Below are 142,704 nucleotides of genomic sequence, written 5' to 3'. Positions count from 1 at the left end.
TCTGAAGTTTTCAACCCAGCTCACATCTCCCCCTCAGTTGGGTTCATGCATTTGATCCAAACCTACACTTGTCTCTGTAGCTCTCTCTGGGAAAAATCCCCTGAAGTTCCCCAGTTGTAGAATTTCCCAGGACTGAAGCCCAGATGAGAGAAGAGTGGGGCTGGGTGTTCTGTCTCTCCTTTCCCAGGGCTCTTTCTGTCTGGGAGTTCCCGGTGGGTTTCGGAGCACCTGTTATGTCAAGGCCATGTGCTGGGTCATTCTGTTTTCCCTCAGCCCCGAGGATGGCCCAAGCCCCGTGCCTGCCCTCAACTCTTCCTCTAAAGCTGGGATTGAGGCCGAGGTGGCCCACTGGGCAAACGGTGACGTTCTGTTCTCTGCCTGGTTGCCCTTCTCTGTTGTGCTGCAGAGGAGACCTTGCCCCCCTACAGCCGACCAAGCTTCCTATCCCGGAGCCAGGCCGCCAGCACCTGCTCCACAGCGGGCAGCAACTCTTCCAGAGGCTCCAGCAGCTCTCGAGGCTCCCGGGGCCCTGCAAGGAGCCGGAGCCGGAGCCGGAGCCAGAGCCAAAGGCCAGGACAGAAACGTGGAGAGGTGGGGGCTAGGGCATGCAAACAAGGGGAGTAGAAAGCTAGGAGGGCTGAGCCAAGGAGCGCTGAAAACAGGAGGGAGAGAAAGGCTTTCTGAGCTCTGAGCAAAAGGAGGGGACCCAGGGAGTGAGGGGGGAGGGAGGAATCCTGGAGAACAGGTGACAAAGGGTGAAGACAAGGTCATACATAGAGGAGCCTGGGCTCCCCAGAGGAGAGTGGGTTCAGGAGAAGGGCTGAGGAAGAGAAGAGGCATGGCGCCTCCTATGGCCTGCTTGCCCCGGCCTGGGACCTTGCAAACCAGCCTCTTTCTCTCTCTAGGAACCAAGATGACCCTTGAGGAGGATATCAGGAATTCCATGGGGAAGGGCTTGTCCCGGGGCTGGGAGCTCTGGATGGGAACCCCTCCTCCTGGTTAATGGGGGTGAGCAGAGAGGAGCAGGGGAGGGGGCTGGTCTCGTCCCTCCTGGCAGTGACGCTCAGAAGCCAGAGAGCGAGCTCTTCCCTTTCTATCTCTTTCCACCTGAACCTCATTTGTAAAAGAGACAATAAAAAGAGTCTGATGGGTGCCTGGGTGGCTCAGTCGTTAAGCGTCTGCCTTCGGCTCAGGTCATGATCCCAGGGTCCTGGGATTCAGCCCCACATCGGGCTCCCTGCTTGGCAGGAAGCCTGCTTCTCCCTCTCCCACTCCCCCTGCTTGTGTTCCCTCTCTCACTGTGTCTCTCTCTGTCAAATAAATAAATAAAATTAAAAAAAAAAAAGTTTAAAAAGAGTCAATGGGAGCCCTGGACCCTGCTTGTCTGGTTTTATGCAGGATGTGGGAAAGAAAGGGGCTGCAAAAGAGTGTAGATCAAGGCACTTAGAGAAGCCTCCACTTCCTTTTGAACTTCCATCAAAAGCATTAGACGAGGACAGGGTCCTGTCCTGCCTCTTGAAGGAGCTAAAGCCCACTCCCCAGTTAAAATCAGAGGGACTTTCCAAATAACCAACAATGAGAAACTTGTCCATCTTCAGACAACCAAGCCAGGCCCTCCCTAGGTGCCCTCCTCCAGGGTCTATCTACTCTCCTGTAAGGAAATATGCCCCTCACAATAATAATTTTTTTTTAAATTCAAACAGGGCACCTGGGTGGCTCAGGCCGTTAAGCATCTGACTCTTGAGTTCGGCTCAGGTCAAGATCTTAGGGTTGTGAGATGGAGCCCCTCATCAGGCTCCATGCTCAGCACAGAGTCTGCTTGTCCCTCTCCCTCTCCCCCTCCCTCTGCCCCCTCCAGCCCTTCCCCCCACCCTACCACTCTCTCTTTAAAATAAATTTAAAAAGTCTGTAAACAATTTCTTAAAATAAACAAAATAAAACTTGAGGAATGAGGTTGATGGGGGAAACACCAGCCAAAAAGGAAAAACAGGCTTTTTTCAGATTCCCTGACCCCCTCACAGAGGGTGTGTGCACAGGAATACCTCTTGGCCAGGGCTAGGCCCGGATGTGATTGGTTTGGCTGGCATAGAATTTTTTGAAATTTTGGCCCTGAATGTGCACTGCTCCGTCCCCCACAGCCCATGCCACCGAATGGTTTTCTGAGCTTTGTTTCCTTCTGACTTCTTCACCCCCAGGCTCAGTAACTGCCCTGGGCTCTCAGGGGACCGCCACTGCCCCCCACCCCCACCCCCAAGCCCAGGCTCTGACCTCTCCTGCCACTGTGACCTAAGTGTGCACAAATCCCTTTTTCTCCATTGGTCTGGCAAACAGGGTTGGAATGTTTTCAAAAGGAATTTTACCAGGAAGCTAAAAGTAAAACAAAATCCAAAAAAGGAAAAGCAAATAGAGAGGAACAGATATGTATCTGGAGCACTGATTTCTCATCCTGAGACTTAGACACTCCAGCCCAGACTGGTAGTTCAGGCAGCACCGTGTCCCCCAGCCCTGCCTCACTCGGCCTGTGAGTTCAGAGTGGCCTCTAGGTAGAGTGGCTTAGGTTTGGGGGGGTATCACCCCCTTTCAGGGCCTGCTTCCTAATCGGCCCTCCCTAAAGACATCCTCCTGTGGCCCCTGGTCCTGCTCAGGAGCACCGTTGCCCCCAACTTGTGTGTTCTGCCCTTGCCTTTCCCGCCATGTTAGAAGGACAGGGCCCTTCCGGAACTTTCTGTGGCTCTGACCCTGGCAGTCCGGCTCCATTTCTCTGTTCTGTTGTTTTGTCTGAAGGGTGTTCACTAGCCAACCATTACAGGTGGTTCTACCTTTTGGGGAATTAAGCTACTTCGTCTATTTTAAGAAACCCTCTGGTCTTAACCATCTGGGACTAGTCTCTGGGGAGGGGGGCTGGGACCGCTGAAAGCAGGAGTTGTTTTCCTAGGACAAGTTGCGAAGACCAGCCGACCAGAAGAATCCGAAGGACGCGTGTAATTCTTCTCTCAATCACAGAACAGAACTAAGTGACTCTCCCTGAGTGCCAACGAGTGCCTGAACCCTTTGGAACTCAGAATTCTTCCCATATCTCCGGGTACCCTCCCCAAAATGGTGCTCTGGGGAATGACCTCACTGCACTCAAGTCATGACAGTTTTATGGTATCAATTTCTTAAGCTCATAGAGTCCACAGTATGAGGAGGGGGTTTTGTCCTCCATTTTGCCACCTCCCTTCCTTCACAGCTCCCTCCCTGGATCCATGCTGGCCCCTCTGCCTTGGTAGCAAGGAAGGGCCTCACCGCTTCAGGGCTGGTCGGTGGGTCCTCCTTTCTTCCTCTCCCGGGTGTGGCTGCGGAGAGGTGAGCCTGCCCCTGTGGGAATGAATGGTCCCCTCCCGAGAGGGGTGGCTCTGTAAAGCTCCTTCCCTTACCGCCTGTCCCACAAGCTGTTGCTGTCCTCTGGGAAGACCTCTGGCTCCCTCACTTCCCGTGATCCAAGCGGGTGGGGAGATTGGGAGATAAGGCTGCTTCTCAGGCCAGAAGACCTGGCTGTGGGATGGATGGAAGGAGGAGAAAGCAAGGGCGAGGAGTCAGGCCGGGATGGCTTTTTGCTCCCTGAGGGCTCCAGGTCTACTTTGTGCTTATTTTGTTGCGCTTTCATCTGTTTTCACAATCCCGGAAGGACGAGAGCTCTCCGGGAGTCCGGGCAAGGTGGTCCCCCAGCTGCAGAGAAGTGCAGGCCAAGACTGACACTCCACAGGGGAGTGGTTTGATTCTCTTCTTGGCAGTCTTGGGCACACTTCATGAGGAGTCTGCAGGGGAAATCGAAGGAGAGTGGAGTTACCCCGCTGCTCCCCCTCTCCTGCCCAACCCCAGGGCTCCTCCTGGCTCCTCCCCAGAATCCCTCAGCCAGGGTCACCATGTCAGCTCGGAAGACAGACACTTACTGCCAGCCTTGGGCTCAGGACGGCCGAGCTGACTTCTTCGGGAAGAGATCCGAGAGTCGGGGGGCCAGGGGGGGAGCCCCCTTCCCAGCCGCTGGCTGTGGTGGTCCTCCATGTCCTCCAGCCAGTCTGACCTCCACTCCCACAGGGGCAGGGAGAGGGCAGAGGTCAGAAAGAGGTCATCCCGGGGGGAGGGAGGTGAGGAGGCATCTGTCAGGGAGGGTAGAGTTATTTGTAGAGGGCTGACCTTCACTCTGAGGGACCAGTTTAGGGCAGAATGCTTAGGACCTGCTTAAAGCACACACCCAACCCGAAAGATAACTTAGCCCCAACTCAGCCCATCAATTCTGGCAGCCATTGGAATGAGTCCATTGGTTTCTTTAGAGAGAATAGCTTGAGCTGTTTCCTCCTAGCCCAGCTCTGGCCTTCTATCCATACTCTCACCCTTCACTGCACTCCCCCTCCCTGGGCATCCTTCTCCCTCCGTTATGGGCACTTCTGTCCTGGATAATCCTTGCTTTCCCATTTACAAGCCTGGTTGTTTTTCTTGGAGGCAAAGGGTAGAGTTAGGGTTCATAAGATGGGGAGAGGGGGTCTGACAGAGTATATGAGGAAGTGGGGGCGCCTGGGTGGCTCAGTCAGTTAAGTGTCTGCCTTTGGCTCAGGTCATGATCCCGGGGTCCTGGGATCAAGCCCCGCATCAGGCTCCTTGCTCAGCGGGGAGCCTGCTTCTCCCTCTGCCTCTGCCACTCCCCCTGCTTGTGCTCTCTCTCTCATCAAATAAATAAATAAAATCTTAAAAAAAAAAAAAAGGAAGGGGAACAGGGAGCCCCGAGCTACTGTCTGTTGACATGGATATAATGGTCCCACTCTGCTCGACAGGTGGAGGGGTGAGCCCAGCTTCTCACCCCAGCCACAGACAGGGCAAGGGGACGGCTTGTAAGCATAGCAGGAGGTAAGAGAGGAAATAGACCTTCCCCTAGTGAGGAGAATCTAAAACAGTGGGTTAGAGTAAATAGAAGAGGTGGGGAGCAATCTTTCCTAGAAACCAGTGTCTGGGTTCAGAGGAGGAATCTGGAGGAGGGCAAGGGGCCTACAGTTGGCTGCCTCTGGGCTTTAGACATGAACATTTATCCTTGTTCTTGTGGGTGACCTTGGGCAAGTTAAAAAACCTGTTTGATTTACAGTTTCCTCATTTGGTAAAGAAAGATAAAGAATATTCCTCATAGAGTTGTTAATATCGAATGTATATATAGGGCTGGGGGCAGAGTAATCATTCAGTAAAAGCTAGCTGTTTTAAGGATTACCACAAAGACAATGGTTAGGAAGCCTTGCCTCTTGGCTGGGGAAAAGGCAGGGAGGGGTTCTTCCAGGAGCTGTGTCTATTCCAAGGGGTGGAAGTGAGACGTGAGGCAGGTGATCTCACATACCCGTGAAGACGCAGTCCGCCTCCCTGGGCTCCAGACCAAAGCCAAAGCTGTCCACGGCCATGGCCAGGGCCCGGGCGAAGTGGGCATCAGCGAGGAAGGAGCCGTCAGAGGAGCTGACGAGGCTGGCTCTGGCACTGGGGGCGTTGTCCTCAGAGGCGGAGCCCCAGCCGTTGGCCAAGGAGCCCTCACTGGGGGTGGGGGTGGGGCAGGGCCGGGGTGGGCACAGCAAGCCCCTCACTTCGGACCCCACCCCTCCTCCAGCCCTGCCCACGTCCGCTAGCTCTGAGGTTGTTGGGATGCTGATGTAGCCGTAGGTGACAGGGGGTGAAGGGGCCCTTGGCATAGGAGAGACGCTATTCCTAGAAGAGAGACAAAACGGGAGACAGGACTAAGGCTGACGTGGGTAGGCTGGCAGCAGAAACATTCCCGTGGAGGAAGGGCGGGGCCGGGGAGAGATAAGCATACTCCTGTCCGGTGCTTATCTGTAGTCCTTTGGTCATCCCTCAGGCAACTCACCTGGGGGTCTCTTCACCCTCACTGAGCTCCAGGCACAGGGCCACCTCCTCAGGAGTCAGCACACTGTCCTGATCCTCCCCCAGGGATGACAGTGAAGAGCTGGACAGACGACTGGACTCTGGGCTGGGACCAGAGAGGGAAGAGGCCTGGGGGCTGGAGGGGCTGGGGGGACTGGAGGGGATCAGGATGGGGAGGGGGCCAGCTGGCTGTGGGAGGGAAGAGGGAGCTTGGGGCTCCACAGAGTGCCTGATTGGGGTAAGAGAGTGATGACAGGGTGGTTAGTGCAGCCCCTGTCCACCCTCTCCCAGCCCCTGCCCAAGCTCAGCAAACACCCCTCACACCCCTAGTCCCCCAGCCCCTGCCCAAGCTCAGCAAACACCCTCATACCCCTAGTCTCCCAGCCCTGCTTCCTGACCCCATGCCTTCTTACTGCGTCTGCTGACTCTGAGCAGGGGCTCCCCGAGAAGGGAGGGGTGCTGGGGGGAGAGGGCGAGAAGCCAGTTCATTGGAGGAGCTGAGGAGCTGCGGTCCCAGGGCCCTCCAGGCAACCAGAGCCTGGGGCACAGCTCCTGGGGAACAATAACCTGGGGGTGAGACCGGCAGAACCCCTATCATCCCCAGACCGCACCTGCCTCCCCGACCCCAGCTTCCTGTCCCCACACCCCACCCACCCAGCCTCCTCAGGGTCCAAAGCAGCCACGCTGCCTCAACCCCTCACTTCCTTTTTCGGGCCTTCTCTCACCTGGGCTTTGGGAAAGGTTCTTGGAGCTTCTATTCCCCAACTCCCAGGCCCAGAGCTCCAGAGGGCGGCTGGCCCGGAGGGGCGGGGAGCTGTTAGCTTGCTGCAGCTCTGCAAAGGCAAGAGTCAGTGGGTGGGGGGCAAGCCAGGGTGGGGGGCAAGCCAGGGTGGGCCTTGCAGACTCCAACCACAAGCTCTATCTTCAGCCAGTCATTCAGTTAAGCTCTAGGGTCCCTGAACCCAGAGAAAAGAAGGAAGAACCTCCCTCCATCCTCCCCACCGTCACCTTCATCCAGGCAGCTATGATAAGGGAGGAAGGTAGCACTAGGCTCAGAGTCAAAAGACCTGCACTCACAGCCCAGCTCAGTTACGTAGTTGCTGTGTGGCCTCAGGTAAATCCATTAACTTTTCTGAGCTTTGGTTTCATTTGGGAACACCCAGTCAAATGATAGTTTTGCCAATCTTAATTTATTTATAAACACAGATTGGGAAGTTCCTGGTGCCTAAAAGATACTTGGACAATTTTCTTTTCCTTACTGTATACATTCCCATCTTCCTGATCTCTATACCCTCACCTTGCTACTCCTCTCATGAATTTTGGCCCTGTGAAGACAAATACCTCTTCTTTTCTTGGAGAGAATCTGTTCATTTCCATCTCTCACATTACAAATATCTTACAATGTTCTGGATCACCTTGCCCTGAGAAACCTGAGTGTCTCTCACTTGGGAAGAAGGGTTGGACTGTCAAGTTGAGCCGAGTGGGTAAGACAACCCCACACCTTACTGGGTGTAACAGGAGATAGTCAGCTGAGAAGAGGACCTCTAGACGAGGAAGATGGGTTGGTCTCACCCAGGGAGGCAATGCGTTGCCTATAGATATTTGATGATATTTGTTGAATGAATGAGCAAATAGATGGATAATATCAGAGATGTAGATGTCAACACGAGGTGAGAAGAATCACAAGATGGCAGCTACCATCTGGCTCACACGGCTGCTTAAGAGACAGGGCTCTGAGTGAACTCTGACAATGAAGAAGCTGAGGTAACTGAAGGAACAGACCCAGCTGTGTGCAGTGACCCAAAGCATGCTTCTCGGTCAGGCCAAAACCCAAATGGATCTAAGTTTAAACCAGAAGGGAACTGGGAGGGTAATGGAGGGAAGAGATTTTCCCAAGACCAGGAACCAGGAAAATATCAAGGCAAAAAGAAGCAGCCTTCAGATTAGTGTCACATGATCAGAAGCTCAGTTAGGAAAGGGGTTCCGTCCTTGAGAAATCAGAGACCAGGCAGGACCCTCGAGGCTTAGCTGTCTAATTGGTCTGATCTTGAATTTTGGAGGCCAAAAATGGGCAGGTTCAGAGCAGGGACGAGATCAAGGCTACGGCATTCACCAAGACTACCTTAGCCCTGGGAATCCATGTACAGCGGCCAGACCTTCTGAGCCATTGGGATGAAAACCCACACAGTGGCCAGACTTCCTCCACCGAAATTTCCTTTTGTTCCTATGCTGTTTTGTTTTTTTAATTTATTTCCTTTATTTGTTGTGTGACCTAGGGAGTCCTGGAGGCCAACTTCAGGTGCTCCAACTCTGTTATCAACGGCTTTGTCTCATCTAGTTCTGGTTTCCTGAGTAAGCTCAGAAAAGCGGACACATGTTGGCTGGTTGGTGTGGACAAGGAAGAGGAAAGGCCAGTCCTAGAAAAGGCCACCTTTGTCCCAGCCCGTTCTATTTCCTCTAAAGAATTCTAGTCACAAAAGCCTCCTTCCACCATGCTTGCAATTACTTGGGTTTTACTTTTCAGTGTTATTTGAGCAAACTACACGATAAAAATGTTATCAAGGTTAGGTCAAATCTCATTGGGCATACCTGAATGGCAAGAAATATTTGTTTGAAATCATTAAGTGATTAGGATACTCAGTGTATGTATCTGGCAGAGTGGAACTAAGAACCTGATATAATGGATGAAACATGAGAGAGTGTAGTTGTGGTGGGGAAAAAAACCCCAACTAAGGTCAAATAATAAGAAAAAGGAATGAGCAGGTCAAGGGGTATAGGGGGGCACCGAGAGAGTTTGTCAGTGTCAGAAGACAAAGAATCCTCAGTCTTTCGCGGACTAAGTGACAGCAGTAGATCCAACTGCATGGCTCTGGACAAGACCATAGCACGGTCTTGCTGCTACTGGGGTCCCAGGAACCAGAAGTGGGCCATTGAGTATCACCAGTGTAGGGGACCTCCCGTGGTCAGCCAGTGGGGCTGGGGTGAGGAGACACCGAAGCCTCACCTCAGAATTGGAACCTGTCTTAAGAGTTGGCTGTAGAAAACTACTTACATTTCCCCCCCAGTAGTATTAATGTTCTAGGATGGGCTATACATCATAACCAAGTCAGTGTAGTTCTCCATGGGAAGGCGGGTTTTTAAATGGGATTTTTTTCAACCCCTTTTTAGCTGCTAATTCATTACCACCGAGAATTCCTAATGCTAGAGTTCTGAGGCAAAGCTGGAAAGAATGCCAACTTTGCTCAAATTAGAGTCATAAAATTCTGGATATTGGATAACCTCTTAATTACTCTGAATCCATCTCTGTCTTCATGAAAGTTGGATTATATCCACTAAAAAAAAAAAAGGAATTGGCTGTAGGACATTTGTAAGGCTTACTGATCAGCACAGAAGGCTCATGAAGATAGCAGGTGGAGTGCAGGCCAATGTTCAGAAAGAAGAGAAACTAGTCAGTGGTGGAATAGAATCTCTCAAGGGAGCTCCCGGAGGGTGGCCTTTGGAAGCAGACCATTCTGGCTTCAAACCTGAGTTTAGCTTACTGACTTGTGGGGTTTTGAACAAGTTACTCATTTCTGATCCTCTTTCCCCATCTGCAAAATTAGAGAAATAATACCTAGCCAATAGGTTGGGGGTCATTTTAAATGAAATAAATACGTAAGGCACCTAACAACTAGTAGTTGCCAAAGAAACAGACACTCTGATTTTTTCTGTCTGGGAAGGCAAAGCTGGGAGGCAGAAGTCAGGAGAGAAATCTGGGCAGAAAGGAACGACTCATTCTGCTCTGGGAAGTGAGTTGGGAGTCAGTGCCTGGGGAGGCCCCGGCCACAGTGCACAAGGAGATGAGACTCCAGGCTAGCACTGGTCACCTGCTTTCAGGTTCTAACGTTACTTATATGCTGGTCAGCCGCTCTCCTTAGACTCTGAGCCCTCAGATGGCAAGAGCTGTCTCTTGTGTCCCACAGCTGGCTTACAGTGGTGCTTAGGAAATGTCTGCCAAATTCAAATGCATACAGAAGTCGGCCCATGACTGGTGTTGCCAAGTGGAAACAGCACAGGGTCAAGAAAAGCAGAGGCCAGCACACCCCTGGCTGAGTGCTCTGGTGATAGTGGGGAGACCCTGTGTCTACCATGGCTGGGACAGAGCCCCCATCCGGCTGCGAGGCCCCCCGGGCCACGTTCCCACCACGTTCCCACTCCTGTTCCCTCCTGCCGCCGGCTCTAGGCTGTGTCTCTCGTCCCCATTCCTTACCCTGCTTCTTTTTGGCCTTCCAGGCCTCTGCAGGGGCCAGAGGCAAGGGCGGAGAAGCGAGGCCCCGGCGGCTGCAGAGGCTGTCTGGACTGGGCCAGGGGCTGGAGAGCCGGGCCAGCTGGGGTGGGAGACGCCTGACAGCTGGGGTCTTGGGGCTTGGCCGGGCTGGGGGGCCGGAAGGCAGCTCAGCGATGAGAGAACCATAAAAAGTGCTGGTATCGGGAAGCAGGGGCACACCCGGGCTTCGGGGATCCCAGGAGATCACTGCGGTCGGACGACAGGAAGAGTTACGGCGAGGGCATCCCACCGCGCACCCCGCATCTCCAGCCCCGGCGAGGGCGTGATCCTCTTCCCCCGACCCCGCCCCCGCGTTGGGCCCCGCGGCCCCCACTGCGCATGCTCACAGGAGCGCCGACAGTCCCGGGGGTCCCGGGGGTCCCGGGGGTCCACGCCCAGCCTGCTGCTGAGGCTGCTGCTGCTGCTCAGGTCCCGGGAGCCGGAGGTGGAGCGCCAAGTGTCTGCCAGCCAAGGGGAGTCGCTATGATCCATCCTGGGGCGATGGAGGGTGGGGGCGGGGCAGGAGAAGGAGGTGAAGCGAGAACGTAATTGGCCAAGACCTCCAGCTCGGAGGGTCGCGGAGGGGGTGGTAGCAGCTTTATTCTCCCTGCCCGCTAGCCCTTCACAGACTCCTGAAGATCTCCGACCTGGTGCCCCAAACTCAGTGGTCTTTTCTTATCCTGGGGCCAGGGCAAGTCCAAGTGGCCCAGAACCAGGAGGCGTTGAAGGGAGCCAGCTATGTGCGGAGACAAAGAGGACACGGATCTGGGGGCAGACAAACCCGCTGTGAAAATCCCCATCTGCCGCAGCCTAGCTGTGTAGCCCTGGGCAACGAGGTCTACCAGCCTCTTGGAGTCCCGGTTCTTTATCTGTAAAAGGGCTACAAAAAATAAGCCTTCCATATAAGGCTGATGTTGTGAGTGGCAATGAGGAAACGTGAGCTCATTCAGCTGGCAGGGCGGGAGTCTGCTACGTGGATGTTGCCTTCTCTACGTCCAGTCTGGTTCCCTTTGAACTGGGTGCCCTGCTGGCTGCCTGAGTAATCTTGCAAGAATAGGGATCAGACCAAAGCAATTCTCTGCCTAAAACCTTCAGTGGCTCCCCATGTACCAGGATAGAGCCCAGCTGCCTAGCATGGCTAACAGGGCCCTGGTCCGTCTGGCTTCCAGCTCCCTAACCGTATCCTTTACTCTGACCCATCTTGCACCTTATGTCCCAGCCAGCCCAAATGGCTTATGTTTCCCTATGAACATAGCAGACTAGGTTTTGCTGCTCCTTTTCCCTTCCCCTTCTTTTGTCAGGGTGATTGTGGAATCTTCCTCCCATATTTCCCCATCCTACCCCCCCTTTCCACGAGTCTTGTGCATGTTTCTGCACTTCTTTTTTTTTTTTTTTTAAGATTTATTTATTTGAGAGAGAGAGAGCATGCAAGTGAGCAGGGGGAGGGGCAGAGGGAGAGGGAGAAAGAGAGAGAATCCTCAAGCAGACTCCCTGCTGAGCGCAGAGCTAGATCCCAGGAACCCTGAGACCATGACCTGAACTGAAATTAAGAATTGGCTGCTTAACCAACTGAGCCACCCAGGCACCCCCATGTTTCTGCACTTCTAACACTGGATTGCATTCGTATGCTAACATAGCTGTCGCTGCCTGGACGCAGAGTTCCTGGTGGTGTGGAGCCTGTGCTAAGAAATGAATGAACACAGAACCATCAGAATAGAATCCCTCTGGGGCGCCTGGGTGGCACAGTTGGTTAGGCATCTGACTCTTGGTTTCGGCTCAGGTCCCGATCTCAGGGTTCTGAGATTGAGCCTCGCCTGAGGCTCTGCACTCAGTGTGGAGTCTGCTTAAGACTCTTTCTCCCTCTCCCTCTGCCCCTCCCCCATCTCTCTCTCTCTCTTTCTCAGATAAATAAGTCTTTAAAAAAAGAGAATGGAATCCCCCTCAAAGACAAGGGATAAAGTCCCAGGGGATCCAGAGAAGGTTCAGGGTAGGGCAGACAAAGCCCAGGAAGTAGCTGGAAAAGAAAGACCAGTGAGCACAGAATAATGCAGGAATATGGCCCCAGCCAGCTTGGAACCTTGCTCTGGGCTGAAACACTGACAGCAAAACAGTAGCCCAAGGGCTGGATGTGTTTGGCACAGAGCAGGTGCTTGATAAACTTGTTGAAAGATGCAGGCTTGGAATGTGAAGCCCTTCAGAGGAAATCCAATGAGATAAAGAGCAGGAGAAGGTGGGCAGAGTTGAAATGGTTATTTAGTGTAAAACTCAGCCAATAAGAAAAAAAGGATGTTTTCTTTCTTAGCATCATGTCTCATAACCACAGACTTGCTTTGGCAGCCAAAGACCCTTGGAGCAGGTGTACCTGCCCCCTGACCCTGATATTGAGAACAAGGAGGAAGAATCGAGACCGTAGGGGCAGAGCGCCCTCTGCTGGAACTGTGGGTGATTACTGGCGAAGGAGCGATCCCTCAATAGGTAGGTGATTTCCTGAATGCAAAGGCACAGCTAGGTAGACACTGGGTGTACAGAGAAAATTAGAAATTAGACTGGTCTTCCCATGCTAGTTATTCCCCACCTAGCAGAACCAGTCAGCAAGAGAGTCCAGTAAGTATTAGTGAGAGGTGGGCGACAAGCGCACCAGCTATTAGCAGTGTGGCCTTGGGCAAAGTCACTTAAGTCATGAGTCTCAGTTTACTCAACTGTCCAATGGGGCGATAGAAACATAAATGAAAGAGAAATTAATTCTCTCTTGGAGTTCAGGAGAGATTTGGGTAGTAGGATCCCAAAGTGCGTGGCAGCAGGAGAGAGAATATTCCATCCAATTCTCCGTCCCGGCTCCACTGTCCCTTGGCCCCTTGGCCCCTACCTCACCTCAAGCCCCTCCCCTCTCATCTCTCACCTGTGCTTTAGGATGGCGTCCTCACTGGTGTATCTGTACAGACCTGGGCGAGGGCAAAAGGGAGGCTAAATCCCGAGTGTCCAGCACCGGGCCCGAGATCTAAACCCCTGTATTGTTCTGCGTCGACCGCCCGGGAGCCCCCTGCGTCTCTCACCTGGGCCCAGGTGCACCCCTGCTCGGCGCCGGCGGTGGACACACACGGCGGTGCCCAACAGCAGCAGCCAGAGCAAAACACCCCCACCAGCAATCACTTCTGGCCGCTTCAAGGTGTCCCTCAGCTGCTCCAGGGTCCAGGGACCATCGCTGAGTTCTTGGGTGGCTCGCTCCATGGCCCGCTCTGTATGGGGATTCGTGCTCAGTGGGCGAGGCGGGGAGGGCGGGGAGAGTGGGTCAGACAATGAACTGGAGGGCTGAGATGTGAGTAGGGAGAGAGGAAGGTGGGAAGGGGGGCTCACGGGGTGTGGGTGGGCTGGTGGGCACTGCCCTCACCTAGAAGGAGGCAGACGGGGCTACTGGGGGGCCCAGCCCCGGCTCCAGTGATGGCAGCCACTTGCACGCAGTAGGAACCTGGCTTTCGGGTGGCGATCTCCAGCTGGGTCTGCTCAGCCACCACGGTCCAGTTGGCTGGGGGCAGCGAGGTGTTGCCCAGGCTCCAAACCTGAGGCACAAGCAGAGCTGAGCAATGGTCCCCCTGCACCATCCCAGCAGCTGAGCCTTTCATCTCTGGGCATGTGGCCACCCTGGGGACATTCCCTGCACCCCGTGCAGCCATGCTTCTTATTCCCTTCCCCCTGCAGAGTGAGAGAGACCTCTCTCTAGCCTGGCAGAAGCAGGGCCAAAGCAATCTGCTGACATAGACGGTAGGCCGTGGCTCTCAACCTTCATTGTGCTTCAGGGTCACTGGGAGGGTTTGTTAAAAATCCAGGTTACTAAGCCCATCCCTGAGTTTCTGATTCACAAAGCCTGGGAAGGACCCAGGGAGTTGCGTTTCTAACACGTTATCGGGCATTGCTGGTGCAGCTGGTCCAAGAACCCCATTCTGAGGCCACCGCCTTAGGAGCTGGGAGTCAGACCCAGCCCGGTTTGATTCCTGTTCTGCTTCCTGCACCTGTGACCTGGGCCTCACTTTCCACGTCTGTAAAGTAGGGATAATCACCCAGGACGGACAGCGAGACAAAAATGAGATCAGGTAGAAAAGTGCTTGGCAGGGGCTGGCAAAACCTCGCTCAGCAACAGTGAGTTTCCCTTGCTTCTCTGCACGGGGGCTGTTTCTCAGTGCCCAGAGCAAGGGTATGCAGGGTGTCAGGGAAGAAGGATGTCCCGGCACCACCAGGAAGGGGTACCTGGTAGCCACGGATGATGCCATTGTGGTTTTCAGCAGGTGGTGGGACCCAGCTCACAAGGACGCTGCTGTTGCCAGGCTTTAAGGTCACCTCCTGGGGAGGGGCACTGGGCACTGGAGGGGAGGAAGAGAGGCTATAAGGGATGCTGAAGGAGGGGACTCTAGGAAATAGAGCTGGGACGGGAATGTGGTCACAGACCATACTGATAAGAATAGGGGCTTCTTGGGTGCCTGGGTGGCTCAGTTGGTTAAGCGACTGCCTTCGGCTCAGGTCATGATCCTGGAGTCCTGGGATCGAGTCCCACATCGGGCTCCCTGCTCGGCGGGGAGTCTGCTTCTCCCTCTGACCCTCCTCCCTCTCATGCTCTCTGTCTCTCATTCTCTCTGTCTCAAATAAATAAATAAAATCTTAAAAAAAAAAAAAGAATAGGGGCTTCTTGCAGCTCTGCTTGCTGGCCATGGCAGAAGGGAGTCTGGGACTAAGGCCCCTCTCCCCCCCAGACTGGAGTGGGACAGTCCAGGGGCCCGCAGACGGGAAGGTGCCAGAGAGTATACTGCTGAGTCCTGCGGGCATCTGTCTCTGACCTTGTTCGGGCAGCCTCAGGAGCAGCACGTTGCTGTCAGGGCCTTGAGCCCGGCCAGAGGATGGTCTCACTTTGAACTCGTAGTCTTGGCCCCAGAGGAGGCCTCCAAGCTCTGCGCTCTGCCAGCCAGCCAGCAGGGCCTCTGCCCACGGAGCTCCCGGGCCTCCTGGGGCCGTCTGGACCCTGAACAGGGCTGTGTAGGACTGAGCAGGTGCCGCAGGGCCGCTTACCTGGGAAAGAGTCCAGAGGAAGGATGGGGGTCAAGGAGTTTAGGACCAGCTCTTCCTTGAGCTTCTGGACTGGCACCCACCCCTAGGTCCTGGGCCTTACCTTCCAGCTGAGCCACACAGCAGGCTCAGGCCTGGAGCTCTTTGTGGGGTCTGGGTTCAGCAAGGTCACATTTTCCAGCTGAATGTGCACAGCCAGCAGCTCCAGAGGCTCCTTATGGTTCTGGGGCTCTGTGGGGAGCATAGGGATGTTCTGGGGCCTATAGGCCAGAGTGATGAGATTGAGGAATGAAACAGCCCCCAGACTTGGAACAACCACAATTCCCAGATTTCCCAGTCTAGAGCACTCCTATTTCTCCTCTAGGATGGGGGAACCTCTCTTTAAATGGGGTCCCCCATCACTCTGATCCCGATCCAGGTTGATCCCCACATACCCTAAGCCCAGCCCAAACCAGGCCCTAACTTGAGCTGTCCGCCCTCGCCTTACCCTGGACAGATACCCTGGCTGCCCGGCTCTCCCGTCGTCCTGCACTGTTGGTGGCCACACACATATAGCTCCCCTCGTCGCTCTTCTCTGCTCTTGCCATCTGCAGGGAGCCCCTGGAGACCTGTCGAGGCCAAGTGCTTCGTGAAGTCTCCATGTGGGGAGGGGCTCTGACTGGGGACGGAAACTTAGGCCTCACTGCCTTCCCTTCCTCAAATTCTGCAGGGGACATGGGGCCGGGGGCCGGGTCACTCCCTCCGGGTGTGCCCCTTTCCGCTCAGAACCGGGCAAAGCACGGGGCAGGGGGCTACACTCACCGTGTGCCGCCCTGGCTGTAGGGCCAGGGGTTTGCCATCCTTCCACCAGGAGACTGTGGGCTCTGGGTGGCCCCAGGGCGGCCCACACTCCAGAACCACCTGCTCGCCCACTGTGGCCACTGTATCCTGAGGCTGGGTCAGGAAATCCTCCCGAAGGTCTGTGGGCACGATGGAGGGTCAGCAGGGAGGAGCGTCCAGTGCTCCCCTCCACAGAGGCCCGGCCTCCGTGCCTCCTACTACGCTCGCCCCATTCGGCTTTACCCACCTTTTCACTGCCTTGGGTTCACTCTTCAGAGCCCCAGCCCTCAGTTCTCCCAGGCCAGGCCTTCCCTCACAGACGGCCCCCCAGATATCCTCACCTCGGGCATCGGGCCCCAGGTGTGCGCCACCCTGAGCCTCCCCTCCCAGGCCTTACCAGCCGCAGACAGCCGAGCCGCTCTGCTGACGGCTGTGCCCAGCCGGTTGCTGGCCTCGCAGGTGTAGACGCCCAGGTCTGTGGATTGGGCCTGCTCGTCCTGGGCACGTCCCCGGGCAGGGGGCCACAGCAGCAGGAGTGCTCCATCAGGTAGGAGGTGGTGGATGTCTGGGGGCACCATGCTCAGGGGCTGCCCGTTCAGCAGCCAGCGGATGGTGGGAGGCGGCTGGCCCGAGGCTCGGCAGCTCATTTTGGCGGGGCCTGGGCCCTGGAGCAGCTGGTCCTGGGGGTGGACTAGGATCTGGGGTGGGGAGTCCTGGGCCATGCCTCCTGGAAGGGAAAGGGGGGCGGAGCCCAGTCTGACTACCAACAAGACCCCCCAAATCCCTGACATCTCTTCTGCCTTCTCTTGTCTGAAGATAGCTTCCAATAACAAGCTAGCCGGGAGAGGAGAGGGCTACACACAGGGTGTCCAGGCAGAGCCCTTAATCTGTCTCTGTCTGTCTGCGTCTCACACATACATCATCATCACCACCATCGTCGTCACCATCTCCGGCACCCTTGCTGCCAAAGGGAAGGCCTTGGATCAAGGGAGCAGGGTCTAGGAGAAGGGACGGCCATACTCACCCGTGACAAGCAGAAGCAGGAGAGACAGGGCCCCCGGGGCCCCAAGGAGGCCCGCTCCTCCAGAGCCCATGGCTGCTCTCGGGCCTCTAGCCTCGCCCGCAAGCACTTTGTCCTGCAGGGAAGGAGGGGCGGGGAGGGGTGGCGGTGGTTGTTTGTGACGGAGCCTCTGCCCCAGGAGGGAAGCAGCTTTGAGGAAGCCCATGCTTCCTGCCTGGCCCTCCGAGCCTTGGAGAACGGGGAGGAGACCAGCAGAGAGAAACTCTCTGCCCTTGACCCTCTAGCCATAACCCCTGACTCCAGCTCCGGCCCTAAGGTTTACCTTGGGGTCTAGTCTGGGATTTCCTAAAGGTGATCTTCACACTGATATAATTCCAAGCACAGCCTTCAGCCTCTAAGCCTTGATGCCATTCCTGGTCCCTTGGCTCCAAGTGCTTCCCTGCCACAGTGGAACGGAGACCCAGCGGTGGAGTCTCAGGGCACAGCGTTGGGAAGCTGAGGGTAGAGAAAAGTGGGCCAACGCAGCAAGGGGGAGGGAGGCAGGAGTGTACTGTCATCCCACAGCCCATCCACCCAAGGATGGGGGTGGTGGGTAGGACAGAAGATGGGAAGGCTTTAGGGGCTCTGGGAGAAGCTGGGAGGTGCCCCCGGTGTGTTCCTACTCACTGGGAGAAAAATGAAATAAGCTGTGGGAGACCTTGGGCCAGTTCCTTCACCCTTGCCAATTGGTTTCCTTACCTATAAAGTAGGAGTAACAGTAATAGTCCCCACCTTGGGGGCTGGAGTGAGAATGAGATGTGATCGTGCATGAAATCACTTAGAACAGCGCCGAATGCACTCTAAGTGATGGGAAAGGGCTAGCCAATATTGTTATTTATTTATTTTTATGCACATGCCATCACCTTAACTATTCAAGCATCCTTGGCAGGGATATTTCTTAGGGTCTTTCCAGCCCTGGAACCTTGTGTCTACAACAGGCAAGCCTTGTAGCTTCTGAGCCTGCAATGTCTGTGCTCACCCTGCCATTCCTTCCCACCCCCTCCCCTAGAGAGACGCGCCGCTCTCCCCTCTCAGAGCCCAGCTCCTGTTTACAGGTCTCTTCCTCCCGATTCTGGAATCTCAGCCATTTCCTGGAGCGGTTCCCGGAAGGCCAAGGCCAGGCGCTGGGGCTCAGCGGAAGAGTGTCCAGCCTTTGTTCCCCATTGTTCCTGGCCAGCTCCTCTGTGGGGCCCCTAACACAGCTGACTTCCTCCCTTCCTCCCCCTTCCCAGCCTGGCCTCAGCGCCAGCCACAGCCACAGCCCTAGGCCTCCTTCACTCCTTCTCTTTCCCCTCAAACGCAGACCAACACAAATAAAGACAGAGCAAGAGAACACCATAGTCTCTAGAAAGTGGGCATTTCCATCGGGTAAAGAACAGACGGAGTGAAAGCAACATAATGAAAGAGCTGCAAGGATAGGACGTGGGGTTAGAGAGCAGAGTCTGGTTTTTCAGAAGTGGAAGAGCTAAGGGCAGTGACAAAGTCCTGGGCAGGCACAGGCATCCGTGTGCCCGGCAGAGTAGAGTAGAGTTTAGGGGGTCAAGGATCTGGGAGGCCAGAGTGATGAAGGGGGTATTCATGTGGACACCGAAGTCATCCAAGGACAAGACATGGAAGGATGTTGTCGGACAGATGGATTTACCGTACCTACTGCCAACTTGGGATTTTCCTGGGTCTGGATCCCCCAAGCCCGTCTGACCCCAGACTGCCTGCTGTCGGCAGTCTTTCTTTAATCTCTTCTGCTTATCCATTGGACTTGGGGAACCCAACCAAGTTCTCTGCTCATGAGTTGAACCAACTGGATTGTACTCAAATCTCTACAATCCATAAAGATGGTATAAGAGGGCAAGTCTCAAAAGAATTCAGACTCGTGGCTAGCCCTATCCTCAGGTACACAGTGGGGAGAGGTGCCAGTGCCGAACAACAGGAACGGAGCCCCAGAGGGAGGCTAGAGCAGCCCAAGGAGCTGCCCCTACCCCACAGTCACGTGCCTCATCCCTGGAGATCTTCAGCACAGCCTGCCTCCATTCCCGGACTCTTGGAGGGCCAAGTGCTAAGAACTGGGCTGTTCCTGGGAGATACTGAGATTCTCCTCACTCAGTCCAAGCATCCAGGGCATCCAGGGATCTGTGGAATGATGGCCAAGGGGACTTCCCAACAGTAAAGTGTGTCTGGGTGGCTCCCAGAGATCACAGTGCTCATTTCCAGCAACCACGCCTTGCAGCATCTGTATTGTCTCATTTCCACACATTAAGGAAGAGCCTACTGCATGAGTCATGCGGATGAGGTTAGTCAATGGGAGCTGTCTCCAGTTATTTCAAGGAAGCTCTGCTCTGGGGCCAGTGACCAGTTTACATAGCATCTTCCTTCACCTCCTGGTTTTAGAATTTTGTGTTTTGGGGAGTAATTCTTTAGTTGCTTGTAAGGGGAAAGAGAGAGGAGAGGAGTTCAGCATCCTCCTGAAGGACCCTCCAGGGGACATGGTTTCCCATATCTGGCTCCTGGCTTCTCTGGCTTCTTATTCTATGTTCTCTGAAGATGCAGCCAGGGTTCCTGCTGAGCAAGCTGGTAGGGCAAAATATATGAATTCAAGTAGGATTTGAAGTCAGCTACACTTAGGCGTAGATCCTGGTTTCACCGCTTACTGGCAGAGAGACCTTGAATAAGTCACATAACCTCTCTGAGCCCCATTTTCCGTATCTGTAAAGTGTTTGTGTGAGGTTTATGGAGAGTGGATATGGATGTGCTTAGAAAATACTAGATACGTGTTAATTATCTCTTGAGTGTTCTGGGAATGCCGTACCCCCTCCCTGACCACACAGCCACAGCCAGCCCCAAGGACCCGGAGGCACTCTTTCTGGTCTTGAGATCCTGCCCTTTTGGTCTTCTGGTTTTGCTTTCTTTTTTCCTCTTTGCTTGAGTCTGTTTGGTCCCAATCTCCAAGTTCTCATTTTTGTTGCAGGATGCCAATGGTTGGAGGGAAACTGAGTCAGGAGCGGAGACAGTAATGAACTTCTCTAAGCTGAATGGAAAGGTTGTCCTGATGCTACCTCACTGGCACAAGATCTGTTCCTTAGCTCCTGGTCCCATCGACGTCACGGGCAATTTCAAGGTCCATGATGGGACTCACATCTAATACTTTCAACCCTACAGTTTCTTGACCTTTTCAACACCAATGACTATGGGTCATCCTGGACCAAACATTGGAGATTGGATCAAATGGAGATTTCCAAGGCTGCTAGCATCAACATTTAACCATCTGCTCACATGTCCAAGAAGAAAAGGAGATGAGTTACTGTACTTTGTGTTCAACCTGTCAATGCCTTCCAGGGCTTTGAAGACCACCAGGAGCATACTTGTTATTGAACAGGTGGGATTTATTACTCCTTGCAGCTAAGGAACGTGCACACCATGGGGAACTGTGCAGTGTCTCAGTAAGAGACACTTAACTTACTCAGTAAGAGACTTACTCGGGTGTTAGAAAGAATCAATTATAGGATTTGGGCTTTGACTGGGTGATATTGGGGAGGGTCCTAGGAAGTGGAGCTTTGCTCTAAATTGGGTATTCTCAGGAATCAGGGATAATTCTATGATTCTTTGCAGAAGAGTGTCTTTGATAATTTCCTTGCTATGTAGTAGATCAAGTCATTCTTTTTCTTTTTCTATTATGAACAGTGCTGCCCCTAACCTTCATTTTCTATGTCTCCTAGTGTAACTATTAAGTGTTTAAGAGTCTCTCTAGGGAATACATAAACCTAGTAGTAGGATTTCTGGGTGTTGGGGCATACAAATATTCAACTTTAGATGGTAACGATTGTTTTTCAAATCAGTTGGTTGTACCAATGGCCTTGAGCCACATCCCCAGAACAGTTGGTAAACCTTTTAATTTTTGACAATCTAGCATGTAAAATAATATTTTATTATTGTCTTAATTTGCATTTGCCTGATTAAATAATAAAGCTGAACACTTTTTCAAGTGTTTACTCCCCATTTGCCTTTTCTCTTCTGGGAAGTATTTGTTTCTATCTTTGGTTCATTTTTTTACTACTTATTTGTCTTTTTCTCAATAACTTTCAGGAGTTTTATATAAGCTGGATAATAATTCTTTGTGGATTAGAGATGTTGCAAAAACAAGCTTGGCCTTCTATTTTCTCTTTCTTTATAGTGTAACAGATGTTCTTAATTTTATTGTAGATATATTTATTTTTATGTTTAGTGTATTCTTTCCATTTTTGAAAAAAAACCTCTTTTATACTAAAGCCAAAAAGATATTCTCCCATATTTTCTTCTGAAAGTACAAAAATCTCACATTTAAGTCATTGATCTATCACTAATTGATCATTTTATATGGCTTATGTATATATATATATTTTTTCAGATAGTCAACAATACTCCCAGTACTTCTTATTTAGTGACTTGCAATGATTCCTTGTTATACATCAAATGCCCATATATATTTAGCTTGTTTCATTGGCCTTTTGCCTATTCCTGTGTGAACATCACATTGTCTCAATTACTAGAGCTGTCTAATAAATTTTGATATCTAGTAGGGTAAGTCATCCCCCCTTCTTTTTTTAGACGTGTCTTGGCTCTACTTAGGGCTTCAGCTGGTCAAGTTCCTTGAAAACCTCGTGGACCTGATTGAATATATAAGAAGAACTGGCATTTTATAACATTAAGTCTTCCTATTCATGAACATATATACCTCTCACTTTATTTTGCTCTTCCTTCATTTCTTTCAATAGTTTTCAATTTTGCTCTGTATAGATATTACCCACATTTTGTTAAATGTGTTTTTAGCTGACTTGTTAAGCAAAGATAGTTGCAGTAATCCCCACCATCCTGTATACTTGTCCTTTTGCAATACTTGTCACCCCTCCCACAAAGAAGTCGGATCTTTTCCTTAACACCCTGAAACTCAGCTGGCCTTGTGAATTGCTCTGACCAACGGAATACAGTGGAAGTGATGTGATGTGTGGAACATTCAAGTCTAAGCCTCTAGAGGGCTTGCAGCTTCTGCTCTTGACCTTTTTTTTTTTTTTTTAGTGTTCATTTATCCAGCATATAGTACATCATTAATTTTTGGCGTAGTGTTCAATGATTCATTAGTTGTGTATATGCTTTTGACCTTTTGAAACACCGCTCTGAGACTACTATGTGAAGAAGCTCAGTTTAGCAACATGGAGTAGAGATGAGCTATTCTAGCTGAGGATCCCTAGACCTACTAACCAACCACCCGTATCAATCAGCAGACATGCAGGTGAGGCCATCTTAGGCACCCAGATCCAGTTCAAGATAGCAGATGATGTGGTCACACAAGTGACCTCATGGCACCAGCAAGTGAATCACCCAGCAAGTCCAACGCAAACTGCTGACACAAGGAATTGCAATGGAATAAAATAGCTGCTCTTTTAAGTCACTCAATTTTGGATTGGTTCATTACAAAGCAATCAAGAACTGAGATGCCTTGATATTATGTCTCAAAGTTTGTCAATTCTTTTGAGTTGTCTATGTAGGAAAGCATATAATCCAAATATGACATTTTTGGTTTTTTATTTCCCATCTTTATACCTTTTTGTTTCTTTCCTGCATTGCCAGGACTGTGTTGACTACAGAGAGTGACCGTGGGTCTCTTTGTTTCCTTCTTCATTTAAAAAAGAATTCTTCTAATGTTTCACCGTTAAGAATGAGGGTTGCTGTTGGTTTTTGTAGATACTATTTATCAGGTTTCAAAAGTGTCCTTTTTTTTTTTAAAGTGTTCTTTTATTTCTAGTTTGTTAAGAGCTTTTGGTCGTGATTAAGTATTAAATTCTACAAGGGTTTTTTGGGCATCTATTAAGATAGTTTGTCTCTTTTAATCTGTTAATGTGGGCAATAAATTCTATGAATTTTTTATTTTTTAAAGATTTATTTATTTATTTGTGTGTGAGAGAGAGAGAGCGCAGGAGCAGAGGGAGGGGCAGAAGGAGAGGGAGAGGGGAAGCAGACTCCCTGCTGAGCTCCGAGTCCTTCAGTGACCCTGAGATCACCACCCTGAGATCACAAACAGAGCCAAAACCAAGAATTGGATGCTTAACTGACTGAGCCACCCAGGCGCCCCATGATTTTCTGTTTTTAAATTATTCTTGCATTCTTGGTATTTACCCAAAGGAGTTGAAACTTATGTCCACACAAAAATCTGCACACAGATGTTTGTAGCAGTTTTATTCATAATAGTCAAAACTTGGAAGTAACCCAGGTGTCCTTCAGTAGGTGAATGGATAAACCGTGGTTTATCAGGGAAGTGCAAATCAAAGCCACAATAACATACCACCTCACATCAGTTAGGATAGTTGTCATCAAGAAGACAAGGGATGATGAGGGTATGGAGAAAGGGTAACCCCAGTGCACTATCAGTGGGAATGCGAATTGCTCGAGCCACTGTAGAAAACAGTATGAAGGTTCTTTAAAAAAATTAAAAATAGAACTACTATATGACCCAGCAATCTCACCTCTGGGTATATATCCAAAAGAATTGAAATCCAGATCTCATAAAGATATCTGCAGTCCCATGTTCATTGCAGCATTATTCACAATAGCCAAGATACGGGAACAACCTGTTTCCATATTCATTCATCAATGGATGGATGGATGGATAAAGAAGATGTGATACATACATATATACATATATATGCATTTCATATATTTTGAGGTTAATTAGATACACACAATTCAATTTTAATTTTTTTTGGTGAAATAAATCTTTAATATTCTGTAGTTACCCTCTGTAGCAGACACTCTTGAGACTCCATTTATAATTCGTCAGAATTTACCTCTATGCTGAAGGCTGCTTTCTGTTTGGAGACCATATCTGGACACATGCAGGGCAAGCTGGAAGCACTAGGAGCTAAGGCCCTAGAAGGGGTCCTAAACTCATGATGCATGGAGATTTGGCAGATCAGTACCCCAGTTGCCTTGCCTTTCAGTTGGGATTATCCTGAAATCTGTTTATCTAAAATCTGATTTCAACACCGTTCTCCCAGCTTCCCCCATAGTACTGAGCTCCAGTTTCCCACAGTATTAACTGGCTTGATAACATGTCCTTTACTGACTTTGATCGCTTTCCTGATCCACTTCCTTACTACTCTACTGGTGTTTCCTGAAATAAATTATTTGCACTCAAATTCAAGGCACCTCACTTAGTCCTAATATTAAAGGGGGCTATTTAATTGGGATATTTTTGGGAGTCAAATACTAGTTGTTGCTAGGATAACAGGAGTAAACCAGGCTAGCTCAGGCAAACAGGACATAAGGTCAACCCACTAATTAGGCTTTTTGTCCCAAAGTCCATTTGTCTTGTGGTTATAGTTTTTTTTTTTTTAAAGATTTTATTTATTTATTTGAGAGAGAGAGAATGAGAGACAGAGAGCATGAGAGGGAGGAGGGTCAGAGGGAGAAGCAGACTCCCCGCCGAGCAGGGAGCCCGATGCGGGACTCGATCCCGGGACTCCAGGATCATGACCTGAGCCGAAGGCAGTTGCTCAACCAACTGAGCCACCCAGGTGCCCTGTCTTGTGGTTATAGTTAATAGTTATCCCAGCTTCCTCTTGCTTGCTATTTGCCTGGCATATCTTTTTCCGTTACTTTATTTTCAACTTTTGCAAATCTTTGTTTTGGGTGTATTTCATTTAAATAGCATATGGCTGGATTATTAAAAATATAATCCAACAGATTGTATTTTAGCTGACGAATTTAGGTCATTTACAATTTATTTATAATTTAGCCTTGTTTCTACCATCTTATATTTGGCTTCCTATTGTCTCACTTTTTCTGTGTTAATTTTTTCTTTATTCTTGGCTTAAAAAATTGAGTTTGTGTTTGTTTCTTTATTCTTTTCCCCCTTCCTACTGGTTTGGAACTTATACCAATTCTTTCATTCTATTCTTTTTTTTTTTAAGATTTTATTTATTTATTTGAGAGAGAGATTGAGACAGAGAGAGAGAGCATGAGAAGGGGGAGGATCAGAGGGAGAAGCAGACTCCCTGCTGAGCAGGGAGCCCGATGCGGGACTCGATTCCGGGACTCCAGGATCATGACCCGAGCCGAAGGCAGTTGCTTAACCAACTGAGCCACCCAGGCGCCCCTCTTTCATTTTATTCTTTAAGTGGTTACCCTGATAAGGTTCCCTTGAATATTTAATAAAATCTGAAGTTAGTATCTTAACCATCCTTCCTTCTCCAAAGAATTCAAGGACCTGTAATAGTTTCATTAGAATAATCCCCCTCCCAATTTATATGCTGTCATTTTCCTGTATTTTATTTGTCAGGTTTTGGAAGTACAAATTAGATGCTATCATTTTATAAGGCACTATTTAGATTTGTCTCCCTATTTACCCACCATTCTTTCCTGTATCTCAAATCTTGCTTTTTCCTCTTCCCAAACGATGTCCTTTAGGAGTTCTTATAGTATTGATGGTAAACTGTAGTTGTTTTTTTTTTAAGATTTTTATTTATTTGTCAGAGAGAGGGGGAGGAGAGAGAGAGAGAAAGAGAACAAGCAGGGGGAGTGACAGGCAGAGGGAGAAACAGGCTCCTTGCTGAGTAAGGAGCCTGATGCAGGACTCAATCCCAGGACCCCGGGATCATGATCTGAGTGGAAGGCAGATGCTTAACCAACTGAGCCACCCAGGTGTCCCGGTAAACTGTAGTTTTTGTTCATCAGATAATACCTTTATTTTATTCTCATATTTGGAAGATTGCTTGGCTAGGTACAATATTCTGGGTTAATAGTTATTTGTGCCCATTATTTTGAAGATACTACTCTACTTTCTAATGATTTCTATTATTTTTGTCTAAACATCTTTCTCTCTCTGGATGCCTTTAATATCTTCTCTTTGTCTTCGGTATACTCTCATTTTACTACATTTTGTGTAAGTGTGGAAATTTTTAAATTTATCTTCTATGTTAATAACCTTCCTATATATGTATATTTACATTTATCATGAGTTCTACAAAAACTTCAGTCATTACTCTTAAAATATTGTCTCTCCTCCATCTGTCTATTCTCCCCTTTGAGCTCTTGACAAAATATATGCTATATATCTGAGTATCCCTTACTCTCTTTTTCATATTTCTCATCTCTTTCTTGGTCTGTGCCTTACTCTGAAACATTTCTTCAGATACATCTTCCAATTGAACTAACTCTCTTCAACTCTACTTAATATGCTGTTTAATTTTCTCATTTACATTTTTATTTCAATCAGTTCTATTTTTATTTACAACAGTTCTTTTTTTGTTGCTATTCAACTTTGGTCACTTTCAACAGTCTCTTGTTGCTTGTTCATTTCTATAATTTTGTCTTTCATCTCTTCAAACATTTCATAGTTATTTTATATTCTATATCTGATAATTTCAATATCTGTGGGCCTTAGGGGTCTAAATCTACTGCTTCTTCTATCTGCTGACTCTCACTCATGGTGATTTGTTTCCTTCTGTGTTTATATCCTTTCATGGTCATCTTTGGTTGATCTTAATCTTTGAAAATTTTAGGAGATGCTTTTCTCCAGAGAAGATTTGCATTTTTATTTTGGGAGCTTGGGACTCCCTTCTAGGATACGAACTTAATCCAGGAGCCTCAGCCTCAGCTCCCCTACCCTGCCACTGGCCCAGGTCTAGTCTTCCATTACAGTGCTAAAATAAACATTTGCTCCTGGGTAATCCACATTTTATGAGTGCTATGTAGTCTGGACTCACCTTATACTTGCAAGTTTTTATACATGCTGCTCCTTTTCCCTGGAATATGTTCCTTTCATCCTGTTTTTCACCTGATTAATCTCTCTAAGACTAAGTTCAAGCCTGTTCTCCAAGATACTTTTGCTGACAATCCCTGGTTAGATGATGCTCTTACATGCTCTCAGAACATGCTCTAGCTACTTCAGTCATGGCATTTTCCTCACTGTATTATAATAACCTGCTTACTCATCTGTCTTCCTCCATGGGACTGTCTTCTGGGTAGGGGTCATGGTATAGTTATACTGTTTCCCCAGTGTCTCACACAGGACCTAGTCCAAGGTAGATAAACACGTTTGTTGAATAAATGAAAGAGCACTGTAATGAATGAATGAATGAATGAATGATAGGTGAGTGAGTGATGATTTTGGAGTGGACAACTTGGGATTTGCAAAGAGGGTGAAGGATGATGAAGGAAGATGAGAAGAAAAAGGAAAAGGGAAATGACTGGCATTTTTAAGCTGCTTGTTTTGTTCTCCTCGCTTAAGTGCAATAAAGTTGTCATTTCATTTCATCAAAAGTTTATTGAGCATCCAGTATGCGCTAGGCACTCTGCTAGATGCTGGTAATACAAAGATGAAGATCAAACAAAACAAAACAAAAACAAAACCACTTCCTTACTTACCCCCCAAGATTTAAGGCAGGTTTGGCTTGAGCCTGGGAAGCCGGCCCCTCAGGGATTCAGCACCAGGGCATAGGGTACAGCATGCTCTCGTCTTCCCCTCACTTCAACCCTGCCTCCCAAGCCTAAGCAGCCTGCACTCCTTCACCAAGTCCTGCATCTCCCACCTGCCTGAGCAACTTTCCTCTGTAGGAATGATCTTATTCAGGATGAGGCACCTGGGGAAGCTAGGGGAAGAGTTCTGGCTAAGGAGGGAAAGCTGCAAAGGCACAACTGCTCAAGGAGCCTGGAGAAGGGCACAGAGACAGGGAGCTGGGAGGGGCATGCTGTCGAGATAAGGGTGAAGGGGGCCAATTAGAAATGCTGTTGCCCTTGGGGCTGGAACAAAAAAACCTGCCTCAGTGTGGAGTGGTGGGAGACACAGGAGTTTCTCTGTGGGATGGTGGAGAGTCAGGGCTGGAGCTTGGGAGGTTGGGGAGGGGCCAGGGATGCAAGGACCCCTACAGGCATCAGGGAAGAGAGGTTAGAACACAGAGGCCCTTACTTCTCTTACAGCTTTTTAATTGCCCTCACTCCTCACACAGATTATTGTCTCTGCTGCAAACTGTTCAAGAGGCGGTGACATGGCATGGTCTGGCAACGCAGTGGCTCAACCTCTCTGTATTCTATGTTTGTGTGATTAAGAAGTCTGCCCTTGTCCTATCTCCTGGGATCCAAGCATCTGGGAGCAGGGCAGGTGGGAGCCTGGAGGCCAAGGGTTGGATCTTGTCTCCCTGCTGTCCTGGGGCGCAATAAGCCTCCTCCTCCTCCCCTTCCCTACCATTACTCTGCAGACTGGAACCTTATTCTCTTACAGCTGAAGGAAGCCCAAGGACCTTTCCCAGGGATAATGATTGTTTAAAAGTCTTGTTTTGTAAGGAAGCCAGGGAGAAGGCATAGGTGTGAGGGTTTCAAAAAAAGTTCTTCACTTGATCCCGTGGGTCACGGGAGTGAGAACCCCCTTCTTTATAGGAATAGAGAGGGAAAGAAGGCTTGGTTGCCACTGAGGGAGGCTTTGGGAGGAGGCCAAGCACTGGAGGCTTGAATTCTTTGCCCTTGCTAGGGCGCAGGTCAGGGGTCAAAGGAATGAACTTGACTCCTGCCTCACCAACTCTACATACCCAGATACCAGGTGCCCAGAGAAGGGTGCTATAAGGCACTGCCTTCACAGTGATTTCCCAGATTCTCAGAACAGTCCTCTGTACACCCAGTAACCGGCATCTGACTTCCCCTTAGTTTAGGACAGTTGTTCCTTTTGGGTAAGTGGCCTCTCTAATCTGAGCTTGTCAAGAAAGTGTCCCGGGAACCAGGCGTTCATTCGGAGGGAAGGTGGGTGGAAGCACAGAGCTCCCTAGGAAGGGCACAGGATAGTCACGGGGGTTAGGTTACTGATGTTAGTTTCCATAAGACCCTTGGGGGATTGGGCCAGAAATTTAAGAATCTATACGGTCCTAAGAGGGCACAACCCACACCCACTGAGAACACAGCCGGTGAACCAGGAGCAAATGCGACCCGCTTTCACCCCCTGAGCCACTCCTGGCTGCCCCACTGCGTCCCCCACCCGCGCATGCTCACGCTGGCCCCCGCGCGAGACCCCCGCGAGACCCCCGCGAGACCCCCGCGAGACCCACGCGCCGCCGCGGGGACCTGCCCTGGTCCCTGGCGGCGGCGGCGGCGGCGGCCGCGCTCCCCCGCCTTCTCCGGGCCCCGGCCGCTTTGCTGGGCGCCCCCCCACCCCCGGGGGTGCCGAGGCGGCTCAGGCGCTGATCTCCACCGGGCTGGCCTCGTCTTGCTCGCGGATCAGGTGCACGCCCGCAGTCCGCAGTGTGCGCGAGGCGCTGCGCGAGCGGCCGGGCGAGCTCGGGGCCCGGGGCGGCGACGTGTGCGTCCGGCCGGCGGCGGGGGAGCGCGCCGGGGAGCGCGGGTAGCGGCGCGCCGAGCGGATGGGCAGCCCCGGGGAGCGGCCGGGTACGCCCGGCGACACGGAGTAGCCCGGCGGGCCGGGCTCAGTCGCGCTCCGAGGCTCCGGGGCGGGGTTCTCCTCGGGCTCCGGGGAGTCCTGCAAGGACACGCGCCGCGGGGGTGAGCGCCCAGTGCGGGGCGCGGGGCATACCGAGCTAAGGAGCAGGCTTCCCTCCACCCTCCCACCTGGTGCAAGGCGGCAGACAGAGGTCTGGTTTTTCTGGCCGCACAGACCCTTAGCACGGTGTCTGGCCCGTAACAGGTGCTGGGTAAAGGCAGCAGTGCCTTAACTTGAGTGCTCTGTCCCCTTATTCTCCTCTTCCCACTTGTCTTGGACAGCCTGGGACAGACTTAGTTGTAGAACAGTGGGGAAATCACCAGAGTTGGTATCCAGAGACCCAGGTTTGAAGTCTAGATCTGCCACTTAATGTGTATTTACTTGTTTGATACTGGGCAAGTCATTTCACCTCTGTCAACCTTATTTTTCTAAGCCCTAAAGTGCGGGTGACACAAATATTTCTCAGGGTTCGTCTGAATGCTATAAAGAGATGGTATGGCTATGGAGCACCAGAACGTGGTAGGGCTTGCTGTGTATTTGTGGGGACACCAGCACAAGTATGCTCACCTTGTCTTTCAGGATATACAGTGCCATGGGGTTCTTCCGCTCCTGCTCACTGCCTCGTGGGAGGGTATCTGCTGCACAGGGCGAAGAATGGGGGTGGCTGGCCCAGTACGGAGCCCTTTCCACCAGCCAGCACCTACACTCTTTGCTCCCCAAGTGGCCAGTATGGCCCCGCCACAACCTCCACCAAAGGATCCAGAATACCTGGGGTCCTACCTTGGCCGCACCTCTCCCTGCTCTGCAGTCTTCGTGCACTTGGTGGAGGAAGGGGCCCTGCAGAGCTGGCTTCCTTGTGGCCCAGTTCTGCCTTTTCCCAGCAGCCCACTGATCTGAGTGACGATGGGATGAGTGAGTGGGTGGCTGGGAGCTCACCTTCTGGTTTCAGATGGTCATCATTCTGGTCCATATATTCCAGGGAGCTTTGCTTCTCCAGCTTCCTCTTCTTCCTGCAAATCAACCCAGCATCCTCTGAACAGAGTTGTTTCGTGTGAGCAGGAGACGGCCTGGGGTCAGTGTCACAAGTGCAATCTCGTGGCAGTAAAAGAGGCCTTGTAACAGGATGGGCTGGGCGCAGTGGGAGTGGCAATAGTCCGTGAGCTTTGGAATGAGTCGCATCTAGGTTTGTGTCCTGAGTCTGTGGCTGACATCACGGGCAAGTCACTGAACCCATCTGAGTCTGTGTTATTATCTGTAAACTGTGGATAATCACACTTAAAAGGCAGTTCATTAACCACAACCACCGTGGCGGCCCACAAAAGGTGCCCTAAGCGAAACCATTGTTTCAGCGCTGGGGCTTTTGGGTGTTGTGAGCACAGAATATAGGTCCATATGCAACACATGCAAGGCTAAAATGGATCTCCCGGGAAGAGCTGTAGGGCCCTGGGGCGGGGGGGGGGGGGGGGGGGATAGGCCTTTAAGAGACTAAGACTAGAGCTTGGGGTGGGGATGGATTGAAGGATTAGGGTGCTCAGGGTGTGGAACTTGAAGAGTTACCCAGACTTTTTGGAGGGTTTCCAGCAGGCACAGACTGTCACCAAGGTCACAAGGAGGAAGATGCCTCCTGTGGACAAGATGATGTAGAGGGAGCTTCTTCCTGGGGAGAGAGGCAGAGAGGTGGGAGAGACTTCAGAGGGGCAACAAGTCTGGTGAGGAGAGCTCCTGCAGCAGAAGGAAAAGAAAAGGAGCCCTGTGCAGCATGGCTGGTCCATGGTGGAGCTTGCTGAGCCCACTTCCCACCTGTTGCTGGCTTCCATGGAGAGCTGGCCCATCCCTGCCTCTCATCCCTGCACTCTGTCTGGGATGTCCTTAGTCCCTCACAGCGCCCGCCTCTCGGGATTTGGAGTCCTGAGGGTGAGCAGACAGGGAGACTCACTGTATACGGTGATCTTGATGGGCAGGCTGCGGCCCTGGCTGATGGGGTTCTCCACCACACAGCTGTACAGGTCATCGTCCTCCATGAGCACACGGGTGATGGTGAGCACCTTGTGGTCAGGGGACAGGAGCATTCTCGAGTCATTGAGGAGGGGTTTGCCATCCTTCAGCCAGGTGTAGCTGGGCTTGGTGCCATTCTCGTGCGAGCAGTTCAGGGTGAAGGCTTCGCTGAGCTCCAGCACCGTGGTGGAAGCCACTAATACCTGTGGCCTGGAAATGGGCACTGAGTCCCGGGGGGGGGGGGTGCTGTGAGCCAGGGGCCAAACAGCGTCTCCCCTCCCCTTCGTAACTCCCTGCCTTGCAACATGTCGCAACTCGATTTGTGGTCTGAGAGGCCCTTCGGGGATCATCAGTCCGATCTTTCCCCATCATCCACTCATTCATTCATTCATTCATTCATTCATTCATTCATTCATTTCTTTACCAATTATTTGTTGAGCATCTACTAAGTACAGAGGGTACAATGCTGAGTAAGACAGCCATGGTCCCTGCCCTCACGGACCTTCCTTTCCTTCTTCTCAAATACCTTTTCAGGATGTCTTAAACTGGCCCAGCCTGGAACATATTTCAGTTGGGCTAAACCCAGGTTCCAAATGTCTGGGTTCCAATATTGGCTCTATCTCGTACTAGCTGCATGACCTTGGGAAAGTTAGTCAACCTCTTTGTGCCTCAGTTTCTGCATCTACAAAATGGGGATAATTATATTAACTATGCCTACATTATTATCAGCATTAAATGAGTCAAGATATGCAAAACACTTAGAATAGTTTTTGCCACTTAGTAAGCACTCTATACGCATTTGCGTGTCCTGCCTGCCAACTTCTAATGCCCGACTGTCTCACTCTCAGCTCCCAAGCGGCTTCCGTGTTGGTGTTCCCGGGATCTGGCCAGCGCATTGGGCAGACCCTCCCCTAATCCCAGGTACCGGCCCTGTCTCCTTCCCTGTCAGAGCACCTTACCATCCACAGTGAGGTTGATGGTCTTCTCCCCAGTGAACGTGTCATCCGTGATGGAGATCTCAACCTCATAGGTGCCCTCGTCGGCCAGCTGCAGGTCACTGAGAAGCAGGGAGCCATTTTCGAAGAGGCGGATGCGGTCTCGGTAGTCAGGCCGTAGGGTGCCAATGACCTCTGTGCCGATGGACTGTACCACGGTCACTGGCTTGTCCCGCTTCAGCTGCCACTTCACCACGGGCTTGTCGCTGCTGGTGCTGCTGTACTGCACAGAGAGCAGGGCGGGCTTCCCCACCGTGCCATGGATCAGGCGCACCGGGCTGGTGATGTTCACCCCCTCCAGGGGCTCTGTGGACAGAGGCCCACGGGGAGAGGGCAATGTCAGGCCCTCGGCTCCCTACCCCTCTGCCTCCTTTACGTCCTCAGATGTCTTCATGCCTCACCCTCTGGGCTCTTCACCTCCTGTCAGTCCTTCCTTCTTACACTTTGATGCCATCTCCTCTCCCATGATAGCTCTGGGCCCCTCTGATCCTCCATCACCCCTCACACCCATCGCATTGCCCTCAGTCCTTCTTCTCGCTGGCTCTCTGCCTCTGGCGGTTTTCTCCACCGCCTTCCTCTTGAGGAAGACCTCCAGCTAACCCACGCACTCTATGCTCCATTCACAGAAACATTGATTGAGTACTTCCCACGTGCCAGGTACTGTTCTGCCCTTGGGATATATCAGTGAGCAAAACGGACAAAGATGGACCTCAGGGTGAATTTGTCAGGTTTGCTTCTTGATTGGGGATTGGGAAAGTAAGGAATGGAGAAGCATGGGAAGAGAGATTCATAAAGAAGGGAGTGTGTCACAAGGCAGTGCCAATGAAGGGGAAGTTTAGGGGCCAGAAGACAACTAGACCATTCTTCATTCATACCAAGAGTCTCCTCTCTCCTTGCCCCCGCTGCATTTTTTTTACTTTACCAGGCCTACCTGGGGCCAAAGAGTTCTGCAGCTGAGTAGTTGGTTTTAGAAATACACCCAGTCCAACATGCAACCCCTATAGAAGAGGGATTTGGGATGGGCAGAACAAAGAGTTTGGAATCAGAAGGCCTTGTAAGATTGGGCTCCACCACCTACAGCCTATGTGGACCTAGGCAAGCCATCATTCTAGGCCTTATTCTTCTCATTTAGAAAATCAGGATATGAGCAACAACAAGAACAACTGCCTTATCAGGTTCACAATGGAAAAGCACAATACATACATCAGTTATTGTTGTGTAGTGGAGAGAACACAAGAGTGAACATCAGAGATCTGGGCCCTTATTGTTGACTTAGGACCTAGGAGAAGTCACTTACCTGTTTGGGACTCAGGTAGGTAAAATGAGTGGCAAACTTGATGTTACATCCATTTGTCAGCCCTGCCATTCTGGGATTTTACCATCTTGTCAAATGGTTGCCCCATCTAGAGATGCATCTCATATTTCAGAGGTCTCTTAGGGGGCTTCGGGGCCTGAACAGATGCCATTCATTGGTGTTACATGGCCTTGTAGAGCAATATGACCACCCAAAGACGGTCTTCTGGAGAGGATGTCAGCTGGGAGCAGGGCTGAGTTTACCTGAACAGACACTTACAGGTCAGGTTCTCAGTCCCCCTGCACCCCCGGCTGCTCTCTCTGATGGTCACTGCCTCTGAAGTTCTCTCTCTCTTTCTCCCACTCTCCCATTCTGCTACTGTTGTTTAAATTTGGGGAAGTTAGGTTGTACCTTTCCCTTCCTTATTCTTCTACTTGTGCTCAGAGGACCCAGACCAAGCCAGGAGGGAATTAATTTAAAAGGTGAGCTGTGGAGATCAAAGCAAATGTAATAAACCTATTCAGTCCATTTTTGAAACAAATTCTTTGTTAAAGAGTGAGCTTGTCACCTTTGGAAGGGATGGAGGAAAGGCCCATTGCTATTCTTTCACCTCTCTGTGCCTCAGTTTACTCCTCTGTATAATGAGGTTGTGGGGCCAGATGATCACAAGGGTCCTTTTTAGCTCTGACATTCTGTGATCCCTGACCTGCCAGGTAAGTTAGAATCATAAAACTTTAAAAGTGGAAGAGACTATTTGAATGATTAAAACGTCCATATGTATGAATATGATATGCTTGTTATTTTTTAAAGATTTATTTATTTATTTGAGGAGAGAGAGCACGTGAAAGAGCAGGGGCAGGGCAGAGGTAGAGAATCTCAAGCAGACTCCCCCCCCCACCCCCGAGCACGGAGCCCAATGAGGGGCTTGATCTCACGACCTGAGCTGAAAACAAGAGCCAGTGGCTTAACCGACTGAGTCACCCAGAGACCCCTATGCTTGTTATTGAGAGGAGTCTTGATTTGGGGGAGGTATAATGGACAAAATCAAATATTTTCAAATATTTTTTATTAAAGATATTGTTGTTCCCATAAAACCATGTATAAAAATGAAAACAAAATCTAGTTCTGGCTCACAGATTCAGTAGAAGAGGTGGTGGGGACCAGACTCCTGTCCTCCCCAATAACTTGGGGTACTACTAGGAATCCCTCTGGCTCTGTGTATCAGACTGATATCCATTTGCTCACATAATACTTAAGACTTCTTCCAGCTCTGAGTTTCTGTGATTATTTAGATGGGATTTCCTGCCTAGCAACAGCTAGGTCCCAGGCTTGGCTTGATTTAGAAAAGCAAGCTTTCAGAGTTCCCTGGATAGGCAAATAGACGTTGGAATGTGTGACTTGAGGTGGCCCTGAGAAAAGTCATTGAGTTTCATTAAAGGCCATGGTGGTGATGAGCAAATGGTTGGGGAACCTCTTTCAGGACCCAGTCGGAAGCAGTGGGGTACGAGTGCATGAGGGTTGTAGATGCAGAACCGTCCTGCATCAAACTTTGAGGGTTCTCATTTCCTCCTTCCAGGAGGCTAGGGAGTGACAGTCCCAGCTCCAAGGAGAAGTGGAAGAGATTCCCCTTCCTTCCATCTCTGGCCCTCCCTTGAGCTTCCCCCATTTCCCGTCGCTCCCTACAAGGTCCTAGTGGTCCTTTTGTGATGTCTTCCCAGCTCAGGTCAGTTCTTTCTGTCAGTTTAAAGTTGATTCTTCTGCATAAAAACATTGGAAAAGCTACAGCATATGGATTGCCTTAGGCTTCACCCTTCTCTGGGTGGGTACCTTCCTCGTGCACGCAAACACAGGTATGCCCACGAGTCGCAGGGATGCATGTACTCATGTTCAGAAATGAATGGAGCAGGGCGCCTGGGTGGCTCAGTCGTTAAGCGTCTGCCTTCGGCTCAGGTCATGATCCCAGGGTCCTGGGATCGAGTCCCACATCGGGCTCCCTCCTCGGGGGGAGGCCTGCTTCTCCCTCTCCCCCTCCCGCTGCTTGTGTTCCTGCTCTCGCTATCTCTGTCTCTGTCAAATAAATAAATAAAATCTTTAAAAAAAAAAAAAAAAAGAAAGAAATGAATGGAGCAGTCTTTCTGAGAAGCTGACAAACAGAGTATTTTGCTGAGCAAACACTGTTTCCAAAAACTCTAGCCAAAATTGGAGTTGGTATTAAGTTCAGGGTTCCACAAATTTCAAGGGACACAGAGAACTGGGACAGGAGCCAAAGCAGGACACAGAGATGAGGAAATGGCTATAACTACAATCCACAGTGGAAATAAAAGGGACTAGGGCTATTCAACCTTGAGAAGCGATTAACTTAATCATGGTCCTTGAGTCTCTGAGGCATCATTATGTAGAAAGTCTCTGTTCCCATTGGAGGCTGAACAAAAGGAAATTGACATCACAGCAAGATTTACCTGTTAAACTGTGCCATACTGGGAGGTGGCCCCTCTCAAGGAGGATTTTGACCAGCGGTGGCAACCAAGAAATGTTAAGCTTTAAAATATGAGAAAGTATATGCTAGTAACCCTGGGTTCCCTTAAGAGCCTCTCCTTTTAAGGGAACCATCATCTGCTTATTTTCCTATGCTCCTTTTTGCTTGGCACAGTTTTCCTTTTACCAGTATCTGCCTGAAATTTTCCTTTTAAAAGTGTCAATGAGACAATGCCAAACACATATTCTAGGATTTGGTTTTTATACACTTAATCCATACTCGCTAACACCGTGGGCTGCAGTTATATCCTTCTTTATGGGTTTTTTGTCTTGTTTGGGTCTGTCACCACAAGGAAGTCCTTTTGGCCATCACAGATACCCTTCTCTGCCCTTTCTTCAATTCTATTATTTCTTTTTTGAGGTGCAGTGACCAGAACTGCATACAAGAATCCAAGGGTGGCCCACAGCATGGTTTTCTAAAAGGAAAACATTTTGCTTTCTGATTTTGGTTCTTAATGTTCTTCCTAGGGGACAATGCTCTGAGAACAAAGCCCTCCTCTGCCCCGTCCTATAGGTGCACCACTGATTACATACTTGTTGAAGTTACCGTGTTGTGTTCTTTTGTTAGTATCCTGTTGAGGCCTCCAAGGGCCAACACGAGTGAGAAATCATTTTAAGTGTCAATCACTCAGGAACACAGGAGAAAGCCAGGAAACAGAAATTGTGAAGAAGGCCCTTGGGATCCAGGAAGAGAAGGGTCTTTGTACCTTTTTATCTGTACTTTAAAGAGTGTAGATGTTCAGTAATGTGTATCTAGCTAATAGATACTAAGATGGCACATAGAGATTTTCCTTGTTTTAGATCAGAACAGGCACTATTGTTAAGCTGTCATTTCTCCAAAATTGACTTATAAATTCAATACAATATCAATCAAAATCCTAGGAGGTTAACTTTGTGATAGGGTACAAGAATAGACAAACAGATCAGTGGAATAGAACAGAAAGTCCAAAAATAAACTTATATTTGATCACTCGACTTATGACAAAGGTATGCTGCAGTGTTCTGGGGAAAGGATTCTTTTTCCAATGAATAGTGCCAGGCCATATAGGAAAGAAATGAATCTTGATCCTTACCTCACACCTTACACAAGTATCAATTCTAGGTGGACTGTGGATCTAAAGTGAAAGGTAAAACAATATTTTTTTAAAAAAGAAAACATAGGAGAATATCTCCATGACTGGAGGGCAGACACAGATTTCTTAGACAGGACACAAGAGTGGTACCCATAAAAGAAGGAAGTGATACATTGGACACAATGAAATTAAGAGCTGTTTATCAAAAGACACTATTAAGAGAGTGAAAAGGCAAGCTGCAGGGTGAGAGATATTTGCAAGGCATGTATCCTATAAAGGATATTTTGTATCCAAAATATATTTCTTAAACTCCTACAAATCAATAATTTTTTTAAAAATCCAGAAAACTTAGTAGAAAAAGCACAAAAGACTTAGAAGAGGTACTTCACAAAGAAGGATATCAAAATGGCTAATAATGATATGAAAAAGATAGAACTTCATTAATAGTAATAATGGAAATGCAATTTTAAACTGTAATTTCATACCACTTCCTACTCACTAGGATGACTAAAATAAAAAAGAGAAGACACAATTGTTGGTGAAGATGCAGGGTATCTGTAGCTGCTGGTGGGAATGTGGATTGATACAATCACTTTTGAAAATTATTTGACCATATCTACTAAAGCTAAACACACACACATAACTCAGCAGTTCTACTCCTAAGTATATCCCCAAAGAAATGTGTACATCTGTTCACCAAAAGACAGGTACTAGAATATCTTAACAACTGTATTGATAAAGCCCCAAACTAGAAACAACCAAAGTGTCTATCAAAGTTGAATAGATAAATAAATTGTGGTGTATTCATACAATGGAATACTATACAGCACTGAGACCAAACAAATTACAATTTCAACAACAACACGAATGAATCTTACAGATTTGGTGTTCAGTGAAAGAAACCAGATACAAAAGAATCCATGCATATGATTCCATTTATACAAAGTTCAAAGACATGCAAAATTAATCTGTATTAGAAGTTAGGATATCACTGTAACCCAGGGGAGGGCCACAGTAACTGAAATAGTATGGGTGTGCTTCTGAGGTGCTGAAATGTTCTATTTCTTGATCTTGGAGGCTGATTACATGGGTTCATTCATTTTTTAAAGGTTCATCAAACTGTATCCTTATGTTAAATGCATTTCTGGGCATAACTCTCTGTCGGAAGAAAAAGATAGCACCTACAATGTGGAGGTGATCTTAGGGCTAAAAGGGTAAAACCTAGGTAAGGGACTTTTTCCTATTGGGTCCCTAGAGGATGGAATAGTTCTAGGATTCCAAAGAGTAAAATTTTGCCAATCAGATTATCTAGATTTAAGGCATGCCATATTTATGTCTGTATGTCGGTGTCCTAGCCTCTAGAAAAACTTTGTTTGAATGTTTCATGAATTGGGCTGTGATCAGTTTAGGAAAGCCTCATTTGTCCGTGTTAGGGACGAGGCATTAAAGACTGTTACTTGCCCCCTTTAAGTGCTAATCTTAAAAACTACATTTCCCAGCCTTCCTTGCAGTTAGGTATGGCCATGTGACTCTCTTCCAGACAATAGAACCAGTGGAATTGATAGGTACCACTTATAGGCTAGTTTGGAAAAAACCTCTCCTGTTTTTTTGTTTCTTTTGTTTGTTTTAAATCCTCTACCTGCAAGAAATGGGAGAAAAACCTCAGGGTGACAGGGTGACTAGTGGAAACACATGTCAACTTGGTCCCTGAAAACTTCACAGAACAGAGTTCTTCCTCATCCTAGGCCTAGTGTGGAACTGCATTGTACTACTACATGGTTAGTGCCAGGAACTTAAATTTGGGAACTTGTTTGTCACAGAAGCTGGCATTTTCCTAAGTAATATGGTGAGCATGGCAGAAATTCCTTGTAGAATCTCAGCTCTTTATTGTTCTTGAGTCCACAGCAATACAATGGCCTAATCCTACACTTACTTCTTACCCATCATAGGTCATAACTAATATCCTATCAGCATAATTTATATGTTTTGTTATATTTATTGGGTTATATTTTCCCACATAGAAGATCCTTGGTCACCTTTTGATTTTACCTGGTCACACTGACTGACAAGATCTTTCTATAATTTTTTTCCTTACCATTCTATGACCTGAAGGAATTTAAGGACAGCTCTGACTTGTATATTTCACCGTGCACTTTGTATTCTCTATTCACGGCCTCCATACCTTCAGCTTTCATGATTCCTTCCACTTATTGTAATTTCCACTGAGACCACTCTCACTAAGGTTAATCGTTATCTCTGAATTGCCATATCCAACAAACGTTTTTAGTTGTAATATAATAATACTAATAGTTGAGATATAATTGGCCCTTGGTATACTGGACCTCTTTGACACATTTGATACTGATTCTCCAAAAAACTCCCAACTCCCTTGACTTTCTGGACACCACAGCCTTCTAGTTCCCCTCTGTCTCTCACTGTTCCTTCTTGGCCTCCTTGGTGGGCCTTTTTTCCCTCTACCTTCCTCTACAAATCTTGGGGTTACTCAATGTTCCATGTTCAGCCCATTTTCTCCTCCTAGGTGATATTATCCATTCTCATTGTTTTGAATTTCACCTATAGGCTGAGAGCTCCCACCTCAACCCTCACCTCCCTGCCCCCCACCCCCACTCCTGCTTTAGGCTATTTCACATTTTCCCACAAATGTCTCATAGACATTTCAACCTCAATATGGACAGTACTCATTATCATATATCCAACCCTATCCCAGCTGTCATTTCAGGTTTCACACAGAAATCCTACCTCCCCACCCCCGATCCTCTCACTTCCTATCAATCACTAGGTCCTGACTTTCCCTCCAGAATATTATCTCCACATGCCTCATTCCCCCTATTTTTATCCTAACTCCAGCTCATGTTATTTCTCCCTTGAATTATTGCAATAACCTTGTTATGGGTTAAATTGTGCCCCCACCCCCAAATTCATATGTTGAAGTCCTAACCCCCAGTACCTCAAATGTGACCTTATTTGGCAATGGGGTTATTGCAGAGGTAATAAGGTAAGATGAGGTCATGCTGGAGGAGGATGGGCCCCTAATCTAATCTGACTCATGTCTTGATAAAAAGTGGAAATTTGGATGCAGACACAAGCATAGGGAGAATGTCCTGTGAAGAGACAAACTCTGCTGCCGCAAGCCCAGGAACTCCCTGAAGCTAGCAGAGAGGCCTGGAGCAGATTCTTCGTTGGAGCCCCAAAGAGAATATGACCTTGATCTCAATCTTTTAGCCTGCAGAACGGTGAGACTAGACATCTGTTGTTTAAGCCACCCAGTCTGTGGTTCTTTGTCACAGTGGCCCTAGCAAATGGATACAGGCTTCCTTTCCTATCTTGTTTGCCTCCAGTTTCTTCTCCAATGCCTCGCAGCAGAACGAGCTATCTGAAACACAAGTCTGGTCCTGCCAGTCCCCAGATGAAAAGCCATCCAATACCCCCTTCCCCCCTTCACTGTTTGCAGATTATATCCCAGGTTCCTTAGTATGGTTTACAAGGCTCTTGCCCACTTAACATTCTCTTCTCCGGCAAGGATGAGTGGCTGGACTGCTCCCAAACCCATGATGCCATTTCAAAATGTTGACCTTTGCCCATTTCCCCAACTATAATGCCCATTCCTGCATCTACCTATTTTTCTCATCTTTTAAAATTTAGTGCAGACATTCCCAGGACACCTCCCCTGATATTCCCCTCACCCCACCCTGCACCGCTAGCACCAGCTTTCTGGATTGGGGTAGGCAACCCCTCTCTGATCCTGGGCATCCTCTGTATATCTCACTCATCGTAGTTTCTGCATTTTATTAAAATGATCTCTGCATCTGTTTGCCCCAGCAAATTGTGAATTGCTAGGCTCTCCGGAATAGTGTGTGTGTGTGTGTGTGTGTGTGTATTCCCATGCCTGCGCACACACACAGAAACTTATCTATTTAAAGTAAGATCAATTCTCTAAGGAGTTGGTAGGGGGCAGTACACAAGGTAGGTGTCTACAGCATGGGGTGAGTTATGGATGGGTTGCTGTTATTTCCAAAAACCAAAAGACTCATGATCTCCCAAGCTTATTTCATCTCCCTTGCTGTTGTACACTTAGAGCAGCCAGGGTGGGGGGTTGGGGAGGCAAAAAACCCAGATCTCCCTCACCCCTCCAAGCCCATCATGGTCCTTTGGAAAGAATGCCGGACTGGCCCACGCCAACAAGACATCCCATAAGAAATGGCTCACTGCCCTCTATCTAATGTACTGAATGCTGTGGGAGCTCGAAGTCATGCAGCCTTTTGGGGGAGGGGCGCAGGGGCTGGGTGGGAGGCACAGAGAATGAAGAAATACATTAAACATTAATGCCTGAATTCACTGAGATGCTTCCCACGGGCAGCTGAGCTCTCTCCCCTCCTCCCAGATTAAAGGCATTCTGGCCTTCAACTCCCCCTCTCTCCCTTTTGCATGTAGCGGGGTCCCTCTCCAGACCCTCTCTTACCCTTCTGGTCTCCTACCTGTCTGGATCAGAAGAAGGTAGACAAAAGGAGTGAGGCTCAGGGCACTGAAGGCTCTGGACGGGGCTCCCCTTTCTCTCTTCATTTTGGGTGGCGTTCTCCGGCTCTGGTGCAGACAATTAGCATGATTTCTCCACTCTGGGCACGTCCCTTTGTACCACTAGGAGTTTCTCTGCCCGAACACAACCCTGCCAACTTCCCTCTGAATACACAGAGCCCTGTGTATTGCTGGGCTTGTTCTTTCCTCTCTTTCAGACCTGGCATTTTCTAGTTTCAAAGCACTACATCCCCGGTTCGGAAGGGGGTATCTACTTAGGATATAATCTTCAATGCAGGTTCTAATCGGATGGGTCCCATCCGTTCTTTGCCTGCCTGTGCTGAGCCCCACTACCAGGGGGTGATGAGGATTGGGGCTCAGTGAAGGGACTGGGCTGGGACACACACTGAACTGGATCTTGTGTCGCAATCTATCCCGTCTCCACCTCACGCTCTGTGTTCCTGTGAAGGAGGGCGCGTGCCAGGGACAGACCTCCAATAAGCTCTGAAAAGGGAAGCAGAGGAGCTTTTAAAAAGCTGGGGAAAGAGAGACTCCAGAGAACTGCTGAAGAAATGGAAAATCCCTGTTCCACCCCCAGGAAGAAGATTGGAAAATGGCTCAAATTCTATTATTTTCCTACCAAGGAAAATAAGGATTTTGCTTGGGATTCTCTCTCCCATCACAGAATCACATAGATGCTGGGGACCTCTTTCCAGGAACCACTCTGTTCGTTCCCCTGCCTCCAGCCAATTTTCTAGAACATGTCAGAGCACAGATGAAGGTAATACTCTAACAGCCAGCATTCTGGGGTTCTATTAGCAGCTTCACAGCCTACTTATCTCCTCTTGTCTCGAGGATGTGATGAGGAGAAACACCCTAGCTCCACCTGACCCCTCACTATTATGTCCACACATTTTCAAGAGCACTGTCAATGGAATGTATACTTACTAGCTGTGAGATCTTGGGATGGGCTTACAATCTCCTTAAGCCTCCAATTTCACATATTCTTTGTAGGGTATGTAGCTTCATTGTAGGAATTGTTGAGAAGACAATTTAGTACAGTGGAGTGCCTTGGAAATCCTTTGTTAGAGAGATAACATTTTAAACTTAAAAAAACCTGCCTCTTCTTCTCTTCCATTCCTGTAGCAATCTTTATATCTTGATGAGACCAAAGATTACAGCTCCCCTCTTGGTTGTCTCTAAGCCTGGTCTTAGTCTTGTAAATGTGGTAGCTACCTCTCGAAATAGTCTTGTTACATACTGGAGAAAGCCTGAGTAGGCCAGGTTTCTAGAACTAAAGACTCATTGCATAACTCATCTGAGCCAAAGGATGGGGAGTTGAGGAGAGAAGCATTGGTTCTGAAGTTCATGAAGGATCTCCAAAAAATACTCTGAAATACGTAAAGACACTTTTTTTTTTTTTTTGCATTTCTGTGTCTATGACTTTTCCCTAGACTTTTGCCTCTGGTAAAAGTCAGCGTGGTTTCAGCAGACATACAATGAAAAAGAAAAAGTCAAGATTTAGCTTCTGACATCTAAAATACTATTTTAGAATCAGTAGCAAGACAAAAGGCTTATGAGCCAGTCTTTGTAAAGGACAAAAGGATATTTTAATTTCCTTTAACTATGACTTCCACCTATCACGGAGCGACCTTTGGACGGACTCACAGAGTTCTTCTGCTGTATAGTATAGATAAACGGCCTCTTTTGTCTGTGAGGGCTAGGCCTTGAGGCTTATTGTCCAAGGGTAAAAGGAGGATATGATGTTCAGGAAATAGAAAGTCTGGAGTTTGCCTTTTTTAGCCTGAAGGATGATGGAAAGAAAAATGTGATAGCGGGAGACCTAAGTGGAATCTAACTTCTCAACATCCTCCCTTCCCCTGCCCTAGGGGTGGACCTTAGGCTCCTTACACCCATGCAGAATATGCAAGCGCCCCAAAGTGTTCACAGGCTCCCTTGAGGGGACTCGGAAGTGCCCAGAAGACAAAGAACTGGCAACAGCTGGGGACCGCCAACTGCTGTTGGGGGGGGGGGTCAGCGTGTAGCTCAGCAGGGAGCAGGGAGAACAGCACATAGGTCCACAGACACCAGCTCCCTGCTTGTCACAAGGTCACCGAAGCCACACCTTGTATTACTCACCCCAACTCTCCTTAGAAAGGAGCTGGGTTGGGGGAGGAAACTAAACAAATTGAATGAGCAGTTGCGTGAGTTGTCCCAGCAGTGACTGAGCCTCCTCAAAAGCATGTCGAAATAGACAGGTCAAGAATGAGTTTACCAGGTTGGATTAATATTTAGCTTGGGGGCTGCGAGGGGACACAGGTGACAGATCACAGCAGCCAGCCACAAAGGCACGAAGCAACGAGCAATCTTGCCATCTTGCTTCAGGCCCTTCCAAGATGAGTAGACCTAAAGAAGCTTATGTCATCGGCCTATGTGCCTTTCTCTCTTAAACCAGCGAGCGCTCTGATTGAAGGACTATGTCTTACTGGTCTCTGTAGTCCTACTGCCTAACACAGGGCCGGGCACATAGTAGGTTCTCAGCAAAGAGTTGCTGAATATTGCAGGGATGAGAACTTGCCGGGGGGTGGGGGGGTGGGGGGGGTGGGGCGGGGCGCTCCTTAAGCGACTGGAGACAGTATAGGATGGCTGTGAAGGGGAGCTGGGACAGAGGCGTGAGGGCAGGGAGGGCACCAAATGACTGCAGATGACAGACCAGTTTGGGAACACAGATGAGGCACCTCTTTGTGAATTCCCAGGAATAACTGGGATTCACTTTGGGGGGCGGCCCTCATCCGATAAGCAACTGGGTTACAGACACATAAGGTAAGAATCTAGCCAACTCGATTCTCACACATAACATAACGTGTATCTCACCTGTCCTCGCTTGCCTTGTTTTATCCTTCCATATGTCTTGTGGGTGTGTCTGCCTCATGTAATTGTTGAGGATAGGCTGTTCTCTGATTTTATAGGGATATCCTGATTCTAAATATTACATTTCTTCAACTTCAAAAATCTATTTATATGTGTCAGTCTGCATGTACCACTTTGGGGCACATGCAGGAACACATCAGAAAGTGTTCCTGAGGCCATTTCCTCATTAGCCCAGGAGATTCTCCAGTGCAGGGACTATAACTCTTCATTCTTACAGGTCTCCTCGCAGGGCCCATTTCTGAGTGAGGCTTAATGCAGCTGCTGAAGCAGATGATGTCGACGGACTACTTGACTGACGGCAGTAACTCCCTTGCTTAGCCAAGACCCGGGCCCCTTTCTCCTCTGAGCACTTCACAGGTGCATTTCCAAAGGCATTGTCCTCTTCTGCGCAGCATGGCCCAGTCCTCTTGACTCTGCTGCACACAGTTGCTTCTGGCCACTCTTCCTTGGCACCCCCGCTGGGACTCTGGGATCCCGACCCCTCACCCTTGCACCCATGGCGGCCCTAGCCGGCTGTACTCAGACCTCTGCGCTGAGCACCCAGATGGTGCCCCTGAGGCTCAGAAAGGAGCCCCCAAGACACACACACACACACACACACACACACACCTGTCAACTTAAACTCACAAGTGTTCCATCCCCAGGACAGGAGGCTGTTCCTTAGTGATTTTGAATAAGTCACCATTCTACATAGACCTTTATGGGAAATGCTGGTGGGCGGGGGAAGCTGGCTGGAGAATCATAAAAATGAGCTCTGTCTTCAAAGAATTGAAGGTCTAGCAGGAATGGCAGAATAGTAGATTCACTCCGCAGCAAGAGACATGTGAGATTACCTTGTCCCACTTCTTTATTTCTTAGATGAGGGAATTGAAGGACAGAGAAGTTAAGTAACTTGCCCAGAGTTAAACTGTTATGTAATGATCAACCCAGGACTCCTGAAGTTACTTCATTATAGAGGCAAGAAGAGGTAAAATACACACACACACAAATTGGTAGATAAGTACCAATTTTAATAACTCGACCATTAGATTTAAGAACATCTCCACCCACCTGGCCTGTTTGTCTCCAGGCTCTAGGAAGAATGCACTGGCATTCATGATACCACTGGAGAGGTTCTGGCCTTATCGACCATAATATCAGTGGTAATTTTTATATTTAGCACTCTCCTCTCTTTCTCTCTATTCACTCACTGATATTGAGTCATATCTGTTCTTCCATTCGATTGTAAATCATCCCTGGACGCAGAATGAAAAAAAGTCCTCCAACAAATGGCACCAAGATTCCTCTTAGAGAGGGAATTGTCTTTAGCCAGAAAAAGATTTAAATACATCACAGGGAGTGGGAGGTAAGGTCTTAAGCATCAAAGGTGGAGGAACAAAAAGGTAAACTGCTGTGCTTTAGAAATAGAAAGGAATTTGGGGAGGGGGACAAGCAGAGAGGACAGAAGTTAGGAAGGAGAGAGAATGAGAGAGCCACATGATGGGGGAGCTGAAGACATGCAAAGAACAGTGTGAACAAGTTGTGCTGTGAAACCCTTCCTCCTCTGTCTTCTTCAAAACTTCCAGAAAAGTTTAATACACCTAATGCAGAATGAATGTATTCCATCTGACTGATGGAATATGGCAAAGGTAGTGGGATAGCCACTCCCTTGATTCGGTTTTGTCGTGGAAGACTTGGCTCAGCAGACCAGAGAGAGATTGTCGTCCTCCTGGCTTTGAAGGTGTAAAGTGTGGGGTGGGCCAGGGCCACGTGGAAAGGAACTGCCAGTGGCCTCTCGGAGCCAAGGGTAACCATCTGCCAACAGCCGGCAAGAAACTAGGGACCTCAGTCCTGCAATTACAAGGAACTGAATTCTCCCAACAAGCAGGGAGCCTGGAAGGGGACCCCCGACCTTTAGAGAGGAATGCCGAGCAGCTGACACCTTAACTGAAGTCTGGTGAGACCTTGAGCAGAAGAGCCAACGAAGCCATGCCTGTGCTCCTGACCCAGAGAAACTGTACAGTAACAGTTGTATATTGTTTTAAGCTGCTAAATTTGTGGCAACTTGCTATGCAGCATAGAGAACTAATATAGGTGTGTGTGTGTGTGTGTGTGTGTGTGTGTAAGATAATCCTCACTTTGCCAGGCATTTTATATCTATTTGTTCATTTAATTCTCCCAAGAGCCCTTTTAGGCAGACATTATAACCCCACTTTACAAACAAGAAAATTTCAAATTCCAAGAAGTTAACTATGCGCTAAGGTCCTGTAGATACTCAGTGGCAGAACTTGGATTAGAAATGCGGGCTGATGGGGCACCTGGGTGGCTCAGTCGTTAAGCATCTGCCTTCGGCTCGGGTCATGATCCCAGGGTCCTGGGATCGAGCCCCGCATCAGGCTCCTTGCTCCGCAGGGAGCCTGCTTCTCCATCCCCCAACCCCCCTGCTTGTGTTCCCTCTCTTACTGTGTCTCTCTCTGTCAAATAAATAAATAAATAAAATCTTAAAAAAAAAAAAAAGGAAATGCAGGCTGATGACCAACAAAGCTTGGGCTTCTGACCACCTCCCTAGCTCCGCAACAGAATCCACTTGGTCCTGGTCTAGTCTTTTACCATACCCAGCAACAGCTCTCTGACTAAGCTCCAGAAAGTAAGGTGGCCCTCTCTGCCCACCCCTGGTGCCCCCAATTATTGCTGAAGCTGTTTTTGGTTCTTGGTTCCATAAACCTATACGTGAATGGTGCCAGAGTTGTCCCTGTCATAAATTCAATTTGCCAGGATGGAGAGAGAGGGCGGAATCAGGATGCCAACATCAGCCAGAGAACTTGTAGAGCAGCGCATTGCCTGGGAAACAAGGAATTTGTGTGAGGCTTTGTGCTGAGAGGGGGCAGGGCCTCGCTGCTCCAGCAAGCACTGAACAAGAGACAGATTAGCCAGCTCTCTTCGGAACAAAACAAGCTTTTTTTTTTTTTGGACCTGGACAGCCAGGAATGGCCCTCCCAAAGGACATTTCGTCTTTCCTTTTCCTTTTTAAAGTTCTTCTAGGTAGCCTTACTCCGGGTCCTTTCTGAGAAACATCAAATAGAAAGTGGAGATGGGGTCAAAAGGCTCCTTCCGCCCTATCCAGGGCCTTCGTCCTGAACCATTGGTTTTGCTGCCTGCAGATCTCTGTAAATATGAGGAGTCTCTCAGAGGAAAAGCCTTCTGCAGACAGATGGTATCTCAAAAAAGTGGAGGGGGGGTTGTTGGGAGAAGTATGTGATCTTGGGACGGCAAGGGGTCCTGGGTGAATTTCAGTAAGGTGGAGAGGAGGTGCTCCCATATCTGAGCTGGCCAGCTGAAAAACATCAAAGCCTTTTATGCTGAGAGTAAGTATTTGACTTCTGAATAGAATTCCCACCCCCTCAGAAACTGGGAGGAACTCAGGCTTGTGTCCATGGTTGCTGAACGCGCCCTATTCAGCAACTCTCCAGAGGAACAAAGAGGGGAAATTAATGGGCATTAAAGTGTTGGAAAGATTGTGCTTTTGATGACCTATTTAAGATGCAGTGAGGACATTCTAGAGAAGTTCTCTGGAGTTCTGTTCTTGTAAAACTTCAGTACTCAAATAAAAACAGGTTGAAAAATCCTGGGGAAGCCACAGTTACCCCCAACTCATGAAAGGCTTCATTGTTTCCCTTCTTCTAGATCCTCAGATGGTGTCTTCCCACCAACCATGTCCTGCGGAAGGATTTGCTGCCATACTCCCTCTGTCTCCCTCTCCTCTTCCCCCCCTCCTCCCAGGGAGGGAGGCCCAGAAATGGAAATCAGCTAGCCAGCATCTAATAATTCCTTACTGTGTGAAGAGCACACAATGTTCCAGAGGTTAACAAGAGGAGTGGGATGTGGGAAAGGGGAACCGTGGCGCATTCCATAGGAATGGAAGGCACGGTTCCTGTCCAGGTGCTTAAATATAGTTGGGAGCGGTATATTTCAATCTGTAAGCAGGTACGATTGCCAATGCATTCGCATTGCCGCTTACACATTGCCTTCGCCTGGGTGGCTCAGTTGGCTAAGCGACTGCCTTCCGCTCAGGTCATGATCCTGGAGTCCCAGGATCGGCTCCCGCATCGGGCTCCCTGCTCGGCAAGGAGTCTGCTTCTCCCTCTGACCCTCCCCCCGCTCATGCTCTCTCTCTATCTCATTCTCTCTCAAATAAATAAATAAAATCTTAAAAAAAAAATAAAAATAAATTATTATTTCATTTAATCATCTATCAATTCTATGTGCGGGAATTTTTTCTCCCAAAGAAAATCGTGAAACTAAGAGAGGCTAAGTAGCCTGTTCAAAGTCCAGACTCAGCCTGTGCTTCTTGATCTAGTGTTTATATACGACTCCAGAAAGAGATTGCCTTCAGTCAGGCCCAGATGTAAAAATTCAGTAGAATACAGCAAGGCTCTGAAACAAGGGATAAGGCAGATAAGAGGACCTAAAAAACAAAGCCTAATCAGCAAGAGAACGATTGGGTCCCCAGTAATGAGTCCAGGGACACTAAGAAGATGGATTTGTGATACACAAGACTCAACAGGGGGAGAAACAAAGTTTCTGTTGTTGTTGTTGTTGTTTTAAAGATGTTATTTATTTATTTGACAGAGAGAGACACAGCGAGAGAGGGAACGCAAGCAGGGGGAGTGGGAGAGGGAGAAGCAGGCTTCCCGCCGAGCAGGGAGCCCGATGCTCAATCCCAGGACCCTGGGATCATGACCTGAACCGAAGGCAGACACTTAACAACTGAGCCATGCAGGCACCCCCAAAGTTTTTTTTAAAGATTTTGGGAGAGGGAGAGAGCATAAGGGGGAGAGGGGCAGAGGGGCAGAGGGAAAGGGACAAGCAGGCTCTCCGCTGAACAGGGAGCCCGATGATGCAGGGCTCGATCCCAGGACCCAGATATCATGACCTGAGCCGAAGTCAGATTCTTAACTGACTGAGCCACCCAGGTGCCCCAGGAACAAGGTTTCTTAAAAGAAGGCCCCGTATAGGGAAGGAGGCCTTGAAGACAGGCCAAAGCTTTAAGCCCTTGTCTCTGTACTTCTAGGGTCTAGCTTTGTCTAATTTAGAGATCTTTGCCAGAGTTAGTCCTCCAGGATTCTGCATCTGGTTTGCTGTGCAACAAACTAAGGAGTGGGATTTGTCAAGACTTTTTTTTTTTAAATATTTTATTTATTTATTTGACAGAGAGAGCGAGCACGAGTGGTGTGGGTGAGCGGGGGAGGTCAGAGGGAGAGGGAGAAAGAGATCCTCCGCTGAGCAGGGAGCCCAACCATGCCAGGCTCCATCCCAGGACCCTGAGATCATGACCTGAGCCGAAGGCAGACGCTTAACCCACTGAGCCACCCAGGTGCCCCCGTCGAGACTTTTTGTTGTGATAGAAGTTCAATGTGAACGATTTGAAACAAAAAGGGAGAAATTTTTTGTATCGTGTCAAAATTATGAAGGGAGCTTGGATAATTGGAATTAAGATATTTAAAAGCCATATTGGTTATTACTCATCTCTTGCTTAGCTTTTGGTGTCAGCTTCATTTTCTTAAACCTTCTTATACTTTTTGTTGGGAGTTATGGTTGTCAGATGCTATAGATTATCAGTGCTGCCCAATATAACTTCCTGTGATGATGGAAATGTTCTATATCTGCATTGCCAAGTATGGTAGCTCTTAGTCACACGTGGCTAGTGAGTACTTTAAATGTGGCTAGTAGGACTGAGGATATGAATTATAAATTTTATCGAATTTTAAATCATTTAAAATTAAATAGCCACATGTAGCTACTGGTTAACATACGGGACAGTGCTTCTTGTCATCCAGAGAGGAGACTTTTGATGAAGCTAGTTAAAAAAAAAATCTTGGTGAAGGACTGTGGTTGGCCTAGCACGTGTGACATGCACAGCTCTGGATCAATCATTATAACTGGAATAGAATACCATTCCAGGCTGGCCCATGTGCCTAACCTCATAGTCATAGGTGGGTCAGTCTATTCCCCACCCCTGCCCCCCCCAAAATAGGAGAAGGGACTCTGGGCGGAAAAGTCAAAATCTTCTAAAGGTAGAAGAGATGATTTCTATCCTGATTCCTTAAAAAAAAAATAGCAAGCATTTATTGAAAACCTATTACATATCACACATTTCATATATATTACCCTAATTCTCACAGAAAAGTCCTGAAAGGTCAATTATTGCTCCTACGTTACAGATGAAGAAACAAAGACTCAGACTGTGTGACTTGACCACAGACAGTAAATTGCAGAGCTAGAATATAAATCCAAGTTTGTTTCCAAAGCTCTGTTCTCTGCACCGTTAATATGCTGTCCCTAGAAGTTTCGGATGTAGAAAATGTTACTATTAATAGCAGATTATTATAACAATCAAAGCACAAATTATTGGCTTGGTTTTCTCCAAATAGTTACCTTGAGTGCCTTGCTACCTATTCTATAAAACATTTTTTTCAATTCCTCTTCTGACATTGCTTTAAAAACCTGCACCATATTTTTAAAGTATCTTTAATGATTGCAACTTTTGCATTTTAGGAGTACATTTTCAAAAACAGTCAAAAGTATGGTGAATCATATAGATGATAACTATAGATAGATAAAATCATTTTGACCAAACTTGCTTTATATTAAGGCAAAGTCAAGCTTCTTTGGCTTCACAGTGGAGATATCCCAGTGAAGTTACCATCGAAGGAGAGGCATATTGCGCGGATCTGGAGGAGGAGAGCTCAAGCACTGGGGCAGCTTCCAAAATCAATTTTTGTAGGTAACTCTGGATCTTCCTGCTTCTCTGCTCCATTCTCCTCTCTTGACCAATTGACTCTCTCTATTTTGTGCATCTCAGGGCTCTTTACGTTATAAACAGTATAAAACTTAATGCAAGTTAGCATCAACAATAAAGAGCTTCTTTCGCTCTCCTATTTACATAGTCTGGAGGCAGGGTAGCCTTGAGAGTTAGCTTAATCCAGAGGCTCAAAAATGTCAATAGGGAATAAGAAGGACTTTAGCTTGTGGTTGGACCATCTCCTTGAAATACTGCAGGTGTCTCTGATGGAAAGGAAGAGAATAATGATCAGGACTCTGTGGGTTTTCACATTAGGACTTACATGGCCTGAGCATTGCCGGTGCTTTGGTCCCTGAGATCTCACAACCTTCCAAGGGTGTGGTAGTTAGGTTCTCCAGGAAGCAGATTCTGCAACAGGATTTCATGTTGATCAAGGAGTGTATTTGAGACTGACACCTGCGGAAAGGAGGAGGAAGCAGGAGTAGGCAGAGGAAGAAGCTGAGCTGTGATGCAGGCCATGCGGCTTCAGCTGACCCCACAGGCAGCTCTGAAGCTGAAATGATGACCCATTAGTTGTTCCAAGTTAGGCAGAAACCACTGGGCCTTTACATCTCCATATCCATCAGTCACTGGATGTGGCTGCTCCTTAAAGGGAAGGGAAGGCAGCAGTCTGAAGCTGAGGCAGTCCCCGAAGAAGCTGACAGCTAGAAAAACAACAGCACTCACAAAAGCTGAGCCAATGCGTCCTTCCTTGAAGGGGGATCTGGGAAGTGCCTCTCTGTGTCCATCCTGGGAGAGTATTTGGGAATGTGGAAAGACGCTGAGACTCCTATGCTAATTTTTTTTTTTTTTTATCACTCACCAAGAGAAAGGAGAAAGACTTCTGCATTCTCTAATCCAAAATTAGAGACTCTTTTGCAAAGGTCAGGATAACAGATGCTATTGAGACAACTAAGTGATCTGTTACTGGTGTCATTTTTGATGAAATTCTGCTGTGAAAACCTGGTCTGCATTGGCAACCAGAAGGACCCTCACCAATGATTCCAGTTAGGAAGGTTATTTGGAGAGGTGGCTAAGGAAGAAGAAGATCAAAGGACAGTGCTATGCTCTACTTTCAGGAAATAACCCAGAACATTGGTTAGTCCTGGGAAATCCAATTCAAGTTTGGGGAAGAGAGTGAAAATAGATGTGACTCAGCTGCCTGGGGTTGAGTTCCCAACATCCAGATCCCATGAGAGCGGAATAGGCAGGTTTCCCACCTCTAGAGAAGTTTTCCTTGGGGTCAGCCCTTTGGAATAATTGGTGACCAAGTCATCTGATCTGTTACCAGTGTGGGTCTGTCAGCCACAAATAGAATAATGGCAACCAAAGAGCAAATTGCCCCCACTGCTCATCAAACAATCAGTTCTGTGTGGAGTGGACTGCTGCCAAGGACCCAATGACTCAGGGCTTTGTGCAGAGATGGCCAGGGATCCCCCAGCCATACAATCCAGCTCTGGTGAGGAGTTCTGTGGTATAGGACCTCAAGACTCTGGTGCCAGAAACACGCATTCTTTTAAGTTTCTAAAGAAAACAGGCAATCTTTTTTTTGTTTTAAATTTTTTATTGTTATGTTAATCACCATACATTACATCATTAGTTTTAGATGTGGTGTTCCATGATTCATTGTTTGTGCATAACACCCAGTGCTCCATGCAGAACGTGCCCTCTTTAATACCCATCACCAGGCTAACCCATCCTCCCACCGCCCTCCCCTCTAGAACCCTCAGTTTGTGTTTCAGAATCCATCGCCTCTCATGGTTCATCTCTCCCTCCGATTCCCCCCCTTCATTCTTCCCCTCCTGCTATCTTTTTTTTTTTCTTAACATATATTGCATTATTTGTTTCAGAGGTACAGATCTGAGATTCAACAGTCTTGCACAATTCACAGCGCTTACCAGAGCACATACCCTCCCCAGTGTCTATCACCCAGTCACCCCGTCCCTCCCACCCCCCCCCACTCCAGCAACCCTGTTTGTTTCCTGAGATTAAGAATTCCTCATATCAGTGAGGTCATATGATACATGTCTTTCTCTGTTTGACTTATTTCGCTCAGCATAATACCCTCCAGTTCCATCCACATCATTGCAAATGGCAAGATCTCATTCCTTTTGATGGCTGCATAATATTCCATTGTATATATATACCACTTCTTTATCCATTCATCTGTCGATGGACATCTTGGCTCTTTCCACAGTTTGGCTATTGTGGACATTGCTGCTATAAACATCGGGGTGCACGTACCCCTTTGGATCCCTACATTTGTATCTTTGGGGTAAATACCCAGTAGTGCAATTGCTGGATCATATGGTAGCTCTATTTTCAACTTTTTGAGGAACCTCCATACTGTTTTCCAGAGTGGCTGCACCAGCTTGCATTCCCACCAACAGTGTAGGAGGGTTCCCCTTTCTCCGCATCCCCGCCAACATCTGTCATAAGAAAATAGACAATCTTGAGCAAACAGTTCCCTGCTGAGAAACTAACTCTGGCCATATAGAAGATAAACCATGTGAAAAGGTCAGAAAATGGGAGCGTCCTGGATATAACAAGAGTATAGATTCATATGAAACTACTGGCACAGCTGCTAGTGAGATGCATAGACCTTGAGCTAGAGGTTTAGAGAAAGCAAGGAGCTACCTAATCACATTTCTCCCCAGTGTTGAGGGGTGTGTGTGTGCGTGTGTGTGTGTGTGTGTGTTTGGAGGTATGCAAATCAATCTCCCTCTGGTTCTCTCAAAGGGCGGCTGTTTTCTGTTCCCTAGCCCTCTGGGTGGAGGCGGGATGGGTTACCTTCTTTCTCACTGCTATTTATAAACCTTTCTCTCTCCTTTTTCTTGGCTTCACTCCTCTCTTTGAATCTGATGTTGTTAGACCATACCACTCACTGCTTTCCAAGTTATTCTCCTCTACCAACCTCCAGGTCTTTTCTTGAAATTCCTTGAAGACTATTGTTCCTGGTTCTCACCAACACTATTCTGGTCATATATTTTGGTGATTTTGATAACCTTGGGAACAGTCCATCCAATGCTTTGGCCCCTCATTTCTATGACCTCTTTTTCTCCAGGGATTTTAATTTACTTCAGCATTCCCTCCCTTGGTCCTACCATGGACTTTGACAGTACCAATATCTGCAGCCCCTCCATATCCTCAGTTTCAAGCATCCCCCTCTTGGATCCCCACCTCTTATCTTTTCAGGGCATTCTTTCCAGCATCTTGCTTTAACAAACTTTAGATCTCCACTGGAACCTTCAATCTCTTTATTGTACTAACTTTACAATGTCCCTTACATCCCACTTGTCCTCCCTTTCCTTATTATCTATTTTAAGTTTCATGGTCAGTCATTTAATTACTCCCTTGCACTAATGTCTCTTCAACTCCCTAAATCTTCATTTCTTGCTTGAGAGTAATATTTTGGTAAAGACTCAACCCTGATTAAAATAAATTTTTCCACCTACTTTATGCCTATAACCATACAACTGAAGAAAAATGCTCAACCATGCTGACTAGTCTCACTTGAAACGCAGAATCATGAATCTCACATGGGTCCTTAAGGCCATCTGGCAATTGCACAGGTCTCTGGTTCTACTCTTCTGGACAAATATTTTGTACCTTATCTTCCTTCCTCAGACCTCCAACGTCTCTTCCTCTATATTATTGATTCCTATTTGTATTAGTTATCACTTTCCGTGTAATGAATTACCCCCGAATTTAACAAAACGTAATCTGTCTCAAACCGAATTCCCGATCTTCCTCCCAAACCTATTCTGTCTGCCATTTTCCCCATCTTAGTAAATGGTAATGGCAACTCCATCCTCTTAATTGCTCAGGACAAAATCACTAGAATTTTTCTTGACTCCTCTCTCTCTCCACACACATACACACACACACACTCTATATCCCACTTTCAACAGGTCCCAAAAGTCCTGCCTCCCAAATATATCCAGAATCCCAACTACTTCTCACCATCTTTACCACTACTTCTCTGATCTAAGACATTGTCATCTCCTATTCGGATTATTGGAATAGCCTCTTAATTGGCCTACTACTTATACTCCTGGCTCATTCAGTCTATTCTCAATACAGCATCTACAGTGATTTTTTAAAAATTTAAGTCACATTATGGCCTTCCTTTGCTCAAAACATGGGTGATTCCCCATCTCAATGCCTTTCCATGGCTTACAATGCTTTATATGACTGCCTACCCCCTAACTTTTGACTCCTACCCCAACACTCTCCCCCTCTCACTCTGTACCAGTCACACCAGCCTCCTTGCTGTTTCTCAGCTACTTTGGAGTGATTGTACTTGTTGTCCCCTCTACCTGAACACTTAACTCTCCTTTGAAGATTATGGTAGCTAGTTCCATTAGATTGCGGGAGTTTGCATTGGAGCCTTTGCTCAAAAGTACCTCAGTGGGGGCGCCTGGGGGCTCTGTTGGTTAAGTGTCTGACTTCAGCTCAGGTCATGATCTCAGGGTCCTGGGATGGCGCCCTATTCTCCTCCCCTCTGTCTGTGTTCTTTCTCTCAAATAAATAAATATTTTAAAAAAGCACTTCAGTGAAGCCTTCTCTAGTCATCCTATCTAAAAATTCATTTCCTCTCCCTGCAACACTCTTTATCGTCTCTGCTTACGCTACAATATTCATGAGCATCAGACACTTACTCACTCCTGTGTTTGGTTACTTATTACAAATTCCATGAACAAGGGGTCTTTGTTTTGTTCACTGCTATGTATTTCCAGTGCCCAGAACAGTAAGGGTGCATAAAAAGCTCTCAATTATATGTTAAATGAACGAATGGGTATTTCACAGGGATAATGGAAGTGTCCCAGAATTATAGCAGAGCTTGGAGCAATGAGGGTGACCGCTCGCGTGGCTGTTCAAATATAAGAATATGTATTAAATAGCCTTATAAATGTAACGAGGTGTACACAGACTAACTAAACTTAGCTTAGTTAGCTTAGTTTGTTCCTAGAGGAAGCCCTGCTAGGCCCACCTTCTTCCATCCTTTTCTCCTACTTCCCTCTGTTGGGACCCCTGTCCCTCCCAGTCACCGTTCTTCAGCTCAATGTAATCCCTTCCTGAAACACTTGAACTGGTCTCCGTGCTGGGGCTTCAACGGCACCAGCAGCCGACCACACCTCAGCCGGCGCCTTACCCAGCAGCCGCGCGAACCCACTCGTCCCGCCCAGTTTCCCGGGCCTTCATAAGTCCCGCCCCCTCAGCTAGAACGAAGCGGAAGTGACGTTTTTGCGGAGCCCGAAGTCCCGCCCCTCACGCTTGCCCAGCCCCGGGGAGGGGACGCAAGACCGGAAGGGGTGGCTACAAGGCCCCCGAAGGGCGGGGCGGGGCGGCCCTCCCCAACGTGGCGGTTTACTGGAAGCGGTTCCCTTAGTATCCGGAATAGTTTGAGTCTGTGGCGAGCGGCTCACCGGTACTGGGTCGGTGCTATCTTAGCAGGGGTGGGACCCCTGAGGCCTCAGAAACAGGCTTTTGTCTGGCCCGGGACTCCTCGGCGTCCAGCGCTTTCCCCCATAAACGGATACCGGTCATTTGGACTCTGCCTCTGGCTCAGGTTCCCACCCCACCCTACCAGGCCCCTTTCCTTCTGGCTGCTGCGGTCGTTCCTGCCTTTCCTCGCGGTGCCACCGGTGGGCACCGTCTTCGTTCTCTCAGTAGATCCCTTTTTCTCGCCCTCTCATCCCCATTCTTTCCAGAAGGCAGTCTTTATACTCTTCCTTTTTATTTCTTCCCACTTCTCTCCCCTTCTTTCCTCTTTCCTTCCTTCTCCAGCATTCTCGTTCTTCGACTGCCTGTCAGGCTACTGCCTCCTGCAAGGCTTCTCTCCCTTTCTGGAGCCTGTGCTCATGGCTCAGGAGGTTGAGCTTTTAGCGCAGTCGTTTGAAGATGTTAAGCTTCTCTTTTCTCCTGCCCAGGAGTCACAGATGCCAGGAAGTATGGCCCCCCTCAAGAAGCCTCGAAATACCACAAGGGTGCCTCTGGCTTTAAACCCCCTGAAGAGCAAGGACGTGTTGGCCGTGCTGGCTGAGAGGAACCAGGCTATAATGCCAGTTGGGGCATGGGTGGAACCTGCCTTGCCAGATAGTTCGGAGGTCCCAGCATATGTGAGTGTCAGTTTGATGCAAATGTAGTGGGGTTGCTCCCCCATTTTTCTTTTTCCTTTCTTTCTCTCCCCCTCCCCCCATATTAGCCTTCTGTAATCCCTGGTGCTTAGATAAAGATGAACAGTCCTTTCTGGGGTTGTCCTTTCTTTTCTGTTATAAATAGGTACGTTCTTGAATTAGGATTGTAGAACAAACACCTGTTTGCCAAAACTGTTCATTTCACAAACTCTTGATCGCTTGCTATGCACAAGACATACGCACTATCTATATCTTGCAGACACCCTACAACATAGTAGGGGTGACAGTTGCTACACTTAAGCATTAATTGATTGCTTGAAGTTAAGAGTGTAGTAGAGATTCAGTAAGATTCAGACACAGAATAAGGAAAGAACAGATTAATTCTGACTGGGATTCTGAGAAAGTTTATAAATTTCATGAGGACAGGGGACTTTATTTTTTGTTCATTTCTGTCCTGTCATATAGTAAGTCTTAAGGAAATACTCAAAAAATGGATGTGGAAATGTAGTCTATGTTCGTCCTTAAAAAATGGAAATGTTGTAAGTGCAGATCGTAGGGAACAGCATTTCAGATGAAGGGAAACTTCTGCGAAGTTTACATGTGTGCCTGTTTACATAATAACTCATGTGCTAATTGACACAGGAGGACAGTTTTGTAAGAATATTTCTGATAGTCTTTCACTAAACTGTGCCTCTTAGCTATTTGTTGGAATTTTATTGTGGCATTTACCACATTATATTTGTAGTAAGTTGTTTACATATCTACTTTTCCTGATGGAGTGTGAACTTCCAGAGCACAGGAAAAAAATCTTATTTATTATCATGCCCCCGACTTTATCTTAGTGCCTAATAAATGGAATGCACAAATTGTGGGAAGGTTCTTCTGAATGTATCGACAACATGCTGAACATAAGATGAAAAATATGAGTGGTCCTTGATCTCAGAGAAGAAATGAGACATGTTTAAAGTAAATCTTAAATAGCGAAGCAATATCATATATTCATTAATTTTATTTTTTGTATGTGAATATGTATGTACATACATATTCATTTATTCCTCTTCTGCCTATTTCCAGAAAGGATTTTAAGTATCTGAGTAGTATATGATTAAGTGCTATGACTATGATACTTAAAGAAGAAAGATAGGACTTTGGGTTGATGTGATACAGGCAAGTTTAATGAAGAATTTAGATAGAGAAGGAGGATGATTCAAGAAGAATGGGGAGAGGGCGCCTGGGTGGCTCAGTTGGTTAAGCGACTGCCTTCGGCTCAGGTCATGATCCTGGAGTCCCGGGATCGAGTCCCGCATCGGGCTCCCTGCTCAGCGGGGGGTCTGCTTCTCCCTCTGCCCTTTTCCCTCTCCTGCTCTCTGTCTCTCATTCTCTCTCAAATAAATAAATAAAATCTTTAAAAAAAAAAAAAAAGAAGAATGGGGAGAGTGGGAAGTGAGCGAGGTGTATCAGGATTCTAAGGGTAGATTAGATTGATTGGAGTGGGAAGCTTAGTAGGGGGATGGTGGCTGATAGAACTGTGGAAAATAGGAGCTGTAGGGAACCACAGGAAATGGAGAAGGGATTGACTTCATTCATTGTTTAATATTTACAGATGAATTTCATAATAAAACAGTGTTCTGATTAGGTTAATTGCTTCAAAACTTTTTTGAAGTGAGGGATAGATTGGCTCCTGGGGGACAAATTAGGATGTAATCGTAACAATTTAGCCATGAAGTATAGCATCAAGACTTGTTTAATGGTAAGGAATAAAGAGGGAAAGCCTTGAGAAAGGGTGGTTGAAGTAGGAATGAAGAGGGATAAATGTCTTATATTTATCCCAGAAGAATCAGTAAGATTTGGTACAAAGGTATTTTGGTATTTAAGTTAGTGACTCCTCTTTTTCATTGCTCAAATAATGACATCTTTGTAATGTAGCATCAAAATGCCTAAAAACCACCAAATTTTTCTTTTTCTATGTGAAAGAGAATTGAATTTCATGTTCCCAAACACTAAATGGAAATACTAGTCTTGGAAAAAATATAAACATGTCTCCTTTCCCTCATTTAAAAAATTTTGATCAGTACCAGTCAAAGTCAATCTGATCAAGCATCTCATAGAACTCTTTACCGATTTAGTATGTATGGACTGGGGAATCCACCCTTAACAGATGCAGTCTTGTCAGCTCAGAATAAATGCTGAATAGTTACTTCTAAAGCATGGTAGACCTAATATCATGCCTATTCTAAAGGGAAGCTCCTAATCATTTTTGTCCCCAAAGTTTCAAGGAGCTGTCAAGATTCCTAAAAATACCGTAACTTCAGACCTCCCTCCCCTTCCATTAATTAAATTAGCACCGAAAGACACTGCTGTTCTATCAGCATTCATGGCTATTGCATTATTTTATAATTTATCTGATTATCTATTGTTGTGTAACAAACCTGGATCTTAGTGGCATAAAGCAAAAGATACTGTGTGTCAGGATTTCAAGCAGGGCACAATGGGGATGGCTTGTCTGCAACATGGTGTCTGAAGCTTCAGTTGGGACAGCTAAAATGGCTGGGGATGTCTGGGACAAGTTTACTGGGTTCTGGCTGTTGGTTGGATTTCTTTGTCCTTCATCTGGCATCTGTTGGGCTGTAAAGTCCAAGATGGCTTTCTCACTCACATAACTGGCACTTGGGCTAGGATGACTAGAATGGCTAGGAGCTTGCTGGAAGATTTCTCTTTCCACACGGCCTCTCTACTTGGCTAGCTTGGGCTTCCTTTCAGCATGGTAGTCTTAGGGTAGAATTCTTACATGGTGGCTGGTTTCCTTAGGGTGAGCATTCCAAGAGCTATAGGTGGAAGTTGCTTTATGCCCTTGCTGGAGAAGTCATGGAGCCAATGCTTCTTCCTCTTTTTGGATATACAGAGCCAGACTACATTCAGTATGGGAAATGACTACACAAGGGCATAAATACTGGGAGACTTGATTCATTGTGGGGAGAAGGGGAGATCATCCTTGGAGACTACTGTGTAATCTAAATATCAGTCCCATCATATGTGAATTATCCAAAAATGTTCTTTGGTTGTTGTGAGAAACACTTCATCCTATCTTGCCCACTTGGATAGTCCTTAAGGTTCAAAAAGTCTACGAGGAGTTAGTTGTACAATTGAAACAGTATTTATTTTTGCTTAACCCAGTATTTCTCAAATTTATTTGACTCTGAGAATCTCCTAACATTCCAGAACATGGGACAATGTTCTTGGGTTTTGGTGGCCTTAAACAATGGTGTTTGCTAAGAAAAATATGTTTCTAAAATATGGCACATTCTTATGTTTGGCTTACAGTTGAGATTCACAATTTGGAATCAGTCATATACTTCAGTAAGATGTTTGATAATCTCAGCATGGGGGTAAAGAGAGGGCAGACAGATAGTGGAAGTAAAAAAAGGAAGGATGGCTTTAATCTTCTGGGAGTTGAGTTAATTTCGGTCAGTTGTTCAGGCTTTACTATCTATATCTCTCCTTTGGAATTATTTTACCTAATTGTTCTTTGATATTTGTTTTGTACACTCTACGCCTATGGTATATACTCGTATAGAATATGGGGTAGATTTCTTGGAAAATTTAATTTTAATTGGAATTTAAGTTCATTTGATTTTGAGAGTTAATGACCTCCTATGAAATATTTGGGCACCTTCTGAACTAGAATTTGGAATCACTGTGTTAGAAGAAGGGCTCAATAGGAGTATGATTTTATTTAATTTGAAGATTCCTTTTGAAAGAGAAACACAGTCGAGAGAAAAACAGTACAGTATAGGGCATACATATTGGAGTCAGAGAAACTTCTAGCTCTGCTACTTGCCAGCCATAGACTCTTTGGCTACTACTAAAGATTAATCTTTCTGAGCCCCAGTTTCTTCATCTTTAATATAAGAGATAAGAATACCTTCTGTTGGAGGTAGTGTTGGGGATTCAGTGATAAAATGTAGTTAAAGTGCTTGTCTTGTAGCAGATCTTTAATAATGGTAACTGCTTTTAATTATGATGACTATGGTTGTTATTCAGAGCACTCAGAGGAAGTGAATACTGATCAGGGACTCAAATGGGATAAAATATTCTAGATTGTTTAGAATATGTTTTGGAATTGAGCATTACATAAATATTGAGTATCTTTATATTCAAGGCTCTGTGTTACATATTGTAGGGGAAACAAAGGAGAGTTAAAGACATTTCCTGTCCTCAAGGTGTACCTAACCTAATGGGGGATTTGAGAAGTGTTGCTCTCAATTAATGTTAATAAGAATGAGAGGTATTATAGCATAGGAGAGCTCAGAAGAAGAAGGGATTGTGGAAGGTCCTAGGTGGTGGGTATTAGATGGTCTTAAAGAATGAGTAAGCCTTTACCTTACTAGATAGAGATGACAGGAAGAGCATGCTATGTTAAAAATGGAGCATAAATCTGAGTGTGAAGGCATTTTATAATAGGACGTATTTAGTGAGTGGTGAGCAATTTTAGAAAATGTGTGACATAAGATAGGTTTGAATTGGTTCATTAAGAATTAATGAAGACAACTTTAGTTATCAGTTCAATGAAAAATTAAGATTTTATTTGAGTGCTCACAAATTCCAATTTTTAGTTTGTGATTTGGTTTGAGTTCTTGGTACTCACCAGCAATGTCTAGATTATCAGCTCTGAACTCCTGTGATTTCCTTACTCTACTGGGAATTCTGGATTATAGAACTGAATTATTTTGTCAGGATTTTATCTTGACTGATTTGTGCTTACAGCAGAGCCCTAGTGGGCAAAAACTGCTAACATTTAAGTTTATTTTCTGTCTTTCATCTTTCAAGACTTCAGCATATATGATTGAAGAAGAACTAAAGGAACAGCTAAGAAAAAAACAAGAAGCTCTGAAGCATTTTCAGAGACAAGTCAAACACCGAGTAAATCAGCAAATCAGGCTGAGAAAAAAGCAACAGTTTCAGAGATCTTATGAAGCAGTAAGTTCAAAAGTGAACCTGAGTAAAGATTGAATGTGAAGTGTGTGTTATGAGATAAGCTGTTAGACAGTTACAGACTCACTTTCTTTGGATTTCATGCTTTGTATAATTGCTAGGGAGGGCGGTAGATTTGTATGTTTTATTCTTGTGTTGTTCTGACTCACAAGAATTTTTTTTTGCTCTCACCAATAGTATAAAACAATGTCAGAATTTTGGATTTGGGTTTGAATTTTGGCTTTGCTGCTTGCTAGCTATGTGACCTTGGGTTTATTACTTACCCTCTGTGGACTGTAGTTTCTTGATCTATAAAATTGGGGCTATGATACTTGTCTCACAATGTTGTTATGATAATTAGATAAGTAAATTATTAGCACATAGTAGGTGCCTGGTAAATGTTAGTTTCTTTGCCTGTTAAAACTTTCCCCTTTATACCCCTGATCCTGATTTAAAATCTTTGGGGCTGCTTATAGACATTATTTGATTATAATGGCTTGGAGTAGAACCTCACTAGAAGAATCTCACTTTCTTCCTTTGTGTAGGCAGAAAAAGAAGGCTCTATAGCCATGCAGTCTTCAGATCCAGCACATTTAACTCCTAAAAGAACAAGTGTTTTTCCAAGCAACTTGAATGCTGCTATTGGAAGTGCTAGGTTACCTCCTTCCCAGATGCTTGGGGATGGAATGGATGACAGAGAGAATCAGAACGAATTATTCCAACAACAAGCCCAGGCTGTAAGTACATATTCATTTTATGTCTATGATTTTTTTTTTTAGATACAGGACATATCTAGGATATGAAGTAGAGATTAGGAGGTATCACATTCAACTTCACTTTTACTTTTTTTACCTTTGTAAGTGGTGAATAGTGAAATGATGTTTATTTTTTATACATATTTTAAATTTATTTATTTTTGGCAAGACAGTTTAGAATCATCTAAAGGAAGGTGCCAAAGTGTAAGAGTCAAACCTTATGAGAAAGAGCTTTAGGTCAAAGAACAGATTTTTTTTCCCCCCAATTATACTGGAATTGTGTTATGGGTAAATTATTCTCTTTGTAGCATATGGACAGAACTGATTCCTAACCTCTGTTGCAAATAGGTACAGTACATGTATGGGGCATTTCATTCATTATTTTTGTCTCTTTTTCCTTTTTTCTGTCCTTTAATCTGATTTTCATAATAAATAGATCTATAGGTCAAGTAATAATATAGTAAACTCTCAACATAATCAGAATTTTAAAATGTAACATATCTAGTAATTGATTTTACATATCTGTTATTTATTTATTAAAGATTTATTTATTTATTTTAGAGAGAGAGAGCGTAGGGGGAGGGCAGAGGGGGAGAGAGAGAGGATCTCAACCAGACTCTGTGCCGAGCACGGAGCCTGATGTGGAGCTCGATCTCCCGTGACCTGAGTCGAAACCAAGAGTCGGACACTTAACTGACTGAGTCACCCAGGCGCCCCTTGCGTATCTGTTATTTAAAAATTAACTACCATCGTTAGGTTCATACACTCAAATCACTTGTCACCATGCACTCAACTCTCCTTAGTGTACATGAGCTTTTTGTCCAGTCAATATCCTATTCTTCAACTCTGCTATGGGAATTATACTTCATCTTATTTATTTATTTATTTATTTTTATTTTATTCTTATGTTAATCCCCATACATTACATCATTAGTTTTAGATGAAGTGTTCCATGATTCATTGTTTGTGCACAACACCCAGTGCTCCATGTAGAATGTGCCCTCCTCAATACCCACCACCAGGCTAACCCATCCTCCCACCCCCCTCCCCTCTAGAACCCTCAGTTTGTTTTTCAGAGTCTATCGTCTCTCATGGTTCGTCTACCCCTCCGATTTCCCCCGCTTCATTCTTCCCCTCCCACTACCTTCTTCTTCTTTTTTTTTTTCTTAACATATATTGCATTATTTGTTTCAGAGGTACAGATCTGATATTCAACGGTCTTGCACAATTCACAGCGCTTACCAGAGCACACACCCTCCCCAGTGTCCATCACCCAGTCACCCCATCCCTCCCACCCCACCCCCCACTCCAACAACACTCAGTTTGTTTCCTGCGATTAAGAATTCCTCATATCAGTGAGATCATATGATACATGTCTTTCTCTGTTTGACTTATTTCACTCAACATGATACCCTCCAGTTCCATCCACGTCGTTGCAAATGGCAAGATCTCATTCCTTTTGATGGCTGCATAATATGCCATTGTATATATATACCACATCTTCTTTATCCATTCATCTGTCGATGGACATCTTGGCTCTTTCCACAGTTTGGCTATTGTGGACATTGCTCCTATAAACATCGGGGTGCACGTAGCCCTTCGGATCCCTACTTTTGTATCTTTGGGGTAAATACCCAGTAGTGCAATTGCTGGATCATATGGTATCTCTATTTTCAACTTTTTGAGGAACCTCCATACAGTTTTCCAGAGTGGCTGCATCAGCTTGCATTCCCACCAACAGTGTAGGAGGGTTCCCCTTTCTCCGCATCCCCGCCAACATCTGTCATTTCCTGACTTGTTAATTTTAGCCATTCTGACTGGTGTGAGGTGGTATCTCATTGAGGTTTTGATTTGGATTTCCCTGATGCTGAGCGATATTGAGCACTTTTTCATGTGTCTGTTGGCCATTTGGATGTCTTCTTTGGAAAAATGTCTGTTCATGTCTTCTGCCCATTTCTTGATTGGATTCTTTGTTCTTTGGGTGTTGAGTTTGATGAGTTCTTTATAGATTTTGGATACTAGCCCTTTATCTGATATGTCATTTGCAAATATCTTCTCCCATTCTGTCGGTTGTCTTTTGGTTTTGTTGACTGTTTCCTTTGTTTTGCAAAAGCTTTTTATCTTGATGAAGTCCCAATAGTTCATTTTTGCCCTTGCTTCCCTTGCCTTTGGCGATGTTTCTAGGAAGAAGTTGCTTCGGCTGAGGTCAAAGAGGTTGCTGCCTGTGTTCTCCTTTAGGATTTGTATGGACTCCTGTCTCACATTGAGGTCTTTCAACCATTTGGAGTCTATTTTTGTGTGTGGTGTAAGGAAATGGTCCAGTTTCATTCTTCTGCATGTGGCTATCCAATTTTCCCAACACCATTTGTTGAAGAGACTGTCTTTGTTCCATTGGACATTCTTTCCTGCTTTGTCGAAGATTAGTTGACCATAGAGTTGAGGGTCCATTTCTGGGCTCTCTATTCTGTTCCATTGATCTATGTGTCTGTTTTTGTGCCAGTACCATGCTGTCTTGATGATGACAGCTTTGTAATAGAGCTTGAATTCCGGAATTGGGATGCCGCCGGCTTTGCTTTTCTTTTTCAATATTCCTCTGGCTATGCGGGGTCTTTTCTGGTTCCATACAAATTTTAGGATTATTTGTTCCATTTCTTTGAAAAAAGTGGATGGTATTTTGATGGGGATTGCATTAAATGTGTAGATTGCTCTAGGTAGCATTGACATCTTCACAATATTTGTTCTTCCAATCCATGAGCATGGAACGTTTTTCCATTTCTTTGTGTCTTCCTCAATTTCTTTCATGAGTATTTTATAGTTTTCTGAGTACAGATCCTTTGTCTCTTTGGTTAGATTTATTCCTAGGTATCTTATGGTTTTGGGTGCAATTGTAAATGGGATCGACTCCTTAATTTCTCTTTCTTCTGTCTTGTTGTTGGTATATAGGAATGCCACTGACTTCTGTGCATTGATTTTATATCCTGCCACTTTACTGAATTCCTGTATGAGTTCTAGCAGTTTTGGGGTGGAGTCTTTTGGGTTTTCCACATAAAGTATCATATCATCTGCAAAGAGTGAGAGTTTGACTTCTTCTTTGCCAGTTTGGATGCCTTTGATTTCTTTTTGTTGTCTGATTGCTGTGGCTAGGACTTCCAATACTATGTTGAATAGCAGTGGTGATAGTGGACATCCCTGCCGCGTTCCTGACCTTAGGGGGAAAGCTCTCAGTTTTTCCCCATTGAGAATAATATTTGCTGTAGGTTTTTCATAGATGGCTTTTATGATATTGAGGTATGTACCCTCTATCCCTATACTCTGAAGAGTTTTGATCAAGAAAGGATGCTGTACTTTGTCAAAAGCTTTTTCTGCATCTATTGAGAGGATCATATGATTCTTGTCCTTTCTTTTGTTAAGGTATTGTATCACGTTGATTGATTTGCGGATGTTGAACCAACCTTGCAGCCCAGGGATAAATCCCACTTGGTCATGGTGAATAATCCTTTTAATGTACTGTTGGATCCTATTGGCTAGTATTTTGGTGAGAATTTTTGCACCCATGTTCATCAGGGATATTGGTCTGTAATTCTCCTTTTTGATGGGGTCTTTGTCTGGTTTGGGGATCAAGGTAATGGTGGCCTCATAAAGTGAGTTTGGAAGTTTTCCTTCCGTTTCTATTTTTTGGAACAGTTTCAGAAGAATAGGTATTAATTCTTCTTGAAATGTTTGGTAGAATTCCCCTGGGAAGCCATCTGGCCCTGGGCTTTTGTTTTTTGGGAGATTTTTGATGACTGCTTCAATTTCCTTAGTGGCTATAGGTCTGTTCAGGTTTTCTATTTCTTCCTGGTTCAGTTTTGGTAGTTGATACATCTCTAGGAATGCATCCATCTCTTCCAGGTTATCTAATTTGCTGGCATAGAGTTGCTCATAATATGTTCTTATAATTGTTTGTATTTCTTTGGTGTTGGTTGTGATCTCTCCTCTTTCATTCATGATTTTGTTGATTTGGGTCATTTCTCTTCTCTTTTTGATAAGTCTGGCCAGGGGTTTATCAATCTTGTTAATTCTTTCAAAGAACCAGCACCTAGTTTCATTGATCTGTTCTACTGTTCTTTTAGTTTCTATTTCATTGATTTCTGCTCTGATCTTTATTATTTCTCTTCTCCTGCTGGGTTTAGGCTTTATTTGCTGTTCTTTCTCCAGCTCCTTTAGGTGTAGGGTTAGGTTGTGTACTTGAGACCTTTCTTGTTTCTTGAGAAAGGCTTGTATTTCTATATACTTTCCTCTTAGGACTGCCTTTGCTGCATCCCAAAGATTTTGAACAGTTGTGTTTTCATTTTCATTGGTTTCCATGTATTTTTTTAATTCTTCTTTAATTTCCTGGTTGACCCATTCATTCTTCAGTAGGATGCTCTTTAGCCTCCATGTATTTGAGTTCTTTCCGACTTTCCTCTTGTGATTGAGTTCTAGTTTCAAAGCATTGTGGTCTGAAAATAGGCAGGGAATGATCCCAATCTTTTGGTACCGGTTGAGACCTGATTTATGACCTAGGATGTGATCTATTCTGGAGAATGTTCCATGGGCACTAGAGAAGAATGTGTATTCCGTTGCTTTGGGGTGGAATGTTCTGAATATGTCTGTGAAATCCATTTGGTCCAGTGTGTCATTTAAAGTCTTTATTTCCTTGTTGATCTTTTGCTTAGACGATCTGTCCATTTCAGTGAGGGGGATGTTAAAGTCCCCCACTATTATTGTATTGTTGTCGATGTGTTTCTTTGCTTTTGTTATTAATTGCCTTATATAATTGGCTGCTCCCATGTTAGGGGCATAGATTTTTACAATTGTTAAATCTTCTTGTTGGATAGATCCTTTAAGTATGATATAGTGTCCTTCCTCATCTCTTATTACAGTCTTTGGTTTAAAACCTAATTTGTCTGATATAAGGATTGCCACCCCAGCTTTCTTTTGGTGTCCATTAGCATGGTAAATGGTTTTCCACCGCCTCACTTTCAATCTGGGGGTGTCTTTGGTTCTAAAATGAGTCTCTTGCAGACAGCATATCGATGGGTCTTGTTTTTTAATCCAGTCTGTTAGCCTGTGTCTTTTGATTGGGGCATTTAGCCCATTTACATTCAGGGTAACTATTGAAAGATAGGAATTTAGTGCCATTGTATTGCCTGTAAGGTGACTGTTACCGTATATTGTCTGTGTTCCTTTCTGGTCTATGTTGCTTTTAGGCTCTCTCTTTGCTTAGAGGACCCCTTTCAAGATTTCCTGTAGGGCTGGTTTTGTGTTTGCAAATTCCTTTAGTTTTTGTTTGTCCTGGAAGCTTTTGATCTCTCCTTCAATTTTCAATGACAGCCTAGCTGGATAGAGTATTCTTGGCTGCATATTTTTCTCATTTAGTGCTCTGAATATATCCTGCCAGTCCTTTCTGGCCTGCCAGGTCTCTGTGGATAGGTCTGTTGCCAATCTAATGTTTCTACCATTGTAGGTTACATATCTCTTCTCCCGAGCTGCTTTCAGGATTTTCTCTTTGTCTATGAGACTCGTAAGTTTTACTATGAGATGTCGGGGAGTTGACCTATTTTTATTGATTTTGAGAGGGGTTCTCTGTGCTTCCTGGATTTTCATGCCTGTTTCTTTCCCCAAATTAGGGAAATTCTCTGCTATAATTTGCTCCATTATACCTTCTGGCCCTCTCTCTCTTTCTTCTTCTTCTGGGATCCCAATTATTCTAATGTTGTTTCGTCTTATGGTATCGCTTATCTCTCGAATTCTGCCCTCGTGATCCAGTAGTTGTTTATCTCTCTTTTTCTCAGCTTCTTTATTTTCCATCATTTCATCTTCTATATTACTGATTCTCTCTTCTGCCTCATTTCTTCTAGCACTTAGCGCCCCCATTTTTGATTGCACCTCATTAATAGCCTTTTTGATTTCTACTTGGTTGGATTTTAGCTCTTTTACTTCTCCAGAAAGGGTTTCTCTAATAACTTCCCTATTTTTTTCAAGCCCAGCTAGTATCTTTAAAGTGATGATTCTGAACTCTAGATCTGACATCGTACTAATGTCCGTATTGAGTAGGTCCCTGGCAGTCGGTACTACCTCTTGTTCTTTTTGTTGAGGTGATTTTTTCCGTCTCGTCATTTTGTGCAGAGGAGAATAGATTAATGAGAGAACAAAATGCTAGCAGAGTAACCACGTCCCCAGAAAATATACTTTAAACAATCAGAAAAGACCTGAAGCAGTGGGATAAGAAAGGGAAAGAGAGAAAAAAGAAAAAGAAAAAAAAGAAAAAGAAAAAGATAAAGATAAAAACAAAAACAAACAAAACAAAACAACAACAACAAAAGAACAACCAGAATGTGATCAAATATGATCTATATGGTATATAGATCAGTGCCACACACTAGATTTGGGGTGTATTTTGGTCTTTTAGAAGAAAGTGCCTCCCAAAATTTTAAAGAAAGAAAAACTTATATATGTACAAAAATAAGGGTTGATATGATGAAGGGATGGAATATGACTGTAAAAATGGAAATTATAAAAAATTTTATAAAAGGAATTGATAAGAAGTTGTTTGAAAAAAGAAAGAGGAGGATTTAAAAAAAGAAAAAAGAAAAAGAAAAAAAAAGGGAGAGGATGTGATCAGGCAGGGAAATAGAAAACACCATATACTAGAGATTTAGGGTATATTTTAATCTGTTAGAAGAAACTATCTCAAAATTTTAAAGAGAGAACAACTTATATATATAAGCCAAAAATGTGGGTAACTACTATGAAGGGATAGAATATGACTCTAAAAATGAAAAATAAAAATGTTTTTTTTAAAAAAAGGGATTGATAAGATGTTGGTTGAAAAAGGGAAAAAGAAAAATTCAAAAAGAAATAAAAAGACAAAAAAGATAGTTAAAAAAAAATTAACTTTAAAAGACTAAAGAATCATGGTAAAAAAGCCGTGAATTCTATGTGCAGTAGTCCCCTAGCGCTGGAGTTCTGCCGTTCTCATTGATCGGTAAACTTGGTCTTGGCTGGCTGTTCTCGCTGATCTTCTGGGGAGGGGCCTGTTGCCGTGGTTTCCAAATGTCTCTGCCGGAGGCGGAAGTGCCCCGCCCTTGCCCCCTCCCGGCTAAGTAATCTGCTCGCGTTTGCTCTCCGGGGCTTTTGTTCCCTGCGAGCTTTCCGTACAGCTTTGGAGGCGGAGAGTGAAAATGGCGGCCTCCCAATCTCAGCCCGGAGGAGCCGAGAACTCGGGGCCCCGCTCCTCAGTGAGCCCCCAGAGAAAAGCCGTCAGTCACTCCTGTCTCCCCGGTCTCCGGCCGCACTCCGTGCTCGCCCGGCCTGTGACCGCGCGTTTCTATCTCTGGCACCGACCCCGGGTGGAGTCTCCAAACCCAGCAGATCCCTGCGGTGCACTCCCGCGCGGCTCCTCCCGGGGAAGAAGGTGAGTCTCCCCGGATCTGCCGCTTGTTGGGTCCCTGCGGGAGGAGCAGGGGCCCGACTGGGCCGCGGATCACGGTTTATGGCCACCCCGAGCTGAGGGCCCGCGCCTGGGCTCTGCCTCTGCAGCCGGCTTCCCTGCTCCGATACCTGGGAGCTCTGCCGCACTCAGGCACCCCCGGGTCTTTCTGTGACCCCGAGGGTCCTGAGACCACACTGTCCCGGAGGGTTCCACCCCCCGCTTAGCCACCAGAGTGACGTCCCTCGGCGGAGCAGACTTTTAAAAGTTCCGATTTTGTGCTCCGTGGCTCTATCACTTGCCAGAAGCGGCCGACGGAGGCCCCTCCCCCGCCGTCTATCCTCCCGAATATCGCCGCGGATTCACTTCTCCGCACGTCCTACCTTCCAGAAAGTGGTCGCTTTTCTGTTCAGAGAGTTGTTGCTATTCCTTTCTTCGATCTCCTGTTGGGTTTGTAGGTGTTCCGAATGGTTTGATCCCTATCCAGCTGAATTCCTGAGAGGAGACGAAATCCAGGTCTCCTACTCCTCCGCCATCTTGCTCCGCCCCCCCTTCATCTTATTTAAAATGTATTTCTAGGGAGAGTGAGAGGAGAGCAAAAATGTAGATGATGATTGTCTGGGGGTGCCTGGGTGGCTCATTTGGTTGAGTGCCCATCTGTTGGTTTCGACTAAGGTCATGATCTCACTGGTTGTGGGATCAAGCTACGTGTGGGGCTCTGGGCTCAGCGGGGAGTCTCCTTGAAAATTCTCTCCCTCTTCTCCTTCCCCCACTCAGGCTCACTCTCTCTCTCTTGCTCTTTAAAATAAATAAATAAATCTTCAAAGAAAAAAGAAAATGATGATAATGTGAAAATAAAAGTTTTGTAACTGCTTATGTGCTCGGTCATAAGCATGAAACAAATCCAACGGTGGTGTTAGTATCAAGAGGGAAAAGCTTTATAAGCACATGTTATATTGAAATACTTAAAATCATTTTTTTCTCTTTGTCCCAAACTATGACTTTTTCTTGCCATTGCTTGATTTGTAGTAATCATTTTATAAATCATTTTTGTTTTCCTTTTGAAGATTATGAACAGTTTGTTGAGCAAATACTTATTGAGCCAGGCACTGCGTAAAGTATAAGGGATGGAGCACTGATGAAGACATAGTTGTTGCTTTCATGGTGTCGTAGCTATTGCCTCACTGTGTGAGGATTTTACTTCGTCTGTGTAATACACAAATAGAACACATCAGGTCACAGATACTTGAATATACTGTGTTTGTTAAACACTGTAGAGATACATGGGTTTATATTATATTTATAATTATATTATATTATATTATATTATATTATATTATATTATATTATATTATATTATAAACCCTTCATGGGTTTATATTTCCAAATAGAGATATAAAGCTAACAGACCCCAATCTATTAGATAATAATATAGAGACATTTGCTGTATCTGATGAAGAGTTGTGCTATGGGATGTCAAAAATGTTTAAATCCAAGGAAATATTTGTGGGAGAATTCCTGGAAGAGGTGGACTTGAGCTGTATATTTTGAATTGATAAAGTGAATTGAATTGGTAAATTCAAGAGAATTTTGAGATAGGAGGAACAGTGAAAAGTCTTGAATATATGATGAGCTTGGTATATTTGGGAATAAGTGATGGAACCATTCTAATTGATAGTTTACAGAGGAGAGTAACAGAAAATGAGGTTAGATAGGTAGGAGGAAATCAGGTTATGAAAAGCATGAAATGTTATAAAATTTCAAAAAGTTTTTATACCCTGTTTTTTTTTTTTTCCTTAAAAGATAAACTACTGAAGAATGTTCAGTGATCTAAACTACTTTAAGCCTATGAACTTTTGCCCCTACACCACCATGGCAATAAATGCTTTTCAATTTTACTGTTTCTGTTTCAGTTTTTATCCACTAGGTGTCACTAAGAACTAGACAGTGAGACATTGTTCAAGCACTAACTCCCTTGGTTTATCTAGAAGTGGCTGAGTAAATCGTGAATGCAGTTCACTTTCGGAGTGTTAGTGGACTTTTCAATTTTCTTGTCTTGGAGTGATAGAAACATAGAATCCTGAAGTTGGAGGGTTTTACATATTCATGTCACATATTGAAATACTTAAGGATGAAATGATTTGACATCTGGGGTATACTTCAAAATAATGTAAGGGTGAGGTGAAGTAGAGCATTATATATTAAACAAGATTGGCCAGGAATTGATAATGTTAAAACTGGTTGATGTGTATGTGGTGTGTATTATAGCTTCTGTCTACTTCTCTGTATGTTTGAAGTTTCCAATGTGTTTGAATTTATTTACATTTTTAATTAAATGTTGGAAAAGAAAAGACATTATCTAGTCTAACCTTTCTTTCTCTAACGAATTCTTTTTATAATGTCTCATATATAAATGGCCATCTAGTTTCTGCTAGAACACTGCCACTGCTGAGCAACTTACTACTTTTTAGACTATTTCATTTTTAGAAGTTTTGAAATTATAAGTATTTTTTCAATATATTGAGTCAAATTCTTCTCCCTATAATTTTTACCCTTTGGGCCTAGTTTTGTACTCTTAAGCAATAGAAAATAAAAAACCATGGTCATCTCTAAGACACTTCAAGTATTTGATTATAACTATCATTTTTCTCTTTTGATTCTTAAATTCCTAATGCTTTCTGTCATTATAATCTTGGTTGATTTCTTCTGAATGTTATTTAGTTTTTCAGTGCTCTTTTCAAATATGACCCTCAAAACTGAACACGGAACTATACCCCAAATGTGATTTTGCTAGGACCTCTCTTATTCTGTACCCCCACCCCATCCTCCACTTTTATAATACTCGGTATTACCTACTTGTTCTAAGGTAGATTAAGATTGGGTACCTAAAGTTAGGAAGTATAATCATAAAACCCAGAAGAAATTTCAAGTGTTCCCATAAAATAGAATTAGCCTAGCCCTGAACTTTTTGTTAAGACTGATACTTATCTCTAAGGATTGAGTTTCTGTTGTGTTCCTTGATAGCTTCATTTTGGTGGGGAATTGAAGAACAACTGATCATTGTTTCTCACCATGTAAAAACTTTTTATTTATACACTATTAAGCTCACTACTATTTTTTAGCATGGTATACCTCAGCTTTTTATTTGTTTCTCACTGAATCTTTTATTATCTTGTTTTTTTACTTTTATTCTCTCTTTATATTGCAGGTTTTCTAGCTTTTTCAACCCTGGAAATAACAATTCACTTTTGAAATAACCTGTTAAGTTTTCTGTAATCTATCATTGAAAAACTAGTGTTTGAGTTAGGCTCTTTGGCTGCAAGAATTCATTTTATTTTAAGAATATGCACGGGATAATAAAGACAGAATCAGAAACTCACACAAATCTAAACTCCCTTAAGGAGTGTGTGGCCGGACAATTTTTTTAGGTCTGAGTTAGCTCCGTTGATCACACAGCATAGGATCTTTGATCTTCCCACTAATATTTAATCACTAACTTGATTGATTCGGTGGTCCTCGTAGGGTGACCCACCTTTCCCCATTGCCTGAGGACATGAGACCTTCAGTGCTAAACCTGGACAGTTCCAGGCAAAGTGGGAGAGTTGGTTGCCCTGTCTCTACACATATGCTTCTCCCTTATTTGCTTAATTTTCTACTACCTCATATTCTCATCATCACAGCTCTGAAACTTTGGCATATGTAGGCTCCTTTAGCCTCTTTTCTCCAGCTTTGGACCTTTTCAGTTCAGTTTCTGACTCTGACTTTTCATACTTCCTAGTTCATTATGTAAGATAAAGAATCTTCATTGGCCCAGCCTGCCTTTTTGAGGAAGATCTAGGTTACTGGCAAGCCTATAGCTTGGGATGCCCACTTAATAATAATTTGATTTGTAACATCTCCCTATTTTCTTTATTATTGTTTAATACTTATTAACATTCACTTTGGCCCTTGTATTAGTTTCCTTTGGCTGCTGTAACCGATCACCTCAAACTTAGTGGCTTGAAAGGACAAATTTCTTCTCTCGAAGTTCTGGAGGCTGGAAGTCCAAAATCAGTTTCACTGAGCCAAAATCAAGGTGTCAGCAGGGCCCCTTCCACAGATTCTAGGAGAAAATTTGTTCCTTGCCTCTATCAGTTTTTGGTGTCTGCTGGCATTCCTTTGCTTGTGGCTACATTGTACCAATCCCTGCTTCCGTCTTTACAACACCTTCTCTTCTGTAAGCCAAATCTTCTTCTACCTCTCTCTCATAAGGACTGGGGATGGCATTTAGGGCCCATGTGGATAGTCCAAGATTATCTCCTCATCTCAAGATCCTTAACTTAATAATATCTGCAAAGGCCCTTTTTCCTTATAGAGTAACATTTACAGGTTTCAGGGATTAGGACCTGGTGTCTTTGGGTGTCCATTATTCAGCCTGTTACAGTCCTCATAGTTAGTCCTTGTAAGGGCCTTCAGGTTGAGGTTTGATGAAGGGTTATGGTAATAACAGAGAAATGGAAAGACTATAATGTATACTCCAGCTGTTGGACCAGTTGAAATACCCTGCTTAAGGGACTAAAATCAATCTGTGACTCTAATAGAGGTTTGGAGTTGATGGGAGATGAACATTATGTATCCTTATTTCATATCTGTTACGACGAGTATTTTGAATCCTTGGTCACATTGTGCAGGGCAATAACATTTACCATACTTGGTAATGAGCAAAAGCAGGCATATGTGTGGCTCTTGTATTTTTCATAACCTCAACTGCACATGTATCTCTTTTTGCAATATGATTATCTCTATCTTGACCCCTTTAGCCACTCTGCTAACCAAATTTAGAGGTCCTCATCTTAGCAGAATAAAGAGTAATGCTTCAAGCTGATTTCTGTGGCTGGAGGTGTAGACCTTTAAAAGCAAGGACAAAACAGAGGTGATATACTGTAAGGAAACTGTGCTGGCAGTGAGAGTGCTTTTATCCCTAGCTCACTATTAGTAAAAATCAAGGTGTTTGTTATTTATATCTGTAAATCGTGGTCATGATTTGCCTTCAAGGGAGAATTGATATCATTAAACTTTTGCTGGATGGGTTAGAACTGGTCTTGGTTTTGCCATAATTTTACTGAGTATCATAGGGATATACTTTTCTTCCACATGATGTAGGGCTTAGCCTAAAAAATGGTATTTTGTTAATTTCTGTATTTTCTTTAAGGGAACATTCTGTGCAGTTTTGTGAAAAATAAAATATTCTATGCTTCTCTGAAAAAGAAATCAAAATAGGTGCTTAATGAAATTAGTAGGTAGATATAAGGAATGAACACAAAGCCAGTGTATTTAATATTAATACTTATTATCAGCTGTTACTTAGAGTACTTGAAACAAATGAGTTGAGATGTTTGAGTTTGTGTTCTGACTTAACTTAGAAAGGCTTCCTGAAAGAAGGGAGATTTGAGAAAAAACAATAGCTACAGTCTTCAAATGTTAGGGGTGAAGAAGGGATTCCTGTAAATAGGAAAAAAGAATTTTAGAGGGACTAGGAATAGAGTCTTCTAGCAAGGAGTGATAACAGTGATTAGGCGTGCAAGGACTAGTTGAAGAAATAACTCCTTATTGAGAAGATGAATGGAAGGTAAGCAATGTATCTGCTCAATCATTTCTAAGTTTATTAATTCCAACTTTCAGGTTCTGATATTTTTGTGTACATTCTTAATACAAAGCATATGTTGTTAAAAAATTTGAATAACAGCACTTAAATCAAGTTATGAAATATAGTATCTTAGAATAATGAAAATCATGTAAAAATACTATCAGCAGACCAAAGTGTCCTTTGCAGGTAATCCTCTTGTCTTAGGTCTGGCATTTTTTAATAATAGGGGCCTGTTTTCCTGTTGGAACACTTAGTGAATTGGGTATTAAAACTTTAGCCTGTTTTTGTTTGCTCTTTTTTCCCTTTTCCTGGCAGCTTAGTCAAACCATGAAACAGGCCCGTCACCGGCTGGCATCTTTTAAGACCGTGAATAAAAAAAATGCGTCAGTGTTTCCAGATGGTAGAAGGAAAACCTTTCCCCCTCAAGAGGTAAATTTATTTCTAATAAATTGTTTTAAAAAGTACAGATAAAGATTTATTTACATCTCAACATTATTTAGAACTGTAAAAATAATTGGAAATAACCTGAAATATCCAATAGTAGGGAATGGTTAAAAAATTACTGTGTATCCACATATAGCTATTCTAAAAATTATCATGCTTTCAGAGAATATATGAAGACAAGGGAAAGTGTGATGCAAAGTTAAGTGAAAAAAGTAGGATACAAGATTATATACAATATATTCTCAATTTAAAAAACTTTATTCAGCCAACATTTATGGAATGTTTATAGTTACCAGGCATTATTCTAGAAGCAGGACTTAGAGTAGAGAAAATATAGACAAAGATCCCTCAAGGAGCTTCTGTGCTAGTAGGGAAGCAAATAATAAACAAGCAAATAAATGTAGAATATAATTTCAAACAATAAGTGCTATAAAAAAAATAAAGCAAAATAAAGAGATTGGGAGGGAATGCTGTGTGCAGAGACAAAAGCCTGGAAAGAAATGGACCAAGAGGTTAATACTGATTATTTCTGGTTAGCATTATTACAGGTGATTTTTATTTTTTTCTCTCTGTTTTCTCTATTTAAAAAATTTTTCATAATGCACATATTTTACTTTCTAATCAGGAAAAAAACCAATACTGTTAAAAGAAAGAAATTCTTTTAATTCAAAATACAAGGTTAGAGTGAATAATTGGAACCTAAATGTGACTTAAAAGGATATTTAAGGTGATACTTGTAAAATGACATTGTTCTGTGCCTACTTATTTCAGTGTTCACAAATTTGGGTGTTGAAAACAAACTCATGTATTTTCCTGTGTTTACTCATTTTGGCATTAATTTCAAGTTTTGATAGGCAGCATCTAGTAAAATGGACTGTTTCATCTTTTTTGCTTTTTTTTTTGGCCATCATCCACCTCTGTCCCTTACTTAGTTCTTTCCTAGTTTTGCTTCCTAGATTATATATATATTTTTTGTATTTTTTTCCTTAAGTATCTCAACACAACCATCAAAAACGTTTGTCTCTTATATGTTTACAGTTGGTAGAATGCTAACCTATAATGTCTCTCTCTTCAGTGGTAATTAAGACATTTATAGTTAAATATAAGAAACAAGCGGGCATGGGTGTGTGTGTCACATACGGCATTTCATCCCAGATGCATTCAGTATGGTTACCTTTTTCTAGCATTGTCTTGTTATGACTCTCAAGATAGAGTTTCTTTTGTACCTAAATTCTTCTCAGTGGCTTGTTTTTTTAGACAATTTTCATACCTAATGGATTTGGCAACTCCAGTTTGTGACATTAGACTGACTCCAGGGTACTGTTAGAAGGAAGTGGTTGGACACATTCTAGTAAACCAGAAAAAAAAAAAGAGTCATCAGATCCTAGAGACTCATATTTTATATTGTGTGAAACATGTTCAAACCTTTCAGTTGATGTTTTTCCAGAAAAAGTACTTGTTTACAGGTCTGACTGAAAGCATCATTCAGTAGAAGGGAGAAGAATTAAGTCTGAGATAACATCCTGTATAAACCAGTTTTATATGTCAGAGATGCCATTTAAATGTAATTCATTATGATGATGATGATGATGAATTCAGACTGACTGCTACTTCCAAAGAATGCATGTGTATTTTTCAGCTAAAACATTGGAAACATCTATTCCATAGAAATGAGATTGATAAAAGAAATTAGTGTAATTTTTTATATTTCTTATATCAAGTATGTGGTCTTTCCCTCACTTCTGAACAGTTTTCTACCCTCTCAGTTGTATGAAGTGGAAATCTGCCAGTCAGAAAGGACACAATCCATAACCCAGTTGAACTCTGGTTTCATTTCCTTGTTAGACTTTTTACTGACCTTAAAATCTGTCTGGTTCTTATTGTTATTCCAGATATAGAGATACAAATAGAAGATATACTTGCTTGCACATTGTCACGTCACCAAGATAAAATCATAAGCCTCCTAAAATTGATCCTGGCTGGGATAGGGACAAATCGTCATTTATAAAGTTAATATATTCTCCTAGCAGCCTATTTCACTCCATGTTTGATGTGTGAGTGATTTGTTTGTAAATCTGAAGTAGAACTCACCACTTGTTTTTCTTTATTTATATTAAACCACCCTCATCTGTTAAAATCATTCCAGATCTTTCATAAAAACTCAACTTAGTATCATGAGCATATTGCTTTCTCTAGACCATCTATATTTGTATTAATTTTTTTTTTCAGAAAGCACTTTATAGGAAGTCATCATCCCTCAAGATAAATACAGGAACAAGAGGACAGTTGACCTTTAAGGTCTGTCAAGGTCTTTGGTCTTTTAACTACTTCACATTGCCAGAAATTTATAGAAAATCAGGGAGGGAAATGTAAAGAATAAAGGGAAAAAATAATGGCTTGTTAGAGCCGTCCACAGCTAATTATGCTAATTATGTTTGGGTTTGAGGGTTAAGATTCTAATGTCCAGTATTGTTTTGTTCCTAACAGTTCTATTGAGATATAATTTATATACCACACAGTTTACCCATTTAAAGTATACATTTCAGTGGTTTTTAGTATATTCACAGGTTTGTACAACTGTCAACGTAATCTAATTTAGAACACTTTCTTCACCCCTAAAAGAAACCCTATTCCCATCCCCACAGAAACCCTATTTCCCATGTTTCCCATGGGAAACATTTCCCATTCACTCCTTTCCCTACCCCTAGTCCTAAGCAACCACTAAACTACTTGCTGTCTCTATAGATTTGCTTATTCTGGACATTTCATCTAAATAGAATCATATAATATGTGGTCTTTTGTGACTGGCTTCTTTCACTTTGCATATTTTCATTATGTTGCAGAATGTATCAGTACTTCATTCCTTTTTTATTGCTGAATAATATTCCTTTTATGGCTTTATCACATTTGGTATATCCATTCATCAGTTGATGGACTTCGTGGCTTTTGTGAATAACTGCTACAAACACTTATGTACATGTTGTTTTGTGGACATTCATTTCTTTAGTAATGGAATTTTGGGGTCATAGGCTAACTCTGTGTTTAATAGTTTGAGGAGCTGCCAAGTTGTTTTCCATCAGCAATATATGTAGGTTCCAATTTCCCCACATCCTCACCAATACTTACTATTGTCCATCTTTTTGATTATAACCATCCTACTGATGTGAAATGATACCTCACTATACTTTTGATTTGTGTTTTCCTGATGACTTATGATCTTGAGTATCTTTTCACATGCCTATTGCCCATTTATATGTCTCTTATGGAGAAAATGTCTATTCAAATGTGGTGTCCATTTTTTAATTGGGGTATTTGGTTTTTTTATTACTGAGTTATAAGTGTTCTTTATATATTCTGGATACATGTCCCTTATCAGATACATGATTTGCAGATATTTTTCCCATTCTGTAGGTTGTCATTACACTTTCTTAATGCTATCATTTGTACAAAATTTTTTTTTTTTTTTAAGATTTTATTTATTTATTTGACAGAGAGAGACACAGCAAGAGAGGGAACACAAGCAGGGGGAGTGGGAGAGGGAGAAGCAGGCCTCCCGCCGAGCAGGGAGCCCGATGTGGGACTCGATCCCAGGACCCTGGGATCACGACCTGAGCTGAAGGCAGTCGCTTAACCAACTGAGCCACCCAGGCGCCCTGTACAAAATTTTTAATTTTGGTGTAGTTTATCTCTTTTTTCTTGTGTTGCTTATGCTTTTGATGTAGTATCTAATAAACCATTGCTTAATCTAAAGTCATCAATATTTTCTGCTATGTGTCCTAAAAATTTTATAATTTTAGTTCTTACATATAGGTCTATAATCTATTTTGAGTGAATTTTTATATGGGGTGAGGAAGTGTTTTAACTTAGTTCTTTTGCATGTGGATATCCACTTGTCCCAGTACCATTTGTTGAAAAACTATCCTTTTTCCATTGAATTTTCTTGGCACTCTTGTTGAAAACCAGTTGACTGAGGGTTTATCAATGTCTTAATACTATCTTCTGAGATCTGTGAACATGGGATCTCTTTCCATTTATTTAGATCTTTTTAAATTTCTTTCAACAGTGTTTTATAATTTTCATTATATAGTCTTATGCTTCTTTTGTAATGTCCTGTTTTTATAATATTTGATTATATTGACCTACCAAATTATATTAATAGTGTGCTGAATCCCAGGATTTTATTGTAATCACATTGTTTATACCTGTAATCGATACTTTTTTTCATTGTTGATTGTGTTGTTTTGTAGGAACCTGACTCTGAGGAATCTTCATCTATTATGATAGATAAGAAAGGGACAGAAAATTTGTTTTGGGGAGACCAGCAGGATCTCCTTTCTGAAGACAGGGACAAACCTTTCAGCAGAGTTCAGGTAAAGCAGAGTGAAAGGAGATAGTATAATAAAAATTAAACTAAGTGTGATTTGGACTAGTGATACCATATTGTTGTACTAGTTTGGGATTATAGATTTAGGTTCTGTTAAGTCGAGCAAAGATTATAATTTCCCATTTTATTCTAGTAATTTGACTACGCTATTTTTTATTTTTTTTTTAAGATTTTATTTATTTGAAAGAGAGCGAGAGAGAGTGTGTGAGTGAGCACAAGCAGGGGGAGCAGCAGGCAGAGGGAGAGGGAGACATAAGCTCACCACTTAGCAGGGAGCCTGACACAGGGCTCGATCCCAGGACCCTGGGATCACGACCTGAGCTGAAGGCAGACGCTTAACCCACTGAGCCACCCAGGCGCCCCTGACTACCATATCTTTTTGAAATTATTTTAGGAATCTTGTGGAAAATCTAGAGTGTTGCTACTACCTGGCATTCTATATTTGATGTTTATGTTCACTTTTAGAAAGTACAATCCAAAAATCCACTATTTGCTGTGATGAAAGAGGAAGAGCAAAAGCAATTAGATCTTCAAGGCCTTCAGAATATTTTTCCAGAAGCCCAGGATTATCTTCCAGAAGCCCAATGTGATCTGCTGGAAACCCAGGGTGATTTGACAGGAGTCCAGAGTGTTGAGCTAGAAGCTGAGAGTATTGAGCCAGAAGCCAAGAGTGTTGAGCCAAGACTCAATACTCTGGCTATTGAGCTGGAAAGCCAAGCTGTTGAGCCCGAAGCGCAGGCCATTGAGCCTAAAGCCCAGGCTGTTAAGATAAAAACTCAGGGTATTATGCCAGAAGCCCAGAATATTGAACTAGATGATGGGAGTATTGTGTCTAAAGTCCAGGATTTGCTACCGAAAGAACAGTGTGTTCTTCCCAAAGACCAGAATATTCTACCCAGATGTCAGGACCAGGACTTTCTACTTAAAGACCAGGATTTTCTACCCAGAGACCAGGATATTCTACCCGAATGTCAGGACCAGCATTTTCCACCCAGAGACCAGCATGTTCTCCCTGAAGACCAGAATATTCAATCCAAATTTCAGGACCAGGATTTTCTACCCAGAGACCAGCATCAGCATTTTCTACCCAGAGATCAGGTAAATAGAGTGGAAAGGAGATATAACAAGAAGAAATAGCTACTTAAATTTTGGAGTGGGATTTGCAAGGACTAAATTGCAGCTGATTTGGAGAGTCATAGTTGGAAAAAATAGTTTCCTCATTAATTCCTCAAAAGTCTGGGGTTCTCATTAAATGTTAAAGTATTAGCAGCACATTAGCCCTTACTGGACAATTTACTTTTTTTTTTTAATCTTTATTAGGAAAAATATTTCTGGCAGCCATTATCTGCTTTGACAGCTGAAAGATGGAACAAGGAGTGGCCCACAAGTGTGCAACAGTATCTTTTACTACTCAGGTTCCAAGGCCAGCCCTCCACCAGAGATCAGTTAGGCCAAAAATAAGAAGAAAGGGATCAACAGGAAGTAAATCACATAGGGTTGTAAGTGGGCTTATGTGGAATAGAATATAGTGTTTTCTTCTATTTCATATGTTCAGTTATACTCTGACCTCAGTTAATGCCAGAATTCTCACCACAGCCTAAAGTATTGGTTAACTGATCTTTCTTAACTGAACAATTGGTATTTTGTGTTTGTTCTTTCTTTAGGAAGCAAATTTGAGGCAGCCAGCATCAATTTTGATAGGCCCAAGAGGGAGAGAGGCGTTTCCTCTGGATGTCCATCAGGATATTCTACCCAGGCATCAAGATCAGACCTCCACCAGGGACAAGGTAGAACAGAAAAAGGAGAGAGTCCAGCAGGAACTGAATTGTTAAGGGTTTAGTTTGGAACTTGCAAAGGTTGTCCTCAGCTAGACTTCGGAAATGACAGAAAGTATGGCTTTCTGTTTTATTCCATATTTCACATTATCTCGAGTTAAAAAAATTACTGTAAGGCTCTCAATAAAGCCTATAGTATTATTACTATCATATTACTCCTACTGGACAATTTATAATTAGTGTTTTTGTTTTCTTTTAGAAAGTACACTTCAAGGAGTCATATTCTGATATGTCAAGTGAGAAAGGGAGAGAAGACTATTCTCTGGCAGGTTATCAGTATCTGCCTCCTAAACTCCAGGACCAGACCTTCGTCAGAGATCAGGTAGAGCAAAATAAAAAGGAGATAAACAGAAGCTAAAGTAACTGGATTTTATATATTCTCAATAATCGGTAACATGAAGTATAGAAACAGGTGCAAAAGACCCTGGTCTGATGAACTATATCAACCAAATCAGTTCTGTCATTTAGAAGGTTGATAGATCACATTCATATTCTTATTGTAGAATCAAACTATTTTAGTTTACTAAGATTAGCTACAACTTGTGCTGAAGCCCCCAGTATTACCACCAACACACTGTTCCTACATGAACAGTGTGGGAAGTTGTGGCAGATCCTAAATTACTTAACATACGGGGAGTTTGTCAGACTACTCTGTACATGGTTTAGGATTAAAAATTCAGGTTTACAGAGTTGAGCTAAAAGTGTTACATCCTTAAAAAATAAATAGCATAAAATAAAAGTATTATATCCTTGTTCAAGTTAAAATGTATCAGATTATCCTCACCTGGTACCATTTCCCTGGAGTTCTCACTGAAACCTACAATATTATGATTAGCATGTTGCCCTGGTCAGACAGTTTGCTTTTTATTTTTATTCCTTTAGAACATGTTTCTCAAGCAACTGCCATCTTTTATGAGAGCAGAGAGAATGAGCAATGAATTGCCTCTGGAGTATAATCAGTATGTTGAACCTAAAACCCAGGACCGAGCTTCCCCTAGAGAACAGGTAGAGCAGAATACAGGGGGAGGACTCTCCTTCCTAAAAGAGTAACAGATGAAATTACTTAAGATTTGGGTTGGAGCTTATCAAGTTAGTTCACATGGAGGCTACATAGAATTAAATCTTCTAGAGTGAGGCTAAGAGCATAACATTTTCAGCTATTTCAAAATGTGCCAGACCTAAAGTCTGTCCAGGTGAGAAAGCATATCTGTCGTTTGGGTTGACCAAGAGACAGGGTTCATATAATATTGATTGATTAACAGTAGACATTTGCATAAGCTCACATCCTGGAGTATATTTGACTTTCTGCATTTAGTTTTATAAATACTGAAGGGCTTCTCCTCTTAGCCAACTGAGTACACCAAAACCAGACATTCTGCTCTACCAGTTTGCAAACCAGTTATGAGGAAGGATAAAACAAACTGTTTGCCACCTCAGAACTACCTGAACTTTACCACTGCTAGTTTTTGTGAATGGAGTTACTGGGGACATCTAGTAGGAGTGCTTGTGGAAATGACACAAGCTTGTTTCCTAGCTGTACCTTGGGAAAATGCTAGCAACATTGTAAAAATATTACTTTGTTGCCTTACTTCTTCCAAACATATTATTGAATAAAGAGTTACCCATGCAAAAAAAAAAAAAAAAAAAAAAAAGTACCAGAATAATCTGGGATTTGCTTTAAAATAGTCCAGGAAAAAAGTGGGAAAAGAGACAGATGGAAAAAAAATGTTACTAATTATTGAAGTTGGGGGTTGGGTATCTTGGGATTCATTATACTATTTTCCTTCCTACTTTGATTTATATATGGGAATTTTGCATTAACACATGCAGGCACACATGCCCACCAACTCTGGTATGTTATCCTCCCCTAGTATCATTATTTTGGAGTTGTCACTGATGTCATTAGTTGTCACTAATCATTTCTGCTTAAATAGTTTTGTATTTTGTTGTTCCTTTAGAGCAAGTATATCAAGCAACCCTCATCTTGTGAGAAATGGGAGATTGAAAGAAGAATTGCTTCTGGAGTGCCATCGGTATGTTTCACCCAGTGTTTAAGATCTCGCCTTTCAGGGCGCCTGGGTGGCTCAGTTCTTAAGCGTCTGCCTTCGGCTCAGGTCATGATCCCAGGGTCCTGGGATTGAGCCCCTCATCAGGCTCTCTGCTCCGCAGGGAGCCTGCTTCTCCCTCTCCCACTCCCCCTGCTTGTGTTCCTACTCTCGCTGTGTCTCTCTCTGTCAAATAAATAAATGAAATCTAAAAAAAAAAAAAAAAAAGATCCCGCTCTCTGGGGGATAAGTAGAGCAGAGCATAGTGAGGAATAAGTTGCTTAGATTTTGGCTCAAGTTTAACAGGGAAATATAGTAACTACTTGGGGATTTAGTGTTAAGATCAGTAAATAGTGGGCAAAGCTATCCTGTCCTCTAGTTCTGTGATGTATCATACCATTCTGACCTGTTGAAACTACTTCAGGCCTCTTCACTGAGGCTTTTACCATTGCCCTGGCATGATGCTTCTGCTTCAACAATTGATGTTCAATGTTTACGTTGTCTTTTAGCACAGGAACTATGGGCAGGCCTTACGTAATATGACAGATGAGAGATGGAGAAAGGAGTTATTTCCAGAGCACCACAAATATGATTTACATGATATCCAGGATCCAGGTTCAGCCGGAGAGCAGGTAGAGCAGAGTGCAGTCAAAAGTAAACAGAAAGTAAATCAGTTAGAGTTTGATCTGGGCTTGCCAGAGCTATGCTTCTAACAACAGTGTTCCTGTTGCTTCTGGTAGTGTTCTCTCTTATTAATACTATTAATAATATGAGTAACAGCTTACATTTGTTAAGCACTTTCCATAACTAAAATAGTTCTAGAACTTTGTATCCATTGTGTCATTTCTCATTCTCACAATAATCTGGGGAGATAGATTCTGTGATTATTCTTGTTTTATAGATGAAGAAACTTAGGACTGCTTTGTGGATACAGTTAAGATCCATAATAGTGGCAAGGAGTGTAATGTCTACTTTTATGCCATAATGTATGCGACTAATCTAACAGACCTGTATAGAGTATGTCAGGGCTATCCCTGCAGCATTACTAGCATTATGTCACCGCTCACATATTTTGGTGACTGCTTTTGTATTCTTTTAGAGCTTATACTTCAGGCAGCAGCCGTCTGTTGGGACAGCTGAAAGATGGCAAGAGGATTTGCTTCTGGACGACCAGCAGCATCTGCCAGCCAAGCACCAGACAGAGGCTTCCAGCAGAAGACAGGTAGAGTATGAGTAATGGAATTTAGGTAGGATTGCAGGCACCTACAGAGCTGGGAGTGGTAAGGCTGAGCAACAAACAGATTCTTGTTTTAGTTCATAGTGTGTAAAATTTGTCCTGACCTAAGATTACTTTAGTGCTCTCCCGAAACCTAGGGTATTGGAAAAACTGTATTTTATATGTGTGTTCTTTATAAGAGGTGTATTTCTAATGGCCATTGTCTTTTATGGCATGAGAGGGGAAGAAATGTGTGGTTTCTGAGGGAGAGGGGTCAGGAGGATCTTCCACCCAATGGCCAGGCCTAGATCTCCATCGATAGGCTAGTAGAGCATAAGACAGGATCACCAAGAAATAAGCTGTTCAGGGTGTAGGCTGGAGCTTATTAGGGTTATATTGCCTAAGCTTCGATGTACTGAGTTAAGATCTATAGTTTTTCAAGAAAACATTAAAATAATCTGGCCTCCTAAGATTCCTCCATGGCTTAACTAAAGTCTAGCTTATTCCCACTAGAATTGATCACTGTCTAGATAATTTCTATCTTGTGATTTTATGTTATTTTAACAACAGAGCCTTCAGGCAACCAGTGTTGTTAGGATATATAAAAGAGATAAAGAGACATTTCCTCTTGGCCCTTTTAAGAGAGCAGCAGGAGAAAAGGAGCATAAAGACAGAAAGTAGGATTTGGGCTGAGGTTTTCAGGACTACACTGTAGCTCTTTTATAATTTTTAGTTTGTCTCTATTAGGTTGGCCTAAAGGTACACTGTCGTGTTTTATTCTACATCGTTACTTATATGTCCCGAAGTATGCCAGGCTCTTTCCTACCTCAGGTCTGTTGCATATGTTTTTTCCTTTGCCTGGCTATCCTTCTCTTTTTTCTTCACAAAGCTGGTCCCTTCTCGTCCTTCAGGTTTCAGCTTCAATGTTCTCTCCTTGGAAAAGACTGTCCCGACCACCTTATTAAAAATAGGTCTCCTCGCTTCTGTTTTTCTCTATCCTTGCGTTCTCTTTCCTTCTCACTACACAAAACAATTTGTAATAATTTATTTTATTTATTTATTTTTTTTAAAGATTTTATTTATTTATTTGACAGAGAGAGACACAGCGAATGAGGGAACACAAGCAGGGGGAGTGGGAGAGGGAGAAGCAGGCTCCCCGCAGAGCAGGGAGCCCGATGCGGGGCTCGATCCCAGGACCCCGGGACCATGACCTGAGCCGAAGGCAGACGCTTAACGACTGAGCCACCCAGGCGCCCCTGTAATAATTTATTGATTTAGCATGTTTTCCACTGGTCTGTAAGCTTTATGAGGAGAGGTACCACACCTGATGTGTTTACCAGTGTATGGACAGCCTTCGTAGTACAGAGCCTGGTACTGGACAGTCTCTTGCTAAATATGTTTTGAATTAATCAATTAAACATTTATTGAACACCTTGTTAGGTGTTAGCCATTGTTTAGATGCTAAATATCAAAGATACAATTGTGAATCAGACACAGAACACAAATTTCAGACAATCTAAAGAAGAGAGACTGACACATAAGCAACATAATTAATGGTGGAGGGTGCATAGGGCATTAATTGAGCACGGAAGAGGCATACCTAACTCTGTTTGCTTGAGGGTGCTGCCTTGGTGGTCAGAAGCTCTTCTTCTTGTCCTTCTGCCATACAAGCCTCAATCTCCTGGATCAGTCCTTTCTCCTTTTAGGCTCCTGAAATAATCCCGCCTTATTGGAAAAAACACTTTAACAGTGTAGATTTAGATCACAGTCATACTTTGGGCTTATGGTCACAGCTGCTGTGTCCCCCATGCTGCTTAGCATTTTTCTTGCTTGCCCTTTGTCAGCCCCCTCTCCTATGGCCCACACTAATAATAGTAAATCTTAAATACTTTGTAAAGCTCTTGCTACATCCCCATACTCTCAGACTTTGATGAAGAAAATAGAAGCCATCATGCACTTCCTCCCTCAGCCATTTGTTTTTTTGGCATTCTTACCTGTTCCTACTATGTCAGAAGAAGAGTTATCTGTCTTTGGACCATATTCTGGATTCTCTTGCCATCCTTTCTTCTGGGTCCAATTTTGAATATTATATTGTGAGACTCTGGCTTCTTTTGAAATCCTCTGAAGAATGTTGCATCTTTTGTTTATTTGTTCTAGCAGGCAATCAACCTGGTTATGTTTATATTATAAGTTCTTTCTCACCTTCTGTGAAGAGTGGCTCCAATGTTAGTTCAATTTTCAAAGCCTTCATTATACTCCTTTAGGTCCATCCCATGCGTGCATAACTCAGGGACGATTTGGGGATATACGCCAATTCGTACACAGATTTGAGGAATCTACTTTTCTAGCTCATTCCTCCTCAGGATACCCAATCCCTACACTCTCCAGATACCACAGGCCACATTTCCTGGAAGCTTTAGTTAGAATCAGTGAGACAGACGGGTCCATAGTGAGCTTACCCCTTGCCCAGTGCTGAAAACCTGGTTTTTCTTTTTTGAAAGCAGAAAATGTTTCATTTTTATTGTAGCAAAAGTAAACACAAACAAAAAGAATAAATAACCCAAAATTCCAGAAGTAACTACCATCAGTCTCTGCTATGTATCATTTTTGGATTTTATCTATAACAAATAAATAATTTTAAAAATAATGAGGTATACAGTCAATTCTTGTTATTCACGGTAGTTATATAAAGTTGCCACAAACATTGAATTGGTGAATACTAAACCACTGTTCCTAGGGGAAATACAGAGTTAGTTTTTTGTGAGCCTCTGATCACAATGTTTGGGTCACTCATCAATACCTAACTTTATTTTATGTGAATTTCTGTTTAACGATACCTTATTTAATATATAATGTTGATTTATTAACATGGACTCAGAGCCAGTAACACTATAGCTTATTCCTGAATGAGCTCATCTCATACGTGTATTTTCCCCATAAGGCACATCACAGCCTTCTTTTTTTTTTGTTAAAGATTTTATTTATTTATTTGTCAGAGAGAGAGACAGCGAGAGAGGGGACACAAGCAGGGGGAGTGGGAGAGGGAGAAGCCGGCTTCCTGCTGAGCAAGGAGCCAGATGTGGGACTCGATCCCAGGACCCTGGGATCATGACCTGAGCCGAAGGCAGACGCTTAATCATCTGAGCCACCCAGGCGCCCCTCATCACAGCCTTCTTGTGCTCAGGAATACTAGATAGTACTTCAACACTGTGCTTGGGAACCATTTTATTTTATTTTATTTTATTTTATTTTATTTTATTTTATTTTATTTTATTTTATTTTATTTTATTTTATTCTGTTGTTTATTTTTATCTCTTTAAAAAAATTATGTATTTTAGAGAGAGAGAGCAAGAGAATGAACCAGGAGAAGGGCAGAGGGAGAGGGAGAGAAATCCTCAAGCAGACTCCCCCTGAGCTCAGAGCCTGACGCGATCTGGGGCTCAATCCCAGGACCCTGAGATCATGACCTGGGCTGAAATCAAGAGTTAGACACTCAACTGACTGAGCCACCCAGGTGCTCCGGGAGCTATTTTAAATAGTGAAATCATCAAGAAAAAGCACAAAAATGCAAAAACCTTGGCACTAAATAGACCTTGAAAAGAATACTTGTTTACAGTTTGAAGGCTGAAACAAAAAGAGCAGAGCATCACCTTGTTCAACCTTAGCTGGCAACATACATATCTGGTGACTCAAATTTGTCACATGTCTGCAAATGACCATAAAAGCATCACAAGTGTTAATTTTGGGATTACAAATAAATTTTAGTGAGTAGGCAAATTCATAAATAAGGAGTATGGAATATTGAGGATTGACTGTAATTTATATACCATATAATTAACCTATTTAAAGTGTACAGTGCAGTGTTTTTAGTATATTCAAAGGGTTGTGTAAAGTTTGCCACAATGAATTTTAGAACATTTCATCATACCCCAAAAGTCCTTACCCATTAGCAGCCAATTCCTTTTTCTTCCACCCCCCAACCCTAGGCAACCATTAACCAGTCTCTCTGTCTATAGATTTGCCTATTCTGGACATTTCATATAAATTGGATCATGACCTTTTGTGACTGGCTTTTTTCATTTAGCATAATGTTTTCAAAGTTCATTGACCTTGTAGCATATAGCAGTACTTTATTCCTCTCATTAGATAACATTCCATTTTATGCATATAGCACATTTTATTTATTCATTCATCAATTGATGGACATTTGGATTGTTCCTACTTTTTGGCTATTATGAATAATGTTGCTGTAAGTATTTGCATACAAGTTTTTCTGTGGATATGTGTTTTCATTTCTCTTGAGTATACCAAGGAGTGGAATTGCTGGGAATATGGGGACTCTATGCTTAACCTTTTGAAGAACTGCCAAACTGTTTTCCAAAGCGGCTGCACTGTTTTTCATTCCTTCCAACAGTGTATAAGGGTTCTAATTTCTTCACATCCTCACCAGCACTTAATGTCTTTTTAATTATAGCTATATTAATGGGTGTGAAGTGGTATCTCATCATGGTTTTGATATATATTTTCCTGATGGTTAATAGTGAGCATCTTTTTTTTTTTTTTTAAGATTTTTTTTATTTATTTATTTGACAGAGAGCTAGAGGGAGAGCACAAGTAGGCAGAGCAGCAGGCAGAGGGAGAGGGAGAAGCAGGCTCTCTGCTGAGCGGGGAGCCTGACGCGTGGCCCAATCCCAGGATCCTGGGATCATGACCTGAGCTGACGATGGACACTTAACTGACTGAGCCACCCAGGTGCCCCATTAGTGAGCATCTTTTCATGTCTCATTGGCTACTTGTATTCTTTGGAAAACTGCTTATTAGATTATCTGCCCAATTTGTAATTGAGTTATTTGTCTTTTGATTATTGAGTTTGTGAATTCTTAATATATTCTCCATACAAGTCCCTTATTAGTTACATGATTTACAAATGTTTTCTCCCATTTTGTAGGCTCTCCTTTTCTTTTCTTGATGGTATCCTTTGTAGCACAACAGTTTTTAGTTTTGAAGAAGTCTGAGTTACTTTTTCTTTTGTGGATTGTGCTTTTGATGTCATATCTAAGAAACCACCTAATGCAGGATCATGAAGATTTACTCTTATGTGTTCCTCGAAGAATTTTATATCTCTTGCATTTAGGTCTGTGATCCATTTTGAATTGATTTTCATATGTGGTATAAAGTGGGAATTGAGCTTCATTCTTTTGCATGTGAATAGCCAGTTGTCCCAACATCATTTGTTGAAATGCTTATCCATTGAACACTCTTGCCAAAAATCAGTTGATTGTAAATATAATGGTTTATTTCTGAACTGTCAGTTCTGTTCCATTGATCTATAAATCTATTCTTTTTTTTTTTTTTAAGTCTGTTCTTATGCCAGTACCACACTATCTTGATTACTGTAGCTTTGTAGTAAGTATTGGAATTGGGAAGAGTGATTCCTCCAACTATGTTCTTCTGTTTCAAAACCATCTTAGCTATTCTGGGTCCCTTGCATTTGAATTTAAGGATCACCCTGTCAACTTCTATGAGAAGTCATCTGAAATTTTGATGGAGATTGCATTAAATCTGTTGATCATTTTGGGGAGTACTGCCATCTTATCTGTCCTTTCATGTCTTTTCATTCATTTAGGCCTTCTTTAATTTCTTCCAACAATGTTTTGTAGGTTTTAGAGTACAAAATTTACACCAACTTTGTTAATTTTATTTTAAGTAATTTTTTGATGGTATTTTTAATGGATTTTTCCATTAATTTCATTTTCAGATTGTTCATTGCAAGTATAAAGAAATACAATTGATTTTTGTATACTGATCTTATATCCTGCAACTTTGCTAAAAGATACATAACTTTTAAGCTAAAAAAAGTAATACTAAGCTTTCATTCTAAAAGTTAGAGATCATAATTTGACCCATAACAAAGTAGGTATATACCAAGTTATGTCATAAGGCTTTTCTAGTAATATGGGGGAAAATTAGCTCCAGTTTCCTCCCTTCCATGTCAGTTGATGTTATAATATTTTCAGGTTCTTATTTGGGCTCACACCCACCTAAAGAGTTGTGTACATTGAAAATGATTACAGATTTGAGATAATAAGGGATCTGGCTTTATATCCTGGATTCAGTCCTAAGCAAACTCAGAGTGATTTCAAGTGACCACTTTAGAAGAACTTTCATTCTGAACATTTTGATTTGTTATGAATTCACCCATGTTTTTGACCTGAGTCATTTCCTTTGGTTTATTTCTTCTGAATCTGCTTCTTTCGTTCGTTTTTAGTTTATTTTATTTTATTGATTTTTTAATTGTTTGATTTTATCCAGATGAGGTTAAGTTTGCAGGAGAAAAGAAACAATAGATGAAAATATCAAAAGCACATACAGGGCTAGCTTTTGGCAATTTTGTCACTTTGTGTGACTGGACTTCTAACAGGTTTATGATGACTATCAATCAAAATTGAACACTGAATTCCAAATTCCACTGACACTCCAATCTGGAGTAGATCATGAAGAAGATAAGAAAGAGGTACGTAATGATAATTGCTTTTGGACACCAGTATTTCTACTATAATAGTACATGTGAAATTGGGAATGATTTACTGTGTTCTTACACATTAAGAGCCTGTACTACAAATTCCATGGATAAAGGCAAAGAAGTTACTTGAGTCATTATAATGTGTTGAACTTTTCTTCCAAGCTTCTAGGATTTAGGATTCCTTGATGTGAAATCAGAGATCTGATCCTAGTGAATTTTTCCCATTAGTGTGTATTTGTCACAATAACTTAAAGGAAGGGTTTTAACTTATGACTTCCCTTTTTTTTTTTTTCCTTCTTAATCTAAAGTTGGTTTAAACCGACAGTTTTTAACACTGCCCATGTGCCAGAATCAGATGTGGAGCTTTTTTCAAAATACAAATGCCTGAACCCAAACAGATATACTGATCAGTATATGAAAAGGTAGGTTTGGGGCATCTGTGTTTTTAAAAAAATACCACTGATGCTTGTGATGGCCTCAGTGTTAAGAACCAGCTATTAGACTTTTAATAATTTTTACCAAAAGGACATAAGCTACTCAAAGGGTAAAAACAGGGCGCCTGGGTGGCTCAGTTGGTTGGGCGACTGCCTTCGGCTCAGGTCATGATCCTGGAGTCCCGGGATCGAGTCCTGCATCGGGCTCCCTGCTCGGCGGGGAGTCTGCTTCTCCCTCTGACCCTCCCCCTTCTCATGCTCTCTCTCTCTCTCTCTCAAATAAATAAATAAAATCTTTAAAAAAAAAAAAAAAGGGTAAAAACATGTCTATGTGTACACCAGTGCCCTTTAAGTAGCTTGTGTCCTTAAAAGAGAATATATAAACCCAGAGAATATATAAACCCACAGGGCAATAGCACTTGCTTTTATTATACTTGCTCCCCTTTTTCTGGGTGGGGGGGGGCAGAGGGAGAGAGAGAATCCCAAGCAGGCTCACGCCCAGCACAAGCCTGATGTGGGCCTTGATCTTACAACCCTGAGATCATGACTTGAGCTGAAATCAAGAGTCGAACGCTTAACCGCCTAAGCCACTCAGGCGCCCCTATACTTGTTCCCTTTGAAAGTATGGTGCTCAGATATTCCTCAGTCCTTCTTCCCTCTTTATTACCATATGAGGCTAGGCTTAGAGTATACTTTTGTGATGTGGTTTTAATTTTGAAAATTTAAAGTGACTGTTGTTCTTTTATAAAATACCTCTCACATTCTTTCTTTGGCCCTGCTTCTATAGTACTTATTATTTGGAAATACAGAGTAAATATAGTAATATATCTTATCATATCAAATACAGTCATTTCCTCAAGTGCTGTTGACAAAGGACTATACTAAGGGCAAACTAAATTAGTACTTCTTTCTCTGATTTGTCTGTAATATCTAATAGCTATGTGCTTGAGAATATAAAGCTCTTGCTGTATGTGATATTATCCTAGGTCACCATAAAATAGGAGGAAATTAAGGACTTAATTCGATGTGACTTTTGTATCATCTAGCATATCTATGGCACAAGGATATTCTCCTTCCTTGGAAAGTCCTCTGAGAGCAGAATCTTAACAGTTTTTTTTTATTATGTTATGTTAGTCACCATACGGTACATCATTAGTTTTTGATGTAGTGTTCCATGATTCGTTGTTTGCATATAACACCCAGTGCTCCATGCAGTACATGCCCTCCTTAGTACCCATCACCAGACTAGCCCATCTCCCCACCCCCCTCCCCTCTGAAACCCTCAGTTTGTTTCCCGGAGTCCATAGTCTCTCAACAATTTTAACTTCTTTCCTTTAGCGTCAAAAGCAATACCTGAGATATAGACGACTTTTCATGGATATTGAGAGAGAACAAGTAAAAGAACAACAAAGACAAAAAGAACATCAGAGGAAAGTTGAAAAGTAAGTTCTTTGATCCTTACTATGAACCTTAAATTACCAGTTAAGATGATTTTGAAAGCTAAGTTTTAGAAATAATCAGGCAGTGGTTTTGCCTTCTGATCCATAGTGGAAACAATGGTTTTTTATCTGGATAGACATATGAAAGGTAGTTAAGAGCTATGTTTTTTTAATAGACTTTTTTTTTTTGAACAGTTGTAAGATTACAGCAAAATTAAGCAGAAAGTACAGAGAGTTTTATTTACCCCCTTGTGGTATACGTGGACTGCCTCATCCACTATAAACATCCTGCATCACAGTGGTACAGTTGTTACAACTGGTAAACTTCCATTAACACATTGTAATCCATATTTTACTTTGGGATGGACTCTTGGTGTTATACATTCTTCTAGATTTTGACAAATGGATAATGACTTGTATCCACATGATATAATATCATACAGAATAGTTTGCCCTAAAAATGCTTCATGCTCTACCTATTCATCTTTCTCTCCTCCCAGCCCATGGCAACTACTGATCTTTTTATTGTCTCCATTGTTTTGCCATTTCCAGAATGTCATATAGTTGGCATACAATATGTAGCCTTCTCAAATTGTCTATCTTCCACTTAGTAATATGCATTTAAGTTTCCTCTAATAACTTTTCATGGTCTGACAGCTCATTTCTTTTTAGTGCTGAGTAATATTCTGTTGTCTGGTTGTACCACAGTTTTGTTTATCCATTCACATTCTGAAGGAATCTTGGTTTCTTCAAAGATATGGCAGTTATGAATAAAGCTGCTTTAAATATCCATGTGCAAGATTCATGTGAGTGTATGTTTTCACCTCATTTGGGTAAATACCAAGTAGTATGTTTGCTAGATAATATGGTAGAGTATGTTTACTTTTGAAAGAAACTGCCAAACTTTATTCCAAAGTGGCTGGGCCATTTTGCATTGCTGTCAGCAATGAACAAAAGTTCCTGTTGCTCCAGATCTTCTCCATCATTTGGTGTTGTCAGTGTTTTGGATTTTGGCCATTCTAACAGTTATGTAATAGTATCTCATTGTTGTTTTAATGTGCAGTTCCCTAATGACCTATGATGTGGAGTATCTTTTCATATGCTTATTAGCCATCTGTACATTTTCTTTGGTGAGGTGTCTCTTTAGGTCTTTGGCTCATTTTTTTAATTGGGTTATTTGTTTTCTTATTCTTCAATTTTAAGAGTTCTTGGTAGTTTTGGATAATAATCCTTTATCACATATTTTTTACAAATATTTTCCCTCATCTGTGGCTTTAATTCTCATTCTTTTGACACTGTCTTTTAGAGAGCAGAAAATTTTAATTTTAATGAAGTCCAGCTTGCAATTACTTTTTTTATGTTTCATGCCTTAGGTATTGTATCTAAAAAATTATTGCCATACTCAGAGTCACCTAGATTTTCTTTCTTTTTTTTTTTTTTTTAAGATTTTATTTATTTATTTGAGAGAGCACATGAGATAGAGAGCATGAGTGGGCTTTGGGGGAGGGTGGAGGGGTAGAGGGAGAGGACAAGCAGGTTCCCCACTGAGCAGGGAGCCCGGAGCCAACCCTGGGATCATGACCTGAGATGAAGGCAGGCACTTAACTGACTGAGCCACCCAGGCGCCCCTCACCTAGATTTTCTTTTGTGTTATCTTCTAAGAGTTTTATCATTTTGTGTTTTACATTTAGCTCGATGATCCATTTTGAGTTAATTTTTATAAGGGGTGTAAGGTCTGTGTCTGGATTCATTTTTCTGCACAGTTGTTCCTACCCCATTTGTTGAAAAGACTGTCTCTGCTCCATTGTATTGCTTTTGTTCCTTTGTCAAAGATCAGTTAACTATATTTATGCAGGTCTATTTCTGGGCTCTCTGTTCTGTTCCACTGACCTATTTGTCAATTCTTTTGCTAATACCACACTCACACTAACACCAGACTCACTTTTGCTTTAAGGACGCATATAGGCTGAAAGTGAAGGGATAGAAAAAGATACTCCATGCAAATGAGCACCAAAATAGCGTGGGGGTGTCTATCCTTATATCAGACAAAATAGATTTTAAGTTGAAAGGGTCACAATAGACAGGATGGCCATTATATAGTGATAAAGGGGTAAATTCATCAAGATGATGTAACAATTATAAATATTTATGCATCCAGCACCAGAGTATCTAAACACAGTGCTTGCTTTGGCAATACATGTACAGAGTACCTAAACATGAAGCAAATACTAACAGAACTGAAAGGAGAAATAAATAGCAGTACAATAATAGTAGGAGACTCTAGTATCCTCCTCTAAACAATGGATAGATCATCCAGACAGAAAATTAATAAGGAAACATTGGTTTTGAACAACCCTAAAGAACAAATGGACCTAACAGACATATACAGAACAAGCTATCTAATGGTAGCAGAACACACATTCTTCTCAGGAACACATGGGACATTCTTCAAGATAGATCATATGCCACATAGGCCACAACACAAGTCTTAACAAATTCAAGAAGATTGAAATCATATCTGGTGTCTCTTCCAAACACATTGGTATGAAAGTAGAAATCAGTAATGAAGGAAATTGGAAAATTCACAAATACGTGAAAATCACATAGCACACTTGTGAACAACCAATGGATCAAAGAAGAAATCAAAGGAGAAATAAAATGTTTAGACAACAAAAATGGAAACAACGTACTGAAACATATGGTATGCAGCAAAATCAGCTCTAAGAGGAAAGTTTATAGGTACAAGATGCCTTCAGAGAAAAAAGATCTCAAATAAGCAACCTAATCTTACAACTCAAGGGACTAGAAAAAGATGAGCAAACTAAGCCCAAAGTTAGCCAGAAGGAAGGAAATAATAAAGATTAGAACAGAAATAAATAGAGAATAGGAAAAAAATTGAAAAGATCAATAACACTAAGAGTTGGTTATTTGAAAAGAGAAACAGAACTGAAATACTTAGCTAGATTAACCAAGAGAAAAAAAAAAACTCAAATAAATAAAATTATAAACAAAAAAGGAGACGTTACAGCTGATATCACAGAAACACAAAGGATCATGAGACTACTGTGAACAATTATATGCCAACAAATTGGGCAACCTAGAAAAAAAATGGATAAATTTCTAGAAACATGCAATCTATCCAGACTGAAATGTGAAGAAATAGAAAATCTAAACAGACCAATTGCAATTTCTAGAAATAGAAAATCTAAACAGACCGATTCAAGTGAGATTGAATCGGTAATCAAAAACTTCCCAAGAAACAAAAGTCCTGGACCTGGCTTCACTGGTCAATCCCACTAAACATTTAAAGAAGAATTAACATCAGTCCTTCTCAAATTCTTCCAAAAAACTGAATAGGAGGGAACACTTTGCAACTCATTACAAGGTCTACCCTGATACCAAAACCAGACAAGGTCACTACAGGAAAAGAAAATTACAGGCCAGTATCCCTGATGAACATTGATGTAAAAAGTCTCAACAAAATATTAACAAACTGAATTCAACAGTACATTAAAAGAATCCTATACCAGGATCAGGTGGGATTTATTCCAAGGATGCAAGGAAGGTTCAACCACCACAGATCAATCAGTATGATACACTGCATTAACAAAATGAAAGATAAAAATCATGTGATCATCTTAATCGATGCAGAAAAAGCATTTGACAAAATTCAGTATCCATTTGTGATAAAAACTCTGAACAAACTGATATAGAGGGAATGTACCTCAACATAATAAATCCCTACATGACAAGCCTACAGCTATCATACCCCACAGTGAAAAGCTGAAATCATGGGTTGCCTGGGTGGCTCAGTCGGTTAAACGTCCGACTCCTGGTTTCATCTCCGTTCATGATCTCATGGCTCCTGAGATCAAGCCCCTGTAGGGCCCCGCGCTCAGTGGGGAGTCTGCTTGAAGATTCTCTCCCTCTGCCCCTCCCCCCACTCACAAGTGCACTCTCACTCTCAAATAAATAAGTAAATCTTAAAAAAAAAAAAAAAAAGGAAAACTGAGATCTTTTCCTTTAAGATCAGGAACAAGACAAGGATGCCCACTCTCCCAACTTATATTCAACTTATTACTAGAAGTCCTAGCCAGAGTGTTTAAGCAAGAAAAAGAAGTAAAAGGCATCCAAATTGGAGAGGAATAATCAAACTGTAACTGTTTGCAGTAGACATGATATTATATATGGAAAACCCTAAAGACTCTGCCAAAAACTTGTTAGAACTAATAAATGAATTCAGTAATTCCTGTATTTTTCAGGATACAAAATCAACTTACAAAAATCAGTTGTGTTTCTATATACTAACAATGAACTATCAGAAAGATGAATTAAGAAAATAATCCTGTTTACAATAACATCAAAAAGAATAAAATACTTAGGAAAAAATTTAACCAAGGAAGTGAAAGATCTATATACTGAAAGCTAAAACACTGATGAAAGAAATTGAAGATGACACAAATAAATGGAAAGATAGTCCAAGCTCATAAATTGGAAGAATTAATATTGTTAAAATGTTCATACTATCTAAAACAATATGTAGAGTTAATGCTGTTCCTAACAAAGTTCTAAAGCAGAAATAGAAAAAGCAATACTAAATTCTAAAATCTGTATGGAACCACAAAAGACCCTGAATAGTGAAAGTAATCTTTTCTTTTTAAAGATTTATTGATTTATTAGAGAGAGAGAGCGTGAGCGTGCACACTCGCGTGCACACATGTGCACATGAGGGGGGAGGGGCAGAGGGAGAGAAAGATTCTCCAGCAGACTCCCCACTGAGCATGGACCTCCCCACCCCAAGCAGTGCTGGATCCCACAGGACTCTGAGATCATGACCTGAGTGGAAATCACGAGTTAGATGCTCAAGCGACTGAGCCACCCAGGCACCCCAGTGAAAGAAATCTTGAGAAAGTAGAACAAAACTGGAAGCATCACACTTCCTGATTTCAAGCTATATTGCAAAGTTATAGTAAGCAAAACAGTATGGTAGTGACATAAAACGGATACAAAGATCAATGGGACAGAATAAAGAGTATAGAGATAAATCAATTAATTTACAGCAAAGCAGTCAAGAATATACGATGGGGAAAGGATAGTCTCTTCGATAAATGGTGTTGGGAAAACTGGATATCCACATGCAAAAGAATGAAAGTGGACCTCTAACTTACTCCATCAAAAATCTATTCAAAATGGGTTAAAGACTTGAACATAAGACCTGAAACTTTAAAACTCCTAGAAGAAAACATAGGGGTAAGCCCCCTGACATTGGTCTTGGCAATGATTTTTGAATATGACATTGTAAGTACAAGCAACAAAGCAAACAGAATCAAGTGGGACTGTATCAAACTAAAAGACTTCACTCAGCACAGCAAAGGAGACAATCGACAAAATGAAAAGGCAACCTGTGGAATGGGAGAAAATATTTGAAAAGTATATACCTGATAAGGTGAATATATGAGGAACTTACACAGTTCAATAGAAAAAAAAAAAAAAAACCCAAACAACCCAATTCAAAAATGGTCAGAGGTCTAAATAGACATTTTTCCAAGAAGACATACAGATGACCAATAGGTACATGAAAAGGTGCTCAACATCACTAATGAACAGGGGAATGCAAATCAAAACCATAATGAGATATCACCTCATGCCTGTTTGAATGGCTGTTATATGAAAAACAAGAGATATATGCTGGCAAGGATGTGGAGAAAAGGGAAACTTGTACACTATTGGTAGGAATGTAAATTAGTGCAGTTACTATGGAAAACAGTGTGGAGGTTCCTCAAAAAACATAATTTATACAGAACTACTGTATGATCCAACAATCCCACTTGTCAGTATATATCTGAAGGAAATGAAATCACTATCTCACGGAGGTATTTGCACCCCCGTGTTCATTGCAGCATTATTCACAATAGCGAGGACATGGAAACAACTTAAGTGTCTGTCAGCAGATGAATGGATAAAGAAAATGTGGTACATATATAATGAAATATTATTCAGCCATGAAAAAGGGAAATCCTGCCATTTCTGACATGAATGAATGTTGAGGTATTATGCTAACTAAAATAAATCAGAGAAGGGGCGCCTGGGTGGCTCAGTTGGTTAAGCGACTGCCTTCGGCTCAGGTCATGATCCTGGAGTCCCAGGATCGAGTCCCGCATCGGGCTCTCTGCTTAGCGGGGAGTCTGCTTCTCCCTCTGACCCTCCCCACTCTCATGTGCTCTCTCTCTCATTCTCTCTCTCAAGTAAGTAAATAAAATCTTTAAAAAATAAAATAAAATAAAATAAAATAAAATAAATCAGAGAAAGAAATACTTTATGACCTTACTTATATGGGAAATCTAAAAAAATGAACTCATAGAAACAGAGATTGGTGCTTGCCAGGACCAAGGAGAGGTGTGTGAGGGGGAAAATGAGATGCTGGTGAAAGGCTGCAAATTTTCAGTTATAAGATAAAGGAGCTCTGGGGATCTAATAATGTACAGCATGGTGACTGTCATTATAGTACTTGAAATTTGCTAAGAGAATAGATTTTAAATGTTCTCATCACACACACAAAAGGTAACTGTGAAGTGATAGAAGTGTTAATTAATATCATGGTAATCAGTTCATACTATATATATAAGAAATCATTGATATATGTATTATACACCATAAAGTTACATAATATTTTTGTCAATTATCTCTCAATAAAGCTGGAGGGAAAATGTGGGTTCCAAAGGAAGGACTTCACTTCTTATCCACATTTGAGAGTGACTCTGCATTTGTTCAGCAAACATTAATCTGGCACTTTCATATCATGGGACTGTCCTAGACATAGGCATTACAAAGATAAATAAAATGTGGTTCCTTTTCTTGAGGAATTCATAATCCAAGGTGGATGGGGGAATAATTTTATGTAAGTAAGTAGTATAATTATTAAAATAGAAGAAGTAGGTACAGAGTCCCGGAGAACACAGAAGCAGGATTACTGATTCCATCTGGAAAGTTAGAGAAATTATTACATTTCAGTTGTGCCCAGATGGAGAAATATGTGTTTACTGGGGAAGCAGATAAGGATGGTGAAGTAGAAAAATCAACATAAACTGAGAGTGAAAGCAAATAATCGTATTCATGCAGAGTTTTATAATTTAGAAGGGCTTTCATATATTATTTCATTTGGTATTTTTCAACAATCAAACATTTATTGAGAGTCTGGCACATGCCAGGTACTGCATTATATGCTGAGAATATTAAATGTGAATATGTGGTAGGGTAGTAGTTGTTCATAGCACAGGCTTGGAATCAAATAGTCTTAGGTTCGAATTTGCAACTTACTAGCTGTGTAACCTTCAGCGTGTTTCTTTACCTCTGAGATTCAGTGTTTTTAATTATAAAATGAGGATTATAATCCCTGTGTCCTAGGTTGTTGACAGAATTAAATGGAGGGATATATGTAAAATACTTAACATTGTATTTGCATTTAATAAAATCATGGTAAATAGTACCTATTATGATCATGATGATGATGGTGGTGGTGGTGATGATGATGATTATGATGGTGATGATGATGACGTTAAATAGGATGAGCACCAAGGGAGGCCAGACAAATGGAGAATAGGAGATGAAAACAGTAATTATAATGCTATCAGATTTGATAGAAAGCTAGCAAGTTCAATTTAGGACATTGAGTGTGGGAAGCCTGTGGAACATTAAGGGAGGGCTGACTTACACACATTTGGAAATAAGGAACTAGAGTTCTGGCAACAGTGAGAACTAAAGATTTCTTTAGGAATTTTCAATATTTGTTTCAACATGAATTGGGACCAAGCATAAAGCTACTTCTGGAGGACAGATAATTAAGAAGAGCTTTTGTTAGTCTTCAGGCACTGAATTAACAAAATTGGAGACTTTGAGGGGTCTCAAACACTTGATTAGTTTTCTCCTCAAGACATTTGCCAATGTCTAAATTTGTGCAATAAAGAAGGCTAAAGGTGGGGTGCCTGGGTGGCTCAATTAAGTGTCTGCCTTAGGCTCAGGTCATGATCTTGGGGTCCTGGGATTGAGCCCATGTTGGGCTCTCTGCTCAGAGGGGAGTCTGCTTCTCCCTCTCCCTCTGTTCCTCCCCCCTGCTGTTCCCTTTCTTTCTCAAATAAATACATAAGCAAATAATTTTTTAAAAAGGCTAAGGGTCTAAGTTGAAAATTTCTGGAAAGCAGAGAGAAATTTTCTATAATCTTACAGTACATGTAGAGTTCAGGACTCACCAGGGTGAGGTGGGGGTGTGGTGGGGTAGGACCCAATGAATATACCAGGCTTTCAGTCAAAAAGAGACTGTAGAGTTCTATAGGAACATGGAGAGTCCTACACTAACAAGATGGTCTAAGCAACTATAGAATAAGCCTTACCCAAACTATAAAGCAGCCTTGATTCTGCTGAGGTCCTGATTGGATTAAACTGATGAACCCTGCATTCTCTGCCTAGCAGAGATAAGGGTGAACTTTTTCTGGTTATAGATAACATCACTTGGAGCCTTTAAATTTGTTTTAAAACAACATTCAGCATTCAATCAGAATTTTTTAGGCATGTCAAGAGATAAGACCAGATGACCAAAAGCCAAGAGGAAAAGAGACAGCTGAAGCAGACTCACAGATGATACAGATATTGGTATTAGGAGACAAAGACTTTAAAACAGTTGATTAATATACTCAGGTAAATAGAGGAAAAGATGAAGAAAATAGATGAAGATATGGAGAATTTCACCAGAGAACTGAATCTATAAAATAGAATAAAATTGAAAGTCAGAAGTTGACAAATGATAATCTTAAAATAGAAACTCAGTAGATACACAATGAGATACCACTTCATACTCATTGGAATAGCTTAAAAGAGAAGAAGATGATGACGACAAACTTAATAGTACCAGATGTTGGCAAGGATGTAGATGAGTTATAACTGATATATTGGTAGTGAAAGTAGAAAAGAGCATAACTACTTTGGAAAACTTTAGTATTTTATATAGTTAAACATACATCTACCTTATGACACAGGCCTTTTACTGCTAGATATTTCCTCAAGGAAAATGAAAACATTTATAAAAACATTGAACAGTGATAGAATATAATTTTTTAAGTATTAGTGGCACATTTATCAAGATTGATCGTATCCTGGGTTATTTTTCAGAATGTGTTCTCTGATTATAATGGTGTTAAACAGTACCTTTTAAAAGAGTTCTGATTCAAAGATAAAATTGCAACGGAAATTATTAAGAAATGCTTTGAAGGGAATAATAATGAAGATAAAACATATCAAAACTTGTCAGATGCAGCTAAAGCAGTGCTTAGAAGGAGTGTTAGAGCCTTAATTGCAATTATCAGAAAAAATAAAAAGGCTAAAAATGTTTTAACTTTCCATCTTTAAGAAGCTAGGAAAAATAGCAAATCAAAAAGAAGAAAGAAGTCATAAAGAACAGAAATCAGTGAAATAGAATACAAATGTACAGTGGAGAAAATCAACAAAGCCAAAAACTGGTCCTTTGAAAATTTAGTTTTGCCAGGGATATACCACTTTAATCAGTGAAAAAGAAAAGAGAGAAAACCAATATTAGGAATGAAAAAGGAGTCATTACTACAGAGCCTAGAGACATTAAATGATAATAAGAGGACACATGAACAATTCCATGCTAAAAAAATTTGATCATTTTGATGAAATAGACAAACTCCTTTAAAACAAAAAACCAAGTGTGGATGCAAGAAGAAATAGAAATCTGACTCATCTCATATTAAAGATCAGGTTTTTTTTTTTAAGATTTTATTTATTTATTTGAGAGAGAGAGAGAGAGAGGGTATGCATGCAGGGGAAGGACAGAGGAGAGGGAGAGAAAATCCCAAGCAGACTCCGTGCTGAGCATGGAGCCCAATGCAGGGCTCAATCCAATGACCCTGAGATCATGACCTGGGCCCAAATCAAGAGTCGGATGCTCAACAGACTGAGCCACCAACTGCCCCAAAAGTAAATCAGTTATTAAAAATCTTACCAAAAAGAAAAATTTATGGTCAGGTCCAGGCTCAGATGTCTTCACTGGGGGATCCTTGCCAAATATTTAAGGGAAAAAAACAATACCAAATTTTACATAAACTAGTCTAGAGAATGGAAAACAGGGAATTCTTCCCAAATAATTATAGAGGCCAGCATAATCTTAATACCAGTCTGACAAGGACATTACAAGAAAGCAGCATTACAGACTGATTTCTCTCATGAACAGAAATGTAAAATTCCAAGTAAAATAGTAGCCCAATGACCTTTGAGGGGCACTCTTGCATTCCCTTGCCCTTGGAACTTCTGCCTAAGCCTCTGCTTCCTGCCCCAGGACAGCTTCTTAAACACCCCTAAACTTTTCCCAAGCCATGGACCCAATGGAAACAAAGCTTTTTGCAACACCAATAATGATGAAAAAAAATAACTAAAATAAAATATTCCAAGATGTTTAAAAATTATCTTTGGATACTAGAAATAATTTTTTTCTGTCCTTTGTGTGTTTCTTAATTTTTCAAATATTTTATCATTAGTGTAATTGACTTTGAGAGTGTAAGCAATATCTGTAGGGGCCCCTTGCTGGTGAATATCCTGTTTATTTTGTAGTAGAGAGTACAAGGACTCCTGAAAATTTTATGTGGCAGTCCACTAGTGGGAATGGTTTCCTCTGAGGTGTTTAAGTTTCTTTAGTATGTTTTTATTCTCACGTGCTTTTTCTCCCCTTGAGATATAATACTGTTGTCTTAAAAATGACAAAAAGAGCTGCAATGAAAAAGTATATGTGTTTTGGATTGGGGTAGAAGAGGCTTGGAAAAATCTTCATGAAGTTGTCTAGGGTAACTTTAGGCAAGATTCTATTTAAATATTTCAAGGACCTTCTCTATTCTTAATGTTCATTAGGACTATAATTACATAATCTCCCTGGATAACAATTTCAGAATCTAAGGACATTGGCTCTCAGGAAGTTCATTCTTATATTTAGGCCAGATTTGTCTTACTGTAACCTAGTTGTTTAGCTGTAATTATGATCTGATCTGCATCAAAAATTCTTTCAGTTTTGTAGTACCCATATATAAGTGTTTACCAACTCATCAAGCAAAAGAACAGAAATTTAGTTCAGTTCATATAACTGAAGCCAAGACATCCGTGCTGTGGGTGTTTTATGTCTAACCTAAATCTTCTTATGACATGCCTACCACATGGCATAGACAGTGGGGAAGTCTTCTTTAGCTATATGCTGACCTTCTTTGAAAGCTTTTCTGCTTAAGGCTTTTGTTTTATTGCCATTTTCTCACTGGATAATCTTTTTCTTCTTTGACTTATACTCTTGACCCCAGAAAAAGTATGAAGGTCTCTGTCTCACAGATGGTATCAGAAAATTAAATCTGTTGTCAGTCATTTGCAAATAATTAAAAAATATTTTTTTTGCTTTTTCCTTGTTGAAGAAACTAAATCATATATGCCTGTTTTGCATGGTTATGATTTAACTTAAAGACAAAACCACTTTAGCAGCATTCTAAAATGAACATACATCTGCTTTCTAAACAGGAATTGATAATAACTGCTTTACCTCAGTTGTTATAAGAATCAAATTACATGTTTTCATTCATTCATTTAGCAGCAATTTATTGAGTATCTATTAATTGTTATACATGATAGCTAGACTTAGGGGGTGCAAAAAATGAAAGACATCATCCTCCTCTTCAAAGATCTTACTAGATAGATTTCACTCATGAATGGGGAAGCAGATAAATGAGTAGATAATTATAATGCCATATTCTCAGTATTACAAGACAACATATCATGTGGTTAAGAACATGCAGAGATATGTGTTCAAATCTCATCTCTGCTACCTACCAGTTGTGTGACTTTGGGAAAGTTACCTCAGTAAGCCTCAGTTTCTTCTCTGTAAGGATAGGGATAATAGTGGCATATACTTCATAAAGTTGCTGTGAGGATTAAATGAGGTAACCTGTAAATGTGTGTAATCTGGCACAGTGGATGCCAATAAATGTTAGTTGCCAAGTATTTAAGGAAAAAATAACATCAAGTTTTACATTATTCCAGAGAATGGAAAACGGAATAGTCCCCAAGTAATTATAGAGACTAGTACTAGTCTAGTACCTTACTGCCAACCTGATAAAGACGTTACAAGAACGTAGTGTTACAGACTAATTTCTCTTATCAACTTAAGTATAAAAATCTCAAGTAAAATAAAATACTTCTTTTAATACCATTAGAAGAAAAAATTGTAAGAATATATGGGGGTACAGAGACTGTGTTTTCAACTCAGAATTGGGGGTATGGTTGTAGCAGAAGGCTTCCTGGGCTGAGTTTTAAAGGATTAGAAGCAGTACTCTGAGACAAAATTGTAACTGGGTTGGAGAAAAGAGTAGATGGGAATCTTAGGTAAAAGGAATGACGTTGTGAAAGCAGTGACTTGAGAGAATATGACACTTCTGAGTTGGATATGATCAGAGGTAAAAGAATGGCAAGAGGCGAGTCTTAAGAAATAAAGAAAGACAAGATCATAAACAGCTTTGTATATCATGAGAAGGGTTTTGGATTCTATCCTGAAAACAGGAGCCACTTAGGGCACTGTGGGGAGTAGATGAGGTGACTAAGACTAGATGTTAGGAGATTATTGAAGTAATATACTTAGAAGATGAGAGGTGAAATTGGTTTTTTTAAAAAATTATTATATAAAGTCCTTCCTGTGTGTCAAATACTGTCTCATTTAATTGATACACAATTCTGCAGGATAGTGGTAGCTGCCGTTCTCTGAGTGTTTATAATGTACCAGCCCAGTGTCGAGTGTTTTAGAGGCATTAGCTCATTTTTACTCACTTCAATAACCTAATGAGGTAAATTTTATTATTCTGTAGAAAAATGAGCCCTAGAGAGGTTGAGTAATTTGCCCAAAATTAAGATCACACTTAGCAATGGCAGAACTGGAATTCAATCCCAGATTTATTGGATTCCATCACCTAACCTCTTTGAAGCCTGTAACACCACCTTTCACATAAGCCAGGGCCAAGGAGGCAATTTTAAGAGCGTAAGACAGAGAGTCGATAAGATTTTGTCAGTAGAGAATTCAGGGTTAAGTCCCAGGTTTATGGCTTAGGCCACCAGATAAAATCTAAAACAGATTTGCCTGGGAAGAGGTAGATGTGGAGAGGATAAGTTTAGTTGGGTTTAAGGTGCTTAAAGGAAATCCAACTAGAGAACCCAGTAGGAAGTACTATGTTATTTTTAATAATGATTTCAAAAATCACTAAGGAAGAATACTTAGCAGAATCATGAAGTGAGCAGACAGGTTGAACAGAAAAACAGGATCAGCAAGCAATGATTTAGACTTGGTAGATTAGACCTTAATCCTGTTGTGCCAAAGAGGAATATTTCTTTCATGTCTTTGAGATCTAACAGGGCACCTCTTTAACCCCTGAAATAAACCTGGTTTTTAATCTTACAAGCAGAATTCCTTTTATTTGAAAGTATTGGTGTTGGGGGTGCCTGGGTGGCTCAGTCGTTAAGCATCTGCCTTCGGCTCAGGTCATGATCCCAGGGTCCTGGGATCGAGCCCCGCATCGGGCTCCCTGCTCCGTGGAAAGCCTGCTTCTCCCTCTACCAGTCCCTCTGCTTGTGTTCCCTCTCTTGCTATGTCTCTCTCTGTCAAATAAATAAAATCTTTAAAAAAAAAAAAAAAGTATTGATGTTGGTAAATTTCTGGCTCGGGAAGACAGAAACCATAGAGCCAAAAAGATAGGCCTCATTTTTAGTTTTAGGTCTGTATTTTAGTTTTAGCTTTGTAAAGGATTAGTGATGTGGCCTTATCATATGGAGGATGACTGAGTGACAAGAGTTTTTGAGTTATTGCAATTATATGACTATTTTTTAATACAGTTTGCCTGTGATATTGATTTATCTTCAGGATTCTTTCCAGGGTGTAAATGTTGACCTATACTTTGTTTAGTTGTGCCAACACACAGCATAACAAGTTTACCAACCAAATTGCAATGTTTTCTATTCTTCCTCTCTTTTACTGAGGGTCTGACACTAGTTTCAGAACACCTTTTGGCATAACCGCTATAGCTGTATTCGCTTCAGTGCTCTGGAAAAAACCAATACATTGACATGTTGATTTCTGACCTAGTTTAGTTTCTATTGTGTATCAACTGAAACTTATATTTACACAAGAGGCCTTGAAGGTATCAGAGAAGAATAAGAGCTTGTCTACAGAATAATTGTTTATACCAATTTTGTAAGTTTGTCATTTTTGATTTTATGATCCTTTCTGAAACTACTATATGGCAGTAGTTCTTAACCTGAGAATCTGACCAAACCTATGGGTTCTTTTCCCAGAAAAATACCTTTGAGACAATCAAATGGAGATGTCAAATTGGCAGGTAGTTCAACAGATTTGAATGTCAGAGGAACTGTCTGATGGAGCTGTAGCTTTAGGAGGTACAGATGTTGGTGGGTGGTAGCTGAAGCTGATGGCATACCTAAAGTCACCTGGGGAGAAGTTATAGTGCAAGAAGTGGAGAATGCCTAGATATCTTGTATTTCCGCTTATGTACTATGACTTTTGGAGGACCACAGACTATTTTTAATATCTAATATATTTTGCTCTCTCAAATCAATTTTTGCTACCTTGGGTACAATATTGCTCCCATTGAGAATGTATGTGCTAGATGGATTAAATGACCTGTAGGCCACCATTGACTTTGGAGAGAGTTGTTTTGATGAAGTGATTGATGGGCCTCAAAGCCACATTGGAGAAGGTGAGGAGATCAGGAAATAGAGACAGAAAGTCTAGACAACTCTTATAAGATGTTTGACGTAAGAAGTAGCTAGGGAGGAGGGGGAGGGGCTGAGTCCATCATTTCTAGTAGCTGTTCTATTACCAAGATCTGCGGTGTCAACATTTGCAAAACAGTGCTGACGTGTTTCCTTAGTTCTTAGTTTACTGGTTTAGAGAATGACTGGTATAGAGAATTAACCAGTAACTAAGCTTTTCCATTGTCATTCACTTGGCTCTTTTAATTTCACCATTGAAAACCTCAATTTGATTCATTACCTTCAGAAAAATCTTTTACCACTTGCCTTTTTCACAACTTAAGGAGTTATTGAACTAAGCAAATATAAATTTCCTCAAAATACCACCTTTCTTTATGGGCTGTCTTTGGAATAAGATCTCTATGTAGATCCCTAGCCAGGAGCACCTTCATGATCTTAGGCTCATCTTTTAGCTTTTGTACTCTTTTAATCTTGTCCTGTCATTCTCTTGCATATTTCACGCATTATATTTTAAGAGAGCAAGTTGACATATATTTTAAAGTCAGTTGTGAATGACTATGTGCCTGTTTTGACCTTCCACACATTACCTTTCTCATATTCCTGCTACACTGCCTTACATGCCTTTAAATCTTCATCTTCACATGAAAACACCTCTCTCTGCCCATGTTGCAATATTGAGATTTCTTACCTCTAACCCTATTATGACTTTATATTGCATTTGAGTTTGAATTGTACTATAAAAGATATGGTTATGTTTTATACCCTTTAAGGAATATTCAATTTAGACTTTTACAGTTGGAGCTCAGCAAAGAATCGCAAGTGTGGGAGAACACTTGTAAGAAAATCCTTGTTTAAAGTAGCCTTGTCACCCTGCTAGAGATGGCCATGATTAGCTGTCAGAATCTGGATGGACTTGAGTTCCGTATACAATACAACTACTGAGTCTCTTGTACTTTTCCAGTGCCTGATCTTTCAGCCCTTGTAGGATGGTTTCCAGGTTTTTAATATATACCTATGTTAATCTAACTTGAAGGCCATAATTCCCCTAGAGTAAATAGCTTGCCACAAATGGATTGAAGCCCAGAATTTTCAGCAGTCCATGCTTTATTGAAGAGGTATGAGTGTGACTTGGCCTCATACTACTGTTCAGAAAACAATAGCTCTTTTGTTTCAAAGTAATTTTTAACAACTGACATTATCGGCCATGTATTTATAAGTTTTAGTCTTGAATCAGTCATATATTTTAACAAACACTCATTACTTAGGTTTTCTGATATTTTTCTCCATGAGCTACTTATTTCCTCTCTACTTACAGGTGAGTTTTTTTAAATAAATAAATACAATTAATGTTCAATAAACTGCACATATTTAAAGTGTAAACTTTGATGTTTTGACATATATATATATATGAATGAAACCACTACCATAGTCAAGATAGTGAACATATCTATCATCCCCAAAAGTTTACTAATGCCCTTGGTAGCCCCACTTTTTTCTCCCTCCCTGTCTCCATCTCCCTAGGTAACCACTGGTTTGCTTTCTGTCACTATAGATTAGCTTGCATTTTCTGGAATCATGCTGTTACCAGACTCCCAGGATCAGGTTCTTGAGTCTCAATGTCATAGAAATGAACTCTGAATTGGAGAGAAAGAAAACACTTGATCTTAGCCAAAAGGCCGAGAAGCGATGGAGAGAAAGAAAACAAGCAGAGTTAATTGGAGATAGCTTGGATACAAGGTAGCTGATAAGAAAGAGGAATGTTGCCCCTGAACGAGTACCGTGCATGGTTTTTAAAGGCACTTTTCCAAGGGATGAGGGGCTAGGACTGGGAAAGTGTCCTTCAGTCCCTGGATCATTATCTTCTGGTCATCATTCGTTAGTGGTCACAAGATAGTTGTAGGTTGCCTTTTACCATGGCCAGCATTGTTTAGGGTACCCGAAAAATCGACTTTGAATTGTTACTTCTATGTAAACTGTTTCTTTTGTTTTTGTTCAAATAACCATTACTCTCTAACAGTTGTTATTTGCTCATTTGTTCTTTCTGAGAAGGAGGTATTTGTCCTTAAGTGTATGGAAATTTAACTCTTGCCGTAGACCAGTGGCTTTATAGGAATTAGGCTCCTCTTGTTTTCCCTGTACTTCCTCAGTACAACATGTGCTCCTTTGCCCATCTCCTTTTACTCAGCGTAATTATTTTTAGATTCATCCGTGTTGTAGTATCAAGAGTTCACTCCTTTTTGTTGTAGAACAGTATTCCATTTTATGGATATACCACACTTTATCCATTCATAGCTTGATGGACATTTGGGTTGTTTCCAGTTTGGGCCTGTTAGAAAAAAAGCTGCAATGAACATTCATGCATAAATCTTTGGAAATATGATACCTTTTCTCTTGTAGTATACCTAGCAGTGGAATGGTTGGATCATATGGTAAGTGTATGTTTAACTTTTTATAGAAACTGTCAAACTGTTTTCCAAAGTGGTTGTACCATTTTATTTTACCACCAGCAGTGTAAGAGATTCAAGTTCTTACAGCTTCACCAGTATTTGGTATTGGGTATGGTCAGTCTTTTTTATTTTAGCCATTTGAATAGGTGTGTTGTGGTATCTCATTGTGGTTTTAGTTTGCATTTCCTATGTGACTGAAGATGTTGAACATCTTTTCAAGTGTTTATTTGCCATGTCATTATTGGTGGCATATCTATTCAAACCCAATTTTTTTGAGTTGTCTTATTATTGAGTTTTAAGATTTCTTTAATATAATCTGGATATAAGTCTTTTATCAGATAAATGCTTTGCAAAGATTTTCTCCCACCCAGTGGTTTGTCTTTTTATCTTTTTTTTTTTTTTTTAAAGATTTTATTTATTTATTTGACAGAGAGAGACACAGCGAGAGAGGGAATACAAGCAGGGGGAATGGGAGAGGGAGAAGCAGGCTTCCCGTGGAGCAGGGAGCCCAATGTGGGGCTCGATCCCAGGACCCTGGGATCATGACCTGAGCCGAAGGCAGACGCTTAACGACTGAGCCACCCAGGCGCCCCTTGTCTTTTTATCTTAACATTGTCTTTTAAAGAGCAGAAGTTTTAAATTTTGATGAATACGCATTTTCAATTTGTTCTTTAATAGATTATGGTTTTGGTGTTATATTTAAGAAATCATTGCACAGCCCAAGGTCACAAATTTTTTTTTTGTTTTCTTCTAGAAAGATTGTCACTTTAAGATTTTATATTTAGATCTGTGATTCAGTTAAAGCTTAATTTTTATATATGGTATGAAGTTTATTTTTTTGCATGTGGATATCCATTTGTCAAAAAAGCTATCCTTTCGGGGTGCCTGGGTGGCTTGATTGGTTAAGTATCCGACTCTTGGTTTCTGCTCAGGTCCTGATCTCATGGGTTGTAAGATCGAGCTCCGCATTGGGCTCTGCGCTTAGTGGGAGTCTGCTTGGATGTTCTCTCCCTCTGCCCCTACCCCCACTCTCGCACTCACTCTCTCTTTTAAATAAATAAATAAATCTTTAAAAAAAAAGGCTAGTCTTTCTCCACTGCATTGCCTTTGTGCATATGTCAAAAATCAGTTGTGCAACAAACAAAAGAGAAAACTGATAGGCTGGACTTCATTAAAATTAAAAACAGTCAAGAAAGTGGAAAACAACTCCAGAATGGGAAAAAATATTTGCAAACCATATATCTAATAAGAGACTTGTATTCAAAATATATAAAGAACTCTTACAAATCAGTAATAAAAAGGCAACCCCATTAAAAAGTGGACAAAGGATTTAAATAGATATTTCTCCCAGGAAAATATACAAATGGCTAGTAAGTACTTGAAAAGATGCTCAACATCAAGAGTTATTGGGAAATGCAAATCAAGACCACAGTAAGATACCGTCTCACACCCACAAGCATTACTATTATAAAAACAACAAATAATAACAAGTGTTGATGAGAATATGGAGGAATTGGAATTCCTGTATATTGTTGGTGGGGAATGTAAACTGGCACAGTTGTTTTTGGAAAATAATTTAACAGTTCCTCAAAAGGTTAAACAGATTAACCATATGACTCAGCAGTTCCACTCCTGGATATATAACCAAGAGAACTGAAAATACATATCCACTCAGAAACTTACATGCATTTTCATAGTAGCGTTATTCATAATAGCCAGGAAGTGGAAGCATCCCAAGTGTCTAAGAACTGATGAACAGATAAATCAAATGTGGTGTATCTATACATGGAATATCAGCAATAAAAAGGAATGAAACACTGATACATGCTACAACATGGATGGACTTTGGAAACATTATGCCAAGTGAAAGAAGCCAGTCACAAAGGCCACATATTGTATGATAACCATTTATATGAAATGTCTAGAATAGGCAAATCTATAGAGGCTCTACTGGGTCTGGGAAAGAGGGTATGGAGAAAGAGGGTATGGAGAGCTACTGTTAATGAATACAAAGTTTCTTTTGAGTACAAGATTTCTTTTGGGAGTGATGAAGATGTTCTCAAATTATATTATGGTGATGGTAAACTTTTTGATACTCAAGTTGTATCTTAGGGTATTTAAAAAGTGAGTTGCCCATATATGTGTTGGTTTATTTCTGGACTTTCTCTTCTGTTCCACTGATCTCTTTGTCTAAATACTAATACCATGCTATTCTGATTAGTGTAGTTTTATAATAATGCTTGAAATCTTAGTGTTAGCCCTCCAGTTTTTTTTCCCTCAGACCTGTCTTGGCTGTTCTAGGCCCTTTGTATTTCCATATAAATTTAAAAATAAGTTTGTCAATTCATACAAAAAGCCTTCTTGGATTTTTTTTTTTTTTTTAAAGATTGATTTATTTATTTTAGAGAGAGAATTGGGAGGAGCAGAGAGAGAATCTCAAGCAGACTCCCCACTGAGCACGGTGCCTGACTCGGGGCTGGATCTCATGACCCCTGAGATCATGACCTGAGCCGAAATCAAAAGTCAGATGCTTTACTGACTGAGCCACTCAGGTGCCCCAAGCCATCTTGGATTTTGATTGGGATTGTGTTGAATCTATACATAATTTGGGGAGAACTGGGGAGAAATAGTTAATGATAATTGAGTTTTCCAGCCCATGAACAAGATATATTGCTCCATTTATTTAGCTCGTCTTTAATTTTTCTCAATTATAGTTTTCAGTGCATAGGTCTTTCATGTCTTTTGTCATATCTGTCCATAAGTATTTCATATTTTTGGTGCTATATAAATGGTATTTATTTTATTTCAGTTTCTGATTTTTGTTGTTGTTGCTTGTGTATAGAGATGCACAATTGATTTTTGGTTGTGGATCTTATACCCTGCAGCCTTATTAAGCTCATAAGTATTAATTCATTGGATTTTTTTTACATGGTGATCATGTCATCTTCCAAGACAGTTGTACTTCTTCCTTTAAATCAGGATGGCTTTTATTTCTCTTCCTTGCCTGATTATACTGGCTCGAACCTTCTTTACAATGTTGACTAGAAGTGCTCAGAGTGGACAGACAGTACTGGATCTTAGGAAAGCATTTAGTCATTCATCATTAAGTATGATGTTAGCTGTAGTTTTTTCATGGATGCCATTTATCAGACTGAGAAGGTTCTTTTCTCCTCCTAGTTTGTTGAGAATTTTTATTAGGAATGAATGTTAGATTTTGTCAAAAAAATTTTTTTCACTAGTGAGGTAATCACGTTTCTTTTTTACTTTGTTGATATGGGAATAACATTGTTTGATATTTGAATGTCAAACCAACCATGTGTTCCTTGGGTACACCCCACTTGGTAATAATGTATAATTCTTTTAATAGATTTGCTTAAAGTTTTGTTTAGAATTTTGGCTTGTACTTTCCTTTGATTGGTTTTGGTTTCAGAGACTGATAAAATGGGTTGGGAAGTATTCTCTCCAATTTTTTGGGAAGAGTTTATACAGAATTGGTATTATTTCTTTTTTTTTTTTTAATTTCTTTCTTTCTTTTTTTGTTTTAAAGATTTTATTTATTTATTTGACAGATAGAAACACAGTGAGAGAGGGAACCCAAGCAGGGAGAGTGGGAGAGGGAAAAGCAGGCTTCCCGCAGAGCAGGGAGCCCGATGCGGGGCTCGATCCCAGGGCCCTGGGATGCTGACCTGAGCCAAAGGCAGACGCTTAACGACTGAGCCGCCCAGGCGCCCCCAGAATTGGTATTATTTCTATCTTAAATGTTTGGTAGAATTTGCCAGTGAATTCATCTGGTTCTAGACATTTCATTGTGGAAAGGTTATTAACAACATTTTTAATGTTGATAATAGATATAGAGCTATTTAGGTTATCTATTTTTTTCTTGAGTAAGCTTTAGTAGTTTGTGTATTTTAACGAATATGTCATTTCATCTAAGTTGTCAAATATTTTGGCATAACATTGTTCTTAATATTCTATTTTTCAATATCTGTAGGATATGTAGTTATGTTGCCTCTCTTATTTTTTATCTTAATAATTTGTATCTTCAGGGTGCCTGGTGGCTCAGTCGGTTGAGCATCAGACTCTTGATTTCAGCTCCAGTCATGATCTCAGGCTCGTGAAATGGAGCCCCATGTTGGGCTCCATGCTGGGTGTGGAATCTGCTTGGGATCCTCTCTCTCCCCCCAACCCTCCCAGGAGAGTGTGCATGCACTCTCTCTCTCAAAAAAAAAAAAAAAAAAAAATAGTGTTGTCTTTGTTTGTGTGTGTGATCCAGGTATATGCTCAAGATGTATCAATTTTGTTGAACTTCTCAAATACCTAGCTTTTTTCTTTTCCTTTTTCTCTTTCTTTTTTTTTTCTTTTTTCTTTTTACTTTTCTGTTCCCTAGTTCATTGATTTCTGCTTCAATCTTTATTTATTTTCTTCTGCTTACTTTAGGCTTACTTTCCTCTCTCTCTCTCCCTTTTTTTTTTTAGTTGCTTAATGTAGAAGAGTAGGTCATTGATTTCATGCCTTTCTTTTCTCATATAAACAATTAGTACTATAAATTTACTACTCTAGCAGCACCTAATGAATTCATTTCCATTCAGTTCAAAATATCTGCTAACGTTTCCTTTGTTTCTTCTTTGATCGTGGGATATTTAGAAATGTGTTATTGAATTTCCAAATATTTGGTGATTTTCAGGGTATCTTTCTGTTATTGATTTCTAATTTAATTTTATTGTGATAGAGAATAGTATGCTATGAATGTCTTGAATCCTTTTAAATTTATTGATACTTGTTTTATGGCACAGAATATGGCTTACCTTGGTAAAAGTTTCAAGTTTAATAACTTCACAATAGAAGAATGTGTATTCTGTTGTTTTATAAATGTGTATTCTGCTATTCTGTAAATGTTGTGGAGTGTTCTATAAATGTCCATTAGGTCAGGTTGGGTGATGATGTTGGTCAGATATATATCCTTGCCACTTTTATGCCTATTTATTCTATCAATAATTGAGACAGGGCTATTGAAATCTCTGTAACTGTGGATTTGTCTCATCTCCTTATAGTTCCATCAGCCTTTGCTTCATGTATTTTGAAGTTCTGTTATTAGATGTATAAATGCCTGAAGTGATCTTCTTTATCCCTGAGAATTTTTTTCTCTGAAATCTACATTGTCTGATATTAATATAGTCACCCATCTTCTTTTAATTAGTGCTAGCATGGTGTATCTTGTTCCATCCTTTTATTTTAACCTACTTTGTTCCTTTGTATTTAAAATGCATTTCTTGCCAGCAGCATATAACTGAGTCTTGACTTTTTGTCAGATTTGACAATTTCTGCCTTTTAATTGGGGTGTTTTAGACCATTTACCTTTAATGTGATTATTGATAGGGTCTGATATTAGTATATCATATTGCTATTTGTTTTCTATTTGTGCCATTTGGTTTTTGTTCCCCTTTTTTCTTTTTCTGCCATCTTTTGAATTACTTTTATGTTTTTATAATTCAGTTTGATCTCTTTTGTTGGCATGTTAGCTATAACCTTTTTTTCTGTTATATTATTGGTTGTTCTAGGGTTTATAGTATACATCTCTAGCTTTTCCACAGTCTACCTTCAAATGACAGTATACTACTTTCCATATAGTATAAAAATCATAGTATAAGAATCTTGCAATAGTTTATTTCCATTTATCCTATCCCAACCTTTATGCTATTGTTGTCATGCATTTTACTTTTATGTACAAAATACATTATTATTTTTGTTAAAAGTCTATTATTTAAGGAGACTTAAACAATAAGAATAGTCATATATATAACCTCAAATATTATTTTGCAACCTTTAACATTTCTTGTAGTTGTTGGTTTATGGGGATGAATTCTTTCAGCTTTTGTATGTCTAAAACCAACTTTATTTCATTTTTTCCCATTCATTTGTTCATTTATTTATGACACTTTTTTAAGTGTATAGTTTAGTAATGTTAATAAATATGTGTTATATTCACATTTTCATGAAACAGATCTCCAGAACTTTTTCATCTTGCAAATATGAAACTCTGTACCTGTTAAACAACCACTCCCCTTTACCCCATAGTCTCTGGTAATGACCATTCTATTTCCCTTTCTATGAATTTGACTACTTCAGATCCTCATATTAGTGTAATCATATGATATTTGTCTTTCTGTGACTGGTTTATTTGACTTAGCATAATGTTCTTAAGGTTCATCCATATTATAACATGTTACCGTATTTCTGTCCTTTTTAAGGCTGAATATTATTAATATTCCATTGTATATACATACCACATTTTATTTATCCATTTATCTGTAGATGGACGTTTGGGTTGCTGTTATGAATTAATGCTGCAGTGAATATGGGTGTGCAAATCTCTCTTCAAGACCTTGCTTTCAGTTCTTTTAGATATATACCCAGAAGTGGGATTCCTAGATCATATGGTAGTTCTATTTTTAATTGTTTGAGGAATCTCCATACTGTTTTCCATAGCACTTGTGCCCTAACCCACCAACAGTGCGTAGGGGTTCTAATTTCTCACATCCTTGCCAACACTTATTTTGGTTTTTTGATAATAGCCATCCTAATGGGTGTGAGGTGATAGTTCATTGAGGTTTTGGGTTGCAGTTTCCTAATTATTACTGATGTTGATCATCTTTTTTTTTTTTTTTAAGTAGGCTCCACTAGGTGTGGAGCCCAGTGTGGGGCTTGAACTCATGACCCTGAGATGAAGGACCTGAGCTGAAATCAAAAGTTGGACACTTAACCGACTGAGCCACCCAGGTGCCCCAAGCATCTTTTTTTTTTAAGATTTATTTGTTTATTAGAGAGAGAGAAAGAGAACGAGCAGGGGGAGGGGCAGAGGGAGAGAGAGAGGGGAAGCAGACTCCCCGCTGAGCAGGGAGCCTGATGTGGGGCTTGATCTCAGCACCCCTGAGATCATGACCTGAGCCAAAATGAAAAGTCAGAGGTTTAACTGACTGAGCCACCCAGGCGCCCCCCACCCCAAGCATTTAATATGCCTGGTGGCATTTATAGATCATTTTGGAGAAATATCTGTTCAACACCTTTACCTATTTTTAATTGGATTGTTTGCTCCTTTTTGGATTATTTTTTTCCTGTGATTTATTTGAAATAATTTCTATTGTTGTGCTTTTAGATTTGGTTCTTGTCACAGCTAATTTGCTGGTAATCCCATCCAGTGTATTTTTTAGAATTATTTTTATAGAGCAGTTTTAGATTCATAGCGAAATTGAGAGGAAGGTACATCAATTTCTCATATACTCCCTGTCCCCCAATATTCAGAGCCACTCAACTTACGAACATACCCCACCAGTGTGGTACATTTGTTACAAATGATGAACCTACATTGACACATCATCATTACTTAAAGTCCACAGTTTACATTAGGTTCATTCTTGGTATTGTACATTTATGGGTTTGGGCAAATGTATAATGACATGTATTTATCTTTATAACACCATACAGAATAGTTTTACTGCCGTAAAAGTCCTGTGTGCTCTGCCCATTCATCCCTTTGACCCTCCCCCTCCCCCATTAACTTCTGGCAACCACTGATCTTTTCACTGTCTCCATCTTTTAGCTGTTTTCAGAATGCCATTTACAGGTTTCCCCCACTATCCGAAAGTAACGCATGCCTCTGACACCTTTCATAAGCTGAAATGGTGTAAAGCTATGAAGCAATTACCATTAATTGATATAGAACAATTTTTGAGTGTTCCCAGACCCAAAAGATAGTATCTCCTATGCCTTTCTGACACCCTAGAACACATCTTGCTAATGGATGCACAAAATAAATCCAGATGAAGCACAGATGCTAACCATTCAAAGCTATGGTGGCTGATGCCGAGATCCCTGAGTGTAGTTCCCAGGGAAGGAGCTTGGTGGTGCCATGCCCGCTGCCTCCATAATAGCTCACTGCAAAGCAAATGCTGAGCAAAGTGGTATAATGTGAACTTTTGAAAAGCTGAGGATACCTGTAGTTGGAATTATGCAGTATGTAGTCTTTTCAGACTGGTGTCTTTCAATTAGTAATATGCATTTAAGTTCCTCTGTGCCTTTTCATGGCTTGATAGCTGATTTCTTTTTAGCACTGAACAATATTCTGTTGTCTGGATATATCACAGTTTATCCATTCATCTACTGAAGGACATCATGGTTTCTTCCAAGATTTGGCAGTTATGAATAAAACTGCTATAAACACCCATGTGCAGGTTTTGTTTGGATATACGTTTTGAAGTCGTTTGGGTAAACACCAAGTAGCGTGACTGCTGGATAATGTGGTAAGAGTATGTTTAGTAAACTGGCTGTACAATTTTGCATTCCTACTAGCAATGAATTAAGTTCTTGTTGCCCTACATGCTTGTCAACATTTGGTATTGTCAGTGTTATAGATTTTGGCCATCCTAATAGCTGTGCAGTGGTATCTCATTGTTTTATTTTGCATTTTCTTGATGATATATGATGTGGGGCATTTTTTCATTTACTTGGTTGCCATCTGTACAGTCGACCCTTGAACAACATGGGGGTTAGGGTTACTGACCCCCCGCACAGTTGGTAATTTGCATATAACTTATGACCCCCCCTCTCAAAATTTAACTACAAACAGCCTACTGTTGACTGGAAGTCTTACTGATGACGTAAATAGTTGATTAGCACATATTTTGTATGTTATATATATTACATACTATATTCTTACAATAAAGTAAGCTAGAGGAAAGAAAATGTTATTAAGGAAATCACAAGGAAGAGAAAATATATTTACAGTACTGTAGTGTATTTATCGAAAAAAACCCACCTATAAATGGGCCTGTTCAGACCCATGTTGTTCAAGGGTCGACTGTATATATGTATGTACAGTATATGTTTATGGAGAGAAAGAGATAAAGCAAATGTGATGAAATGAGAACAGCTGGTGAATCTAGGTGAATAGTATGCATGTTCATTGTATTATTCTTTCAACTTTTCTGTAGGTTTGAAGTTTTCCAGAGTAAAAAATTGGGCGAAAAAGTATAGGATTAAAGACCTTCACGGTCAACTCCAGCCTGAGCTGGCTCTCCCTCACACTTGCCAGAGGAGGTCCCTAAAATCCTAGGGTTTTGTGAAGGAAGCAGCTGGATTAGTAGGGACTTTTCAAGCAGCCCCCCAGTGGGGCTGGACCAAGCCAGCTAATGGTGGGATATCAGGCCACAAAGGATGGATAGATTCCAGTTTGTCTGCTCCTGAGGAAAAAAAATAGGTCCTATATGTTAATAGCCCTGATAAGGTGCCTCCAAGAATATGAGGAGTGGTCAGACCCAGGGAATGAACCAGGGCTAAGAAACCTGGACAGTTGGGAAACCTGGAGCACCAGGCAAGGAGGGCCTTCTCCTGAATTGCCTTTTCCTACCGAGATAAGCTAGTACAAAGGAAAGCACCAGGCTCAGAGGTACTGGTACCGGTTGTAGTGGGAGCAGCCGGCACTCAGGCCAGAGCTAAAGTAGGTGAGTGCCAGTCACTGCCAGCACCGGAGTGGTCCGCAGGGTGTTTTCTCTGGCCTCGTGTGTGGTCAAAGGCATTGACCTCGGACCCAGAAGCCCTGGGGTGAGTCCTGATCCTGTCACTCGCAAGCTGTGACGGTGATGCCTATGATTCTTGTTCACACAAACCACGTTGACTTCCCTCCAACCTGCCTTATTGATGGGCTGCAAAAGCTGAAAACAAACCATGGAAGGGCCTTTTTAACTCCTAAAGGCCAGTGAGATTACCTGTTACTACTTTCTAGGCATGAAGCAATTCATTTTGCAGCTTTCCCCCCTTTTTAGGTCCAACTCAACTAGATACTTCTTTAGGCCTTGAGTATATTTTCATTATGAAGTTGTAGGAGTAAAGCTCTTTGATCCTCCGAGGAAGCAGGATTGAGATACTTTGAGATGCTCATTTTCTCCTTAACAGAGAGTGGTGGAGGATGATGCCCTTTTGATACATGCCTTCACCAGGGAAATAGATCCCCCTAGGCCAGTGGTGACTCACCACCAGCGGCCACAGTGTCGGGATCCTAGCTGACCAAATACTGGCGGCTGTCTGCCAGAGTGCCAGAGGGAAGAGAATTGGGACCTCCACTCAGTCCATCGGGTCAGCCGTGGCGTCTCAGGGGCAGTAGAGTAGAACTGACAGAGTGGACATGCCTTTGATTGGTCTTCAGGAGGAGAGCACTGAGTTAGTTGGTATGCGCCACAAAGAGTTTACCTCAGTGCAAGGGAGAGCTTTCAGGTGGCCCCATCCAAGCTGCAGTGGTTGCACGGGGCTCCCCTGTACTAGAGTTATTCTAGCATGGCTCCATCACCCCTCCTGGAAGAGGTTTTGGAGAACATGCACCACCATTGGCCAGAGAGTTGAATCAGATGATATGCTAGGGCTCTTCCAACCTTAATAGTATAAGTCACTTTTATCTAGCAATGAATTTGAATTAACCCATCCTCTGCTTACTAGCCCTGTGACCTTGGACATGTTTATCAGCTTTCTGAGCCTTAGTTTTCTCAGCTATAAAGTGAGATTATTAACATCTACCCTGTGTCTCTCACAAGGTTGTTTTAAGTATCAACAGAAATAAGAAATGATGGGGTGCCTGGATGGCTCAGTCAGTTAAGCATCTGACCCTTGATTTTGGCTCAGGTCACGATCTCAGGGTCACGAGATCTAGCCTCACATTGGGCTCCACGCTCAGCGGGGAGTCTGCTTGAGATTCTCTCTCTCAGTCTTCTGCTGCCCCTCCCCCCGCTCGCACATTCTCCCCCTCCTCACTAAAATAAATAAGTAAATCTTGGAAGGAAGGGAGGGAGGGAGGGAGGGAGGGAGGAAGGGAGGATGGATTCTTGGTGAAATCATAAATGTTCTCACCTCATTCTCAGTACTCTGCCCACAGTTCCAGGGTGACCAAGTGAGTGCCTGGACTGGCTGTCCCATGGTTCAGAGTAAGGATCACATGTGCTCAAGGGGTCAGGACTAAATCAGATTTCACTAGCCATCTTCCATCCATGGTTACCACTTTGGCCCTTTTTGTCTTCCCTATCCCTATATCTTTGCTATTCTCTTCTTTCCCTTATATTCATTCCACTAGCACTTTCTGCTAGGCTGCTATGTCCCAGACATCTGCTGGGCCAGGGGGAGCATGTAAATTATTGCCAGTCCTGCAAGTGTGTCTTGCCCGGTGCAGGGAGAGCACAGAGAAGGGATGAGGTGAGCAGTGCTCTAAGGGAGGTTTGTACCGTGGGCTCACGGGGTGACAGTCCTTTGGCAGGACAAGGCTGGAGGTGGGGAGGCTAGATAGGAGAAGTGTTCACCAGGAAGAAGACATCTGGGCCTGTCTTTGAAAAACAGATGATGATTTTCCAAGTAGAAAAGGCCAAGGGAAGGCATGAACAGAGAGCACGTGGATGTGAGTGTTGAGCCCTGTGGGCTTTGCTTCTCTGCCCCCATCCTTAACTAGCTCCTCTCCTCTGGGCAGCTCCCACATGCAGCTTCTTTCAAAGCAAAAAGATTTGAAAGCTACAGACTGTTTTGGGAAATACTGCTGCCTGCTCATTGGGGGCTATGAAATATTACTATGAAATAAAGGCAGTAATTCTCCACCCTGGCTGTGTACCAGCATCTCTTGTGGTTTGTTTTTGGTTTTGTTTTAATTCAAGTTTCCTGGCCTCACCTTTTATGTATTCTGATTTAGTAAGTCTGGAGCAGGACCACAGTAATTGATATGATCTGCTTTTACAAATTTGGAAGTAGAAATGTTGTCACATCATCTTTGTTTTTCCAATTCCTCACTAACGACTACATATATTTTATTGAAGGAAGCTCAGTATCATCTAGTACAGATTCTCATCTAGCTTCAGTTTTCTGAGAAGCTTAAAGGCTTAAAAGTTCTAAAAAGTGAAGGAACTGCTGTGGGTGGGATTAGCCCAGCCTTTTTCCCAGAGGAGAGAGACTGGATAATGAGTAGTCCGTTACATATTTTCCCTGGGCCTCAATTTCCTCATCTGTGAAATGGGAATTAAAATAGTACCCACCTCATAAGGTAGTGGTGAGGACTAAAAGAGCACAGAGAACATAAGAGCACGTAGTATGGGCTCAGTAAATGATGGCTGTCATTATAGGGACAGCAAGGCCAGCCTAGTGGTTAGCGGTGTGGGCTCTGGCTCACAGCCTGGCAGCTACTCTCCCTATAACCTCCGTGGCTCAGTTTCCTTCTCTGTACGATAGGGTGGTTGTGACTCCCTCATAAAACTGTTATGAAATGTTACTAAATGAATAAACACAGACACTGAGATCATTGGTGGGCAAATAACATCAGAGAAATGTTAGCTGTTACCATTACTTCTGCTGTGACCTCTAACTGCCTTACGGTGTCACTGTTGGACTCTGGTCCTTCCCTTTCATCAGCTGGTGCTTACCAGCTGCTCCTAGTGGCCTTTCAGGCCCAGCTGTGGCCCTTCCAGAAAGGACCATCACCTCCCCCTTTGCTAACCGTAGCCAAGGGTACCCTGACTTGGTCTCCTGATTTAGCAGTTCACCTACATAGCATCCTGCTAGGATACCAGCTGGCCCTGCAATGCTGAGTCAGACCCAGTTCTAGCTCCTCCAGCCAGGGCAGTGGAGCCAAATCTCCATTCTCCCACCTTCTTACCCACAGAGATCCACCCTAGAGTCCGCAGCTTTTCTGTGACCATCTTGGAACATAAAGGCTCTAAGTACCTCCCTATTCCCAGTGAGGTTAGTCTTTTATTTATTTATTTTTTTTTAAGATTTTTTTTTTTTTTTTTTTGACAGAGAGAGAGAGAGAGAGAGAGAGAACACAAGCGGGGGGGGGGGGGGTGAGAGAGGGAGAAGCAGGCTTCCTAAGGAGCAGGGAGCCCAATGTAGGGCTCGATCCCAGGACCCCGGGATCGTGACCTGAGCCGAAGGCAGACGCTTAACGACTGAGCCACCCAGGCACCCGAGGTTAGTCTTTTAAAGGAAATTACCAGGATAAGTCCTGGGTTCCCCACACCCTCTTTGTTCAGAAGGCTGCCTGTCCACTGTGGTGCCAAGTGATTGACCCTCATTAGGGCTATTCTCCAAGAGATTACTGGGTGCTAACACATACTCTTCTGGTGGAACCATTGCTGGGGATTTAAGGCACTTTTTTGCTTCTTAAAGGAGGTGAAACCCACACATCTAATCTCTGCTTGGAATCCATCCTACGTGTTAATTTTTTTAAACCCCATGCATGATTCTGATATCCAGCCAAGGTAGAGAATCACTGAAATAAAGAAGATTGAGTTGTAATGGTTATTAAGACTCACCTATACAAGTTGGGAGGCTGTGAGCTGACTCTGATTCCCCAGCCTGCAGCAGACTCGCCCAGGCGGTCTGCTTATCATGCAGATTCTCAAGTTTAGCTAATTCAGTAGGTCTGGAAGCGGAGAAGTGGGGAGGAATCCTAAATCCTAGTGAGATGCCAGGGGAAGGGACCCATGGGGAGGGTATGGACAAAGCTTGATGGCAAACGTCCTCCCCGTCAGGAAAGCATTCTCACCTGCTGCCGTCACCACCGGTTTCAGCCTTCCACCCAGACAAAGTGGGTGGAAGGCTGCCCATATAGTCAGCATAAGCAGGGAGTTGTGCAAGGCAAGGGAGGTATCTTAGGTAGTAGTTGTCATCATAAGGTGGAAACATAGTGTGGTTCTCAAAATGAAATCTCAAGTCTCTTGTCACATAATATATTCCGTGTGCAGCTATCAGGGCATATTTTCAGATGGGACAAAACGTATGTCCAAATAGGAATCCCAATATCAGAAGTCTCCCTGGGAGGGAGGTGAACCCATGGGAATTCAGCCTGGGGAGACAGCTGCTACCAGTGGTCAGCAGGGAAAGGCTGGGGCTCTGATCACCTCATGGCTCTTTTCTGTCACTGGACCGCCCTCCACCTGCGGGTATATCAGATGGATGACCACGAGAGCACAGGGAAAAACGTCCTCCCCATCAGGAAAGCATTCTCACCTGCTGCCGTCACCACCGGTTTCATTTCCCAAATGTCCAGGGATGTCAGGCTGAACAAGCCTGAATGAGGTCAGTGGGAGCTCTCTCTGGAATTTTTGAGAAGTTGTATAAGGCAAATGCCTGATTACACCTTGAGTTCTTTCTGTGAAACCTTTAGCTCTGACAATTCACATCACATTTGCTCCCCTGGCTCATTGTGCATGGTTTTGTTTTTCTAGCAGTGCTCATTGTGAGAGGTGAAAGAATATTTCCATCTGGTCCCAGAACAGTCAGCAAGGAAAGCCTGTCCAGCCAGGAAGTAGGTAATTGTGGAATCAAACCAATCTCAAATGCTGCTGCCTCCAGAGCCCGCACCTTGGGAGTCGCTCCCACTTCTCTGTATCCTGGCAGTGACCCTAACATGTCTCCTGACCCCCAAAGAACTCAAGTCATGGGACAAGAGCCTCTGGGGTATCACCATTTCCAATACAATATTAGAAGGCTACCAAAAGAAGTCCTTTGCTCGTGTGGTCATGCTTTCAAACCTCTGACCACTCCCCAACCTTCCTTGGCCTCCTATTGGGCTAATATTTGGGAGCTGAAACAGGAGCCTTCCTGAAGCAGTGGTGGGCAGTTACTGGAAGGTCATGTGATAGTCTGAGTTGAACCAGTTTGTCAAAGACCCATTTTCCTTTTCACTCATCACCTTCCCCACATCCCACGAGAGAGAGTCCCCAGAGCATAATAATCCTTTCCTGAGATACAAGGTAGAGGCACTGAAGAAAAGGAATAAAAGTGAGGCTAATTTTGACTTTTCTGGGACCATAGAAAGGCAGGCAGGTCAGGTCCAGCTCAAGGAGGCCAGGGTGGGCCTTGTATTGTAGTGCCAGGGGGTCTGCTCCAGTCATCAGGGGATTTGGAGAACAGTGCAGGAGGGGAGGGGGAAATGGGAACAGAGTCTTGGCCCTGGCTGCAGTGACCAAAGCCCGGTCCAGGCTCTGAAGAGTTCTCTAAAATGATAGTCTATGGCTTCAGACTTGATTTTTTTTTTTTTTTAAACTATAAACTCCATACCACTCCTCCCCAACTAAGTTATTAGTGAATTAAGATTCAGGGATTTCTTACAGACCCAGCAGTGGTTCATGGTCGTCAGGGCTCTGTGAAGCCCTTAAAGTGGTAGGCTGATGTTGGTATGCATCAACACTTTTTTCTGGGGCAAGGTCCTTGGCTCTCCTCAGATTCTCAGAGGTATCTGCCATTCAAAGCTGTGCACCTCTAGGAGGAGTGTCTGTGTCCCCCTCCTGTCACTGCCAGGCAGAGCGTCTGTCCTTAATGGCAGTGTGGTCAGATTTCAGTGTGCAATAGCGTGAGCTGGGCATCATGCTAGAATACAGATTCTGATTCAGTATGTCTGGGTGGGGCTCAAGAGTCTGCATTTCTAACAAGCTCAAGGTGACGAGGAGGCTGCCATTCCCGGCACCACGCTCTCAAGTGGCAAAGCTTGATGGCAAGCTGTGATTTTCATACCCCAAGCCTGAATCGTGGCCACAGCCTCTTAAGTGGTCTCTAGACCGCTCTCCCTATGGCCACTGGAGTGATCTCAGTGCACAGTTCTAATCTTGTTCTTCCCCCTCCTTCCCCTCCTGTGGCTCCCCTCCCCAGCCCCTGTGTTCAATAAAGTCATCTCAGAATGCATAAACAAAACATTACATGATTTGTCTTCATCCTGTCTTTTCTCCCAGTATGCCTATTGCTCCTGAGCAATGAATTCCGTTCATGCTGGACGACGTGAGAGCAAGGACTGAGGGGCGGGAGAGGGTGTGAGTCAGACCGGTGTCTGAATCCTGCCTATCGCCCCTGAGCAATGAATTCCATTCATGCTGGACGACATGAGAGCAAGGACTGAGGGACGGGAGAGGGTGTGAGTCAGACCCGTGTCTGAATCCTGTTCCTGCTGCTTCCTACTTTGTGACCATCTGAAGTCCAGCTTTTTTTCATATGCAGAATGGGAATAAAAATACCTACTTCATGGAGTTAACCAGGAGAAGCAAGTGATACACTGTATATAAAGCATTTAGCACAGTGCCCACACATAGCCACTCCTCAATAAGCAGTAGCTATTGTGACTTGATCATAATATGCTCTAGAGTTTCCATTTGTCATATGATTTCCTGATTGGCTTGTTCTCCTAGTTCCCCTTCTCTGCCTCATCACATGTCACTCCCTCCTCAAATCCTTCCTGACCCCCTCTCCCCTCAATCACCAAGCAGTCTTTCACCTCAGTTGTAACACTGGGGGTGGTTTCTTTCTATACTCTGCCTACAGCAATGCCCAACATGGTTTGGGACACATATTGATAAGTGTCACTGGAAAAGTTATATGAAATGGAGTTATGTTCTTCTTTTTGTTGTGTATGTATTATATATACCTGTAATACCTACTTAGCTACAATGAATATATATGTATTGTATAGTTGGAGACATTTGTTTGGTAGTTTCTTTTTTTCCTCCAACTAATTTAATTTCTGCCACCCAGGAGAGGACAAGGTCTATGCTGAGGCCTCCGTCGGTAAGCCCCATTGTGCGCCCTTAGGGAGCCCATAAATACCAGGAATGTTTTGCTGGGCAAAACCTAGGCAAGGATACCTTGGAGCTATTTCTCAACTCCAAAGTGGTTTGGACAGAATATTCTACTTCTCTGAAAAATCAATCCTTTTATTTGTACTCCTTTGCAAGTCTCAATTCCCTAGTAATAAAGCCCTCCCCACCCCAAGCAATCTCTACAGCTTACAAAGATCCTTCATGTACATTAAGGAGACTGATCTTTGTCACAACCCTGAGAGGCAGACAGAGCGGGGTTCTGGATCCCTATTTTTAAGTTGAGGTGCCAAAAGCTCAGAGGAATTAAAGGATAGACCCAAGATCTTGTAGCAAGTCAATCAAACACTCACAACCAGAATCCAGACCTGCTGACTATAGGTCCAGCAATTCTTTCTGTTGTGACTGAATTCTTGGGTCTCTGAGCCAGGAAAAGATGAAGCAGGATAGCAAAACCACCCCTCTGCTACTTGCTTTCAGTGCAGTTCCTACAGTGGGGGAGGGGACCAGTGAGGGAGACAGCCGCAGGAGATGTGGGGCTGGAGGGAGGGTGGCCCTTTCATATCAGCAGGAAAGGAAGCTTGAACATAGAAGACGAACCTTAGTCTGATTCCTGGCCTTTCGCCTTGGCTCTGAACTCACAGACTGCGATGGGCCTCATGGAACTTCCTGGGCTGCTGGAAAGGGAAATGGCCTCAACCATGTGGGCCTAGGCAGGGAGGCAACCAACAGCCATCCCTCTCAGACGATAAGTGAGCTGACGCGGGAGCAGATTTTCATGTTATATGTGACTTTCTGTGGCTACTTCCCATCAGTTGTCCGTTCTAGCAAAGCTAAAGTTTAAATTAGGGGTCTTGTAGTTGATAGCAGCTTGATAGTAGGGCCTGTGATTACTGAGATTGCCAAGGGGTAGGTGACTCTCAGAAAGTCAGTCAGTGTGTGGTCCACCTGCCCTCCCCCTGTGGAAGTGTCTCTCCCTTGCTATTTTGGGATCTGGGATGATTTTTATTGAGGAAATCCAAGAGTTTCCATAGATGGGAGACAGAGAGATTCCATAAGTCACTTCTAGGTACTTTTCAGGGATTGGGGTTCACGAACTTTGAGGTCCAATTCCATCTGTGCTGCTGACTACCAGAGTGTTTAGGCCAGTGCCTGGACCCGAGCCTCTCTGCTGAGAGCTGTAAATGATGATGGGTTAAATGATTTCAGCTTTGAGTGCACATTTGAATCCACCTGGGGAACTTTCTAAACTGTACCTAAGCAGGGGCCCGCCCTCAGATCCTTATTCAATGGTCTGGGTGAGGCAGGGGACTGCTAACTTTTTATAGGGTCCCCCAGGTGATCAGTTGTATAGTAAGAAGAAATGGGATGGGTTAATCTCTGAGCTCTCCTGAAGATCTGGGGGAGAACTCAGGTGTCCATCTGGTGGCAGGCCCCCTGGGGAACAGTGTGTTCCAGGCACATAGTAAGGTAGAGCAAGCAGGTGTCCAGGCATTCGGCTCCCAAGTCTGTGGCCCAGTCTTAATGCCACACAGTGCTGAAGGAAGCCAGGGGAATTACTGGAGAGCAAAATAACATTTTTGCCCAGTTTCCCCTACAGCTCTGAAGGAAGCCAGGGGAATTACTGGAGGGCAAAATAACACTTTTGCCCAGTTTCCCTTGTAAGCCTTTCACCTACCTAATGGTGTTCTGGAGTTCGGTGAATATTTACTCATTCCTTCTGCACTTAGTAACTGCACGTCCAGGCTCCAGAGAAGCGGATTATTCTTATCCACAGAGGAAGAAACTACCGGTGGAAAGAGTGAGACTTTCCTTGGTCACACAGCATGATAATAACACCAGCTGTGTAATGGAAACAGAAGTCCTTGGTTTCCTGGAGGAAAATCCCTTCCTTTCCACCTTGCCTTAGCTGTTCAGAAGCAGCGGGTCTCAGCTGTAGGGAGCTCCATCGAGAACGGAGGCACTCCTGTCTGAGGTGTTCCTGCCCTGCAAGAAGAGGGAGTGCGTTCTAAGCAGCACTTCTCTAGCGGGGCAGCTGCGCTCTTGGCACCCCAGTATCTCTCCCAGGTTTACCGAGCCCTTTCGCATCCTCTCCACTGGTTTTCCCTGCCCTTCTGTTCAGGACGAGCCGTCTACGCTGTCCCGAGCCACGTCGTTCCTTCTGGAAAGGCAAAATGGCAGGAAAGCTCCCAGCAGGGGGTGGAGGAGGTGGTGAGAAGGAAACACGTTGGGCTTTCAGTTGCCCTGGGCGTCAGCAGAATAGCTGCAGAGGTGCCCCAGCAGGCAACATAGTGCGCCAGAGGGGAAACTCCTGCTGGCTCCTGCCGCGGGTTCGAACCCGTCCCTGCGCCTCCATATTTATGGCGGTTTACAAAGAGTGAAAAGACTATTTTCATGCAAATCTACTATGTCAGTGTAGGTTTCTTTTTAGCTTTGCTCAGTGGAGAATCATTTTTGAAGCTCTGCTGTTTCACTCCCCCTTCCCACTCAGCTCGAAATTCATTAGCAGCCACAGAAAATGTGCCTCCAGAAACTGTGCGTCCCAGAGATGTGTGTCACGCAACGAGTTTGTCCAGGCCAGCAAAGCAGCAAAACTTTGTGTGGCTTTGCTTTGAAGATTCCAGCTGATGCTTCCCTTTTGGGAAATTATAAACTGTCCACCTATGGATGGTTATTGAATTGGGCTGATGAAAAATCCGATAGACCAAGAACAGCATCTATAGACCCCATGGCTGGACTAGCCAAGACATCAGTGAACCACCTCAGTTAGGCTTGGGCCTCTGACAGTTGCCTGCCCTTTAGCATTCTGTCAGTACTGCTCTGATCTGCCTTTAACTGACCTCTGTCAGTACTGCTCTGATCTGCCTTTAACTGACCTCTGTCTCAGTTTTAAAAGGCTTAGGTCCAAGTTACCTTTAAGAATATTGGAACTGGGACAGTTATAATGCCAGAATTCAGACTCATCATAGAGAGTCAGAGCTGGTTAGGATCTTTGAAATAATCTACATGGTCTCATTCACTCTAAAATTTCAAGTCTATGTAGAGATGACTCCCATTATTTTCTCATGACTAGACGTATTTTCCAAGAACTAGTCCTAACTTCCCTCCAGGAACCTATACATCTGCCTCTGGGTGTATCCCATGCCTTTCAAACTCAGGCTGGGTAAATCAGATGCACTGTCTTCTTCTCCAAACCTGTTCATCCTCTTCACTTACTTATCTCAAGCACACTATCCTCTGGCTGAGTCTTCTTGTCTCTTTCCCCTGTCCTCCAAATCTGTATTTTATCATTTGCTAAGACTTATTCATTCTTTCTTCTAATGTCTCTCTCATTCTTTCCCTCTGTTTTAGTCAGGGTTCTCCAGAGAAACAGAACTGATAATGTGTGTGTGTGTGTATGTGTGTACTTTTTATACATGTATACATATATGCTGCATGTGTACATATACACTGTGTGTGTGTGTGTGTTTATGCTTTATTGTAAGGATTTGGTTCACACTATTACTGAGACTGGCAAGATTCCAAGATCTGCAAGCTAGAGACCCAGGAGAATTTATGGTTTAGTTGCAGTCAGGACCAGGAGAGCTGATGGTGTAGTTTCCATTCAAAGGCTGGCAGGCTCGGGGTGCCTGGCTGGCTCAGTTGGTAGAGCATGTGACTCTTGAACTCAGGGTTATGAGTTTGAACCCCATGTTGGGTGCAGAGATTACTTAAAAGTAAGTAAATAAACTAAAAAAACAAAGGCTGGCAGGCTTAATACTCAGGAAGAGCCAATGTTTCAGTTTGAGTGTAAAGGCAGGAAAAGACTAATGTCTTAGCTCCAGGCAGTCAGGGTCCGGAGCAGTTCCCTCTTACTCTTGGGAGGGTCAGCCTTTTTGTTCTATTCAGTCCTTAAATTGGACATGGCCCACCCACATTAGGGTGGGCAATCTGCTCTAGGTAGTCTACTGATTTAAATGTTAATCTCATTCAGGGGTTCCTGGGTGGCTCAGTCCTTAAGCGTGTCTGCCTTAGGTTCAGGTCATGATCCCAGGGTCCTGGGATCCAGCCCCGCATCGGGCCCCCTGCTCCGCGGGAAGCCTGCTTCTCCCTCTCCCACTCCCCGTGCTTGTGTTCCCTCTCTCACTGTCTCTGTCTGTCAAATAAATAAAATCTTTAAAAAAATTAAATAAATGTTAATCTCATTCAAAAACATCTTCACAGAGGCACCCAGAATAATGTGCACCCCATGGTCCTTGAAACCAAGTTGACACATAAAATTAACCATCACACCCTCCTACCCATCCCCGTAGCCTCTGCCCTGGTTTGGGCCTGTGTTAATTTGCTACCACTACCAGCACTCTTAGTTTCTCAACCTGTAACTAGATTCAAGTCCCAGCAGGCCCCAAGTGAGATACAAAGTGTGACCTATGAGGAGATATACTACACTCCAAAAAAAACTATTTTCCAATTTATATATAGAGAAATTTGGGGGTTATGTGTAGACTGGGTCATAAAAGGTTGGGATCATGGTGGATGGAATATAAAGTTGGATCAGACAGAATTTATTGGTATGGGCCCACTCAGTAGAGACTCCAAATCCAGTGTTTGGGATTGAGGGGTTAGAAGTCTTTAACAGTTTGGTTGGTTGACTAAACCATGGACCCAAAGGTAGCCTACACAAAATGAAGTTAAATGCTAGAACTGCTTTGGTATAATATAGAGGAAGGTATCCAAAAGCTTAGGGAGATTGGTATGTTAGAGTGGACTTATCATGTAAGACCTGTTCACCAAATCCGGGAGGGTCAAGAGGGCACACCTTTTATCACCACTGTGAGAAATTTGTGAGGGGAGCCTCAGTATCCTTGAAGAGCTCTGTGGTCACTCTTCTCTGTAGGTCAAACATTACTGTAGGAACTGCAGCCACCAAACTGGGATCCCTGGTGCAGTAGGGATAGTGGGATTTCGGAGTGGCAGGACAAGAGGGGTGTGGTTACCATAACTGGACAGCTAAGCCAAAACCATAATCCCAGTAGTCTGACTCATAGAGACCTATGGCATCTGGCTAGTAGATCATGGTCCCTTTGGGGAAGACTGAGTGAAAGATTAACAGTAAAATTTTTACAGTATAGCAAGGTCCTTCCTCAAAGGGACCTGGATTCCACTTCATTCAAGAGGTCTTGGTCTGTAAATTGCCTCAAGTCTGGGAATTGATTGAAGGGCCATTATGACTCTGTTTTGGTGATCTAAGATCCATTACTGTTAGCTCAACCTAAACTCTTATGCTTATACAGAGGTAAGAGTTGGTGTTGATCCATGGGCTGTGGTCAGTGGTTTGGCTGGATGGTCAGAGACTTGAAAGGAACATTATTGGGAAGTTGGTGACAAGGATGTCTGGGGAAGAGGTAAATGTACAGACCTCTCTGGGCAAAAGATATGAAGATATTTGTTTTCCATATTAATGATCATCAGAGGGTAACCTCACCATTCAATAATTCACTCACTCATCACGAGGGCATGATCCCATAATCATATGACCTTTGAAAAACGTGGGAGTTAGGGGCAGTGATAGTCCGTTCTGTTGAAATCCACCTGTAACTTTTGACTCTCCCCAAACTTAACTACTTACAGTCTGTTGTTGACTAGAAGCCTTCACAATAACGTACAGTTGATTAACACATGTTTTGTATGGTATATGTATTATATACCATATTCTTACAATAAAATAAACTAGAGAAAAGAAAATGTTATTAAGGAAATCATAAGAAACAAAAAATACATTTACAGTACTGTACTATAAAAAAATCCAGGGCGCCTGGGTGGCTCAGTCGGTTAAGTGGCTGCCTTCGGCTCAGGTCATGATCCCAGGGTCCTGGGATTGAACCCCGCATTGGGCTCCCTGCTCAGTGGGGAGTCTGCTTCTCCCTCTCCCTCTGCCTGCCTCTCTGCCTACTTGTGCTCTGTATTTCTCTGTCAAATAAATAAATAAAATCTTTATTAAAAAAATCCACATGTGGGCGCCTGGGTGGCTCAGTTGGTTAAGCGACTGCCTTCGGCTCAGGTCATGATCCTGGAGTCCTGGGATCGAGTCCCACATCGGGCTCCCTGCTCAGCAGGGTGTCTGCTTCTCCCTCTGACCCTCCTCCCTCTCATGCTCTCTCTATCTCATTTTTTCTCTCAAATAAATAAATAAAATCTTAAAAAAAAAAAAAAAATCCACATGTAAGTGGATCCATGCAGCTCAAACTAGTGTTGTTCAAGGTCAACTCTGTATATTCTTTGCTGAGGTGTCCGTTCAGGTCTTTGGCTCATATTTAAATCAGGTTTGTTTTCTTATTGTTGAGTTATAAGAGTTCTTTGTATATTTGCTTAATAGTCTTTTCTCAGATATCTTTTGCAAATATTTTCCACCAGTCTGTGGCTTGTCTTCTCACTCTTTTTACAGTGCCTTTTGCAGAGCAGAAGTTTCTGATTTTAATGGAGTCTAGCTTGTCAGTTGTTTCTTTTATGGATCATGCCTTTGGAATGTATCTAAAATGTCATCACCATACCGAAGATCATGTAGATTTTCTCCTAAGTTATCTTCTAGGAGTTTTGTAGTTTTGTATTTTATAGTTAATTCTGTGACCCGTTTTGAGTTAATTTTGTGGCTGTAAGGTCTATGTCTAGATTCATTTTTTGCACATGAATATTCAGTTGTTCCCGCACCATTTGTTGAAGAGAGTGTCTTTGTGCCATTGCATAGCCTTTGCTTTTTTGTCAAAGATCAGTGACTCTATTAAGATGGGTCTATTTCTGGGCTCTCTGTTCCATCCTATTCTATTTGTCTATTCTCTCACCAATACCATACTGTCTCGATTACTGTAGCTTTGTAATAAGTCTTGAAGTTGAGTAGAATGTATCTTCTAACTTTGTTTTTTTCCCCTCAATATTATCTTAGCTATTCTGGGAATTTTGCCTCACCATATAAACTTTAGAATAACTTTGTCACTATCTACAAAATAACTTCTTGGGATTTTGGGGGGATTGCATTGATTCTATAAATCAGGTTGGGAAGAACATAGACTGTCAGATCATCTGGAAACAAACACAGCTTTATTTTCCTTCCCAATTTGTTTATCTTTTATTTGCTTTTTGGCTTATTGCATTATCTAAGACTTTCAGTACCATGTTGAAAAGGAGTGGTGAGGAGACAATCTTGCCTTATTCTTGATCCTAGTGGGCAAGTGTCTAGTTTCTCACCTTTGAGTATGATGTTAGCTGTAGGTTTTTTGTAGATACTCTTTTTTTTTTTTTTTAAAGATTTTATTTATTTATTTGAGACAGAGAGAATGAGAGACAGAGAGCATGAGAGGGAGGAGGGTCAGAGGGAGAAGCAGACTCCCTGCCGAGCAGGGAGCCCGATGCGGGACTCGATCCCGGGACTCCAGGATCATGACCTGAGCCGAAGGCAGTCGCTTAACCAACTGAGCCACCCAGGCGCCCGTAGATACTCTTTATCAAGTTTAGGAAGTTCCTTTTATTTCTAGTTTACCAGGAATATCATAAATGGTGTTGGATTTTGTCAAATGCTTTTTCTACATATATTTATAGGGTCATGTGATTTTTCTTATTTAGCCTGTTGATGTGATAGATTACATTGATTTTTTTTTTTTTCTATGTTGAACTAGCCTTGCATTCCTGGGATAAATCCCACTTGGTCTTGGCATATAATTCTTTTTATACATTGTTGGTTTTGATGTGCTAACATTTTTGAGAATTTTTGTCTCTGTGTTCATGAGAAATATTGGTCTCTAGTTGTTGTTTTTTAATATTTTTTTTATTTATTTGAGAGAGAGACAGAGAGAGCATAAGCAAGAGGAGGGCAGAGAGAGAGGGACAAGCAGACTCCCTTCCAAGCAGGGAGCCCAACGTGGGGCTTGATCCCAGGACTCTGAGATCATGTCCTGAGCTGAAGGTGGATGCTTAACTGACTGAACCACCCAGAGGCCCCTCTAGTTTTCTTTCCCTGTAATATCTTTGTCTGGTTTTGGTATTAGGGTAGTGCTGGCCTCATAGAATGAGTTAAGAAATATTCTGTTTCTGTCCTCTGAAAGAAGATTGTAGAGAATTGGTATAATTTCTTCCATGATGATGTGGTAAACCCATGTGGGCCTGGTGCTTTCTGTTTTGAAAGGTTATTAGTTATTGATTCCATTAGATATAGGTTTGTTCTCCAGTGTATTTTTCATTTCAGAAATTGTAGTTTTCATCTCAAGAAGTTTGATTTGTCTTTTTTATATCTTAACTATTTGAACATATAAAATGTAGACATAATAACTGTTCAAATGTTTTCCTGTGCTAATTCTAATAACTCAGTTCTAGGTTGGTTTTGATTGGTTAGTCTCTTCATTATGAGTATGTTTTCCTGCTTCTTTGCATCCTTGGTAATCTTTGATTAGATGTCAAACATTGTGAATTTTACCTTGTTGGTTGCTGGGTAGCTTTGTGTTCTTACAAATTTTTCTGAGCTTTTGGGGTACAGTTATATTACTTTGGGGCTTTGCTTTTATAATTTATTAGGTTGTGTCTGGAACAGTGCTCAGTTAAAGACTAATCATTATTCCCCACTGTGGAGATAAGATCACCCTGGAAACTCTACCCAATGCCCCGTGTGTTATGAGTTTTTCAAGTTTGATTGGTGGGAACAGGCACTATTCCCAGCTCTGTGTGAGCATAAGGCACTGTTCCTTGTTACCCATTTTGATGATTCTGTCCCTAGCCTCAGGTTATTTCCTCAAATAGGTACACAGTACTCTGCTGTGTATCAGAAGGAGACCCTCTGTGGATCTCCAGGTTTTCGCTCTTGAATAGCTCTCTGCTCTCTGGTATTCCCTCTACGAGCTCTAGTTGCCTTTGTGTCCCTGGACCTTCAGCCCTGTCTTCTTAACTTAGGGAGTCTATCAGGCTCTACCTCAGTACTCCTACCTTGTGCTCCTGCATGGAAACTTACAAGGCAGTAGGCTGGGGCAGTTAATAGGGCTCACTTCATTTGTTTACCATCTGTCAAGAATCACGGTTTCTCATTGCCTGATGTCCAGAGTCATAAAACCCATTGTTTTTGTATTTTGTCTGGTTGGTTGGTTGGGTGATTTATCTATTTATTTGGTTGTCTAAGGTAAGAAAGCTTTTGTACTTGGATTCTTACAGCGAAACCTTTGTATCTGTAACCAGTGGTCCTTGCCATTTGAGAGGCTGTATATTTCTGTGAGCTGTAGAATAAACTCCAGTCAGCCAGCAGGGATTTTTGAGGCTATTCTAGGGGTGTTAAACTGATTTCCTGACTCTCTTATTTCTGGGAATTCCTTGAATTATTTGGGTCTAGAAGCTAATTCTAAATAATGATTTTATGAAATTCCTAACCATTACGATTTTATTCTCAGAATTAAAAAAAAGAAAGAACAGCAACGTTATGCTGAAGAGCAGAGGATACTAAGAATGAACTTTCATGAAGAGCTATATTCAGGGGAGAAGATGAGTGACACACTAGCCCAGCTAAAACTTGAGGAACTAAAAGGAGCCAGAGAAAAACAACAACAGAGAGAAAAGGAATGCCAAAGGTATTTTGAAAAATTCTGCATAAAGTCCTGGCTCTAGAGGAATAGCACTGTATTTCCCCCTGTGCTGTTTCCCATTACAAAGAGGAAGAGTTGAGGCACGGAGATGTGAAATAGTTTTAACGGTTAAAGCTGGTAGTCAAATAAGGACTCATGCTCATTCTCTTCCTAGTGGTTAACTTTGCCTGATCATATTGTATCTTTATAGATATATTGAAGCTCTGCGAGCCCAGATCCAGGAGAAAATGAGGCTGTATAACATTACTTTACCTCCACTATGCTGCTGTGGTCCTGATTTTTGGGATGCTCATCCTGATACCTGTGCCAACAATTGTATTTTCTATAAAAACCATAGAGGTAAGCTTCTTAAAGGAATGGTTGGGGTCTGGTGGCAATTAAAAAACAAAACAAAACAAAACAAAAAAACCACCAAACAATAAATGTAGTGATTATAGTAAGTTAGCATTTATTGAGTGTTTACTGTATATCAGAGATTGTTATAACTCCTTTACAAAACAACTCTGAGACAATGAAAATAATTATAGTGAGTTATAATCCTTTTTGAGATCTGCTCTCTTCTGTCTCCATTAATGCTGGGGAAATATTTCTACTCCACTGTAGGGGGACTTGGCTTCCAGGTCCTCCTATAAATGAAGAAGTTAGAACTTGTGTTTTATGGCCATCTAAGTTAGGCCTCTGTCCAGCTGAATTCCCTGTTACCCAAATACTTTAGTGTTACTTAACATGTCCTCATGGAGTGCTTGGCATGTACTAAGTACTCAATAAATATTTATTCAATGAATAGGCAAAGTTAATACTATGAGACTTGTAGGGAAGCAGTACTAATGGGAAGGAGGTTGGGAGAGTGAGTAGTTTAGAATCTGACTTCATTCATCACTGTGCAAACCTTTATTTGCAGCATATACCCGGGCACTACATTCGGTCATCAATTCCTGTGATATCCCTGAGGGGACCTCAACTGTTCGAGTTGCCATGCATAATTTGGCTTCTGCACACAGACGGACTTTGAAAAATCTATAATGAGAATCTGAATCCAATTGTTAGTATTTCAATCTTCACTTAAAATCAACCCTGAGAGATTATTTAGGAAAAGCTGTTAAAATGTATAAGATGTGTAATCTGGAAAGAAGGACTGTCCCAACGTGACAACCATCTCTATAATTAGATCATAACCATTGTTTCAGTCTCTGCTTGGACTAAAATTGAAAGTTGACCTCTAAACTTGTGTTTTTGCTGTGAACTGTATAGTCTGTTGTTTTAAAAATGATCAGTCAGACCAGTAAGGTTTTTTTTACTTAGCTCTGCTCTGATCAGAGGAGATCATGAGAAATCTTTGAGATTATCTCATTTATTGTCTTTCTAAAAGTGTATCTTTGAATCTTGACAAGATTGAAAATGTCTAGATAAAGCCGAAAAGATGATGAAATGAGTTTCTAAGTATCAGTGGCCATCTATATTGCTGATAGCTTTTCTAGTTGTGTATGACAATTAGAGGTGAGAACAATCTGAATTTGATGCACATTTTTTTTCTCAAGATTTTTCTCTCCTGGTTTTTTAACTTATTACCTCTTTCCCCATTCAGTGACATTGGACTTAGGACTTTTTAATTTTATAATTTTGTATTGCAAAAATAAAGTGAATAAACCTTCTGTCTTTGGAGCATCTTCTATGTGAAATCATTGTGAGTGACATTTCAAAAAGTAAATCTGACGTCAAAGTGAGTAATCAAGTCCTGCCTTATTTATCCCTATCTTTTAAAAATCTGGTGAATGGCATAGCTACCAAGCAGTTAGTATAGTTAGTATTAGTATGAATTTGTTATTTCCTCACAGTATTTCCTGACACATAATATGAAAAAGTTCAGAATTGGATTAAAGATACTGAGAATTCCTTTTTCTTACTTTTCTCTAATGGATCAGTGTTGAAGAAGCACCTAGGTTACGTCTCAAAAAACTCCTAAGCATCTAGCCAGGTCATTGAAAATAAAAGCCAAAATTACCTGTATGACAAGATTGACTGGTTATTTAACCAGATTAATAATCTAGTTCAGTCAAAATCTTTAAGTAATTATATCCACGATTCAGCCTTTAGGAGTTGTATTTTTTTTAACAGTTTTATCAAGATATAATTTATATACCATATGATTAACCCATTTGAAGTGTACAATTCAGTGGTTTTTAGTATATTCTAGGATTGTGCAACTATCACCACTGTCAAATTTTAGAATAATTTTGTCATTCTAAGGAGATGCCTCCATAATCCAGCAATTCCACTTTTGGGTATGTATCTAAAATAATTGGAAGTAGGATCTTGAACAGATATTTGCATACCATGTTCCTGGCAACATTACTCACAATAGCAGAGAAGTGGAAGCAACCCAGTGTCTGTCAACAGATGAATGTATAAACAAAATGTGGTATGTATATAAATATACAGTGGAATATTATTCAGCCTTAAAAAGGAAAGAAATACTATCACATACTATAATATGGATGAGCACTAAGATCATTCTGCTGAGTGAAGTAAAGTCACAAAAAGACAAATACAGTATGATGCCACTTACATGAGAACCTAGAGTAGTCAAATTCACAGAGACAGAAGGTAGAATAGTCATTGCCAGGGTCTGGGGGGAGAAGGAAATGGGAAGTTGTTTAAAGGATAAAGTTTCAGTTTTGCAATATGAAAAAGTTCTGGAGATCGATTTTACAATAATGTGAATCTACTTAATATTACTGAACTGTACACTTATACACAATTACAGTGGTTAAGTTTTAGTTGTGGCTTTTTTTTTTTTTTTTTTTTAAAGATTTTATTTATTTATTCATGAGAGACAGAGAGGGAGAGAGAGAGGAGCAGAGGGAGAAGCAGGCTTCCCGCGGAGCAGGGAGCCCGATGCGGGACTCGATCCCAGGACTCCAGGATCATGACCTGAGCCGAAGGCAGTCGCTTAACCAACTGAGCCACCCAGGCGCCCCGTGGCTTTTTTTTAACCAAAAAAAAAAATTTTTTTTTTAAATTTTAAGAAGAAAAATTCCATACCTATTCCATACCATACACTTTCCATTCTGTCCTCGCTAAGCTTTAGGCAATCACCAGCCTACTTTCGGTCTCTGTAGATTTGTCTATTCTGGACTTTTCATATAAATGTTTATATATAGTTTTTTGTGACTGGAATCTTCTGTTTAGTATAATGTTTTTAAGATTTTTCCATGTTGTAGCATGTATCAATACTTCATTGCTTTTTGTTGCCCAGTAATACTTTACTCTATGGATACCACATTTTATTTACTCATTCATCAGCTGAACATTCGGGCTGTTTCTACTAATTGGCTATTATGAATAATGCTGTGATGAATATTTATTGACAAATTATTTTGTGGACATGTTTTCATTTCTCTTGGGCATATACTTAGGAGTGAATATGCTGGGTCATATGGTAGCTCTTTGTTGAATCTTTTTTTTTTTTTTTTTTTAAAGATTTTCTTTATCTATCTGTCAGAGAGAGAGAGAGAGAGCACAAGCTGGGGGAGCGGCAGGCAGAGGGAGAGGGAGAAGCAGGCTCCCCGCTGAGCAGGGAGCCTGACTTGGGGCTCAATCCCAGGACCCTGGGATCATGACCTGAGCCGAAAGCAGACGCTTAACTGACTGAGCCACCCAGGTGCCCCTTTTTGTTGAACATTTTGAGGAACAGAAATGTTTTCCAAAGTGGCTGCACCATTTTATATTCCTACCTATGGTGTATAAGGGTTCAGATTTCTTCACATTTACCAACATGTGTCCTTATCTGTCTCTTCGATTATGGCCATTCCCCTGGGTGTGAAGTGGTATCTCACTGTGGTTTTAATTTGCATTTTCCCAATAGCTAATAATGTTGAGCATCTTTTCATGTGCTTATCAGCCATTTGTATATCTGCTTTGGAGAACTATCTTTTCAGATCCTTTGCCCATTTTGTAATTGGGTTATTTATCTTTTGATTATTGAGTTACGAGTGTTAGTATATTCTACAAACAGGCCCCTTATCAGACATACGGTTAGCAAAGATTTTCTCCCATTCTGGAGATTGTTTTTTCACTTTTTTAATGATTTCCTTTGCAGCACAGAAGTTTTTAATTTTGATGAACTCCAGTTCATCTACTTTTTCTTTTGTTGCTTTAACCATTACCTAATCCACTACCTAATCCTAATATACTCCTATGTGTTCTTCTAAGAGTTTTATAGTTTTAG

At 42.6% G+C, this 142,704-nt stretch overlaps 4 protein-coding genes and 1 long non-coding RNA gene across 22 annotated transcripts in view; 3 read left to right on the top strand and 2 right to left on the bottom strand.

The window, feature by feature from the left end:
- ROBO3 (roundabout guidance receptor 3) overlaps window positions 1–1,359 on the top strand; it is a 16,297-nt gene extending 14,938 nt beyond the window's left edge. The window contains exons 10-11 of one of the 3 annotated variants that reach the window (XM_045894782.3): window positions 407–591; window positions 906–1,353. In XM_045894782.3, the coding sequence (XP_045750738.1) occupies window positions 407–591; window positions 906–917 (197 nt within the window). In that variant the 3' untranslated portion in view covers window positions 918–1,353. Of the gene's footprint in view, window positions 1–406 lie in introns of all 3 variants that reach the window. The other 2 variants (XM_064577294.1, XM_064577293.1) reach the window with 2 other exon arrangements.
- Window positions 1,360–3,126: 1,767 nt separating this feature from the next.
- Window positions 3,127–17,431, bottom strand: ROBO4 (roundabout guidance receptor 4). 2 transcript variants are annotated; one of them, XM_045894779.3, is made up of 19 exons: window positions 17,413–17,431; window positions 17,094–17,205; window positions 16,467–16,796; window positions 16,052–16,209; window positions 15,738–15,858; window positions 15,354–15,481; window positions 15,025–15,253; window positions 14,441–14,553; window positions 13,587–13,755; window positions 13,252–13,434; window positions 13,098–13,140; window positions 10,546–10,691; window positions 10,142–10,405; window positions 6,618–6,725; window positions 6,306–6,459; window positions 5,876–6,121; window positions 5,360–5,718; window positions 3,933–4,139; window positions 3,127–3,797 (listed from the first exon to the last, which is right to left on the bottom strand). In XM_045894779.3, the coding sequence occupies exons 2-19, from the start codon at window positions 17,161–17,163 to the stop codon at window positions 3,787–3,789; spliced, it is 3,039 nt and encodes a 1,012-aa protein (XP_045750735.2). In that variant the 5' UTR covers window positions 17,164–17,205; window positions 17,413–17,431; the 3' UTR covers window positions 3,127–3,786. The 2 variants fall into 2 exon arrangements, with proteins under 2 accessions (XP_045750735.2, XP_045750736.2); XM_045894780.3 differs by lacking the exon at window positions 17,413–17,431 and having other exon boundaries at window positions 6,306–6,444; window positions 17,094–17,260.
- Window positions 17,432–19,456: 2,025 nt separating this feature from the next.
- Window positions 19,457–21,105, top strand: LOC123857696 (uncharacterized). The gene is made up of 2 exons (XR_008507406.2): window positions 19,457–19,697; window positions 20,092–21,105. It is a non-coding gene; the product is annotated as an uncharacterized LOC123857696 (long non-coding RNA).
- A 2,220-nt stretch (window positions 21,106–23,325) lies between these two features.
- HEPACAM (hepatic and glial cell adhesion molecule) lies at window positions 23,326–42,068 on the bottom strand. 2 transcript variants are annotated; one of them, XM_064577292.1, is made up of 7 exons: window positions 41,966–42,068; window positions 32,532–32,873; window positions 31,514–31,795; window positions 31,135–31,234; window positions 30,514–30,587; window positions 30,145–30,215; window positions 23,326–29,616 (listed from the first exon to the last, which is right to left on the bottom strand). In XM_064577292.1, exons 1-7 carry the CDS (start codon window positions 42,048–42,050, stop codon window positions 29,314–29,316), a joined length of 1,257 nt encoding a protein of 418 aa, XP_064433362.1. In that variant the 5' UTR covers window positions 42,051–42,068; the 3' UTR covers window positions 23,326–29,313. The 2 variants fall into 2 exon arrangements, with proteins under 2 accessions (XP_064433362.1, XP_064433361.1); XM_064577291.1 differs by having other exon boundaries at window positions 30,358–30,587; window positions 31,141–31,234.
- Window positions 42,069–57,072: 15,004 nt separating this feature from the next.
- Window positions 57,073–140,142, top strand: CCDC15 (coiled-coil domain containing 15). 14 transcript variants are annotated; one of them, XM_064577280.1, is made up of 18 exons: window positions 57,073–57,184; window positions 57,687–57,875; window positions 62,721–62,870; window positions 63,410–63,601; window positions 77,014–77,127; window positions 79,372–79,440; window positions 81,390–81,512; window positions 81,992–82,624; window positions 83,191–83,313; window positions 83,561–83,683; window positions 85,320–85,394; window positions 85,916–86,038; window positions 86,506–86,628; window positions 93,044–93,136; window positions 94,918–95,021; window positions 138,285–138,461; window positions 138,667–138,815; window positions 139,378–140,142. In XM_064577280.1, exons 2-18 carry the CDS (start codon window positions 57,696–57,698, stop codon window positions 139,497–139,499), a joined length of 2,673 nt encoding a protein of 890 aa, XP_064433350.1. In that variant the 5' UTR covers window positions 57,073–57,184; window positions 57,687–57,695; the 3' UTR covers window positions 139,500–140,142. The 14 variants fall into 14 exon arrangements, 12 of the variants coding, with proteins under 12 accessions (XP_064433350.1, XP_064433351.1, XP_064433359.1 ...); XM_064577281.1 differs by having other exon boundaries at window positions 57,082–57,191; XM_064577278.1 differs by having other exon boundaries at window positions 57,087–57,325.
- The last annotated feature ends 2,562 nt before the right edge of the window (window positions 140,143–142,704 follow it).

This window comes from Mirounga angustirostris, unplaced genomic scaffold (assembly GCF_029215605.1).
Source record: "Mirounga angustirostris isolate CCGP_5_RB_7025 unplaced genomic scaffold, mMirAng1.0.hap1 SCAF_13, whole genome shotgun sequence".
NCBI classification, from domain to species: Eukaryota; Metazoa; Chordata; class Mammalia; order Carnivora; family Phocidae; genus Mirounga; species Mirounga angustirostris.
The sequence above is the reverse complement of the archived record's forward strand: the minus strand, read 5'-3'. Positions and strand labels throughout refer to the sequence as shown.

Bases quoted from the DNA above. Each gene is read 5' to 3' on its own strand.
- ROBO4 (XM_045894779.3), bottom strand. From the start codon at position 17,163: ATGGGCTCTGGAGGAGCGGGCCTCCTTGGGGCCCCGGGGGCCCTGTCT. The intron at 14,554-15,024 runs GTCAGAGACAGA...CCTCCCCTCCAG, and splicing joins CCTGAGGCTGCCCGAACAAG to TGCCCAGTGCCCCTCCCCAG. The intron at 6,460-6,617 runs GTGAGAGAAGGC...TCTCACCCCCAG, and splicing joins GAACCTTTCCCAAAGCCCAG to GTTATTGTTCCCCAGGAGCT.
- HEPACAM (XM_064577291.1), bottom strand. From the start codon at position 42,050: ATGAAGAGAGAAAGGGGAGCCCCGTCCAGAGCCTTCAGTGCCCTGAGC. The intron at 32,874-41,965 runs GTAGGAGACCAG...CTCTGTCCACAG, and splicing joins CCTTCTTCTGATCCAGACAG to AGCCCCTGGAGGGGGTGAAC. The intron at 30,588-31,140 runs GTCTGGGTAACT...GTTGATTTGCAG, and splicing joins TGCTGGAAACCCTCCAAAAA to GAAGAAGAGGAAGCTGGAGA.
- CCDC15 (XM_064577280.1), top strand. From the start codon at position 57,696: ATGCCAGGAAGTATGGCCCCCCTCAAGAAGCCTCGAAATACCACAAGG. The intron at 83,314-83,560 runs GTAGAACAGAAA...GTTTTCTTTTAG, and splicing joins AGACCTCCACCAGGGACAAG to AAAGTACACTTCAAGGAGTC. The intron at 86,629-93,043 runs GTAGAGTATGAG...GACTTCTAACAG, and splicing joins AGGCTTCCAGCAGAAGACAG to GTTTATGATGACTATCAATC.